Raw genomic sequence first — 107070 nt, 5'->3', positions numbered from 1 at the left:
CAAGGAGGATGGGCATGGAGGGTTGAATGAAAGGAGGAAGATGTGACTTATGGAAAGCCCCAGGAAAGGCTGACAAAAACAGAAAGTAGAAGAAATTCTCTTCTGGCTTAAGGGATTTTGTCAAGACCCAGACATGGCGAGAGACAGGTTGGGAAACAAATAAAATCCTCACCTCCTGTCTTGGGCTAAAGTCCTTGAGTTTTCTGAGACAGATGAAGGGAACGGGGGAGTTCCTGTTTGGGTCTACAGGAGGCAAATGTCTCCCAGGATGTTCTGTAACAAGCCTGGGCTCTCAGCTCTCATGTGGTATGGAAAAGACCAAAAAGTTCCCCCCAATTCCCCAAAGGAGGAAGAGGAGGTTGTTGAGAGTCTGGCTGGGCAGTTGCCAGAGAAGGCTGTCACTGTGGCCATGAGGCTGAGCGACCCTGACCAGGGTCAAATAGGAATCACCACCAGATGCCAGGAGCACCAGTTCCAGCAGGAGCTGAGGAGCCGAGTCTGCAGGAAGGAGTGCTGGGCCCCGTGAAATAGAGAACACGGCACAAGTTACACTAGTGACAGACTCTAGCATTAAATGCCAACAAAAAGAGACCCACCACACACTACCCAAGAACCAGCAGGAACTTAGGGATCCCCATTCTCATCCCAATGCTTGAAGGCAGGTAAGCCTCTAAAGCACCAGCCTAGTGAAGAGAACTGGTGAGGACGGCAGGGGAGAAAGGCTGAAAGAGTAAGTCACCCCAAAAGGAGGGTCAGTGCCAGGATTACTTAAGGTGTCTGACTAGACTGAATTCATTTTCTTTCCTTCACTATCCAGTGGGATGTGAGGGTGAGACTTGAGAGAAAAATCACGTAAGTTATAGACAACAGTGAAGATACAGTTTCTTGGCATTTCTAAAACTAGTGTGAGTAAATACATGACTCCAATTCAGATGCTATAAAAGCATTCTATGAAGATTTATGGAGGTTCAAAGCAGGACTCTGTGCTGGATCTAGAAGATGAGAAGCAGAGGCAACCCTAGAAATTATCTAATCTCTGGTATTTCTCTCTATTTGTGCCTTATGGGAGGGTACCAATGTCCCTCCTCCCTTGGCCCATGACCCACCAAGCTCTAAGAGCTGATATTAAAAAGATGGCATTGACTTTGTCAAACACACTATTTGGGAATGACAGCTCTTGGCACTATTTTAAAGGGCTATCACCAAGCCATCAGCCCTGATACATGTAGCTCCTAGAAACAGCATGAAGAAATAAGAGTGTAGCACATTTGTTTTGTAGGTCAGAAGCCAACCCTTGTTTTATTAAAATGTGTACAAGAGATGGGGAAGGAAAAGGACCAGACTGTACTGTGGCCATGTACACAAAAACAGGTACCACATCCAGGCTCTGCTGCCCTGGGCTGTCCCACAGGCAGCTCTCTAGAACTTGAGAGCCTCTAAACGGGTCTCATGAAGCCCAGATCTTCCCTGGTCAAGCTGATGGCATTCATGTCACTGAAAGGTGGGGAAGGCCACCAGGTCAGTAGAGTGGAGAGGTTTTCTATATGGTCTTCTTTGAAGAAACTTAGTTCTTGCAAGCCCTGGCATCTTCCAATTGGCTGTCCTAGTAGTGGAGGCAGCATCAGCCTACGAGCAGTGGAGGTCTACTCACCCTTCACTGAGTTTTGTCCCTGAAGTCAGAAGCCCTGGCACAGCCAAGTTCACAGGGAAAATCACACTTCAGGGCACCGCTGCTTCACGCAACTACACATGTACAGGTGGATGCACAGAAACGCTTCTCAAGGAGGGTGTGAGCCTGGTTCATTTCATGTTTCTTTCAATCCAGTCTTTAAAAAGCAGCACCTTGGTGAAGGCAGTGGAGAGACTGTGGCTGCATGTTTTATCATAGCTCCAGCTGACAAGTCCCACCAGATGCCAACGTGGCTCAAGGGATGCTTGTCCTGGGAAGGACACAGCCGCAATGCCACCTGTCTCTGCAGTGCAGATATCAGAAGGGGCAGTGGGGTCCTGTCTGGCACAGAACATGTTATCAGTGACACTCACTGGGATGCCATGGTCCTCATGCTGCTCCTCACACAGCAGCGAGTCCACCACGCTGACCACCCCAGAGCGCAGTGTGTCATTCTTGAAGCCAGGGCTCCTCATGTCTGCCAAGACATTCCAGCCAGCCACAGTGATGTGGGACTCCTGGAAGGAAGTGCTGAGGTCCCGACTGGCAGCGAGGCAGATGGGCTGAACACGGGTGCTGATGCGGGCTTTGTCTAGGAGCTTCAGGATGGCGATGTCAGTGTCAAGCAGGATAGGATCGTAGTTGGGATGCAGAATAATAGCAGAAATCTACAAATGCAAAGAATGGGCAGTGATAGTGAGGAGCCAGCTCCACAGTGGACAGGAACAGGCAAGCCTTGGGGATAAATTATTTGGAGAAAATGTCTAAGAGGCAGCTACAATTATTTGGAGACACTTTGCTCAAGGAATCATGGAAAGCAACTGCTCTACTTCCAGGGTTGCAAACTGAAATGCCTCCTAGGGTCTGGAACGGGGGATTAAATAAGTGAAATGGGCAGTTGAGGCTGCACACCCATCCAAGGTGGGCAGTGGCCACGTCACTGCAGTCAACCACTCCATGCCGAAGTGGGACCAGCATTCTAGTTTTGCCAGAAAGTGAATTCCAAATCTTTATCTGAAATATCTTGATGTTAAACAATGCTTGCAGATAAAAAAATGATTTAAAATAAGTGTCAGCACCATCAAGGCACAAACCCTCACAGGCTAAGTTTTCAGGCTCTGGTCCACTGTAAACATTTCATTTACCTTCAAGCCAGCAAATAGAGCTATGCTCAGCATGTTCCACAAGACTTTTCTACAAAGTCTTTCCTGATTTTCCCAGTCCTTGATGGTCATGCCTTTTGATGGGAGCCTCTAGGAGCACACATCTTGCAAAATTTTTAGGTATATGTTCTATTACCTCAATCTCCTTTGAGTACATTGCCTTGGGATTTCTCTTCTGTCACACTGATCATGATATATTGGTCTGTCTCTCCCACTCAACTGTGGACTTTTCAGAGAAAATAAAACATGTCCTATTCTTTTCTGTGTCTACTTACAGTGAATGGCACATTATGGTGGCTCAACAATAGATGGACACGGAGGTGGATAGATGGAGAGATGGATGTATGGATAGATGAAGGGATGGATGGATGGAGGGATGGATGGATGGATGGAGGAATGGATGGATGGAGGATGGATGGACAGATGGATGGATAGACAGATGGGTCAGTGAAAAGAGAGGTAGGGAGGCAGGGAAAGACAGACGTATATTGTAAATTTGTTAGGAGTATATCTTGGGTAAAACATCTCTGTCCTCAAAGCCTACCTAGGAAAGTGCCCAAATGTTATAGGTGATTAACCTTTTTTTCTTCAAAAAATATTTATTGATAATCTGTTTTGAACCAGGCACTGTGCCACGCAGTGACAGTACAGTGACAAATCATAACATTCATGGAGCTAACAGTTTTAGGCAGAGCCAGTCACTAAACAAATAACTTCACTAATTTTTAATTTGTCACAGTTTATGACATACACTACTAGGTGACATACGTTACTAGGAGAAGTACATTTTACTCTTAGGTGATTAACTTTTGATGACCAAAATGATAGATGACATTTGCCTCTATCTTGTTTATAAAATAATCAAGGTGGAAAAAAGACTCCACAATCTTTCTAGATGCCCCCGTCTAGTATCTGTCAATGTGAAATGTCGAATACTCCTAGGTGCCAGGCTCCAGGCTGGCTGCTGACATGCTAAGGGGACAGGGCTTGGCATAGTCACTGCTCTCCCATGCTTGGAGTTTTTTGAGCCAGAGCCCCAGCTTCCATGTATAAGCCCCCTCTTACCCGCAGGCTCTGGATGGTCTTCTCATCCCGGTCATCATCCCGGTAGAATTTCCCCAAAACAACTTTCAGGTCTGCTGTCTTGATCATGGTGACCTTCCCCAGGTCAGTAACACAGTGGGCAGCCACCACCACAGTGCGCTCATTCACCAGGGCACCGCTGCAGATCAGGAACCATGCTCCCTTGTGTAGGCCGCCATCATGCACCCCGCTGGTCCTCCTATAGATGGCCGCCTGCCATGGCCAGCGCAAACCTTGGGTCTTCAGAGCAGTAACATTCTCAATTTTCCCACAGACTATGGAGAAAGTACCAGCTTAGTAAGATAAATTCAGACTTTGCCATCCACAGGAGAATCTGTCACTCAACCAGAGAGCACAAATCCGAAAGGTGAACCCTATGGGTGTGATGACCACTAAGCCATGTAACCTGGTTTTCTTCTCCCTTTAAATATTAATGAACCCTCCTTGACATGGCTGGCTGTAAAGGCTAGGGCTAAAATTAGAGGCTTTGCAGTCATCTGAGTTCTGATCCCAGGTACTAACTATCAATAGGACTTTGGGTAAGTTCTCTAATCCTTTAGAGCTTCTGTCTTCTTGCCTGTAAAATGGATAGAGCAATAACAATGGTCTCACAGAGCTCTTGAGGAGACTGAATGAGATGGAACATGTAAACTAACTCAAAATATCATGACTATCCTTATAGACATGACAGCAATGAACTAAACCATACTGTTCTCCTTTCATGAAGAGGATGGGGAAGGCAGCTTAGTAACTGCAGGCCCCTAATCCAGATACTTCCACATATTATCTCAGTATTCATCATCATAACCTTATGATGTAATTAATACCTCATTATATTTTTTGTTTTTTGAAGCAGAGACTCACTCTGTCATTCAGGCTGGAGTGCAGTGCCATGATCTTGGCTTACTGCAACCTCTGCCTCCAAGGTTCAAATGATTCTCCTATCTCAGCCTCCCAAGTAGCTGGGTTTACAGGCATGTGTCACCACACCCTGCTAATTTTTTTTTTTTTTTTCAGTACGGACAGGGTTTGACCATGTTGTCCAGGCTGGTCTTGAACTCCTGACCTCAAATGACCCACCCACCTTGGCCCCCCAAAGTGCTGGGATTACAGGCTTGAATCACTGGTCCTTGGCCTAGTACCTCATTGCTTAAGTACCCAATTGGTATCATTGGTTGATGAGTGTAAAAATGGGGGCTTAAACAGGGTAGCCATGATTATATATATTGAGGCCCTCTGGCACCTTTAACCCCTTTCCATACTTTGTGACTTAATGACCCTTTCCTCCAAGTAAATATAATAGAATCACCCAAGAAAGTAGGACTCTAAGATTTAATGAGTCAATTTCTCCTGAGTAGTAAGGTTAACCCAAAGGAAAAAAGCCAAAGGGAAAAAACTATGGAATTTCAGATATCACCAAACTAGAGAAAGCATTGGAGATGCTTTCCCAAAAAGTCTTCAACAGAGTTAATGGTTTTTCACAAGCAGCTGTGAAAGATGGATGATGCTCCAGCCCAAGAATGAGCCTTGACTCACTAGGGATGCAGGATGGTGCTCGCCCACTCCACTTCCCAGTCCTCAGACATGTCCTCCGGCTGCTGCCCAGGCGGCGGTAGAAGGGTGAGATGCACTCATACTGGAGCTGGGTGTGCAGATGTTGGTATCCTGTGGGCAGATCGCCAAAGGGAAGGGCTGGCTTCTTGGTAGGGGCGCTCTGCAGTTTCTGCTTGCTGAAGGCCGCTGAGTAAAGCTGGTGTAATGGTGTCTCCCTGGGTCAGGACACATGGGCCCAGAGAAAGAGCAGGGTGAGAGACTGTCATTGTGGCCTCTTTAGCATTCATGCCTTGTCCCATGTAGATATTTGGTTACAGAAACAGAAAAAAATAAATCAATCTCTCTCTCTTTCTCTCTCTCTCTCTCTCCGCACCCCCCCCCCCGCTTTCTCTCTCTCTCTCTGTCTCTTGAGGCAGGGTCTCCCTCTGTTACCCAGGAGGGAGTGCAGTGTTGCAATCTTGGCTCATTGCAACCTCCACCTCCTGGGTTCAAGCAATGCTCATGCCTCAGCCTTCTAAATAACTGGGAATACAGACATGCGACACCATGCCCAGCTGATTTTTGTCTTTTAGTAGAGATGGGTTTTCATCATGTTGGCCAGACTGATCTTGAACTCCTGGAATCAAGCAGTCCACCTGCCTTGGCCTCCCAAAGTGCTGGAATTACAGGTGTGAGCTACCCCGCCCATCCAAAAATGGCTATCTTATTCTCTGTTTCTCTGTCTCTCTGTTTCTGTCTCTCTGTTTCTCTGTTTCTGTTTCTCTCTCTCTCTGTCTCCCTCTCTCTCCCTCTATCTTTCTCTCTCTCCTTTTCTCTCTCTCCCTCTCTCTCTTTTTGTCTCCCTCTCTCTCTCTCTCTGTCTCCCTCTCTCTCACAGATACACTTCACCTCTCCCACTGAGCAAATTCTCTTGCACACTTCAATCTTCATTTTATTTATCCATGTCTATTACTGGCATGGTTCCAACTGCTTAAGATTTTAACCAAAGAGAATAATATCTGGCATAATAGCTGCTTTCCAAAGGTACATTATACATGCACACACACAAAGAAATTAATTGCAACATTAAACAGAAAAGGGAGTTAATTTGAATAAGAGAAATCTAGATATTGTTTTTCTCCAAATATTATCATAATGGGGCAATATTCGGAATTGACTCAAACTAAACTGTGTTGATACAGTAGCTTGATTTAGCAATTAGCAGATGTAATTAGTACACCTCAGAGAATAGAACTTTCTCTCAGGGCACATTGATTGGGAGAAATATGAAGCGTTGTATATGCATAGGAAAAAGGAATATTAAATGAGCCCTGAAGCTGGAGCCCCCAGAGACCACTCAGGGATTCTTGGGGAAGATGTGCACACATCTTGCAGGTTGTGTTCATTTTCTATTGGTACTTAATGACTATCAACTGAAAAGTTGAAATTCCTTTAGGAATCTATGTTTTCATCCCTGTTTAATGAATGGAGAAAGCAAGCCCAGAGAGGTAAGGAAGTGCGCAGAGGCATGCAGTAAAGAAACTTGGTACCCAAGGCAGTGCTTAGCAGTTACAATTTCCACCCTGGTATCCCCACCACACCAATATGATATTGTCATAAGAAATCTATTTTATATACAGTGCTTGGCCCAGAGCAAATATTCCAATCTTCTTGATTTCATTCAACAAATCTTTAGCTCATGTTTATAACCAGGTCTATAGCTCAGGGTGGTCTTGAACTTGCAAAGAAGCTCTTCCCTTGCCCATACAAGGTCCACAGTGGGCTCTTGGGTGAAAAGCTGGCTGCTGGAGATAGGAATACCTTCCACTTCAGCAGCCTGTCTTCCCAAAAGATACTTAAAACCAAGTTTCGGTCTTGCTTTTTCATTTACTTGAGAAACCTGGCACCTTGCCTCCCAACCTCCCATTAATATTGCTTTAAAAACAGGAAACCCAGTAGTCTTTTTGAATAGTGCAGGGGCCGCTCTACAGCATGTCTCTTTGGGAAGAACAGGTTGGTCCCACTTATTGGAGAGTCCAGCCCAAGGAAATCACACAGATCAGGAAAGAGGGCAGAATTTGAATTTCACTGCCACCGTTTCCAAGGAAATGCCTTGCCCCTGAAAGGGAAAAGACAAAAATGGAATGAGACAGCCCTGAGGAGGGGTGAGAGACTGATGGATATTCTGACTTATGACTATTCCAGGGAACTTGGCTATGGTCACCAGAATTCACTGTTGCTATTTCTAACAATAGGTTAGAAATCACTGTCTGATGATTACGTGTCCAAGGTGCTTTGCCAGGATCTTTACATAAGACTCAAAGTCTAGTGCATAAGACAGCAGTCCATGAAGCCAGATACTGAATTTACATCCTGGCTTTGCCACTTCTAGCAATGTGACATTGAACAAGTTACTTAATGTCTCTGAGCCTCAGTTTACCCTTCTGTAATATAAATGGTAATAAAATCTGTAATAAAATGGTGATAATAAAAATACCTACCTCAGAGAGGTATTAGTGAGGATTAAATGAACTAAGGCATGCAAAGTACTCAGAAGAGCAACTGACATAGAGCAAACATGCAACAAATATTAGCTATTAGTGTTGCATATATTCCTTAAAATAATCCCCAGAGACAGATTTCTATGATTAGCTATACTTTCAAAAGAAAAAACTAAGGCTCAGCAGGTTTAGGAACTTGCCCATGAACTTGCCCAAGAATACCTAGCACTAAAGACAGAGGCAGACTTGGGTCTTGAACTTTTGTTTGTCAATCGAATTCATTCACTCAATAAATACTTACTGAGTGCCTACTATGTGGCAGGTATGTTTTAGGCACTAGAACTTTCAGCATGAACAAAACATATCATGTTCCTGCACGTGTACCTTTCACATTTTAGAGAGGGCAAGGGAGACAGAAATTAAACAAATAAACCCTTAAAAAATATGTAAGACAACAGGTGGAGAGGGATGCTAAGATAAAAACAGAAACAGAGTAAAGGCTAGAGAATTCTGGGTAAAGAGGTCCACTAGACAGTCAGGGTGAAGATAGAATTGCTATCTTTAAAAGGATAGTTAGGGACGGTCTCTCTGTTAGGCAAAAACTGAGCAGAGAACTGAAGGAAGTGAGGCATTAAGCCTTACTGAGATCCTGTAGAAGCAGGTTCCAGACAGAAGAAGTCACAGTTCTTTCTAAAGCAGAACTGTGCTTGGACTGACAGAGGAAAACCAAGGAGGCCCATGTCGCTGGACTGGAGAGAAGAGGGAGGAGAATGTAGAAGAGATGAGTAGAAAGGGACTACTCCCTCCCCACCAGGTGGACCCCACCTTTGTCTTCCCAGGAGAAAAGCTGGGCACAGCAGAGGGCTCACATCCCTCTACATGGCTGGTCATTTGTCTCTAGTCCCTGGGCTCCCCCAGCCTACCTCATCTCATTGGTTACTTCCAAGCATATCTTCCTAAATTATAGCTGGCTGTGTTTAACAGAAATGTCATCTCCCTAGAAGCTGTCCTAACAAGTACATGGTAATCTCAGGAAGACTCAAGGATTCAAGTCCATTTTCTCAAAGATCATCTGAAAGTCTTGCTTTCCACTGGCCATGTACTTTCCCACGATCTAGTGCAATTTGTACATCTTCCAACAGTTGCTACCTCTTGGCTAAAGGCAGCTGGCTAATAAGCTTCCATCTAACAAGCCCTATTCTTTCATGACCAGTTAGCACTAAATGTCCCTAAGAAACCTCAGATTGTTTTTAGCCAAACACAAGTAGGGAAGGGAAATGGAAGGGGAAATACTCATTAGCCTTTAGGGCACAGTGCAGGTGTTTCATCCTCACCTTGACTGCACCTGGATTGGAAGAACTCTCCTTCTCACCAGGTCTGAAATCTTTGGTTCTCGGCAGGCTAGAAATAAAAAAGACACTGCTGCACGATCCTTTTTCATATTCACTGTTCACATCATTCAGTTCAGATTCATACCTGACCCCCACTTCTGGACACCCAGTGCCCATTCCCTAGGCTCTCAGAGGCAAGACACATCAGCCAAGTTTGAACATCTCACTTTACAAAAGAGCTTGCTGCCTTTCATCTTGATTGGCAGTACCCTCTGAAGAATCTAAGAAGAGCAAATGCCTCTGAAGGGCTGCCCCACCTGAGTGATTTGGGACAACGGCATCAGATTAGGATCATCTGTTCACGTGAATAGAATTAGCAAACTTGATGAAAATGGAATAAAAGTCAAAGTGAAGGTTCTAAAACGTAGCCCCCATGGGGAATTAGAAGGTTCTCTTTTGACACCAGACAGCAGTGTCAACCATAGATAAGTCTTGGAAAATTGATTCCTCCGTGTTCTTTCTCTGCCGTTAAGGCCCCTAACAATCACTTGAGGGCAATTCAAAGCCCAGTTTAATTTTGTTGAAGTCTCTCTTTCTTCACCAGTGAAAAGGAATCCTTCCCATCTCACTTTCCCAATCAGGCAGCCAACATTCATCTAATTAGCAACTTAGAGAACTTTGGTTGTATTAATTTGTAAGAGAAGAGTGGACAAAAATCTCCAAGGACATATGTGACACCATTCCCATACTTAATGAAATAAAAATCAGAATTTGTGCTGGTGGGGGTGAAGGTCGCTTCTGGCTAAAGTCTAAAGTGATTTATTCCTTTCACAAACCATTCCCTTTCATTCCTTTTCCCATGATTCAGGTTGTTGACAAACACCCAGAAGGCAAAGTGGAGGATTAAGGCAATTATCTGGATAATCTAGGACAAGGACATGTTTTCTTCCCAATAAACAGCCAGATCATTGTGGCCTGCCCCCAAATAGAGACGCTGTTAACCTGAAGCAATTAGTGAGTCAATTCAGTGAGAAACTATGCATCCCCACTGCCAATGGGGAAGGTTCAAATTTCTCTATATGATATTCCACTTTTCTGTCCAACCTACATATTTAAGTTTACCTCCTAGATTCCCAGAGTGCCTCACTTTGAGTTTACCATGATGACTTCACTTCTGCCTACACCTCTTTTCTTTTCCGCTGTCTTCCATCTGGAATACCAACCCAACTCCTCTTCACATCTATAAATCCTCCCCAGCTTTCCAGACTGGCTGCAGTCCTACTGGATTCATGCAATTGTCCCTATTTCAGAAACATCTATCTCTCCTTTTGCTGAACTTACACCACTCATCTCATCCTATAACTATCCCTTGAATCTACAAGGGTTTACTCTCTTTGTTTTTAAACATCTTCAAGTTTAACATCTTCAATCCTCCCCCTCTATAAGCTGGCAGGGATGACGCATCTATTTTTTTCTTTTATTTCTTGCATCAGCTTAATATTGCATAGAAAGTAGATAAGTGGAGCTATGTAAATTCTTAAGCATTGCCTTAATTCTATACTTGGATTTGCATATATTAAACTTAGCCCTGTCATCTTTCCTAAACTGCTCTGATAACTATATTCCTCTTCTTGATCGCCTCAAGGTGTTGTGATTAGGGAAAGCAGGTCCTCTTGTGGTCCAAAAAAAAAAAAAAAAAAAAAAGAAGCAAATGTTTTTAGGATGGTTTCCAACCTCAGAGTTATATATGGTTTCAGAAAGAACTTAAGAGAGAAAGGCATTTTTTCCAGGTGCTTAAAAACATACAAAGGGGCTACCAAAAAGTCTAGCAACTTCATCTATGTCTATAGACTTCAGAAACAATTGTAAATTACCTTTTATGCAGATGGGCTGTTTCCCTGACCACTCTCCATTCTGCTGGCAAGTTCTTTTCTCATTGCCACTAAGCACATAGGAGTTGTTACAAAAGAAGGACATGATGGTACCAATTTTAGCTGAGCGTCCATTGATAAGTCCAGGGCCCCCTGTTATTTTCTTGTACCCATTGACTGGAACCCCAGGATCTGAGCAGTTGCTTTCTTCAAGTACTAAAAGAAAGTAAAAGAGAAGGAAAATTGTTAAAAGTCTGAGTTATTCCATCTTAGAATAGAATCTTTCATGTTTCATTGAACTAAAAATACAATGATATAGGACCTGGTGCTCAAAAGAATTACTGAAAGAACTCTTTTAATAGAAAATGCGTGTATTAGATATGCCTTTCCCTTGTTTTCATAATTTATTCTTAACTGAAAAATATCTCATTCTATAGATGAATAAATTTGATGCTAAATCTGGTTTTCACATCATCTTGTTGTTCATTTCTTTCTCAAACTGTTGGAGCTAGGCAGCCCTGGATAAAATAAATGTCTCACCTAAATTTTATTACTGGTATACAAGGATTATTGTTTTTCAGTGTTATTGTATTATCTTCTTCATTCTTTAAAGCTTGGGCAATTAAAAACTATTCCATTTCCTACTTGTATTGTACCCAGAAAGTAGAGCTGCTTAGAAATAAGAGTAGAAAATGATCTCATTTTCTAGAGATTAAATATAAAATCTAAATTCATTTCATGTATGTACTGAAGTGTTGAAAGCTATAGTTAAAAAATACTAGAGAAAAAATATGTTGAAAGCTATAGTTAAAAAATACTAGAGAACAATAAAATTGTAGAGATAACAATAAATTTTCCTTATTCTACAAATATAATTTTCCATCTAAGTATTTGATATTTATTACAGAAGTATTTCTATTCTTTGAATCCTGTTGAACAGCTACTTAAAGTAGAAATGGCTTCAGCAGCTCTTCTGAGCACTAAACAGGATTTTTAGATATATTCTGGAATTATAGGTAACATATTTCTTTCAAATATAGGTAACATGTGTCTCTCAAATAGATTATGACACTGTACTGAATATGACTTGCCTAAGGAAACAGAGTCCCCATAGAATTCAAACTTTAACTACTTAATTTGGGTACCAATCACTCTATCAGACTCTATCAGCCTCCCTACTTTCTTTTCTCTTTGCTTTTTTTTTTTTTCAGACATGATCTCACTCTGTCACTTAGGTTGGAGTGTAGTGGCATAATCTCGGCTCATGGCAACCTCCATTCCCCAGGGTCAAGTGATCCTCCCACCTCAGGCTCCTGAGTAGCTGGGACCACAGGCACACACCAGCTATTTTTTGTATTTTTAGTAGAGATGGGGTTTCACCATGTTGCCCGGGTTGGTCTTGAACTCCTAAGGTCAAGCTGTCCACCTTGGCCTCCCAAAGTGCTGGGATTACAGGTGTAAGTCACCACAAATGACTCCTAGTTTCTTTTTTTATAAATAATTTCAACTTACTTTTATTTTAGATTCAGTGGGTACATGTGCAGAATTGTTATCTGAATATATTGCATGATGGTGACCTTTGGGGTACAATTGATCCTGTCACACGGGCATTGATCATAATATCAGCTAGTTAGTTTTCGACCCTTGCCATATTTTCTCTCTCCTCCTCTAATAGATTCCCTGTTTTCCCTGAAATCATTTATTCTAAGACACAGGCTCATCCCTATAAAACAGTCTCTGTGCAATGCAATGATACTTTTTTTCCTTCTTTCCTTCTTTTTAAGTTTTGGGATACATGTGAAGGACGTGCAGGTTTCTTACATAGATAAACATGTGCCACGGTGGTTTGCTGCACCTATCAACCCATCATCTAGGTATTAAGCCCCACGTGCATTAGCTATTTATCCTGATGCTCTCCCTCTCCCCACACCCCCACCACCGACAGACTCCAGTGCATGTTATTACTCTCTCTGTGTCCATGTGTTCTTGTCATTCAGCTCCCACTTGTGAGTGAGAACATGCAGTGTTTTGTTTTCTGTTCCTGCATTAGTCTGCTAAGGATAATGGCTTCTAGCTTCATCTGTGTCCCTGCAATGGATATGATCTTGTTCCTTTTTATGGCTGCATGGTGCTCCATGGTGTACTATGTTTCATATTTTCTTTATCCAGTCTATTACTGATGGGCATTTGGGTTGATTCCATGTCTTTGCTATTGTGAGTAGTACTGCAATGAACATACATGTGCATGTATCTTTATAATAGAATAATTCATATTCCTTTGGGTATATACCCAGTAATAGGATTGCTGGGTCAAATGGTATTTCTGGTTCTAGGTCTTTGAGGAATTGTCACACTATTTTCCACAATGTGCTTGAACAAATTTACCAACATTGTAAAAGTGTTCCTATTTCTCCACAGCCTTTGCAGCATCTGCTGTTTCTTGACTTTTAAATACTCGCCATTATGACTGGTGTGAGATGGTATCTCATTGTGGTTTTTATTTGCTTTTCTCTAATGATCAGTGATGTTGAGCTTTTTTCATATGTTTGTTGGCTGCACAAATGTCTCTAAAATTCATAAGGAACCAAAAAATAGCCCATATAGCCAAGACAATCCTGAGCAAAAAGAACAAAGCTGGAGGCATCATGCTAACTGACTTCAAATTATACTACGAGATTATAGGTTATAGCAACCAAAACAGCATGGTACTGGTACAAAACCAGTACTTTTGAGAAGTGTCTATGTCCGTGGCCCCTTTTTAATGGGATTGGGTTTTTTTCTTGTAGAATTGTTTAATTTCCTTGTAGACTCTGAATATTAGACTTCTGTCAGATGAATAGGTTGCAAAAATTTTCTCCCATTCTGTAGGTTGTGTGTTTGTTCTGATGATAGTTTCTTTTGCTGTGCAAAAGCTCTTTCATTTAATTAGATCCAATTTGTCAATTTTTGGTTTTGTTGCAATTGCTTTTTACATTTTTGTCATGAAATCTCTGCCTGTGCCTTTGGTCTATGTGGTATTCCCTAGATTTTCTTTTAGGGTTTTTATAGTTTTGGGTTTTTTGTTTGTTTGTTTGTTTTTTTGAGACGGAGTTTCGCTCTTGTTACCCAGGCTGGAGTGCAATGGCACAATCTCGGCTCACCGCAACCTCCGCCTCCTGGATTCAGGCAATTCTCTTGCCTCAGTCTCCTGAGTAGCTGGGATTACAGGCATGTGCCACCATACCCAGCTAATTTTTTGTATTTTTAGTAGAGATGGGGTTTTACCATGTTGACCAGGATGGTCTCGATCTCTTGACCTCTTGATCCACCCGCCTCGGCCTCCCAAAGTGCTGGGATTACAGGCATGAGCCACCGCACCCAGCCCCTATAGTTTTGGGTTTTACATTTGAGTCATTATTCCATCTTGAGTTAATTTTTGTATAAAGTGTAAGGAAAGGGTCCAGTTTCAATTTTCTGCATATGGCTAGCCAGTTCTCCCAGCACCATTTATTAAACAGGGAATCTTTTCCTCATTACTTGTTTTTGTCAGGTTTGTCGAAGATCAGATGATTGTAGATGTGTGTTCTTATTTCTGAGGTCTCTGTTATGTTCCATTGTTCTATGTGTCTGTCTTTGTATCAGTACCATGCTGTTTTGGTTACTGTAGCCTTGTATGGTTTGAAGTCAGTTAGTGTGATGCCTCCAGCTTCATTCTTTTTGCTTAGGATTGTCTTGACTATATGGGCTCTTTTTTTGGTTCCTTGTGAATTTTAAAGTAGTTTCGTTTAATTCTATGAAGAATGCCAATGGCAGTTTAATGGGAATAGCAATGAGTCTATAAATTACTTTGGGCAGTATGGCCATTTTCACAATATTGATTTTTCCTATTCATGAGCATAGAATATTTTTCCATGTGTTTGTGTCCTCTCTGATTTCCTTAAGCAGTGATTTGTAGTTCCTTGAAGAGGTCCTTCACTTACCTTGTTAGCTGTATTCCCAGGTATTTTATTCTCTTTGTGACAATTGTGAATGGGAGCTCATTCATGATTTGACTCTCTGCTTATCTGTTGTTGTATAGGAATGATTTGACTCTCTGCTTATCTGTTGGTGTATAGGAATGGTTGTGATTTTTGCACATTGATTTTGTATCCTGAGACTTTGCTGAAGTTGCTTATCAGCTTAAGAAGGTTTTGGGCTGAGATAATGGAGTTTTCTAGATATAAGATTATGCCATTCACAAAGACAATTCAACTTCCTCTCTTCCTGTCTGAATATGCTTTATTTATTTTTCTTGCCTGATTTCCCTGGTCAGAACTTCCAGTACTATGTTGAATAGGAGTGGTGAGAAAGGGCATTTTTGTCTTGTACCAGTTTTCAATGGGAATGCTTATAGCTTTTGCCCATTCAGTATGATATTGGCTGTGGGTTTGTCATAAATGGCTCTTATTTTGAGGTATGTTCCTTCAACACCTAGTTTATTGAGAATTTTTAACAGGAAGGGATGTCGAATTTTATCAAATGCCTTTTCTGTGCTTATTTAGATAATCATGTGTTTTTTGTCTTTAGTTCTGTTTATGTGATGAATTATGTTTATTTATTTGCTATGTTGAACCAGCCTTGCATCCTGAGGATGAAGCCAACTTGATCGTAGTGGATAAGCTTTTTGATGCGCTGCTGGATTTGGCTTGCCAGTATTTTATTGAGGATTTTTGCATTGATGTTTATCAGGGATATTGGACTGAAGTTTTGTTTTTTTGTTGCATTTCTGCCAGGTTTTGTTTTCAGGATGATGCTGGCCTCATAAAATAAGTCAGGGAGAAGTCCTCCTTTTCCATTGTTTTGAATAGTTTCAGAAGAAATGGTACCAGCTCCTCTTTGTACCTCTGGTAAAATTCAGCTATAAATCTATCTGGTCCTGGGCTTTTTTTGGTTGATAGGCAGGCTATTTATTACTGCCTCAATTTCAGAACTACTAATTGGTCTATTCAGGGATTTGGATTCTTCCTGGTTCAGTCCTGGGAGGGTGTTTATGTCCAAAAATTTATCCATTTATTCTAGATCTTCTAGTTTATTTGCATAGAGGTGTTCATAGTATTCTCTGATGTTTGTTTGTATTTCTGTGGGGTTAGTGGTGATATCCCCTTTACCATTTTACATTGTGTCTATTTGATTCTTTAACTATTCTCTCTTTCCTTCTTTATTAATCTAGCTAACTATCTGTTTTATTCTTTTTTTTTTTTTTTCCCAAAAAACCATCTCCTAGATTTGTTGATTTTTTTGAAGGGTTTTTGTGTGTGTCTCTATCTCCTTCAGTTCTGCTCTGATCTTGGTTATTTTTTGTCTTCTGCTAGCTTTGGGGTTTGTTTATTCTTGGTTCTCTAGTTCTTTTAGTTGTGATGTTAGGATATCAATTTGAGATCTTTGTAGCTTTTTGATGTGGGCATTTAGTGCTATAAATTTCTCTCTTAACATTGCTTTAGCTGCATCCCCGTGATTCTGATATGTTGTATCTTTGTTCTCATTAGTTTCAAAAAACTTCTTGATTCCTGCCTTAATTTCATTATTTACCCAGGAGTCAATCAGGAGCTGGTTGTTCAATTTCCATATAATTGTGTGGTTGAGTGAGTTTCTTAATCTTGAGGTCTACTTTAATTGTGCTGTGCTCTGAGAGACTGTTTGTTATGATTTCAGACCTTTTGCATTTGCTGAGAATTGTTTTACTTCCAATTATGTGATCAGTTTTAGAATAAGTGCTATGTCATGCCAAGAAGAATGTTTATTCTTTTGTTTTTGGGTGGAGAGTTCTGTAGATATCTATCAGGTTCACTTGATCCAGAGCAGAGTTCAAGTCCTGAATATCTTTGTTAATTTTCTGTCTTGATGATCTGTCTAATATTGCCAATGGGGTGTTAAAGTCTCCAACTATTTGTGTATGGGAGTCTAAGTATCTTTTTAGATCTGTAAGGACTTGTTTTATGAGTCTGGGTGCTCCTGTATTGGGTGCATATATGTTTAGGATAGTTAGCTTTTCTTGTTTAATTGAACCCTTTATGATTATGAAATGCCTTTATCTTTTTTGATTTTGTTGGTTTAAAGTCTGTTTTGCTAGAAACTAGGATTGCAGCCCCTGCTTTTTTCTACTTTCTATTTGCTTGGTAAATATTCCTCCATCCCTTTATTTTGAGCCTATGTGTGTCTTTGCATGTGAGATGGGTCTCTTGAATACAGCACACCAATTGGTCTTGACCTTTATCCAGCTTGCCATTCTGTGTCTTTTAATTGGGGCATTTATCCTATTTACATTTAAGGTTAATATTGTTATGTGTACATTTTATCCTGCCATCGTGTTGCTGGCTAGTTATTTTGCAGACTTGTTAATGTAGTTGTTTCATAGTGTCATTGGTCTATGTACTTCAGTGTGTTTTTGTAGTGGCTGGTAACAGTGTTTCTTTCCCTATTCAGTGCTTCCTTCAGGAGGGAGCACTGGTGGTGACAAATTCCCCCAGCATTTGCTTGTCTGAAAAGGATTTTATTTCTCCTTTGCTTATGAAGTTTAGTTTGGCCAGATACAAAATCCTGGGTTGGAAATTATTTTCTTTAAGAATGTTAAATATTGCTTCCCAGTCTCTTTTGGCTTGTAGATTTCTGCTGAGAGATCCACTGTTACACTGATGGACTTCCCTTTGTAGGTGACCTTGCCTTTCTCGCTGGCTTCCCTTAACATTTTTTCCTTCATTTCAACCTTGGGAAATCTGATTATGTGTCCTGGGGTTGATCTCCTTTTGGAGAATCTTGCTGGGGTTCTCTGGATTTCCTGAATTTGAATGTTGGCCTGTTTTTCTAGGTTGGGGAAGTTCTCCTAGATGACATCCTGAAGTATGTTTTCTAGTGTGGTTCCATTCTCCCTGTCTCTTTCAGGTACCCCAATCAGTTGCAGGTTTGGTCTTTTTATATCATCCCATAGTTCTTGGAGGTTGGTTTGTTCCTTTTCATTTTTTTTTCTTCTCTAATCTTGTCTGCCTGTCTTATTGCAGCAGGATAGTTTTCATGTTCTGAGATTCTCTCCTCCACTGGGTCTCTTCAGCTATTGATACTGGTGGTTGCATTGTGAAGTTCCTGTGTTGGGTTTTCAGCTCCGTAAGGTCATTTATGTTCCTCTCTAAAATGGTTATTCTGGTTAACAGCTCCTGTAGTGTTTTATCATAATTCTTAGCTTCTTTGCATTGGGTTAGAACATACTCCTTTAGCTCAACAAGTTTATTATTACCCACCTTTTGAAGCCTACTTCTGTCAATTCATCCATCTCAGCCTCAGTCCAGTTCTGTGCCTTTTCTGGAGAGGTATTGCAATCATTTGGAAGAGAAGAGACACTCTGGCTTTTTTTTAATTTTTAGCACTTTTGCATTGATTTTTTTCTCATCTTCATGGCTTTATCTACCTTCAATCTTTAGGCTGCTGACCTTTGGGTGGGATTTTTGTGGGGTCTTTTTTGTTGATGTTGTTGTTGCTTTCTGTTTTCTTTTAACAGCCAGGCCCCTCTTCTGCAGGGCTGCTGCAGTTTGCTGGAGGCCCACTCCAGACTCTATTCACCTGGGTCCCTCCCGCACCTGGAGGTATCACCAGTAGAGGCTGCAGAACAGCAAAGATGGCTGCCTGCTTCTTCCTCCAGGAGCTCTGTCCCATAGGGGCAACAACCTGATGCCAGCCAGAACTCTCCTGTCTGAGGTGTCTGGCAACCCCTGTTGGCAGGTCCTACCCAGTCAGGAGGCACAGGATCAGGGACCTGCTTAATGAAGCACTCTGGCTGCCCTTTGGTAGAGCAGGCACACTGCAATGGGGGGAATCCCACTCATCTGGACTACTGGCCACCTCAGAGCCAGCAAGCAGGAAAGACTAAGTCTGTTGAACAGGAAATCATGACCGCCTCCCTGCAGGGGCTCTTTCCCAGGAAGATTGGGGCTCTGCCCATAAAACTCTGGCTGGAGTTGCTGGAATTCCTGCAGGGAGGCCCCACCCGCTGAGGAGGAATGGATCCAGATCCCACCTAAAGAAGCAGTCTGGCCATAATCTGCCACAACCACTGTGCTGCGCTGTGAGGAATTCTTTTCAGTCCAAACTGCCCAATCTTTATAGACCAACAGGGAAAAATGGCCAACTGAAACCACAGTGATGGCTGCCTCCCCTCCCCCTGGGAACTTGGTCATCTTAGGCAGTGTCCAGCTGCTGCCACTGGTCACAACCCAAGCAGCCTCTGAGAAACTGCCTAGCTCTGTGCTTGAGACCCAAGGCCCTGGTGATGTGGACTAATGAGGGGCTCTCCTGATCCGTGGGTTACACAGATCCATGGCAAAAGTATAGTTTTCCTGGCAGGGTAGCACAATCACTCACCCACCTCCTTTGGCTGGGGTGGGAGTTTGCCTTATCCCATGTGGCTCCTAGGTGGGCCATTGATCCACCCTGCTTTTCCTCACTCTCCATGGGTCATGCCAACCACCTAGTCAGTCTCAATGAGAGAACCTAGATACCTCAGCTGAAGGTGCAGGATTCACTCGCCGTTTTCATTTTTCTCAATGGGAGCCGCAGACCAGAGCTGCTTCTAATCAGCCATCTTGGCTCCAACAATCATGCATTTGATAGGCTTTCTTTCCTGTAACTGTCCCAATTACCTTCCAAGCAACTTACTTGCTTGCCTCCAGGAAAAAAAAAAAAAATCTCCATTCAGATAATACCTCTGAATTATTTGTGAATTTAAAATAACTAACTTTCCTATGTACAACCTGGTAAGGCTGCAACAAATAGCCAAATCACTGGTTTGTCTACTCTAAGACTGTCCATAGACTATATGGAAGTTGATCTCAATGATACTCTGTATGCTTTTGAACTACGTAATATCAGCAATTTTTCTGGCAGATAAATCCAAAACCCCATTTTATTAATAAGTATAAAAAAGGGACCCCACTGAGGAAGCTGTTTAAAACTACTATGATGGTATAAAAAGGGTGTTTCTTGATGCTTCAAGTGGACTTAGAAAACTCCAGTGCTTATATTTTCAGAAATGCCTCCATGATATGGGAGGAAAAGGCAGATAAAGCAATTCATGTTGCTTCACTGATGGTGCTAGTTTCTAATAGCGCAGACTCATTTATTCTGAAAATTGAGCTTACAAAGCACCCACTGGGGCTCACAGACTAAAATCGTATCAAAAATGTAATATGTTATGCCTGAAAGTTTTATAAAATGGAACTCGTTGCAGACATAAACATTGGGAGATTTCATTTAAAAATCTGTATTACTTATTTCTAACATAATTCAAATCTGAAACTCTGGGCCTGTATTCCCACATAGCAATAATCAACTGGAGTTGAAAAGTGTCTTTGCTTAACAGGAAGCCCTATTCTTCACAACCTCTAAGGGCTAACTGGTTCTAGCAGGCATGTGAATCTGTAGCCAATTCGCCTACTTAAAGGGCTACAATTTGTGTAATTTAAGTGGAGCTCCCCATCGATTTTGACCATTGCTAGACAGAGCTCATGACCAAGAAAAACTGAGTGATATTTAAGACCAGTCTTGGAATACTGAGGGAAAATGAACTATACTCTAACCACATCTGCTGCAGCAGAGGATAAGAAATACTTTCTATTGTTGGCTTTGACAGGTAAGCCTGATAGTTGGGTTTTTCTGCCCTTGGAAGGAAGTGCTTTCATGGTCCAGTAGGCTCCCACCCCATTACTTTCCAAATGCAGGGTTCTAATAGCTCACACCCCTACTATATTTAACATGGATTTAAGTAGCAGAAAATTTAGAGTGTTTTTGAGTCCTTGAAAGTAACAGAGATTTAGAACAATTTAGATCCTTTGTTTTTTTACTGAGCAAGCTTTGAAAGAAGACTTAAAGAGAACTGAATCAGGACATACAAATAACTCTGCCCAAGGAATATAGCTATATTTCCATAATGCTTAGATGTGTATTCTTTTATAATCTGGCATTTCTTAAATCAGAGTACATGTGATGTGTACTTTTCATGTAGTATTTTCTTCCTCACAAACCCAGAAAAGCTATAATTAAATCAATGGTGCAAATTTAACTTGATGAGATCTTAGGATGAAGAACTATCAGAATCATTATTTGGTTTTAAGTTATTGCTTATGGAATGTCATCAGGATAGAGCCAAGTGATGCTTCTGAATTGGATTCAATAAAAGGTACAATGTACTGAATGGGTGTGTCCCCCTCAACATTCTGAATCTCCAATATCATGGTATTAAGATGTTGGGCCTTTGGGAGTAGATTAGGTCATGAGGGTGGAGCCCTCAAGAATAAGATTAGTGCCCTTATTAAAAAAGAACCTGGAGAGCTCTCCCACCCTCCTTCTGACACATGAGAATACAGTAAGAAGTTGAAGCAAGCCCTCACCAGACAACGAATCTTCTGGCACCTTGATCTTGGACTTCCCAGCCTCCAGAACTGTGAGAAATAAATGTTTGTTGTTTAAGTCACCCAGTCTACGGTATTCTCTTGTAGCAGCCCAAAATGACTAAGACAGAAGGCAAGACTGAAAATCAAGAGAAATACAGACAATAGAAACACATTTGTAAAGAATACAGATAATGTTATCTGATACTACTTAAAAATAACTATGCTGAATATGTTCAAAGAAATAAAAGATAAGATTGAGCAAAAGACTGGAAACCTTAAAAAAAAAACGAAGGAAAAATATGAAATTGAGAAGTATAATGGCAGGAATTTAAAGCTCAGTAGGTAAGTTTAATAGCAAATCAGATACCACTGAAGAATATTAATAAACTAAAAGATGGCTTTAAAAAACTCAGAATGAAGCAAAAAGAGACAAAAAGATTTAAAATGTATGGGAAAAAAAATAAGGGACACAGGGGATACAGTGAGGAGGTTAAAAAATAAATATAATTAGTATCCAAGAAAGAGAAGGGAGTGAAAATGGAGTACAAATAATATGCAAATAAATAATAGCTAAAAATTTTCCCATACTGATGAAAGACATCAACCTACAGATTCAAAAATTTCAAAGCCAGATAAATATGAAGCAGCCAAGGACTGGAGGGGGAAACTAGAACATACTTTAAAATAATTACAGTTATTATCTTTGGTTTATAACATTACAAATAAATTTTACTTCTTTATAATTTTTTCCAAAGTTTTATAATCAGAAAATGTGACCCTAAAAGTTTGTTATTTTTGTTGTTTCTGGAGTTTTTAAGTATATATTAAGAAAAGTGGCTTGGGTCTTCCCTGCCAAGTATCTAAATCTAGCATTATTCAGTCTTTCATGCCTATTTTTATGTGTTCCCATAGTCTTACCACCCTGTACAAATCTCTTTAATATCTTGCATAATCATAGAGTAATATAATTTTCTATAACATTATTTTAATACACTTACTCACTAGACTCTGATGGAAAAAGAATGGCCTTCAGGATCAGATAGATATGGGTTCAGATAATCATTTGGTTCCCCCAGTGTCCACAGCAAGCACATAGTAAGGATTCAATAAATATTTGTTGGTGGGTGGAAAGGATAAAGGGGGAAATCTATTCATTCTTCCACTTAATGAACTAGGGTCTGAAAAAATTACATAATCTCTACAAGCATGGCTTTTCTCATCTATAAAACAGGATAACACTTACCTGGGTGGGCTGGTTCTGAGAAGTAATTGAAATAGCACAGTTTCCTTTTCCCTTACTTGCCTTCATTCACAAAGCACCCAACTGCCTTTAAATGCCAATTTCCCAAATACATCTTAAAGAAAACCCCACAGAGAAATATAAAGGCCCATTGTTGGGCCTATTCAAACATAATGCAATATTCCAGTCCATTTTCTGGGCTCCTGGTAATGTCTACCCATGATGGGCTTCCATGCCTCATTCCAAGGTGTTGATCAGACTTCTGGGTGCCAACCACAGTGTCTATACATTCATATCTTTTAATCCTGCACAATAAAGCCTTCAAATTGCATCCTATATCCAACAACCACTGAGTATTATTCTCTCTTATCTCTCATTTATTTTCTGTACTTCCCAAAGCCACACTCTCTCTCATGATGCTTTTGAAGTGAATTCTAAGACTTGCTTTCCCAGTTTAGACATCTATCTGGTGGGTAGATAGGCCATCTGCACCTCATCAGAGCTCCTCCCTAGGGTCAGATTTCAAAATGATCTTTTTTTTTCTCCCCTATTCATTCTCTTTTCAGAAACCTTTGTATCTCTCCATTGAACAGATTTATGATACTTTCCTATTTGGGTTTTTATTAAATGTTTCATTTATCTTCAGTGGGATGGGTTTATTGGTGCAAAGCCAAATGACAATTTAAAATATTTGCATTTCTGGCCTAAAGGAGCATCAAGGTCCTGCTTCACTAAGTGAAATCTTCTTCGATTAATAATAAATAACACATTGCCCTGCTACTTTCAGGACTCATCCTGGAGAGGAAACATACTAGGTTTAGCATGCCCTTACATGCTATTGCATGAAAAAAATATATAGTAATCAAAGGTGCATTTCTCTGGGATATTAAATATTTAAAGAAAGACCTTCCTTATTTTTGTTTTCTTTTTTCCTCCTGGCAACTGTATGAGGTGGTTCACTGTCATGCCACTTTACAGAAGCATATGTGATGGCTTTGGGATGGCTCTGTAGTGAACACCCAAGTCTCCCAGATTCTTTTGCCAGCTTAAGGCACCCATTCCTCAACTTCAACATGAGTGCTTTGCAGCTGACAGCTGGCACTTGCAACCTTCAGAGGACTGCCCTTTGGCGTAGCCACCACCCTGCACTTCATATGTGCACTTCCTATGAGCTGAAAAATACCTAGGAGATTTTTATCCCCCCATACCCACCCCAGGGTTGCCTGTAAGCAATGACCAATGGGTATGGAAGTTTACAAGTCCAAATAGTGTTGTTCCTGGAAGTGTAAATTACACTCCTCAGAGCCACAGGAGATCAGGTTGAGTTTGGGAGTTCAGTTGAAAACACTGTTGCTTGATTCCATCCCCATTCTTATCTTGCTTCCCCAACTCTCTTACTGGTTGATCCTGAGAGTGCTTCCTTTGATAACTCAGTTGGACCCAAGTACGTGACTCAGGGTCTGCTTGTGAGGAAAACTAACCTAAGACAATTCTGCTGTTTTCTTAGTCCTGGACGTCAAGGTCCATCATTCCTTCCCTCAGTCTCACTCCTGGAAGCGATGATACCACAAAGAGGCAGTTGTCTTAGCCCTGGGCATCAGGCCCTGCATGCAGCACTCTTGGGTGGTGAAAAGATCTTGGGGAGTATGATTGCCCAAGCAAGTAGAGGACCTCCAACCTCCACAAATAACACTCAGCTCAGGCTCCAGCCCAGTCCCACATGAGCCAAGATGTTTTACCTGAAAGAATTAGGTAGCCTAAGGCCTTGGGCTTCCCTAATTAAACAGTGTGGACCTAAAATCTGCCATGACATGATTCCTTCTGATGATTTGGTGCTGTCTATATAAAGCAAGTAAACTTTTTATGAATCTGGGGCACAGAGGAGGCCCCAACAATGATAGCGACTGCCTTTTTCATGAGCCTGAATTACAGGTCTGAGAGATTTCAGTGGATTCAAGGCAAGTAAAGTGACATCCTTTTCTCACCTATCTGATTGTCATACGCAACATAAAAATAGCTGAGATGACCAGGTCCATAAATTCTGTAAAAAGTGAACACGATGATGGAGATATCAGGGAATAACTATATCAGGACAATGTGGAGTTATTTTCAGGAAAAGTGGTTCCTCAGTGCACACTCATGACACCCATTTTCTATGCCCTCCAGTCAAATCAGTAATATTAAATGTGTGAAAAGGAAGTTCACACTCTTCATTCCTAACCTAGGAGTGGACGCCCCCTCCATATCCTGTGATAAATACAAAACTCAGGGGTAGATCCCAGCTGTGGTGAGACAACAGACGTCTTCTTTCATTTATTGCTATCCACCAGTATATGCCTATCTATAATGAATGAATGAATCTAGAATTTTCATATGAATATATGTCTTTTCCTTTTGCTTAAGTCTCTAAGCCATAAGTTCAAATTTGGAGATGAGAGCTACAAAAAGCCCCTAGAAGCCAAAGAGTTCAAGCATTGCTTTGCCTTTCAGAAGTCCAGCATGTCACACAGTATGATGAAGTGCTATTGACTATTGATTTGATTCATTTTCTTGGATCTTCACACATTTAATGAGTGCCTCCTCTGTGACTGCTGAATAAGGCATTGGAAGATGATTTTCTGTATGTTTGATACAAAAATTTTTTATTTAAACCCTGAAATAGAAGTGATGCCAGTTCAAGCTATTCTACTAAAGTGCTTTATGATTCTCAAGGCTCTCTCCAGCCTCACTTAAACACTCGCCAAAAATAAAAATAAAAATAAAAAAGATTTGGGGCTTTCCTTCCACTTACTTATTCCCCAGATCAGATTTTTACCCAACACAATCTTTTTCAATCAAAAAAGAGAGTTAATAGTTCAACGAGTACTTGAAGGGATGTCACTGCAGGAAATTCAGTTTTACTTCTTTGGGCCAACTCAGCTCATTCTGATCAGAAAAAGAGAAAGACAGAGAGCAACAGTGGGGAGAATAAAACATATAATTTTTTTTCACTTGCATCAATTCTTCCTAAGTTACTAGAGTGTTTCTTAACTTTGCTTCTAAAATTACCTCAGAGGATAAGTCGTGAACCAAGGAATACAGTAAAGATAAACATGAGTACTTAGATGAATTTGAATGGGGTGTGAGGTCTCAATAAATACTAGCCAATCCCAGAAGTTGACGGTAGTCTGGATTGCAACAAAGATTTCATAAGGTGCAATTAATTGAAGTGGGTTCATACCACTTAGCCTGCTGTGCTGTCTGAAGGGAAATGTCTTAATCTACAAGTAGAATGCTGAGTTAAATGGAACCAAATTCTAATTTAAATGCTTCTGCAGAGAATAATCATTGGAGATTTGTTGGAATTGGAGCTCCCAGTTTTATCCTATTTGTGTTCTCCCTGTGGTACTAGGCAGAACTGTTGATGCAGAGGTCACCATTTAACCAGGGCACATTTGTGTAGTTAACGCAGTATGGACAGTTGATCAGGGCACAATTACAAGAGATGAGACAATTAGAAGAGACCCAGAGACACTTCTTTTAGATGGGAACAGCTATTTTCCAACCACTGTTTGAAAATGCTGCATGGCAGAGTTTGAACAAACCCTTCATAAGATTCCAAATCCTCTGGGAAGTATTATTGGCTCTCTCCACAAATATCACTGTAGTCTCCACTCACTCCCATGACCTTACAAAGGACTAGGCTTGCTCTCATGCACAGAGAAGAGCTTGTGCATTCACACACGTGTGTGTACAGAATATCAATTCCTAGATCTAACATTATTTTTTAAATCAGCAATCCAGATGATTCATATTTTGAGTATCCTTCAGATAATGCAATCCTAAAACATCTGTTATTCAGCATTGATCAAAAGCTTATCTAATAGTTTAGAGAAACAACCAGATGGTGATCTACCTGACTGTGGTAGTTAATTTTATGTGTCAACTAGACTGGATCATGAAATGCCAGATATCTGGTTAAGTATTGTATCTGGGCATGTCTGTGAGGGCATTTCTGGAAGAGACTCGTGTTTGAATTGGTAGAATGAGCAAAAAGGATTGTTCTCCCACAATGTGGATAGGCATCATCCAACCTGTTGATGGCCAAAACAGAGTGAAAAGGTGTAGAAAGGGATAGTTTGTGCTATCTCTCTGCCTGAATGCTTGAGCTGGGGCATCCATCTCTGTCTTCAGCACTCTTGGTTCTTAGGCCTTCAGATGCTGACTGAAGTCTACATTATTGGTTCTCCAGTCTTCAAATTACACCACTGGCTTTCCTAGTCTCCAGCTTATAGACAGCACATCATGGGACTTCTCAGCCTCCATAATTGTGTGAACCAATACTTTGTGTGTGTGTGTGTGTGTGTGTATTTATGTGTGTGTGTAAATATATATACACACATATATATAAATTCTATTCATTCTGTTTCTTTAGAGAACCATGACTAATACAAAGCTTTAGACCTCGATTAAGTTGGCTCCTCAAAGAAACACCTTCATGAGGTGTCTTGGGTTGAGTTCTTCCAGAAGCTGCCTGTGAGACAAGGCTTTGAGTGCAAGTAGATTATTTAGGTGACAATGTTAGGAAGAACCAACAGTGGAGTGAGGGAAATGAGACAAGGATTATTATAAATGAGAAAGGAGATAAGACTGCATTATCAAGCAGGTTACCACTGGGGGTAACTGAGGCTGAATGCTGTTTAGAAACTCTGGGAAACAGTATGGAACATGCCTCATCTTTATCCTACTCACAGAGGAAGGGATATGAGTTATTAACTACCAATTGCCATTAATCATTTGCTGAAGGATGATGAGATTAACATTAACTTCTCATACCTCCCATTTGCCCACCTATAAGGACCTGTGGGCCCTGAGAGCCAGAGGACGCTTCAGACAGGGCGGAAGGAGATGAAAGTGTAAGACATTTGGGTTGACATGCACAGAAATGGTGTACGCATGATGAAGTTCAGCTACCTTTTCCTTTTCAGGAAAGGGAGAATGATCTACTTTTTAGAAAGATATAATATTTAAAAAATAATATTTCTATAATTTACAAAACTGAAGTGAACATTTCCTCATCACCCACCCTTAGATAACGGGAGGAAAGGACTGGATGTTAGAATAAAATCAGCAATGGTTGCATCTCCAGATGAATGTGTGTTCACTTTCTTTTAATCTCCATCCCATCTAGTACTCCATTTTTTTGTTATTCTTGTTCATCTGCTACATTGTTTTATTTTACTTTAATTATTGTTTATTTATTCCCTGCTTGCTTTCAGAGTTTGCAGTGATTTACAAAGCTATACATAAAAAAAACATGCATTTCTCTTTTGCAGATGTTATGTTAATGAAATATTTATGATTGCCAGATACCACCTTAGCTAAAAACCAAGTCAGGCACGATACTATTCTGTTTCTTCAGTAAGAGCTGGGTTTCGGAGCTATCAGATTATCTGAGAGTTCCAGTAAAGGAAACAAATCCAAAGTCAGCAAAATTTATGACTGTCATCTAACTTGCAGTAAGGGCCAGGGATGGAGGGATGTTTGTCTCAACTCTTAGCCTACTCTTGGCATCTTCCCATTCTCACTTGTCACCAAAATCAAGGAAACAACTTGTGACAGAATTTTGGTTCTGTTTAGAAAAGGCATTAACTTCTCATCAGGGCATTGTTCATCCTGGAAATCTGAGTTAACACAAGGCCAACTCTTAGAGACAATCGTCACATGGCCTCTCTTCTCTTCCTCACTTCTTCCTGTTCAGCTTATATTTGAGTTTTGAGTCTCTGGAACAAACCAAATATTTTTTACTCCTAGGAAGGTCTTCACCAACCGGGAACAATGACACCAACTGGTGATGTAATCCCCACTGAAAACTCTTTTTATCCCTTTCCAGCCAATGGAATTCTTCCCCCTTGATGTTTTCCAGCCCTCTGTGGGTGTGAATGAGAAATTCTCATTCTCACTCTATGTGAAATTATGCTTGGATTGCACACACTGTTATTTTTTCATCCGGCAGCAATTTAAAGGCTGAGGCTTACAATTAGCTATTTGATCTTAATCAGTATTGTCCTTGGCCATGGTACACTACGTCTTTCGGATACCACTTTTCCGGTGTTTGGATGGCCTATTTAATTAGACAGCTGAAACTGCCTGTGCCTAAGAGACAGGCCAACTTGGAAATTTTTTTGAAAAGTCCTGGTAATTTTGTTTCTTCTTCAAAGTCAACCTGACACATTCCCATTTGGTAGAGTAGATGGGTAAGCTACGTATACGTTAGAAACTTCACCATCCTCTACTGAATCTGCTTGGTAGAATTAGTTTTCTTGGGGCTACCCCAGATCTCAGAGGATTTCTGCTTTAGCTCCTCGGGGGTGGGTAATAACTCTAAACTCCTTGGGGAAATGTTCCCCAGTGATATTCATGCCAACTTCTCAAACTATAAGAAACATTTGCTAGGAAAAATGGCCTGAGCTGAGCAATTCTGTTCTGTTTCACCTTAGGATTGAGGTGAATGACCTTGCAGAAGAGTTCTGGGGTGCTAAGTACATTTGAGTCCTAGGAGATCCCACCCAGTTCCTGGTATACTGGAAGCATGTAGCAATTTTCATCATCACCATCATTCTTACCAAAAGCCTTGCTAGAAGAAGTTGTAGCTGGAAACTGCATGGCATGTAACATTCTCCTAAGGACTAGGAAAGGGCTAAGATTGGGATTGTTTTATAGCTTTGTCAAAAGGAGGGGAAAATATACACTGTATAGCCCTGCCTTATTTCCCCAGTGCCTGGTACCTAGTAGACACTCAAAAAATGTTTAGCTGGATAAATCTGCAAAATGCAGATGATCAAAGTATCTGCTACATGGGAACACTGAAAAAACAAACGGGCCACATCACATAAAGCACAGAGCCTGGCCTATATTAAGGATAGAGAGAATAACTATTGTTTAAGAATACCTTGCATTTTGCAAAGAGGAAGCTTTCATTTTCTGACACAGGAGGAGGGACATATAGTTAATGCCCCACAAGGGGAGGGATACGTGGTGAATGTCCCACAAGGCAGATGCCTTTAAGGAAAAGTGGGGCTCTATAACCACTGCCAATAGGCTGGTGTCTGCCGTGGGCCCCATGATGTCAGGGATGCTTGTTTCCAACAGAAGTTAATTGTGCTATGCTCTCGCTGTTTTTTGTATATTCTTTGCACCCTCCTCCCTCAACCCTCAGTAGGCAGACAGTCCAGCCCAGTTCTAATGAATTACCTCTTAACCCAGAACCAAAATACAATCTGCCTCCCACATTAAGTCTTGTCTCAGTGACCTCATCTGCCAAAGCAAAATCCAAAAGGGCCTTGGCAAGAAGCAGACAGGTACAAGCAAAGCCTTAGCAAAGCAATGGTGCATCTGGCCCTTTCAACAGTGATGAGTGCTCTGTTCCCAGCTCTTGGAGGTAGGCTTGCTGCAGCATTGTTTATGTGGCCTCACCTTGGTATTTGGCTCTAACCTTGGTATTTGGCTAGAATGCTGTCCATGCTGAAGTAATTGCTGAGTAGACAAATGCACCCCTTATGTGACAACCCCCAAGCCTCTTGCCCTGCGTGAGACATAGCAATGTTTTGGTCAAGAGGCCACAAGGCCTATGGAGCCCAGTAGAGTTCGTACTAAGATTTCACCTGGGCTAGGTAGACCCAAGCTCACGCAATAAGGATTGATCTAAAAGAAACTTTTTTCCCCAAGTTAAACACACACACAAATACACCCTCCCCCTGCCACACACACACACCCCTTGGCAACCATACAAGGGAAGTTTCCACTATGCTCAGTGACAGCTTTTGTTTTTTGGCTCTAAATCCAAATAGGATGGCATTCCTCTGAATACACCAAGGAGGACATCAGAGACTCATTTCATATTAGGGAGGGTGAGTAGATGAGAGACCCAGGTAATGTGTAAGAAGACAGTGGCCTACTAGCTAATGATCTTCCTGGGCTCCTCCAGTCTCCAAAGGCTCTGGGCTATCAAGTGCATTGGGTAATAGCCATGGATTCCTTGGGATTCTTCTCCATGGAATTAGCCCTATACCCTTCAAACCCTCTCAAGACAGATTGGTCCTTTTTCTCTCCCTGTCCCTTTAACTGTTACTCTGGGGACTGATACAGCCCACCCTAAATGAGTGACTACTAAAACCCCATGAGAAAAAGGGATGCTGACCAGATAACATGATGCTTTGAACACTCTGCTCTGGAGTGTCCAAATCTAGTTCCTCCCCAACATTTCTCTATTTATCATTTCTAACAGCCCCGTCTTGAGGTTGTCCAGGTTACAAAGCCTCACAATTCAACATGCCTAATGTGAGTGCCTTTTCCCGGGATCCAGTATTTCTTTATGACAATGACAGTGGCAGCACCTACTTGTCCTTTTAAAACCAGATCTTTCTTGCCTGTATGCTGGTGCGGTGGTAGTAATATTTAGTGTTTAGCAGTGGTTTGGGGAGGTTTGCAAAGGAATCTTAGAAAGTCTTGGGAGAGTTTTCTTAAACCCTGGGACTTTCAGAAAGTTATGTCATAATTGTCTAGATGGTAGAAACTATTGTTGTGGCCCTAGTCCCTTATCCAGGTAATCCTCTACTTTCTGCCATACTTTTTAAATGGCCTTAATGTGGAATGGCTCCTATTACTCAACTCGGTGCCTTATATGGATTATCTCATTCCCTCCCTACAAACACCCTGAGAGGTATTTGGTGTTATTTTTCTGGAATTCATAAATGGGAAAACTGAGGTTCATAGGAGCTCAATGACTCACTCAAGGCCGCCTGACTAGTTAATTGAAGACTCAAGGTCAAACCAAGGTTTTTCTGGCCACAGATCCCAAGCTCTTCACCCTGGGGCATACCATCTCACAATGGATGAAGATACACCTGTCTTCTGTGTGGTAAGGATAAGAGAGGACTTAGAACAGTGAAAAAGGCAGTAAATAATTCCATTTTAAAATTCCTCCCCCTTCAGAGATCTCAAAATCATTTGCAATAATTCCACCTAGACTGCAGTATATATATATATCTGTCTGCGATGGAAGAGATGATAGTTTACCCACGAGGGGGTCTCAGCACATTCTCACTGCATCGGTGTTCATGTTTTCATGAAAACCCGAAAGTTCCTAATTGCTTATTCTGATGAGAAGTGCGGGTCTCTCCTTTGAAGCTAAAGCATAAAGTGTGCCTCTCAGCCTGGGCTATTTTCTTCCCAGGCCTCAGGACAGGCCAGTGGGAACCTTCTGAGACTCCAAAACCCAAATGAATCCAGATTCACCATTTTTCTTTAATTGGTGGAGGCCGATTTGTTTTGTTCCAAGGCGCGTCAGAGCCCGCAGTGTGAGCATTGTGCCCCAAGAGTTAGCCCGTTTCATCGTCCTTCATTAGGATGCAGGGGAAGCCCGGGCCCCATCAACTGGGCCAGGGGAACAAAGGCAACATGGAAATTAGAGCAGGACGATGAATCCCTTGCTCTCCACTTTTTCAAAACAAGACTCTGACCATTTACGCGAGGACCCATTTTGTCCATTTACGCGAGGACCCATTTTGTTGTGTTCCATACAAAGAAACAGGAAACTTCAGAGGGAAGAAGGGGCCCCAGTTTCCTACACGGTGGCCCATGGAGGCTGGAGGTTGCTGACAGTGTTGGCAAGAGGCTAGCTTGGCCTCAAGGCAGAGGAGGGGGCTGTTCCCCTCGTTATGCTTCCGAGGAGGTCACCCAGGCACCAGGGGATGTTTTTCCTCCTTGGGAAGCAATCTAGGGCAGGTGAGGCCTGGGGAGCAGCCCTTGAAGACTGTCCCATCAGGGGCTCTCACACCTTCTTGACCGCTGGAACTAAGTCAAATCTCACTGATTATTTTACATTCTTTCTCTCCTATCCCACAAAAGTCCGAAGGAGAAATTTCTTCCCAGACCAGTGGAATTCCTTTGAAAATAAATTCATTTCCAACTTGACAAGGATAGATCCTAGTTTCTGAAATGCAGGCCCCAAGTCTTATTTTAAGGACAGGTATTGATAATGAATGGCTCATCTTCTAAATTGCCAAAGACTTTTAGTGACCATTGTAGCTCTCAAAATCAAGATATGTGTACCCTTTGAACGAAGAGTTCAGCATCTACGAATTTATCTTATAAAAATATTTCTACATGTGAACAAATAAATATTTGTAAGGATATTCCTTGCAGTGCTCTTCATAATAGAAAAATATTTAAAAGCAGCATCAAGTCCATCTTAAGGATTTGGATGAATATATAATTATATTAATACATTAATCCATACAATGAATATTCAGCAAGCAATCATTTTTTTCAAATCAGTATACTAACATGGACTGATTTCAAAAAAATATCTGCAACGTGGGCATTGAAAATAAACTGAAAAATTGTGTGAATACTTAATCCACTTTTGTTTAAAACAAGGTTTCTCAACCTTGGCACTGTTGAGCTTTGGGTCAGGTAACTGTTGTGGGGCCTGTTCTGTGCCTTGTAGGATGTTCAGCAGCATCCCTGGCCTCTACCCACTAGATGCCAGCAGCACACCACCTCACTCCTACAATTATCACACCAACACTGTTTCCAGACATCGCCAAATGCTCCCTGTGGGTAGAAATGGAGAGGAAAACCACTCCTGGTTGAGAACCACTGGTTTAAAATAATGACACATAGACCACTTAGGTTTGCACACCATAGAATAAAAGTCTAGAAGAATATCTATCCATCAAGTTTCTTACAATGCTTCCACTGGGAACCAGGATTGGCCAGGAAAAAACCAATGTTCTCTTTTTATTCTATATACCTCTGTTTTAATTTTTTGACATATATTTCTGCAATTAAGTAAAAAATCTACTTCTATTCCACGCCACTCACAGACATACACATACACAAGGAAAATAAATAGAATAGCTTCTATCAAGAGACAATACATCAGAATTCTCTTTGGAAAAGAGAAACAGATGAGCTTTACCTGGGAAGGGAAGTCCTTCAAGAGGACTCGCTAATGGGACGTGATGGTAACCAGAGTTCAGCAGTCAAGCATCTGGAGTCTCACCAAGGCACACAGCAAGTGCCATGTCTGAGAGATTGTGAACAAAGTGGGAAATTATGGCCTCTGGTTTTGAATTTGATGGGGACCAATGTCTTGCATTCTCTCCTTCAAATCACTCATCTGCAAAACTGAGCTTCTACCTTTCCACAAAGACTTGAAGAGGGAAATCATTAAAGCAGCACCTATGAAATGGCTTCCCCTCATCAGATTTGGCACTGCATAAATGAAATGATTCTCATTAATACTGATTTTGGTGCTTTTAAAGCTATTTTTAAAAAAAGAGCCTAGTCTAATTTGGGCACTTCAGAGTTTGGGGAATCCCAGATGCTTGGGTTTCTTCCTAATTTCGAAATAATTTCCTCCAGGATTTTTTTTAGTTTGTTGGTATCCTCATGAGGAAAACAAGAAAACAAATCTTTTCCTTTTTTTTTGCTTTTCTAACTGATAAACTGCTCTGGAAAAATTGCTAAGGTTTACTCATAAATTATTATGTAAACTGCCATAGCCAGTTTCTGTGATGTGTCCCTCAGTGAGTTACTTAAAACTCATGCCGAATTTCCTAGAAGTAAAAACAAACATGGATCTTATAGAAAACGGACAAGCAAAAAACATGTAGTCTCCCCATATTGATACCAGTAAATGACATGTCAGATATCAACCTGTCACACCTTCACCTAGCTATAACTACATGGTACTAAAAGAATTATGGCTTTTGAACAATATTTTGAAAACCAGCAAGGGAGAATTTTCCTGCCCATCTATGCTGATGTTTTAAAGCAATTTGAGAGAGTTTGTGAATTAAGTTATGAATCAGTTCATAGTGACTTATTTTACATTCCTTTTTCATTATGTTTCTTTTTTTTCTTGGTGGAATAACAAAGCTGAGAAATCTGTTTTGACTCACAAGCTACTCATGAATATTTTAACCATAACTTTTGGACCAATTTATTTTTCTTTCCTAATTTGACTCAGCTTCCTAAAGGCATTTCGGCTTTATCTGGTGATATTTTACTTCTTTCCAATTTTACTTTTGTTTATCAAAGCATTGTGCAGTTCATTCATCAAGAAATTAAGCCTTCCCTTTTGTCGTTTCCTCCTTTGAATATAAAGAGTAAAGCTGAGGATTTGCCATTGTCAAGAATCTAGAGTCACTCTACATACAAATTCCTGAAGCCAAGAGAATGCAGCCTTTCTCTGCTCTGCCTTGCACACAACACGGCAGGCTCAAATGAGGCAAGAACCACAAAGCAGAACATCATTTCCTATGCCTCTAGCACAGCCACGCTCAAGTCGGCTGTGCCAAGCCAGACCAAGGATGCTTTTAGCAGAAATCAGTGGTACACACAGGGACCCACTATGGAAACCATGGTTTCCATTTGCATTGTTTTCAAGAAAACATTAGTGAAAGTTAATTCAAGACATGTCCAAACTTTAGAGAATACTGCCAGACCAGGCTGTTAGATGACCAACAGAGTACTTGTGCATACTAGCTAGAAGTGACCATAGTAGACACTGTTGGCACTGTGCCCTCGGGTCTATTTTCAGTTTCTGTGGGCCCTTTTCCCCGCCCCATCCTATAGTATTTTACTTCCAATGGCCCGTACCTGTGACTCTTTCAGGGAACTGCTCAGGGCCTACTGGAACCACTTTGCCTATATACATAGAAAGCCATGTGTGCCCAGGGTTTACGTCCTCCAGTCCCCCAGGGCAGCCTATAGCCAATGACTGATCGCTGTGGGTATACAAAAGCCCAGCTCCCTTGCCTTAAAGCTAGGACATTACTCTAAGGAGTAATGCACATTCCAGATCTCATGACAGGTTAACACTGAGGTTGGTATTTTGCCTGAAATAGCACCCCTGCTTGGCCTCCTTCCCTTCCCAAGCCAGCTTCCCACTCCCCTATCAGCTTCTCTAGGGAGCCTGTCCTTAACACTTCACTTGTGTACACATTCTCAGCTCACAATCTGCTTTGGGAAAACCTACCTAGGACACTATCTGTCCTCCTTTGCTCTCTCCCAAATTCTTGTTCTTATGCACATCTCATTCCATGCTGATGGCTTTCATCCGTGACACCTGTTTTTGATCTGGTAACCAAGGCCTTATATATGACATGTGTTAAAACATGAACATATAGTTTGCCATCCAATTAAGACACTTTGCCTATGAAAGAAGATGCTATTGATAATTATGCTCAGCAAAATGTATAGACTGAAACTATCCCTGAAAAACTGGAGATCATGGTCACCCTGCATATCTACCACCCTCATTGCAGGTCTTTAAGTTGTGCAATAACTCACATTGGAGCCTGTGAATCATACCTGGAGTATAAATCTAAAATACAGATATTAGAATGCACAGGGATACAGACTGAGCCACAGGAAAGTTTGTTGACATTGTCTCCGTGTTTTTGAGCTCTGAATATTACTGGAAGCCATTGTATCTTTCTAAGAGGTATTTGCAGCAAGTGAGGGTTGGAAATGACAATGGAAAAACCTAAGAAGTTGCAGACAACCTGACTCAGAAGTAGCCATGCGCTCCTGAGAACCACTCACTGGAAGTCAGTACACTGTGCGCCATCTTGGACAGACCATCCTAGATATCAAGAAACAGTAGGTCCTGCAAGCTCTTAAAATCCTTCCACATCAGCTCCATCTAACACCTTAACTCCCACTTAGGAAGCATACTCACGATTTTCACAGTGCTGCCCGGTATAGCCTGCCAAGCAGGCACACTTGTAAGATCCAGCCTTGTCAAGGACACATGTGCCGTCATGGAAACAAGGGGATGAGGAGCATGCTGTAAGAGAAAAGGCATCCCTCAGTGCCACCGTGCATTGAGTTGATGTCTTCAAGCCCAGAGTCTTGACCAAAGTCTTTTAATTGCTTATTAAAGTCTTGTTGCAATGGTTTTTATTCCTTTCACTGAATTCATGTTACGATTATTTGAAAATGCATAAAATAGATACTCATTAAATATCAAATGTTGGTGATATTATTTGATTTTTTGAGGGCCCCAGAAGCATGCTCAACACTTCTATAGTCTGAAGACCACAAGGCAATGCAAACAAGAACATTAAACTGATGAAAGTATAACCATGCTTGTATCTCTCTCATGTGGGTTTCAGTGGACAGAGATATCCTTGGGTAGCTGAAGACCATCTTTTTTCAAATAAAAGCCCAGCATCCTGGGTACTGGGGCAATGCAACTGGAAGATAATCTTTATGATGCTGTTGAATGTATACTCAATAATTTCCAAACCTACATTCTGTACTCATCATTCCCTTGAGATGTTGATAGTCTTTTGATGCCTATTTTATAGACGGCAGGTAGAGGGTAAGATTATGCCTAGGTTGGGTGGCTGTTGGGCTATGGGATCAAATACGTTAGGGAAATGTTGCTGACATTCAATGCTAATTAACCAGATTCCTTTACTGGGAAACTTCTCAGTTCAATGCCCTAATATACATTGTGAGTTTCCTAACATACATTGTAAATTTCAAGCTTATTTGACCTCAAAGCCTGCATTTTACAGGGCATCTTGGGGACTATTTTTCTTAGAAAAGACTTTGAGAAACACTCATCTGTGTGTTATCCATCAATCCTACATTCATTTATCCCAATGTAGAAGTATATCCCTTGGCTCAGTTCAACAAATCTGTATTGAGTACTTGCTTTGTAGAAGGCACGGGAGAAATACAAAGATGAATAGGATGCCACATTTACCAGATTAAAGCTACATGAAGAAAAGTATATAACAACTATGACTTTAAGCATTATACAGTTAGTGTATTATGAAGAAAGAAGAGATGATGGAACAAGGGCAAAGTCATAGCTTGCTGGAGCGAGAGAAAAGATTTAGGAGAGGAGGAAGAATGTAGTAAGGACTGTGAAGAATGGGTTTTGATGTGCTGGTTGCAAACAGGTGAATTTCCTGAGACTTTCATGTCATACCCTATGAATAAGAAAGCCTTAATGATCAGAATGCCATTACAAGTTCTTGCCCTCAAGTGAACAGGGATGTTTGAAAAATGGGAAGTGGTACTGTTTGACTGTATTGACAAAACGCAAGCCAGTATTCCCAAAGTTCTCCAGGAGAGGTTGAGGAGGTCATTTCAGAGGAGGAAGATATTCTCCTGACCCTTCCTCAGTCCCAGCGTCACAGACTGGACAGCGACTGCTACCCCTACCTGGCTTGCCAACTGTCCTAAGTGCCAACAGATGCATCTCACATGGGATCTTGCTCAGCCTAAGCCTGCAGGGTGTCACCAAGGAATGAGGATTCAGCCACAGACTGATTACACCACAGCAGCAAAGCATCAGAACTCCCAGGCCCTGCATAGCACCATAGGGCATGGCATGGGCAGGTGGCAGGCACAGAGACTGTAAAGAGCACCTGCTGAGAGCTCCTGTAGGCAGCATCCTAAAAGAGGGGCAGACTGGGGAGCAGGGTGTGCTGGCCTTGCTGAACAGACAGGACTGAAGAAACACCGATTATTCAGCCACCCACCTTCTTTCCTGAGACTTTCATGTCATTCCCTATGAATAAGGAAGCCTTAATAATCAGAATGCCATTACAACTTCTTTTCCAATTCAGTTTTTTTAAAAGTCAAACTTCAAGCCTGTGTTTATTTTGTAAAACCTGAGGCAATTCTATCTCAGAACGATGACCATGGGGTGATTCCTTAGGATTGAGCATTTTTGTTCAGTTTGGTCAAATCCTAATCTGATCACAGCAAGAGTTTACAGTCAGGCTTAGAGTTGCTTAAGTCAATGACATCTCCTATTGTAGTCTTTTAGTATCTATTTTGTAGATGGCAAGTGGAGGGTAAGGGTACACCTAGGGTTGGCAGCCGTTGAGCTTACTATGTACCAGACTCTGCTAAGCACTTCACTTGTTCTGTCTCTCAGAGCCTCCAGAATGGAGCAGGATCTAATGTTACTCCCTTATTGCTGATTAGGAAACTGAGGCCCAGAGGGGTAGAAGAACTTACTAAGGTCACATAGCTTGATCTGTCAGGGATCTAAAGCCTATTTGTACCCAAGCTGTTTGGCTCTAGAGCTCACACAAGAGAGGACCCCTTGTGTGAGCTCTTGAGACGAACAGCTTGGGTACAAATCCCTGGTTCTGCCCCTATAGCTGAGTGACCTCCAATAAGTTATTCAGCCTCTCTGTGCTTTAGCCACCACATTTGTATAAGGGAGGTAATTCCTAGTTCTGATTCTGGGTGAGCTTTTCTGAAATATACCTTGGTTTTTTGTTTTTTCTCAGTGTGTAGGCTATTTCTGAGAACACAGCCTGCTAGGTTTTAATAAGGCTAAGAGGGAGAAAGGAAGGGACATAGAAAGGAGATATTTGTCTGTATCAAGTCACAAAATGCCACATTTGTCTCCTTGGCCTTTACCTGTGATCTCCTCAAAAATGGCATGGAAGCCGTCGAAATTCTTGGAGCCATCGGAATGGAAGAGGACATGGAGTGATGATCCCGTGCTCTGGACAGGAGCTGGCCGCTCGTTGCCACAGACACGCTTGATGATCTGGCTGTCGCGGTTGTCTCCATCACGAACCTCAACATAGTCATACTGGCACATGTAGTCAAACTCCAGGCTCAACATGACAAACCTGTGGGCGGACAGGGTGACGGAGGGAAAAACATGGGCCCCAGACAGTCCTGAGACCACTGGGCATGTTCAAGGCCAGATGACGAACAGATGGTGCCATTGGTCTGATCTGATAGGAAAATGGTCCTCGGAGGTTGACGAATTTCTCTTAGCAGAGGAGTATGTATTTGTGCACTGTTTGCATGTATGTACACGTGCAAGTGCGTGCCCAGGTGGAGCGAGGTGCCATAATCCATGCAGAGAATCTTTACACGTGTTGGTCTCTTTTCCAGGGCCATCTTTCCTCCCAGTCTGCATAGCTAGTTCCTTCCTATCCTCAGGCCTAAGCTTAAATATTCCCTCTTCAAAGAGGCTTCCCTGACCACTCTTTCCAAAGAAGATCTCTTGTTTTTCTTAAAATGTAGACATAAATTTTAACTTCTTATATTTATCTCCTGACTTTTTGTGTGTGTATGTGTGGCCTGTCTTCTCCACTAGCCTGCAAGTTACTTGAAGTCAAGGAGGGACACCTGTCTCGTTCCATGGTTTTTACAGCGTCCAGCACAGTGTCTGGCCTATGGAGATGCCACAGATATTGCCGAATATATGACTGAATGGACATTTTATTGCACTTTTATAGTTGGGGAATGAAAAAAAGCTCATATTGTTTTGCAAGACTAAGTAAAGGAGAAAACAGCAATAACAAACCTCTGCACACTCTTCTGTTTGATGGAAGAATCAGAAGGTAATTATCTTCTAGGTGACAATAATCTCATCCAAAGACTAGAGAAAGTAGCACCAAGTCAGAATTATGGGGTTACGGAAACCTGATACATCCGTGCTTATCTAAAATGGGTCTTGGGCTTGAAAACATTGAGATACACCAGATTGGAAACACAGAAGATGACAACAAGCCCCTGATTCCAAGAGACGAGAAAAGCAGCAGCCACATCCGAGGGCAAGAGAGGCAGAAGCATTTTTCAAGGATTCCCAAGGGAATACCTGAGTATCAGGTTCACAAAATGTGTATCTGTATCTTCTCCTCCACACTCCGGAGAAAAAATAGAAATAGAAAGGATCATAACTGCTGCCTAAAATGTTGGGAGTAGGGATATTTCTGCCATGTATAGTAAAATCCCAATATGCCAGCATCAGGGAACACTGGAATATAGTGACAATCAGTACATTGATTTTAAGTGTTCTAAAAGGTACTGCTAACAAAGAAATCCAATAACCGACTTTCATCTGTGTTTACTTCACAGAAGGTTGATCACAGAGCTTTTGGGGTGTCAGTCCTGGGAATCACATTTCATACAGCATGCCCTGACATCTAAGAGGACACGTGATTTCCTATCCAGATGCCACCACTTGCTCACTGTGTGTTTTGAGGAATCCGTTCCTTATCTTGGCCTTGGTATCTTTGTCTGCAGAGTAAGGAAGAGGCTACCACATAACAAGAACCACAGCTTTTTCTGAAGCTGAAGAGACATTGCAACTATATTTACGTTCATGCATTTATTTGTCCATTTGTTCACTTACTGAACACATACTTGTGGAGGCCAGCTCTGTGCCAGATACTGTCCTAGGTGCTGTCAGCATAGCAGTGCCCCAACTACTCACTAGGCACATGCCAGCCCTCATCGGGATTAATTCTGGGTTAGAAGATAGAAAATAAGCAAGGAGACTGAAAAACAATGTAATTTTAGAGTGCTGAGTGCTGTGAATCCAATTAACTGGGTAAGAGCATAAAAAGTGACTGAGGTGTTAAATTTCTGACACAATGTGGTCAAAGAAGCCCCATCTGAGGATGTGATAGCTGGCAGAGGTTTGAATGATGCAGTAGAGCCAGCCATGTGAAGGTCATAGGGCAGAGTGGTCCAGGCAGGGGAATCTGTAAGTCCAAAGGCCCTGGGGCAATGATGAGGTTGGCATGTTCCAGGAACTGAAAGGAAGCCAGGGATGCTACAAGGTGGGCCAATGAGGGGGAGAGTGATAAGACCCGAGGCTAGCAAGGGGAGCCTGCGACAGATCCTGTGTGGTGAGGAATCTAGATTTTATTCCAAGTCTATAGGAAGTCACTGAAAGGTTTCAACAAGAGGATAATATTGGATTCAGATTTTAAAGGCTGCCTGTAGCCACTCTGCAGAGAGGAGATGGCAGAGCTGGCAGGAGTGGAAGCCAGAAAGCCAGTTAGGAGGTCATGACAGAATCCCAAAGGGAGATGGCCGTGGCTTGAAGTAGAATGGTGACAGCGGTGACAGAGAGACATGGATGGACTATTTTTCGAGTAAGATTTTGTGGTGACCTGGTGGCAGGTGATGGAAAAGGGGCATCGGAGACACCTGCTGGGCTTTGGGGCCGAACATTGTGCCTATGCTTCCCAGTGTTTCCATCATTTTTACTATCCCTGGCCAGGTGCTCCAGACTTCACTAGAGGAAAAGAAATCCACACATTTCCATGCCTCTCTAAGGCCGTTTCCTGGGCAGCTAATATGCTTTGCAATCCTTCACTGTTTTGCTATTTTAGAATTTCCTTTTGCATCTTAGACTTTGGAGAAGCTCCTCAGAGACCCAGAGGAGACCATTTGTCTTGGTCCCTGAGCTGCTGCAATATTAATGTGCAGCACGTAACACCTATGCTTATTATCCCTGCAGACCCAGCCTTGAGCCCACTGGGCAGAATAGAGCCAGGCTTCCTCTAGGAATTAATGAGACTCACTCTCAACCCCAGGTCCTCAGGGAGTGGAAACACAAGCTGTCAAGCACTAGTTTTGAAGAGGAGGATTGAGAAGGGGACCTGTTTTGTTGGATCTTTCTAATTCATGGTACCAGGTTGCCCCTCCTGGAGGACAAACAGATATTAAAGGAGCCAGTAGCATTACCTGTGTCCATTTATCCACCCAGAAAATACTTAGTGAAAGCCTGTGCCCTAGAGGATCAGGGACTTTAAATCCATTCACTTTCACCACTGGGTTAAAGTGGTGAAATGAGACGAGCTATAAAATGAGAAGAGCTAAGTGGAAAATGACCCTAGCCATCCTAGGGGTGAGTGAGCCACTTTCCCATTAGAGAGGAAAAGGAGAGGTGTTTTCCAGGAAAGAGAAGATACACTGGAGTCAGAAAGCAGTTCTTCCAGCATTTATTCATACAACAAGTATTTATCATGCAACTATAGTGTGCCATGAACTGTTCCAGCACTAGGATGCAGTCATGAACAGTTCTTCCAAAACAGGACCCTCGTGTATCGTGTATCAATAGTTACAATAAAACAGGGTCTATACTTTGGACTATAGCATAAACTAAACATTTGCGAGGGCCCTAAAGCTCCATAAAAAGAAATGACTCTTCTTCCACACAGGTGAGAGAGTTAGTTTATTTGTTGTGGGATGTTTGCTTTTTTCTGAGAGCCCCGATTAAAGGAGCTGTGACAAGCATCACCTCCAATATAAAGTATAATTCTTCAAAAGTTAGGCCTGTGCCTTTTACTTCTTTATATCCCTCCATAGGAACCAGCCCAGTCCTGAGTGAGAATGAAACACTGTTTAAGATGTGTGCATGGGTAGATTGCTCTCAGTATTTTGCTTTGTTGGTGTTATTCCTGGGTCAAAACTTTCTGAGCCCCACAGTTCTAAGGTGACGATGACAAGCATTTAGTTGGCTGTAGTTCCAGCCTGGTCTTAGCCCAGAGACTCACAGAGTGGTAAAGAGAAAGCCTCCAATATATAAAGGTTTCAAAGGATCCCAGTGACCAAGGGCCTTCCATCCCATTGCCGTGTCCTTATAACCTCAGACTCCCGAATTCTGGCCCCAGCTCCTTACCTTAGTTGGATGATAAACCCAGGTTTAGCATGAATGGTCCATTCGCAGTGAGCATTTAGGGGATAGCTTTCCAACAAAATCTGACCCTTTGGGGCTCGCAGAACCTGGCCGCATCCTAAGAAGAGAAGAAAAGACTGGGACGTAAAAATGGAAGTCAATAGGAAAGAGATTGGAGAGGGTCTCAATGAGACTTTCAGTACATGCCACACCCCTGAGAACAGGATGAATAAGGAAAAGGAAGAAGGACATTAATATTTCTCAAACAGCTGGCAACGTGCTAGGTAATTTACATAGATTAATTCATTTAATCCACCCAACAGCTTGGGAAGGGAGGTGGTGTCCTCACAATTTTCCAGCTGGGAAAACAGATAGATAATCAGAGATAGATAAACAGGTAGATAATAAATAGATAGATAAAATAGATAGATATCAGAGAGTTAATAAATAACTTGTCTAGCCACTAAGTGACAAAGCAAAGATTCAAAGGTAACTGTGTTTGAATATAAAGTTCAAGCCAGCCTATCATCCTTCCTCTCCAGGCCTGACAAATGCCAGCCTGCTACCCCTACCTTAAAAGGCTCAGAAAGTAGACCCTCCCCATAGCTCTACTCTCTTCCCTCTACCATCCAGGCAGGAAATCTATGCATTAATTTATTCTATGAGCAGTCATGTAATAAATACCTCTTGAATGCATGACAGTGGAAAGGAGAGATTATCTCCAAACAGCTGGACTGAATTGATAATTTTCTCAGTTTTTTTCTTGCTCCCAACCCCTTTTGTTCAAATAAACTCTCTATCAAGATCATCAATACGACTAAATGTACCAAAAAGGGGGTCCTGGTTAAAGCAGAAGCAGGGGCCCAAAACCCTCTACCCAACCCTTACCTAGTCTGTTTAATTACCTCCAAGGAATCCCTAAGATTTGAAAAACACTGGAGTAAATAGTCTTTAAATTATATCATGTTTTCTAGTGTTAAGATAAGCATGGTATAGAAGATGCACTGTTTTTTTGTACCCAAAAGTTTGGGGAAAATGTCTTGAAGTGGTTTTATGGAAAAATTATTTGGGTCATGAAATAAATGATATTCTTTACATGGGGGTGGCATACTATGATCCTTGGGTCAAATACAGCCCACTGCCTGCTTTTGTAAATAAAGTTTTATTGGAACACAGTGACACCCATCCATTTATATATTGCCTATGGCTGTTTTTGGACTATCATGGCAGTGTTAAGTAATTGTAGCAAGAGACAGCCCTATAATAATGAAAACACTTACTATCTTGCTATCCACAGAAAACGTTTACCTTCCCTATTTCTATACAGAAATCCAGATTGCCATTTTAAACTGGATACATAGCTATATCCAACAACTCCCCAAAAGTATAAAAATTCATAACTAAAAATGAAAATATTATCAGTGGATACTGCACCATGGCAAGATGACAGTAGTAATATTTCTAGTGTTAGGAAAAGAGCCCAAACTCCACTTTTGACAAAGGTATGAGGTCTGAGGCTTGTGACTTTTGTGAAAACTACTGCTAGGTCATACAATCTATCTCTTCACTAAGATCCTAATTGCTGCTGTCCTGTGCCAATGATGGGAAGCATCATCCACTATTTTCCACTTGGGACTCCTGTCTAGACCCAGCCTCCATCATCTCTCTCTGCAATCTCATTCCTCATTGATCTCCTGGTGATATGGTTTGGCTGTGTCCCCACCCAAGTGTCATCTTGAATTGTAGTTCCCATAATTCCCACATGTCATAGAAGGGACCTAGTGGGAGGTAACTGACTCATGGGAACGGTTACCCTCATGCTGTTCTCATGATAGTGAGTGAGTTTTCACGAGATCTGATGGTTTTAGAAGGGGTTTCCACCTTCTCTTGGTACTTCTCTCTCCTGCTACCATGTGAAGAAGGACGTGTTTTCTTCCCCTTCTGCCATGATTGTAAGTTCTCCCTGAGACCCCTCCAGCCACCTGGAACTGTGAGTCAATTAAACCTCTTTGCTTTATAAATTACCCAGCTTCAGATATTTCTACATAGCAGAATGAAAACAAACTAATACACCTGCCATTCACCCTTGTCCCCCAACATTCTATTGTCCACCCAGCATCCAAAGCCACCTTTTATTTATTTATTTATTTATTTATTTATTTATTATTGTATTTTAGGTTTTAGGGTACATATGAAGAACATGCAAAATTGTTGCATAGGTACACATGTGGCAGTGTGATTTGCTGCCTTCCTCCCCTTCACCTATATGTGGCATTTCTCCCCATGCTATCTCTCCCCACCTCCCCACCCCCGACTGTCCCTCCCCTATTTCCCCCCAACAGACCCCAGTGTGTAGTGCTTCCCTCCCTGTGTCCGTGTGTTCTCGTTGTTCAACACCCGCCTATGAGTGAGAACATGCGGTGTTTGATTTTCTGTTACTGTGTCAGTTTGCTGAGAAAGATGGTTTCCGGATTCATCCAAGTCCCTACAAAGGACACGAACTCATCGTTTTTGATGGCTGCATAATATTCCATGGTGTATATGTGCCACGTTTTCCCGGTCCAGTCTATCATCAATGGGCATTTGGGTTGGTTCCAGGTCTTTGCTATTGTAAACTGTGCTGCAATGAACATTTGTGTGCATGTGTCCTTATAGTAGAACAATTTATAATCCTTTGGATATATACCCAGTAATGGGATTGCTGCAAAGACACCTTTTAAATAAATTAATCAGATCACATTATCCTCTGATTCAAGCCCTCCAACAGTTCTCCACTGGGCAAACACCTTCCTAGGACATTTGCAGCCCTGCCTTGCTGGCTGCCTACATCCACTCTCCTCCCAGTCTCACATGCTGCTCATCTGCTTGTCCACACTGCCCCAGATGCAGCCTGCTTTCCGTGCCCAACTCCAGCCCTTGTACTTGCTGTTTCCTAAACCCAGAAGGCTCATCTTCTTCCATATCTCTTTCCTGTAAAAATTAAGCTCATATGATTGCACCACTGCACTCCAGCCTGGTGACAGACCAAGATTTCATTTCAAAAACTATAATAATGGAAATAATAAGCTCGACTGCCACTTCTTCAAAGAGGCCTTCCCTGCCATCCAGCTAAAATAGGCCCTTCAAATTCTATGGTTGATATCTTTACTCTGTTTTGTTTTCTTCATAATACACATGCCTATTTGAAATTATTTCACTTACTTGCTTCCTCCCTTTGATAGAGCTGGGATCTTTTTTGGTTTGTACACCTAGAATAGTAGCTGGCATATAACAGGTGCTCAGTGCATATTTGTTGAGTAAATGGATTATGATAGCCCAGGCGATAAAGCTTTGCACTTTCTCATTTAATCTTCATAAGAAACCAAAGAGAACAACATTCATCTCCCCATTTTCTAGATGTGAAACCCTAAAGGTGGAGAAGTTAAATGATTTCCCTAAACCCAGATGCCAGGAAGCTAGAAGACTGTAAATCATTGTCCTAATGGTAAAGCAGCGGTTAAGAATAGAGACTGCAGAATCTGACTGCCCTTGGTTTGAAACGCAGCTTTATTTTCCCTAGCTGTGCAGCCTTGAGCATCTCACTTCCTCTGTCAGAACCTCAGTCAACTTGAGTCAAATATGAATAAAAGTGGCAGCTACTGCATGTGGTTCTGTGAGGCTTAAAGTAAATTGTGCATGGAAAACTATTCACAGGAAAATTAGTAAATGTTAACTGTTTATACTGAGTGGCAGAGCAGAGATTTGACCTTGGATTTGTCTAGTATCAACACTGAGTCTTTGCTGGTACGTTACACTGTCTTAAGGGCATTCCGACCCAGTCCTCTCCCACTCCATTTTAAAATGGCAGAATTTTTCCACCCCTAAGAAAGATACATGGACTCTTTGCCTGCTCCCTTTTTGAAATGCATGTTCCTTCTTCCTGCACACCTCACACTCCTCATCGCCCCCTTCTACCCATCTGCTGCTGGGCTACGGAAATGATACGCGGGGGTGTGAGAGACAACAAAAGAAGCCTTCCCGCACAGCCCCCGCCCCTCAGGGACTGGCAGCTTCCCAGCCTGCAAGGTGTTAAATCCCAGCTCCCTCAGCAAACCTCCTGCTGGGCACCCTAAGTTAGAACCAGAAGCAAACGCTGCCAGCCTGCTCCCAGTTTCTTCTCTCCATATGGAAGCTGGAAATAGACAGCTGTGCCTCAGGCCCCTCCCCAAATCCAAGGGAAGGCGGTGCGCATCCCCATTTAGGCTTCCTTGGCACATCCATTCGGACTTTGGCCAGCTCCAGGGTCTCTTGCAGTCTCTGGAGGGCTTAGTCCCCATCCTCACCCAGGTGCCCGATCCCTGACCACGTGAAATGCTGGACCACCTGTTCCTGCAGCCTCACGGGCTGTCCTTCAGAAGTAGCCAGGATTCTAAACACATGCAACATCTCCGTTCTTCTTAATGAGGTTCCTTTTCACTCTGAAGGGGAGGGCAGAGTTGGCCCCAAGATGGGGAACAACTTCCAACCAACCAGAGACAAAGAGGCCACTTCTCGGAAATGTGTTTGGAAGAAGGAATATTAGGGAAAGAGCAAGAGGAGGAGGGAGCTGCACTCCCTCCCCACATCACGGAACTCCTTCAATTCCCTCTCCACTCTTGCCTCTACTTGGAGAGCTGGCGATCCTGGGTGCAGGGGCAGCCTGACTACACCTCTCTGTCCAGGACAGAACAGTGAACACAGCTGAGTGTCCCTGCCAAGGAAGTATTGCTGGCCAACCTAGCAGGTGGTCCTGAATCTGAAAGACCAGAGCAGGCAAAGAGCCTGGAAGATGTGCTCAGATTCCTTAACAATGTCTTGCTGTAGCAGAGAGAGAGAGAGAGAGAGAGAGAGAGAGAGAGTGTGTGTGTGTGTGTGTGTATGTGTGTAGTGATATCTGTCAGTGAAGCTGGATGTGCCCTGAGCTCTCAAATCCTGGCCTCATCTCCAAACTTGCCCCATGGCTACATGCCCAAACAGAAGGGACAGCTGGATAGACTCTGCTTCTATAGAACTGAAAGGAAATCTTTATTAATTTCTAGACCAGTAAGACAGCTGGAAAATACCCTCAACAAAAATGAACACCCTTAGCTTCAGACAAAAGTCTTCTTATCTTCAGCATGTGGGGCAGGGGAGGGGATTGCAGGGGAGACACACACACTTCTAAGAAGTGGTTGGGTTTTGTTTTTCTTTACAGTTTCCTCTTAGAAAGAAAAGGAAGACTTTAAAAAAAAAAAAATTCAGACTGAGAGGCAATTGTGTTTTCTTTCCTCCTTCAAAGATGACACAGTCTGTGAGGCCAGCCAGGGTCCAAATCTTAGTTCGGCCACTTACTAGTTTTGTGACTCTAAAAAAGTCCACTATATTTTCTGAGCCAAGGTCTCTCATTCGGAAGTGAGAATAGTTGTCCCTACAACCATGTGTTTTTCTCACTTGTCTTAGGGATTAAGTGAGATAGTATATGTAAAGCACTTAGCACAGCACCTGGTACATAAAAATGCTCAGTAAATGGCAACATGTATTGTTATTTTTCTTGAGTCATGTCTGGATCTGAGGCACTGACTGTTTTGGCCCAGGAATTGCAGCGGACAGCTCAGGTTCTGATCCACTGCTCCAGGGCTCATGAGAGTCTCATCTCATCACTGGCTAGAACCCTAAACCCATCAGGCTTACCATCCCAGACAGTGCTAGCAGAGCTAAGGCCTGGATGATGAAGACCTCAAGGGCCTCTTACATCAAGAAATGGCTTCATGGACAGGATAAAAGAAGGGGCTCTAGGGCTGGCTTCTGCATTTGCATCTTGGCTCTGCCACTTACAAGTTGTATGACAGAAGAAAAGTTACTTGCCCCTCTGTGCCTGAGTGTCCTCATCTGTCACATGGCTGTGACCAGGGTTGCAACGGGGATTAAATGAGTCAGTACAGGAAGGTACTCCGAACGATGCCTGGCTCATAGTAAGTTCTAAGTGCTGGCTTTTATCAGGGGCTCAGGTGTTCATCAGGAACAATGAGAAGTCCACAGCTCAGCCTGTGAGTTGACCTGTAACCCCAATCCACCTGATTCTATGATGATTGTTTACTGAATTGTCTGCATCTCCCATGACACAGTTCCATGAGAGCAGGGATATCTTCTGTCCTGTTTATACCTCTATGTTCATCAAGTCAGTGCTCAATTACCATAGCTATTAACTAAATGAATGGTTAGACCAAAAAACTAATTCAAACTTATTCCTGTCCAGTCAAACCATTTTTAAAGCCCCTCCCCACCACCCTGTGTCAAATGGCCTGTCCATTTAGTTGAAAAAATGGTTGTCCAGGAAGAATAGTATCTACCACCTTGCTGCAGAAAGTCTTTCCTTTCCCAAAGTTTCCAGGGTTACCACAAAACACTCACATGGGTATAGCCCTGCTAATACAACTTAATGGACAGGGTCTGGCTAGGGTAACACAAAGAGTTAAGATTGTTCAATACTTTCAGTCTCTTTCCCTGAGCTTCAGTTTGGTTAATTTCTACTGACCTGTCTTTAAGTTCCCTAATCCTTTCTTGCATTGTGACAAATAGGCTGCTAATCCCCTCCAGTGAATTTTTGTTTTAGTTCAGATAATACATTTTTCAGTCCTAGGATTTCCATTTGCTTTCTTTATTGTATTTTTTCAGTGCTAGGATTTCCACTTTGTTCTTTTTTTTTTTTTTTTAATACTTTCCAAATCTCTCCTAAATTGTTTTCTTTTTTAAAATTATTTTACTTTAAGTTCCAGGATACACCTACAGAACATGCAGGTTTGTTACATAGGAATACATGTGCTATGGTGGTTTGCTGCACCTATCTACCCATCATCTAGGTTTTAAGCCCTGCGTGCGTTGGATATTTGTCCTGATGTTCTCCCTCCCCTCACTCACCCCCCGACAGGCCCTGGTGTGTGTTATTTCCCTCCCAGTGTCCATGTATTCTTGCTGTTCAGCTGCCACTTATGAGTGAGAACATGCAGTGTTTGGTTTTCTGTTCCTGTGTTAGTTTGCTGACAGAATGATGGCTTCTGGCTTCATCCATGTCCCTGCAAAGGACATGATCCCATTCCTTTTTATGGCTGTATAATATTCCATGGTGTATTATGTACCACATTTTCTTTATCCAGTGTATCATTGATGGGCATTTGGGTTGGTTCCATGTCTTTGCTATTGGAAATAGTGCTGCAATTATGTGCATGTTTCTCTATAGTAGAATAATTTATATTCCTTTGGGTATATACCCAGTAATGGAATTGTTGGCTCAAATGGTATTTCTGATTCTATATCCTTGAGGAATCACCACACTGTCTTCCACAATGGTTGAACAAATTTACATTCCCACCAGCAGAACAGTGTAAAAACGTTCCTATTTCTCCACAGCTTTACCAGCATCTATTGTTTCTTGACGTTTTAATAATCACCATTCTGACTGGCATGCTTTGATTTGCATTTCTCTAATAATCAGTGATGTTGAGCTTTTTTTCATATATTTGTTGTCCACATAAATGTCTTCTTTTTTGTTTGTTTGTTTTGAAACAGTGTCTTGCTCTGTTTCCCAGGTTGGAGTGCAGTGGCATGATCTCAGCTCACTGCAACCTCTCCCTCCCAGGTTCAAACAGTTCTCCTTCCTCAGCCTCCCAAGTAACTGTGGTGGCGGGTGCCACCACACCTGGCTAATTTCCATATTTTTAGTAGATACCGGGTTTCACCATGTTGGCCAGGCTGGTGATGAACTCCTGACTTCAAGTGATCTACCCTCCTCAGCCTCCTAAAGTGCTGGGATTATAGGCATGAGCCACCATGCCCAGCCACAAATGTCTTCTTTTGAGAACTGCCTGTTCATATCTTTTGGCCACTTTTTGATGGGATTGTTTGCTTTTTTTCTCATAAATTTGTTGTAGTTCCTTGTAGATTCTGGATAATAGACCTTTGTCAGATGAGTAGATTGCAAAACTTTTCTCCTATTCTGTAGGTTGCCTGATTGTTCTGATGATAGTTTCTTTTGCTGTGCAGAAGCTTTTTAGTTTAATTAGGTCCCATTTGTCAATTTTAGCTTTTGTTCCAATTGCTTTTGGCATTTTCATTAAGTCTTTGTCCATGCCTATGTCCTGAATGGTGTTGCCTATGTTTTCTTTTAGGTTTTTTATAGTTTTGGGCTTTCTTTAATCCACCTTGAGTTAACTTTTGTATAAAGTGTAAGGAAGGGGTCCAGTTTCAGTTTTCTGCATATAGCTAGCCAGTTTTTCCAGCACCATTTATTAAATAGGGAATTTTTGCTTGTTTTTGTCAGGTTTGTCAAAAATCCAATGATTGTAGATGCGTGGTGTTATTTCTGAAGTCTCTGTTCTGTTCCATTGGTCTATATGTCTGTTTTGGCACCAATACCATGCTGTTTTGGTTACTGTAGCCTTGTAGTATAGTTTGAAGCCTAGTAGTGTGATGCCTCCAGCTTTGTTCTTTTTGCTTAGGATTGTTTTGGCTATATGGATTCTTTTTTGGTTCCATATGACATTTAAAGTGGGTTTTTTTTTTTCTAATTCTGTGAAGCATGTCAATGGTAGTTTGATAGGAATAGCATTAGATCTATTAATTACTTTGGGCAGTATGGTCATTTTCACAATATTGATTCTTCCTATCTATGTGGATGGAATGTTTTTCCATGTGTTTATGTCCTGTCTTATTTCCTTGAGCAGTGGTTTGTAGTTCTCCTTGAAGAGGTCTTTTACATCCCTTGTTAGCTGTATTCCTAGGTATTTTATTCTCTTTGTAGCAATTGTGAATGGGAGTTCATTCACGATTTGACCCTCTGTTTATCTGTTGTTGGTGTATAGGAATGTTTGTAATTTTTGCATATTGATTTTGTTAATTTTTCATATCTTCATTCATTATATTTATCTTTTCCTGTCAATCTTTTAGGCATTTATTTTAAAGTTATATAAAATTTCTTGGTTGAAAATTTTCATTTCATTATCCATGCTCTATTTCTTTTGACTGGTTGCTCTCTTGAATGTAGATCTTATTTTCTTGCTTCTTCACAACAGGAGATCTACTATTTCTTTTGATTGGAAACGTCCTCTCCTCTATTAGGCTGGTAGGAGAAATGATCAGGGTTGAATCAGTTTGACCCAATCAAGAATTAAGCTGATTTGAGGAAGAACTGAAGCTCACCAGAAGAGTCTTGAAATTCAAACCCCATAAACCTAAGGAAATCTCTCTTTGATTTTCATCTCCTCCTTCCCTCAGCTTCCTGCACTCCCATGACTACAAGACTGAGAAGCTGTGAGCCCATGAGACTGTCAGACTTTGAGAAGCAGGCTTGTGAAGCTGAAAGGTGATAATATCCCAAAATATTCTGCTTTGTAGCCTTATTCCAGCCTCTGCATGCAGAGCAAATTCCATTTAAGAAAATACTTGCTAGAGATGATTATCTTTGCTTTGGGGTCTCCTCTAGATTTAAGTTCAACCGGTCAGCCCATAGATTCCAAAATTTTCCTGGCTCTTCCTCCTCCTCCTTCTCCTCTAGTAGCCCCCTTCCTGCACCTGCCCTGCCCTCAACTTTAGCAGCTGCCTTCAAGTATGAAGCATTCCGAATCTCTTGCTCACCCTGGAAGAAATCACCCCTCTGGAGTTCAGATTCTTTTAGATTTCATATTTACAGAAATATTATGATTTTAATGAAAATTTTTATTTTCTTTGGTTAATTTATTAACCAAAGAAATCTAGTGATTTATTACCATTTGAACAGGGGGGAAGGTCTTTCATGTCCTTCTATACCTTCACCAGAAGCTGAGCTATGATTGATGAGTTCTTTAACAACATAAAATTCTCTACAAAGATTTAAACGCTAATTCTCTGGGGTCAAACAGCTTCAGCACATAAAATAAAAAGCACTATTTGCCATACAATACTTTGTCTAGGGAAGACTACCTCCTTGTGTCCAGTGTGTATTCTTTAACCTTAAGGACTTATCTTTTATTATCTTTCTTCTCTGGCCCTATATTGATTTCTTCCCCTGTCCCCCAAAACAACAAGAAACAAATAGAGCTCATTTCATGGCTCTTGTTTATAAAAATAGCATCCACCATTTATTGAGCACTTACTACATACCAGACTCCATATTAAGGGATTTATAGACAGTTCTTCACTTAATCTTCACAAAAACTCTGAGGGCCACTATTGGGATTCCAATTTTGTAAATGAAGAAACTGAGATTTACAAAGATTGGGGTAACTTTGCCCAAAGTCAGGAAAGGAATAGAGATTCAAATCCAAGCCCAGGCTGCTAACTGCCACCTAATACTATCCCCAGTCTGAATCAACCTGGGTGTTGTTCTTTTTCTGGGAGTATCAGGACGCAAAAGGCTGGAGCGAGATGAGGCAGCTTTCAGTGACTCCACCCTAGGTGATTCCGCAGCTCCCTTGGTGGGCAGCCCCTAAAGTCAGTAACACACAGCTTTGTAAGCCTTCTCCCCACTCCCCTTAAGTTTGCTCTTAATCATTCCTGCTTATGGCTCAGGAATCAGCCTGTGCAAATCCTCTTCCTCTCTGATAACTCTTGCCCTACAAACAGTTTTGGGCATGGCTTATGGCCAGTTCCTCTGTTCCTCTACCTCTATCCAAAATATGACTAAGAAGATAAATGCATTAAGGACCTATAATCTCTCCCCATAAATCCTCTCATCTGGGTTGCTTTCCTAACCTCCTTAGATGCCCAGTATCCTTCAGGGACTGAAAGGCTGGTATCACTGCCATGCCAATGAGAAGTGTGGCATTCTGGGTCGCTCTTGGGCCCTCCTGCTGCTCATCTTTTTTGATGACCAAGGAACTCAGCCTACGGCAAAGCTAAACCAACACCATGCTGCTGGTCAGCAGTGGAAGTCAGCAGAGTGGTTCCACTTCAGAACTCAACTTTTGAGTTTAAGAAACCCTAAGAGGAAACCTTGGTTTCGACTTTGGAGATCAGCAGCTCTAATAGCCAGCACCCAAATCGCAGTTCCTAATTACAATTTCCCACTATAAGAAGCCAGAATGCATGGAGAAATAGCTCGTTTCGAGACCTGGGCATAGAAAATCATGGTGAACTGGAAACATTTGAGAGTTAGGGGTAGAATGTAAATAAATGCTCGAAGAGCAATGAGGTGCAGCCAGCTTAAAGGGCCAAATCTGAGACAATCTAAGCATCAAAAGAAAAATTATGATAACACTATGAAAAAGAAAAAAAATTAAAATTCATGAGTCTCATAGTACAGAAAAAAAGAGAGAGAGCCAGATGTTGGAGAATGATAAAAATTGGCGAATTCTGGTAAGGAGCATGTGGATGTATACTATTATTTCATTTCTCTGTAGAATTGAAGTTTTTACATTAAAAAGTAGAGAAAGGTAGAAAGAACGGTTCTTTTTTATTAATGGCAATAAAGTGCCACTAGCTCCTAGTCTGGATATTCTGAGATTACTAAACCCATCTTTCTTGGGCAGAAAGATGTGAATGAGTTCTCTCCTGGGCTCAATAGACTCAGGCCATTTGCCTATTCTCCTGGATAATACAACCTGCCAATTGTTATGCATGAATCAATTGTATAATGAATTTAAGGTTGTCATTAGTTAGGTTAATATCACAAACGTTGTCAAGGACAGTGAGCAAATAAAGGTGCTACTGCATCTGTTCGATGCCAGATGCTCTCTAACTCACACATAAAACAGCTCTGATCCTTCTGGCACTTGCCCGCCACTCCTCCCTCCTTCTAAGGTTCTGTATGGTACTCAGGAAAAAAAATGCCCAGACTCTTTAGACACTTTCAGTAGGAAGCACCTTCAGCAAAACGTTGTCTGAAAGGATCGCTTGGGCGCCATCTAGTGGGAAAATGTTTGCACTGCCATGGAGCTCCAGAGCTGTGTCCCAGCCATACACAGGCCACCCTTAATATAGACGGGCAGCGTACTGCCCAGCACTAGGCAGGCATTAAACAAAGAGTGAAATGAATTACTTCTTCCTATGTATTCCCTGCACATTTATTTAGTGCCAGTATAAGGTGGGGGTGATAAGAACCTAATAACATCATGTGGATGTCTTCTTATGGTCAAGCCCTGTTTTCACAGATGGATTGTAAACTCATTGCAGAATCACTGTATTCCCTGGTGACCAGCCCAGTGCTCCATAAGAAATGCTCCATCAGTGCGTAGGGCAGTGGTAACATACACTGTGTGGAAAGAGACTTTCAGAACAAGCGTAATGGAATTGAACAAGCACAATTGAACCAACACAGAATCGGATAGGAGCTTGACCATTAGTTTGTTTTTTAAATTTCATAGCACTGACCACATTCCATTCTTTTTAACTTAAAAAAAATTCCCCTCTCTAAAGCACAAGCTGTAAGATGTCAGGGACCAGGTTCGTCTTGCTTATTATTGTATATCCAGCACCTAGAAGCATCCATTCAATAAATAACTTTTGGCTGTAAGGGGTAGATTAATGAATGAAGGCATGAGCTCTCTGTTCTTGCCTACATGATAGACTGGTTGCTTTGATCGAGCTCTCTTGTCCTTGACAAAACCTGGACCCTCACATGGACACGATCACCAGCCCAACCAATGAGGTTCCATAAACAGCCTCTTACACCAAGGTGCAACCCAAGACTCAACCGGTAGGTGCTATTTAAAAAGACACATGCTTAGGATTTCTGAATTTTTTTATATTTTCTGTTTCATAATGTTTGGGTGACTGCTATCCTTCTGTTTTGTTACCATTTGCTTTATTGACCTCCTGCATGCAAATATTATTTCCTTTCTATCTCCTGAACAAACCCACTTACTCACGTGGAGTGATTAGAGTATTGTTTAGAGTATTTGTCCAGCCCTGCTTCCTTCTTCCCTACTTCACTGATTGATTGGGAACTTAGCCATGTAACTTCTTATGACCAGTGGAATGTGGGTGAGTGTAATGTCCGCAGAGGTCTTAAGTGCACCTGTGTGTTTGGCTTGGCCTCTTGTGCTTCTGTGACCCACCCTGAGAAAAGCATGCCCTGATGGCTGCTGTCCCTTCAGCCTGAGCCCTGCAGCCTGCAGCACAACCCAGGCCAGCCCAGCTGAAATCAGTGGAACCCCCGCCAACTCACAGACCAATGAGAAAGAAAAACAAACATTTGTCCTTTGAGATTGTTAAACAGAAAAAGAAAAACTGAACACTTTATCACCACCACCCCCTGAAAGCTTCAATTTAGAAACTCTACTCTCTGACCATAATACCCTTTCCACCTACGTGTTCCATTACTTTATTACTACCAAGCCTGCTTTTCCACTTATAACCTCCTGTCCCTATTCCCCCTCTACCCTAACCCTAAGGACATGGTTTCATGTCCTTCCCAACCAGGGTCCCTGGTCAGTCACATCTCAGCCTATTCTTGGATCAACAAAACAATTGGTTTTACGCACTTCTGCTACTGCACTTCCGGAGAGCATCAGCCAGCATCCTGACTGACTGCATCACCTCCGTAAGTGCTCTGGCTTCAACTGGATCCTCTGTCTTGCTTGGACATGCTTTAAGCTTAACACCAGCTAGTGCCTTTTCTTGTTCCTCAAGTGACTGCCCCAAATCTTTGGTACTTTCAAGCCCCAGCCTCACTTCTACTCTCTTCTCAGCAGAGATTTCACTCCCTACTTCCCAGAGAAAACAGGGGAACTCACCAGCGGGAGGCAGGCTAGGACCGTGGTTAAGAACAAGAGTAAGGGGTCTGGAATCGCCCTGGGCTTTACCCCTAAATGTATGACCTCAGGCAAGTTACTTCACATCTCTGAGCCTTAGTTTCATTGTCTATAAAATGGGAGTATGTATTTTCATAGGGTGATTGTACAGATAAAACAAGACATTGCACATAAAGTGCTCAGCACAGTTTCTACCATATAATTATTAAGAAACTGGGTATGCTACCTATAAATAATTGTTTCCCTCCTGTCTCAGCCTACCTAGGACAGAAAAGGAAACTTCCTCTCCTTTAACTCTCACTTTTGTTCTTGATCGCACAGAAGTTCTTCTCCTTCAGCGTAACATGGTCTTAACTTTTTCAATTATTCTTACTTTAGTATCTTGAGTCTCTCCTACTGACACATTCCTCACATTAGCTTAAAACCTGTTTAACTCTTTCCCATCTTTTTTGTTTGTTTGTTTTAAAGAGACAGAGATGAGGCCCTGCTCTGTTGCTCAGGCTGGAATGCAGTGGCGCAATCATAGCTCACCGCAGCTTCAAAATCCTATGCTGCAGAAGTAATTCTCCCTCCTCAATCTCTTGAGTAGCTAGAACTACAGGCATGCACCACCATGCCTGGCTAAATTTTCTTAATATTGTGTACAGACAGGATCTTGTTTTGTTGATCATTCTGACCTTGAATTCTTGTCCTCAAGTGATCTGACTGCCTCATCCTCCCAAAGTGCTGGGATTACAGGTATGAGCCACTGCACCTGGCCTTTCCCATCTTCACTGGCATTTTTCCACAGCTGCTTATTTCTCGTATAAACTATCACCTTGATTCTCCCCTTCCTTGCTTGATTAAGCTTATTTAAAAGTTGTCTGTATTCTGTACCTCCACTTTTCCCCTTTAAATCTTGCCTTTCTTTTTTTCTTTTTTTTTTAACAGTATCTCTCTCTGCCCAGGATGGAATGCAGTGGCATGGCTAATTTTTGTAATGTTTGTAAAGATGGGGTTTTATCATGTTACTCAGGCTGGTCTCGAACTTCTGAGCTCAAGCGATCCACCTGTCTTGGTCTCCCAAAGTGCTGAACTTTCAGGCATGAGCCACTGCACCCCGCCAAATCTTTATATGAAACTGCTATTGCTCAGGTCAACAATCACATGCTAGCCATCAAATACAAAAGCCTCTTTACTGCCTCCATCCTATGTGAACTTTCTGACTTATTTTGAAACACTGCCCCCAGTTTCCAGAACCCTACTCCTTCCTGGTTTTCCTCCCACCTCTCTATCTTCTCCCATCTCCTTTGTGGTCTTCTTGTCCTTTCATTTTACATCTGTTGCTATTTCCTCTGCTCATGGTGCTCTGCTCAGCTCATTCTTCCATCTGTAACAGCCATATGCATATTTCAAGTCTCCAAAATTCTCTCAAGCTCCACAACCTATTTTCTACTGTCTGCAGGGTCTCTTACAGGTGTCCAAATTCCAACGTATTTCAGTTGGAACTCACCTTCTTTCCCCACCAAGCCTTTTCCCTTTTTTTTTTTGAGATGGAGTTTCGCTCTTGTTACCCAGACTGGAGTGCAATGACGCGATCTCGGCTCACCGCAACCTCCGCCTCCTGGGTTCAGGCAATTCTCCTGCCCCAGCCTCCTGAGTAGCTGGAATTACAAGCACACGCCACCATGCCCAGCTAATTTTTTATATTTTTAGTAGAGACGGGGTTTCACCATGTTGACCAGGATGGTCTCGATCTGTTGACCTCGTGATCCACCCGCCTCGGCCTCCCAAAGTGCTGGGATTACAGGCTTGAGCCACCGCGCCCGGCCGCCTTTTCCCTTTTATCATTCACTTAACAGCATCAACTTCTAGAGAGTTGATCAAACTAAGAATTTGAAAGGCAAATTCTCGAGACTCCTCACTGCTGCCTTCAGCGAGTCTTGAGTCCTGTCACTTTCCTTCAAAGCTCTTCTCACTCTAGTCTCCCTTCTTCATCCCCTGAACCACTGCAATCACACTCCTAATGGCTACCTTTGGATATGGCCTTCCTCCACTCCAGTGGAGTTGTGCTACAACAGGTATCTCTCAAATGGTACTTCCCTGGTTAAGCCATCCATCATTCCAGAACCACGTCCAAGGTCTGAACCCTGGCACACTATGCCCTTCACAGTCAGAGCTTGCCACCCCAACACCACCACCTTGCTCTAATTACACCTGAGCTCACATGCTTCCCTGAACACACCTTGCATTTTCACACCCTGACCATCCTATCCCCCTGCCTGAAATATCTTCCTGTTTTGTCAACATATGAGCAAAGGCACAGCTTGATCTTTACCTCCTGTCTGAAACCCCTCTCCCTGTGATTAACTGTTTTCTTATCTAGTTCTCAGAGCACTTGGTCCATCCCCTACTTCACCACTCTTCCTCGGCCCCTCACTGCACTTGGAATAGCATCTAAATTGCTCACCTAGTGTACCTACCTACAAGGCTGTATTAGTCTGTTCTCACACTGCTAATAAAGACGTACCCAAGACTGGGTAATTTGTAAAGGGAAGAGGTTTAATGGATTCATAATTCCACATGGCTGGCAAAGCCTCATAATCATGGTGGAAGGCAAAGGAGAAGCAAAGGAGTATCTTACATGGCAGCAGGTGAGGCAGTTTATGCAGGGGAACTCCTGTTTATTTATGAAACCATCAGATCCCATGAGACTTATTCAATACTATGAGAACAGTATGGGGGAAACCACCCCTATGATTCAATTGTCTCCACCTGGCTCCACCTTTGACACATGTGAATTATTACAATTCAAGGTGAGATCTGGGTGTCAAACCACATCAAAGGCCATGCGTGATCACAACCCTGCCTACCACTCCAACCCCATCGAATCCCCCTTCTTTCCTTCTCATGTGCACAGAGAAAGAGCAACCTTCCACATGATCCAAAGGAGGGAAAACCCAAAGTGATCTTATATAATCCAAAGGTCAATGTGAAATCTAAAGCTGTGCACTACAGCTCTAATTATGACTATCTTAAACTATTATTGAAAGTAGTTTTGTCAAGCATGGTGGCATGTGCCTGTAGTTCCCAATACTTGAGAGGTTGAGCAGGAGGATTGGTTGAACCCAGGAATTAGAGGCCAGCCTGGGCAATACAGTAGGACCCCATCTCAGAAGAAAGGAAAATAAAGGAAAGGAAGAAGAGTAGTTATGTTTCTGAATCACCTACCAATTCAGCCATTAAGGAGCATGTAGGATAATAATGATATATTTATTACATTAATTGAGGTTTTACTCTTGTTAGAGCATTAAATGCTTCACATACCGCATCGCATTTAATACTCAAATCAACCTTGTGAGGTAGGTAGCATTATTATCACTTCTTAAAATACAAAAAAAAAAAAAAAATTAGCTGGGCATCAGCTACTTGGGAGTCTGAGGCAGGCAGGAGAATTGCTTGAACCCAGGAGGTGGAGATTGCAGTAAGCCGAGATCACGTCACTGCACTATAGTCTGGGTGATAGTGTGAGACTTCATCTCAGGAAAAAAAAAAAAAAAAGGACACTGATATTAGCAAGTTAGATGACTTGTCCAAGGTCACTCTGGCAGTGGTAGACAAAAACGTTATTTAAACCCAGGTCTGTTTCATTCTGGAGCTTGTATTCTGCTCATTATATGAAACAATCTCCATAGAACAGCTGCCAAAGAAGACCAGGGTTAAATCTTGCAGCTAACCTACCCAGAACATAATCTGCCAGGTACTGAATTAAATTTACTAGAAACCACCCAAAATGGCATCGAAGTTTTAAATCTGCATCCAAGACCAACACTTAAAAAAGTATCTGTATTATAAATAACTGAACTCCCCAGTTCACCTGGAAGTGCCAACAAACCCCCTCTCCTCCTGATATAGTTGAGTTTCTCAGCTGCAGGCTGTATACCTCATCCTTAGCCATAGAGTCTTGAAACTGATGGTATTTCAGTACAGATTATATCAGTCAAAGATGCAAACCACACTCCATCCTCCATCTCTGTAAACTGGAAATATCATTCACAGGAGTAAAATTTGACTGTAAGACCATTCTAACTGCTTCTGATTCAAGTAGGAAGCATATCAAATAAGTTAGTAAAGTCACAGCAATTTGTACATTGCTCCAGAAACAGACTGTCAGAGGGACATTCATCAATCAGGGTACTGCAGAGGGGAATCTTGGACTGAACGAGAGATTAGATTTCCACTCCATTTTCAAAGAATTGTTGAAACTCACAGAACTCTAATAAAAACTAAGTAATTCTTTCAGCTCAAGCAGATCCTAAAAAGAATTCCTTTCCTCAGACAAATGGCATGCCGGCAATTTGCTGTGGGTTCCAGAAATTTAATTCAGAATTCAAGAAATTTACCAACAGAAATTCATATGTACAATGCACTACAGACAACATTTCTGAAGACATGTTCACTGTTTGCTGACCAAGGCTACCATGCAATTGCTTCTGAAATGGATAGAGCAGAACACCTTGGCCTCACTTAGAAAGAGGAGACTGAGGAATAGACATAAACCTCCTGTGGCCAAGAATTCAAACAAATATTCACAACCCACACCTTACAGATGGAAACCCATCTTTGTTTTTCTAGCTTTACCTAGAAAACCCTCTGGCTGCAGGCTTTCCAAAACTCAGATTCCAAGGAGATAAATCTCGGTCTGTTATAAGCTGAGACTCTCAGACACTGCACTAGAGATGGAGCTAGGTCCAGGTCTACTTACGCATGCAGTCTCCTCCGTACCAGCCTGCTCGGCACTCTGCACAGTAGAACCCCTTCACATAGAAGTCATCCAGGGTACCCCCCCATGAGCCATTTCGGCAGCTCCTGCAATTTTCAAAGATGGTACAACCTGAAACATTCCCAAGAAGAGGAGTGTTAGTCCAAAGCACATGCGGGTTCTGATCAGCTGCATGGGAGCACAACTGCACCTTCTCAGGGCCCTGTCTCAACTAAGAGCATCTGGGCCTAGAAAGGTGTCAGAGCCCTGAGGCAGAACCTCTCATCTCAAGGAAACTGCAGAACCTCTCGTCTCAAGGTTGAGACCACCCTTCTACACACCAGCGTTCAGATTGGGGAGTTTAGAAGTGTGGTCTCAACCAGCTTCCCAGGTAGTGGCTGGTGTTTTAAAGTAACATGAAATTGCCTGCAGGAAAAGGAAGAATCTACCAATATAGATTATTTTGTATAAATTTGTTACGCATTTATTGTGGAATTTTTAGAAAATTTAGGCCAGCAAAAAGAATTAAATTAAAAATATCTAAAACCCCACCATGCAGACTATTGCTAACAGTCTTTCTCTGCCTATATACACATACATTTTTAAAATTAGACTTATACTACATATGGTACATTGTTTTTGTAACTTACTTTTGAATTTAATAATAGATAGTAAATATCTTCCTGTGCTATTACTCAGGCTCCCCCTGCCCCCACCAGCAGGCCACACCAGAGGGGTTTGTGTGATTCTCCAGCAAGGACCAGTTTAAACACATGGTCTCTTGAGGGAATGGGGGGTCATGAAAAAAAGTACAAATGATTCAATCCCACTTAACAAGACAGAGAACTAAGTTCTGGCTCTGCCACTGTGCAGCTGTGTGTCCTTGAGCAAACTGTTTAAGCTTTCTGTGACTCAGTGTCCTCATGTGTCAAACCTGGTGATATGATTTGGATCTGGGTCCCCACCCAAAGCTCATGTTGAAATGTAATCCCCAGTGTTGGAGGTGGGGCCCGGTGGGAGGTGACTGGATCATGGGAGTGGATTTCTCATGAATGGTTTAGCACCATCCCCTTGGTACTTCCTTGCAACAATGAGTGAGTTCTCCTGAGATCTTGTTGTTTAAAAGTGTGTGGCACCTCCCTCTTCTCTTGTGTTCCTACTTTCACTCATGCTTTGCCTGCCGCCATGAGTAAAAGCTGCCTGAGGCCTCCCCAGAAACAGATGGCACCATGCTTTCTGTACAGCCTGCAGAACCGTAAGCCAATTAAATCTCTTTTCTTATAAATTATCCAGTCTCGGGTATTTCTTTATGGCAATGTGAGAATGGCCTAATACAGAGATTACACATTGTATTTACCTCTTAGGACTGTTTGCATTTTTAATTAAATTAACACAAGTAAATTGCCTGCACATAGCAAGTATCTGTAATACGAAATACGAACTCTTATCCCTGCCATTGCAGATAGCATGCTCAATTTTAACTGCCTATTATCTGTTTTCCTATAATAGACTCAAGTCAAGGACCATATCTTGTCCAGCATTGTCAGGAATCCACAGCACCTAACCTAATACAGTGGCTCCTACATAGTAAGTGTTCAATAAATATTATTTGAGTGAATGAATGAAGGAAAAAGGAATGGCTAATCCAAGCTTCTGAACTTCTTAAGATAAACAGCATTTCTTTGAGCTGATAGTATGCTTCTTTGCTTTTGGCTGAAATTAGGTATTACTTGGGCTGTAGTGTATATACATGTGGTTGCTGTAGAAGAGAGACTCGTGACCCTCTCTTTCCACACCATCTTGATTTTGCTTCCCTTCTTCCAATGTCCTCTTCTATTAGAGAACATGAGTTGCTAATACAGTTGGCCCTCCGTATTCACAGGTTTGACATCCATGGATTCAACCAACCATGGCTAAAAAATACAGTATTCACAGAATGCAGAGCCCTGGAGTTCCATAAGGCCAACTGAGGGACTTAAGCATATGTGGATTTTGGTATCTGCAGGGGTTGTGGAAACAGTCCCTCATGGATATTGAGATATGACTATGTGATTTGTCAAATTCCAGTAGTCATGTGACCCATAACTGGGTCCCTGCAGGGTCACCGTGCCTTCCAAAGACTGTCTTCGCTCACATGCCAATTCCCCCTCTTTAACTCCCTATCTCATCACTGCTCTCATCACTGCTAAGGAGGCAAATGGACTGAGTCTGCCCTCAGCAGCTGTATTAGCTTGTTCTCACACTGCTAATAAAGACATACTTGGGACTGGGTAATGTATAAAGGACAGCGGTTTAATTGACTCACAGTTCCACATGGTTGGAGAGGCCTCCAACGGTGGAAAGCAAATGAGGAGCAAAGTCGTGTCCTACGTGGTGGCAAGCAAGACAGCATGTACGGGGAACTCCCATTTATAAAACCATCAGATCTCATGAGACTTATTCACTATCACGGGAACAGCATGGGAAAGGCCTGCCCCCATGATTCAATTACCTTCCACCAGGCCCCTTCCACAACCTGTGGGGATTATTCCAATTCAAGATGAGATTTGCGTGGGGCCACAGAGCCAAACCATATCAGCAGCCCTGGCCAACTCTCTTTCTTAGCATAGTCACATCAGAGTCCTTAGATGTAAGCAAGAGGAACAAGGCTATCCTAAAATAATAAATACCCAGGGTGATGGATACCCTAATACTCTGACTTAATCATCACACATTCTATGCAAGTAACAAGATATCACATGTACCCCATAAACATGTATAAATATTATGTATCAGTCAAAAAGGAAAAATACACTAGATAGTTCACAAAGTTGCTAGAAGGGCCAGGGGACCAAAAGCAGAACTGTACAGACTCGAACTACAGGAAACCACATTGGCCCAGTGAGGACCCTGGTGCTGCCAGATGCTACTAGAAGTCACCATTGACATTCCTGCCACTGGTGTCTCTGGATCCTGATCCTCCTGCTCCCCTGCCAGAACAGGGAGAAGATCATTATCTATCATAATGACAGAAACGCAAACTGAAATCATCTGAGATCCCACCTATGAGACTGGCAAACATCCAAAATGACACATTCTGTTGCAAGGCTTAGGGAAAACAGTACTCTCACGGACTGCTAGAAAAAAATGCCAAATATATGGAGAAAGCATGGCAAAGCAAGGCTGGGAAGTGACATATGCACCCCCCTTTGACCCAGTGATCCCTCTTCTAAGAATCCACCTCATAGACACAGTGCAAAAATACTAAGTGATGTATGCCTAAGGGTAGTCACTGTAGTATTGTTAATAGCTAAAGGATGGAAACAAACCAAATGTTCATAAACTATGGTGATCCACACAATGCAGTTACATGCAACCATACAAACAAATGAAGAACATGGTTTTATACTGACGTGGAGTGATCTCCAGCATATATTGTTAAGAGAAAAAAGCAAGACCAGGCACCAGGGTTCATGCCTGCAATCCCAGCACTTGGGGAGGCTGAGGCAGGCAGATCACTTGAGCACAGGTGTTAGAGACAAGCCTGGGCAACATGGAGAAACTCCACCTCTACAAAAAATACAAAAATTGCTCAGGCATGGTAGCAGATGCCTGTAGTCCCAGCTACTCAGGAGGCTGAGACGGGAGGATTACCCGAGCCTGGAAGGCAGAGGCTGCAGTGAGACATGATTGCGCCACTGCACTTCAGCCTGGGTGACACAGTGAGACCCTGTTTCAAAAAATAATAATAATAAGAGAAAAAACAAGATGGTTAGCAATGCTTATGGCATGCTCTCTTTTGTGTAAGAAGGGAAAAATACATATGAATATACAATTGCTTGTATTTTCAAATACAGAAAACACATAAAAACAACAATCCTATTTGTTTACCAAATAGGTGACATCACAAAACAGAGAAAGAAACTATATCAACTGATTTTAAAATGTAGTATTTTGACTGTACATATTGAATGGGAAATAACAGAAGTTCAATAATCACCACAAAGAAGTGATCACTAGAAGGTCTCATTTCATCCAAAGACACGTTCATATCACTGGGACCATTTCCCAAATGTCCAGCTCAGAAGCCAGAGCATCAGGCTTCACTCAGTTCTTCTCTTCCCTCTCCTGTCCCACCCAATATATCTCCACATTCAGATCTCAAATCCCTCTACTTGTCTCCATCCATAGAGCTTCTACGTTTATTAAGGTCCCCGTTACTTCTCTCTTGCCTCTAGTCATGCCTGTCTTCCAATCCTTTCTCCATACTACAGCTAAAGAGAAAAATCTGCTTTCCCTTCTTAACTAAAAGATTTCCAATGTTACCAACATATCTTTGCATATAACCTAAACTTTGAAGCACAGCTTGCAGAGCACTTTAGGATCTGGCTCCTGTTCCTCCCTTCAGATCGCTCTCTCTTAATCTTTTCTCATTCTTTCATTCCCTCTTCCTCTCCCTCCCTCTCTCCATCTATCCAGGTCTCTCTTCACATACACGCTTCTCCTGCCAGACTGAGCTATTGCATCTCCCAAAACCCCATGCTTCCTCTTGCCGCGGGACCTGGGCACATGTTATCCTCTGTGGCTTGACTTCTTCTCCCGATCCCCCTGCCCTTGTGTAGTCTGCTGCCCACCTTCTCTAACAAGTCTTCACTGACTTTCCTCCCACCTGCCCCATTCCCATCCATGCTGCCATAGTACCCCATGCTTCTCTATCATAGCACTTAACTACACTGTATGGTAGCTGCCTGTTCTCCATATCTACCCTCCACCCTAGGCTATAAACTCTGAGAATGCTGGAAGTATGTCTTTTGTTTTATCGTTGTAGTCCCAGTACCTGACGTGGTACATAAAGCTGCTCAGTCTGCTTGTTAAATGAATGAGTGAATGAATGCAAAGCTTTACAAGTTTAACCCTGAAAAGAGTACGGACTCCTTTCATTCCTGTCCCTTTAGTTAGAATGAGCCAAATTGTGTCACTTTTCATAATCATGGCACTACAGCCTCCTGATGGCTGCCTGCTGGAATTCAGGCGTTCAGCCTGTTCCTATTCATTACCTCCAACAACATGAAGGCAACATGAAGTCTCCCATTCTACACTTACCTGGGTGTATCAGGCAGGAATCACACTCATTCTCCTCATTCCTGCAGCAAGGGATGGTATAACCCACGACTTCCTTCTTTCCAGGGCAGACGCACTCAATCTGATCATATTCACAACACTCCCGACACATGATATTCCACTCAGCTCCAGGGCAGGCTTCATTAATGACTGTGTACTCTGAAATGGAAAACCAGCAGGTGAGGCTAGGTCCTGGTAGGGAGTGGTAAGATCCTTAAGTAATCTACTACTAAGAAGCGACCTTGCCCTATAAATGCATTGCCCTGCCTGAACGATAGAGAAGACCCATGTGTATTCTTCCCAGGCCAATGTCTCCAAAGTAGTGAGACCTACCCCAAGGAGTACTTGAAACCATCCATTGGAGCATAGATGAAATTTGTTATAACTGCTATTCATTTTTATTTTTATCTTCAAAAAAAAAATCAAGTTTCATCAATATTTAATCTAGGTGAATTGGTAACAGAGTATGTATATATAATTTATAAACCAGCACACATCTCTGAGGTGTCTATGCTGATTTATATTTTTGTTGGACTACATCAGGCCGCTGTTTATTGCTACATAGGTTGTGCACTGCACAGATCCATAAGGAATCATTAAACTGCAGAGGCACACACTGCAGCCCAGGCATATGGACCACCAGAAAGTTTAGAGACCAGTCTCCACACCAGGTCATTCAAGTGCAAGGCCGATTGACAAGTAAAGACTATCATTTCTTCCAAACTTGGCCCCTCAATTTTTCAGCATGCCATTTTCATAGTACCTTCAAAGTGAAAACTAACAGAAAAAACAAAAAGTACCTTAATTAGTATGTTTGGGAGAATTTCAGTGCTTTACAATGGTGAACTCATTAGCCCAACTTCATTCAGGCGCCAAGTGCAACTGAGTGTTCTTTCCCATAAGAAAAAAGCAACCCTTTCTGGGCAGGATTTTTTCTTTCTCATTTTCTTTTTTTATATATACCTTCAGTAAAAACAAAAACCATCTGGCAAAACCTATAATAGGAATCAGTCAGAGGCTGCCCGGAAGAACTCAGGCTAAGAAACAGACCTTCTAGTTTTGATTTACTCTTCATTTTCCCCACTGTCCATTTCTAAAAATTTTGCACAAAGATGACAATTACAGCTGAAACAGATTGGATATTTGAAGAAGTGAACCTGGATGAGATCCCCACAAAACCTCCCCAAGAAACTCCAGGCAGGGAATTTCACCAGCATGCTTCGTAGGCCCACATAAATGAACTCTAGCACCTGCAGTGGCTTCTAAACCCTTGAATTTTATAGTTTCCTCCCCAAATTAGGAAGTGTGACGCAGGGTTGATCACTCTCAATTTTCCGAGTACAGCTACTTAAAGAAACTATCATCATCTACTCTTAGCCTCAGGTCATAAGAACATGCTAATGTCATAAAAGGCATCCACTTGCACAATGATGGACAGTTATTTAAATGGAATAAACTTTGCTTTATGAAAATTTGACTTTTTAAATCATTTTCCACAAACATTAGTGAACCAGAAAAGATCCTTACACTGGTGTTTGGGAACGAATGGCTACATCTTCATAGCATAATCACCAGTGAGGTTTATTTCCACCACTACTATCTGAGCCCCTTCCGGGAGACCACTGTGACTTACTTAGCTGCACTTCCCATTTTTCTGATGTTTTGCTGACAAAATGAATGACTTCTAGAATCTAGGTGAAAATTTAGAGGTTAAAAGTAAGAAACAGCAGAAGGAAACATAGGAGTAAATCTCCACCCATGATGTCGAATTTGGCAATGGATTCTTAGATATGACACCAAAAGCAGGAGCAACAAAATAAAAATGAATTAGACTTCATCAAAATTAAAAATGTTTGTGAAGCAAAGGACATTATCAGATAAGAGAAAAGACAACCCATAAAATGGGATACAATATCAGAAAATATTTCTGATAAAGGCTTGATATCCAGGACATATTTCTAAACTCCTACAAATCAACCATAAAAAAGACAAACAACACAGTTTTTTAAGTGGGCAGATGACTTGAATAGACATTTCTCTAAAGAAGCTATATAAACGGCCAATAAGCACATGAAAAGATGTTTAACATCACGAGTCATTTGGGAAATGCAAATCAAAATCACGATGAGCTACCACTTACTAGAGTGGCTATGATCCAAACCAAGGGAAAAAGTGGAAAACAAATGTTGGCAAAGAGGTAGAGAAATTGGAACCCTTGTACATTGTTGATAGAAATGTAAAATGGTGCAGCCCCTGCGGAAAATGGTTTGGCAGTTCCTCTAAAAGCTAAACAAAATTACCACATGACCCAGCAATTACTCTTCTAGGTATAGATCTAAAAAACTGAAAACAGAAACTCAGAGGTGTTTGCATGCCAATGTTCATTCACAATAGCCAAAAGGTGGAAACAACCTAATTTTCCATCAAGAGATAAATGAATAAACAGAATGAGGTATATGGGCTGAATGTGGTGGCTCACACCTGTAATCCCAACATTTTGGGAGGCCAAGGCAAGCAGATCACTTGAGGCCAGGAGTTTGAGACCAGCCTAGCCAACATGGTGAAACCTCATCTCAACTAAAAATACAAAAAATTAGCCAGGAGTGGTGATGCACACCTGTAATCCCAGCTACTCAGGAGACTGAGGCATGAAAATCGCTTGAACCCAGGGGGCAGAGGTTGCAGTGAGCCAAGATTGTGTCATTGGAATCCAGCCTGGGCAACAGAGCAAGATTCTTGTCTCAAAATAATAATAATAATGGTAATAATAAATACTATTAAAAATGAGGTACAAGCATACAATGGAGTATTATTCAGCCATGAAAAGGAATGAAGAGCTGATATGTGCTACAATATAAATTAACCTTGAAATCATGTCAAGCGAAAGAAGTCAAACACAAAAGGACAAATATTGTCTGATTCTACTTAAATGCAATATCTACAATAGGCAACTTCATAGAGACAGAAAGTAGATTAAAGGTTATCAGGAGCTGGGGGAAAGCTGAATGGAGAGTTGTTGCTTAATAGTTACAGAGTTTCTGTTTAGGGTGGTGAAGTAGATGGAGGTGATGGTCTCACAATAACAGGAATCTCATGCCATGGAATTGTACACTTAAAATGGCTAAAATAGCACATTTTCTTCACCTTCTCTATCCTTCCACTCCTCCTCTGATTATCTGCACTCTGCTTTAATTATTCCATAGCTCTCTCTCCCCTCATTGTACATTTGTATCTTCCTATAGGTAAAATGTTTTTGTGTGTCCATAAACCCTAAGGCCATGTTGACCACTCTGAATTTTTGGTAAATGGTAATTGATCAAGTAGATGTCAATCTACTGATGTTTATTACTGTACTACATTATAACATTCAACTTCTTCTTTCTCACTGCAAGTAAAATATCTAAAAATTCTAACTCAATACAGCTTTCTTTTTTATATGGCTTCTTTTTAACAGAAAAAAAGTCGTATTTTCAAAGACTGAGAGAATGAAGGGAAGCCATCCAGTTAGAACAAATAACACACCCAATATGGAAATAAACACAGGCCACATGCACAGGACTAAAACCAAGCTTGCTTGAAAGAAGCAAAGATTATGAATCCTGCATAAATTCTTTTTTAGATCACATGCTCCTACCTGTGCCAACTTTTCCTAGTGGAATGTGTATTATTAATAATATGCTGTAGTTTGCTAAATCCATGTGGTAATAGCCCGCTATTCAAGTTTTGGTATTTGCAATACCAACAAGGGCACATTTTATGTTATATATGTAGATAGATAGATAGATATAACCACAATTTTTTAATTGTGAAAAGTGGTGGAGGGAGAGCGAGAGAGAACAAATTGGTTAGAGGCTCAAACATGGAAGTCAACAGACCTGGGTTTGGAATCTCCCTCTGCTACTTGCCTTGGCAAAGTTACGTTACTCTCTCAGCCTCAGTTTAGTATTCAGTAAAATGAGTACATTTTCTCCAGTTTAGGCCTGTTGAAAATACTAGACAAGATAATGCATATAAACAGCTTAGCACAGCACCCAGAATGTACTAAACATTCAGAAACTAATAGCTTAAAAAGGAAAAAAGAAAAACAGTAGAGAGTGTTCATATTTCTCAAGGATATTGTTTTTTATGCATGTCAGATCAATTTCTTGCTTAAAATGGTCACTTTGCTTCCCATTGCTTTTGGAATTATCCTCAAATGCTCTGCCACAGCCCACAAGGCCTTTGAGGCCTATGCCCACCCTACTCCATCCACCTTTTTCTGACCACCGTTTCCCACCTTCTCTCTGTTTCTCAAAACCACTAAGCTCTGGCCCACCTTGGGACTCCACATTTGCTTCTCCCAAGGCCTCTGTCTCAGGCCTTTATGTAAATGACACCTGTTCAGAGGTCCTCGTTGGCCTTCCCCTCTGAAATGCACACCCCTTCTATTCCATCCAACGTTATCTCTGTCTCAGTATCCTATGTGTTTCCTTTCCTTGTCCTTACCACAATTTATAATCATTTTCTGTTCTCATTTACCTGCCAACTGTCTGCCTCCCTTACATGCCCATATGCTAACAGGAGTCACATCAAACTTGTTCACCACTGCCAGGGCAGGGCTGGCTGGCACACGGAGGCACCGAATAAACCGCTGTTGAATGAATTCGGCCTGAAATCCAGAACTACTCTTCCTTCAGTAGTCAAATATTTCCATCCAGTGGGGTCAGCTTGGAGCCATGAGCCAGGAGAGCCGGCTTTGTCTCTAACTTGTTGATACCAGAGCTGGGCGCCTTTCCTCCCATGGTAAGGTGTCTAGACATGGGGGTCCAGGGGACCTGCCTTTGGTCCATATACCTGGAATCCAGACCCCACCCTGTACAGATCGATGTTAGTTCCACTCTCTGAACAGCAAATATGCCCATGGGTGTGGCTCATGCCTCACCCCCTCCCTCTATTCACCCTGCGGCAAGCACTACATCCTTCTAAGTTTTCTAAGAATTTTGTAAATACTAACAACTCGAGGGGTGCACTGACAGAATAAATAATTTGCAACTTGTATAAGATTTTGTACATCAACACAGAAGGCCATTTAAGGTTTGTTCCACTCCCTGTTTCCCCCTAAGCAGCAGATTCATTCACCTCCAGCCTATCACATATCAAGGGCCTCCCTTTCACCCAGCAATTAATTCCCTAAAATAGCTTCATTGCCATTTCTCTTGACTCCAATGAGCAAGCCCACCTCTGCTCTCTTTACTCCGTTATTATTTACTTTATAGGTAAGATCCATCTCAGTCCAAGGGAATGACCCCAGGGAATCCTGGCAGAAGGGATTTTACAGATGTGACTAATTTAAGAATTTTGAGATGGGAGGCATATGCTGTAATATCCAGGCGGAACCAATGTAATCACAAGGACCCCTGTAAGAGGGAGGCAGGAGGGTCAGAGTCCAAAAGGAGATATGCGGACAGAAATGGAGGTTGGAGTGATGTGCTTTGAAGATGGACTATGGGACCACAACCCAAGGAGGCAGGGAGCCTCCAGAAGTTGGAAACCGTCAAGAAACAGATTATCCTGTGGAGCATCCAGAAGGAATGCAGCCCTGCCAACCCTTTTATTTTAGCCCTCTAAGACTCATTTTAGACTTCTGACCTTCACAGCTGGAAGGTGACACACGTGTGCTGTTTTAAGGCACTAAAATTGTGGTAATTTGTTACCATATCAGTAGGGGACTAACATACTGGGACTTCTCGAAAGATAGGTTAGCCCACAGCAAGTCATTGAGCCACTCTGTTCCTCATTTTCCCCACTGAGCACAATACCAGGAGCAAGGGTGAATCAATGAACTTATTCTTTCATTCTACAAGTATTTATTGAGAGTTGACTACGTCCCAGGCAAGAAATGGGTAGCTGGAATACAATAGAGAAAAAATGGACACCATCACTGGCCTGATGGTGCTCACAGTTCAATAGAGAAGACATTGGTGAAACAACCCCACAAATACATAATCATAAACCATGATAGGGAAAACTTAGACTGCTATAAGAATGAATGAGTGGTCATGAAGGGGCATTAACACCCAATCTACAGGCCTCATAGGAGGTTTAAATAAAATTACAAAAAGAAATCCATCTACAGCTACGCATCACTTAATGACAGGGTTATGTTCTGTGAAATGTGTCATCAAGCAATTTCATTGCTGTGTGAACATCAGTGTATTTACACAAACCGAAGTGGCATAGCGTACTACACACCTACACACAGACTACAAACCTGTATAGCATGTTACTGTACTGAATACCACAGGCAATTGTAGCACAATGGTAAGTGCTGGTGCATCTAAACATATCTAAACAGAAAAAAATAAATATGGTATAAAAGATTTTTTAAAATGGAACAGGCTACTTAACCATGAACAGAGTTTGCAGGGCTACAAATTGCTCTGAGTGAGTCAGCGAGTGAGTGGTGAGTAAATGTGAAGGCCTAGGACATCACTGTTCACTACTGCAGACTTTGTAAACACCATACATTTAGCCTACACTAAACTTATAAAAAGTATTTGCTTCAGTAATAAGTTAATCTTAGTTTTCTGTAACTTTTTAATTTTGTAAACTTTTTTTTCTTTTTAGACAGGCTTTCACTCTGTCATCCAGGCTGGAGTACAGTGGCACAATCTCGGCTCACTGCAACCTCCGTTTCCCAGATTAAATGATCCTCCCACCTCAGCCTCCCAAGTACCTGGAACTGCAGGTGTGTGCCACCAGGCTCGGCTAACTTTTGGTTTTTTGTTTGTTTGTTTGTTTGTTTGTAGAGACAGGGTTTTGTCATGTGGTCCAGGCTGGTTTCAAACTCTCGGGCTCAAGTAATTCACCTGCTTTGGCCTCCCAAAGTGCTGGGATTACAGGCATAAGCCACTGCACCCAGACAATAAACTTTTTAGTGTTTACTTTTTGAGTCTTTTATAACAGCTCAAAACACAAACACATATACAATTGTATAAAAATATTTTATTTCTTTATAGCTTTTCTTCTATATGCTTTTTCCCATTTTTTTATTTATTTAATTTTACTTTTAAAACTTATTTGTTGAAAACTGAGACACAAACATACATATTAGCCTAGGCCTACACAGCGTCAGGATCACTACTCCCACATTTGAGTAAGAACATTCAATGTTTGTCTTTCTGTGCTTGCTTATTTCACTTAACATGATAACCTCCAGTTCCATCCATGTAGCTGCAAATAACAGGATTTCATTCTTTTGTATAAATGCATACTATTCCCTTATATATAGGTACCACATTTTCTTTCACCAGTCATCCACCAACAGGTACTTAGGTTGATTCCATATCTTTGCTATAATGAATAGTGCTGCAGTAAACATAAGAGTGGAGATGTCTTTTTGATATATTGATTTCCTTTCTTTTGGATATATTTCCAGTGGTGGAATTTCTGGATCACATGGTAGTTCTATTTTTAGTTTGCTGAGAAACCTAAATGGCTTTTCCATAATGGCTACACTAATATACATTCCCACCAACACTGTATCAGGGTCTCTCTTTATAACTTCAGCAGCATGTTGTTGTCTGTCTTTTTGATAAAAGTCATTTTAACTGGCTTGAGATGATATCTCACTGTGGTTTTGATTTGTATTTCTCCGCATTTTTTCATCTACCTGTTGGCCATTTGTATATATGCTTTTGAGAAATGTCTATTCAGACCTTTTGCCCATTTTTAAAAATTTAATTAATGTATCTTTTTTTAATTTCTGGGGTTCAGGAGCAAAATGCGCAGGTTTGTTACATAGGTAAACATGTGCCATGATGGGTTGACTGCACGTAGCAACCCATCACCCAGGTATTAAGCCTGGCATGCATTAGCTCTTTTTCCTAATGCTCTCCCCCAGCCCACCTTCCTCTGACAGGCTCCAGTGTGGGTTATTCCCCTCCTGGTGTCCATGTGTTCTCATTTTTCAGCTCCCACTTATAAGTGAGAACATGCAGTGTTTGGTTTTCTGTTCCTGTGTTAGTTTGCTGAGGATGACGGTTTCCAATTTCACCCATGTCCCCACAAAGGACATGATCCCATTCCTTGTTATGGCTACATAGTATTCCATGGTGTACATGTACCACCTTTTCTTTGTCTAGTCTACCATTGATGATTTTGCCCATTTTTAAATCAGATTATTTGTTTTCTTGCTATTGAGTTATTTGAGCACTTTATATCTTCTGATTATTAATTCCTTGTCAGATGGATAGCTTGCAAATATTTTCTTCTATTCTGTGGTTGTCTCTTCGCTTTGTTGATTATTTCCTTTGCTGTGCAGAAGCCTTTTAGCTTGATATATTAATAATCCTATTTGTCCATTTTTGCTTTCATTGCTGTGCTTTTAAGGTTTTACCCAAAAAATCTTTGCCTAGATCAATGTCCTGGAGCATTTCCCCAACATTTTCTTTTAGTAGCTTCATAGTTTCATGACAGATTTAGTCTTTAGTTCATTTTGATTTGATTTTTGCATATGATAAGAAATAAAGGTCAAGTGTCATTCTTTCGCATATAAATATCCTGTTTTCCTGGCACTATTTATTGAAAAGACTATTCTTTCTCCCATTGTATGTTCTTGGTACTTTTGTCAATAATGAGGTGGCTATAAAAAATGTGGATTTGTATCTAGGTTCTCCATTATGTTTCATTGGTCTATGTGCCTGTTATTATGTAAGTACCATACTGGTTTGGTTACTACAGCTTTGTAGTATACTTTGAAGTCATGTAGTGTGATGTTTCCAGCTTTTTTTTTCTCTTGCTCAGGATTGCTTTGACTATTCAGAATCATTTCTGCTTTCATATCAACTCTAAGATTGTTTTTTTCTATTTCTGTGAAGAATGTAATTGGTATTTTGATTAAGGGTTGCACTGAATCTATAAATTGCTTTGAGTATTACTGTCATTTTAATGACATTAATTCTCCCAATCCACAAGCATCCAATATCTTTCCATTTTCTGTGACCTCTTTAGTATCTTTCATCAGTGTTTCATAGTTTTCCTTTTCTAGATCTTTCACTTATCTGCTTAAATTGACTCCTAGGTATTTTATATTTTTTGGACCTATTGTAAGTGTGTTTGCTTCTTGATTTATTTTTCAGATTATGTTGGTGTATATAAATGCTACTGATTCTTATAGGTTGATTTGTATCCTACAACTTGTATCCTACAACTTTACTGAATTCATGTATCAGTTCTAACAGTTGTTGGTAGAGTCTTTAGGTTTCTCTATATATAAGATCATGTGGTCTGCAAGCAAAGCTAATTTGACTTCTTCCTTTCCAAATTGGATATCCTTGATTTCCTTCTTTTGTCTAATTGCTCTGGCCAAGACTCCCAGTGTTATAATGAATAATAAAAGTGGTGAAGGTGGGCATCCTTCCCTGTTCCCAATCTCGAAGGGAAAACTTTCCATTCTTCCCCATTAAGTACGATAATGGCTATTGGTTTGTCACATATGACCTTTATTATTTTGAAGTATGTTCCTTCTATGCCTAGTTTTTTTCAGGGTCATGAAGGGATGTTGAATTTTATCAAGTGTTTTTTCAGCATCTATTGAAATGATCATATGGTTTTTGCTCTTGCTTTTGTTAATGCATGTATCATGTCTGTTTATTTGCATATGTTGCATATGAATCCTTGCATACTAGGGATGAATCCCACTTGATCATGGTGAATGATCCTTTTATGTGTTGTTGAATTCAGTTTGCTAGCATTTTGTTGAAGGTATTTGCATCTGTGCTCATCAGTGATATTTGCCTCTAGTAATCTTTTTTGCTGTTGTTCTATCCTCATCTGGTTTTGACAACAGGGCAATGCTAGCCTCATAGAATGAGTTTGAAAATATTCTCTCTTCAATTTTTTGGTAGAGTTTAAGGAGACTTGGTATTAGTTCTTCAAATGTTTGGTAGAATTCAGCAGTAAAGCCATCAGGTCATAGGCTTTTCTTTGATGGAAGACTTTTTGTTACAGCTTCAATCTTGTTACTCATCATTGGTTTGTTGGGGTTTTCTATTTCTTCCTGGTTCAATCTTGGTAGATTACAGGTGTCCAGGAATTTATCCATTTCTTCTAGGTTTTCCAATTTGTTGGATTATAGTTGTTCATAATAGTCACTAATAATTCTCTGTGTTTCTGAGGTCTTGGTTATGTCTTTTCATTTCTAATTTTATTTAATAGGTTTCCTCTTTTTTTTTCAGTTTAGCTAAAGGTTTGTTGATTTTGTTTATCTTTAAAAAAACAACTTTTTGTTTCATTGCTCTTCTGAATTTTTTAGTCACAATTTATTTCTGCTCTAATCTTTATTATTTCTTTCCTTCTACTTACTTTGTTTTTTGTTGTTGTTGTGGTTGTGGTTGTTCTAGTTCCCTGAGGTGCATTGTTAGGTTATTTGAAGTCCTTCCAGTTTTTTGGTGTAGGTGTTTATTGCTCCAAACTTCCCTCTTAATACTGCTTTTGCTGTACCCCACAGATTTTGGTATGTTGTATTTCCATTTTCATTCATTTGAATAAATTTTTAAATTTCTTTCTTATTTTATTGACCCATTGGTCATTTATGGGCACATTGTTTAATTTCCATTTATTTGTATATTTTCCAAGGTTCCTCTTGTTATTTATTTCTAATTTTATTCCACTGTGGTCAGAAAAGATACCTGATATTATTTCCACTGTTTTGAATTTGTTGAGAGTTGCTTTAAGGCCTAAGATATGGTCTATTCTAGAGACTGTTTTGTGTTCTGATGAAAATAATGCGTATTCTGTAGCAACTGGCTGAAATGTTCTGGGTGTCAGTGGGTCAATTTGGTCTACTGTGTAGTTTAACTCCAATGTTTCTTTGTTTATTTTCTGAGTGAATGATCTGTCCATTACAAGGAGTGGGGTGTTGGAGTCCCCTACTGTTATCATGTTGCAGTCTATCTCTCCCTTTAGATCTATTAATGTTTGCTTTATATAATTGGATGCTCCATTGTTGGGTGCATAGACATTTATAATTGTTATATCCTCTTGCTGAATTGACTTCTTCATATTATATAGTGACCTTGTCTCTTTTTACAGTATTTGACATGTATGCTATTTTATCTGATGGAAGTATAACTATTCTTGTTCTTTTTTGTTTTCTGCTTGCATAGAATTTCTTTTTCCATCCTTTCACATTCAGTCTTTATCTGTATAAGTGAGGTGGATTTCCTAAAGGCAGCATACAATTGAGTCTTGTTTCTTATTCATTCAGTCATTCTATATCTCTTAATTTTGGAGAATTAAGCTCATGTACATTTAGAGTTGTTATTGATAAGTAAGGACTTAGTATTGACATTTCGTGACTTGTTCGCTGTCAGGTAACTCATCTCTTCCCTTGTTCTTTTCTTACTGTCTTCCTTTGCAGTTAAGGGCTATTCTCTGGTAGTATGTTTTAATTCATTGCTTTTTATTTTTAGTGTATCTATTACATATTTTTTCATTGTAGTTACCATGAGGCTTACAAAAATATCTTATAGATACAACAAATTATTTTAAACAGACGACAACTTATCTTAGATCACAAGAACAGGAACAAAGGAAAAAAACAACTTTTAAAAAATTCTACGGTTTAATTCCATCCCTCCCATATTTTGACTTTTTGTTGTCTCAGTTTACATATTTTTACAGTACCCATCTCTTAACAAGTTGCTGTATCTATTACTGTTTTTGACAGATTTGTCTTTTAGGCTTCATACTAGAGCTATAAGTGAATGACCCACCAAAATTTTAGTATTATTCTGGGGTTCTCTGTGTATTTAATTTTATCCATGGGTTTTATACCTTCAAATGTTTTTCTTTTGCATGTTAGTGGGTTTTCTTCTTTCAGATTAAAGAACTCCTCTTAGCATTTCTTATAAGATGGGTCTGGTGGTGGTAATTCTCTCACTTTTTGTTTATCTGAGAAAGACTTTATTTCTCTTTCATATTTAAAGGGTAGCTTTGCTGGATACCATATTATTGGGTGGCAGGGGTTTTTTATAAGCACTTTGAACATGTTATCCTCCTCACCCCGATCGAAATAGTTTCAATTCAGAAGTCTGTTGTCAGACAAATTGGAGCTCATTTTACATGTTATTTGCTTCTTTTCTCTTACTGCTTTTAGGGTCCTCTTTTTGTCCTTGACTTTTAAGAGTTTGATTAGCATATGCCTTAGAATAGTCTTATTTGGGTCAAATCTATTTGGTGTTCTCTGACCTTCCTGTATGTGGATATTTATATCTCTCTTAAGCTTGGAAAGATTTTTGTTATATTTTTTTGAATAAGCTTTGTACCCCTTGCTTTTATTCAACTTTCTCTTGAATACCAATAATTCTTAGATTTATTCTTTTGGGGTAATTTTCTATATTGAACAAATGATCTTTATTCCTTTCCTTTCTTTTTTCTCCTCTATTTTCAAATAGACTGTCTTCGAATTCACTGATTCTTTCCTCTGCATGATCCATTCTGCTGTTGAAAGCCTCAAATAAATTTTTCAGTTCAGCAAATGTATTTCTCAGTTCCAAGATTTCTGTTTGGTTTCTTTATTATTATTGAATCTCTTTGTGAAATTGTTCTGATGAATTTCTGAATTAATATTCTGTGTTATCTTAGCAATCGCTAAGATTTTCTGAAGCTGCTATTTTAAATTCTTGGCCAGTGCTCACATATTGCCATCTCCTTAGGGTCAGTCACTGTTCCTTGCTTTGTCCATGTGGGGAAGTCGTGGTTTCCTGTTTGCTGTTGCTTTTCGTGGACGCACATCTTTGTTTTTGCATTGAAGGATGGGTTACTTATTTTAGTCTTCTCTGTATGGCTTTATTTTTTATTGGGTATGTTTGCTTAGATATTCTTTGTAATTTACCTATTGAATATCTTTTTTTGTTCCTGCTAGGTTGCTACTTCCTTTTGGGCACTAGATGGTGTCTTAAGCCCAGATTTGCCTTGGCTCTAGTAAAAAAACAGAACACTGCCTATTCTAAATTGGGGCGTTCCCAAAAAGAATATCCCAATCATGTTGAAGGGCTGGCTAGGAGTTAATGCCCAGGGAACTTAGATGTACCTCTTGCAGCATAGTGCCACTGAATCAACACTCTGATTTGGTGCTTCTTTTGACTGGGTTAAAGAACAGAGTTTCCAGGGCTGTGGATAGTAGTCCCTTATTTCTGTGGCTTGTCTCTGGCTGTCGCCAGGGATATTTTTCCTTTCGGGTACTTACAATGCTCCCTGTGCATTGAGGCAGGGACAGATCTCTTGTCAAGGAACCCAAGATGGTGGGGAAGCTGATTATCCACCTCAATCTCACCTTTTCCAGTGCAGAAACCATGAGTCAGGAGAAAATTTTCAACATGCTTGGTGCTGGGAAGACTGTGGAGAGGCACATTAAGGATATAGAAGTTCAATTCTCTTACCATCTGTGCAGTTTCTTCATTTCTCTGTGGCCCCCTAAACTCAGTCATCCTCATATTTGAGTTCTGGGACAGTGCTGCTGAAAATCTCAGTGCTATATATTTATTTTTGGTTTTCTGTCAGGAGAGGGAAGATAGCTTGCTTCTATGCCACCATTTTGGAAGCAGGAACCTCCATTAAAACCTTGTGTTTTTGTTTTTGTTTTTTACTTTTACTTCAGGTTCAGGGATACATGCATGGGATTTTTATGTAGGTAAACTATGTAACATGGGGGTTTGGTATACAGATTATTTAATCACCCAGGTAATAAGCATAGTACCTAATAGATATTTTTTATGCTCATTCTTCTCCTTCCCTTCACCTGTAAGTAGGCCCCAGTGTCCATTGTTCCCTTGTCTATATCTATGGGTACTCATTGTTTAACTCCCACTTGTAAGTGAGAACATGCAGTGTTTGGTTTTCTGTTCTTGTGTTCATTGGCTTAGCATAATGGCCTCCACCTCCACCCATGTTGCTGCAAATCACCTGTTCTCATATTTTATAATTGTGTTGTATTCCATAGTGTATATGTACCATATTTTCTTTATCCAGTCTACCATTCATGGGCATTTAGGTTGACTCCATGTCTTTGCTATCATAAATAGTGCCCTCTATTATACACTTATGAGAATACCATCATATATGCAGTCTGCCATTGACCAAAATGTTATTATATAGCACATGACTATATTTGCAAAAATAAAACCAGTTCCCAGCAATATGGAGGTGATGGTTTGGACGATTTTGTAACTTTGCTCCTTCCCCTCTGGTTTGATAAATCCACTATCTCTCTTTCTCCTCCAGCTTGAGCAGAGACAGAAAAGTACCCCAAAAATGAATGTATAAGAAATAGATACATCAAATATCTTTTGAGAAATATTTCAAGTTAACCAGCTAAAGAGATTTTAAAATACAATAAACAGACAAGAGCAACAGCTTGCATTTCTTTCTCCATTTACCAGAATTACATTTGTGGAAAGGCCACATTGGCCATTTGCCTTCAGCTGTACAAATTTCAGGGAATTTCAATGTGGTGCTAAGGGCCAGTTCCAGAAACTAGGATTTAGAGCAATATCAACAGCAGTAGAAACTACTGAATGTTTTCTTACATATACGCTTTTTAGCTAAAATGTTTTTAAATTCTTTTTGAGACAGAGTCTTACTCTGTTGCCCCAGCCGTAGTGCAGTGGTGCAATCTCAGCTCACTGCAACCTCCACCTCCCAGGTTCAAGTGATTTTCCTGCCTCAGCTTCCCAAGTATCTGGGATTACAGGCACCTGCCACTATGCCCAGCTAATTTTCTGTATTTTTAATAAAGGCAGGGTTTCACCAAGTTGGCCAGGCTGGTCTCAAACTCTTGACCTCGTGATTCACCCACCTCAGTCTCCCAAAGTGCTGGGATTACAGGTGTGAGCCACTGTGCCCAGCCGTTTTTAAATTCTTAATGCAATTTAATCTTCAACATGATCTAGTTAAGTTGCTAATACATTTTCTTTTAAATTAAAATTATTTAATCCAACTCCTTCACTTTACCAGTGAAGAAAAGGGCAAAGTAGGGAAGAGTTGGTCTTATTTATTGAAGAAAAATGCCAAAGAATCTTTTTTAGAGAATTAATTCTGGGAGAAAAGAGGGGTCCACAGAATTCCAGAGGTAGGGAGATGGGCAGTGAGCAAGCCTGCTACTTAGGGGGAAAGAGCCGGGCCAACTTCTAGTTTTCCCAGCTACTAGAATTGAGCAAACTGTACTTGGCTTTTCACACTTAAAGGCAAAGCCTTATGAAAGCTGCAAATGAATTTTATCTTGTCAGTGCTTCCCAATAAATAAACACAGAGAAAACACAAAGAACTCATAAACTAAGACACTTAGAAAGCAAGCATATGCCTATGATTACACAGCAAAATCAAACTTAGGGGGTTCTGGGTGCTACATGCATTCATCACTACTTCTTCCAGTGGATAAATATTTTTCTTTATAAAACACTTTAAGACTTCATTTTTAGAGCAATTTTAGGTTCACAGAGAAATTGAGAGGAAGGTATAGAAATTCCCCACATACCCTCTCTCCCACAATTGCACAGCCTCCCGGGTTATCAACATCCCCACTAGAGTTGTGCATTTGTTACAACTGATGAGCTTATATGGACTCATCATTATCACTGGAGCCCACAGTTAACACTAGGGTTCACTCTTGGTCTTGTACATTCTATGGATTTGGACAAATGTATAATGACATGTACCCACCATTAGAGTATCCTACAAAGTGGTTTCACTGCCCTGGGCATGGTGGTGGCACCTGTAATCCCAGATACTCAGGAGGCTGAGGCAGGAGAATCGCTTGAACCTGGGAGGCGCAGGTTGCAGTGAGCCAAGATTGTGCCATTGCACTCCAGCCGGGTGACAGTGCGAGACTCCATCCCCTCCACCAAAAAAAAAAAGTAAAGAATTCTCTGTGCTCTGCTTATTCATCCCTGCACACACACACCCCATGGAAAACAGTACACATTTTATTGCTGAAAATAATTAAAAGAGTTTCTCATGAAAATCTTGGGAAAATAAAGGAAAGTCTAAATGAGGGAATTAAAGGTATTCAGAAATAATGTCAACACTTTGATGTCTATCCTTCAAGTCATATTTTCACTGGGCATATATAACCACATGTAGGTATTAATGAATGTATAAACATAAAGTCTTATCACCTCTCAAAATTGGTAAGATGTTTTATTTTAGAAACTGCTTTTTTTTCTTGTATCATGAACATTTTCTCTTGGCATTGAATAGTCTTTACAAGAAATTTTAAATTACTGCATAATGATCCTATGTGTCTAAGTGCTCCCCTGACCCCCCTCTTTAAAATCAGGGTTAAAAAAAATTAAGAGAGTTGCAAAGTATTTTGGTATCATAAGTCCAAACACTTCTCTCAACTTCCATGGTTACAGACATGGAACCTCCTATCTAGAGTGGGAAGTCTAGTTATATTATCTCCAGCCCTGTTTCTTCCAGATTTCACTTTGGCAAACCTAAGATATTTAACCTCTTGGTCCTGTTTTATCAATAAGCATAGCAAGGCAATGAAAAAAAATGCTGACCAATTGGCACAGGTTCAGCTTTCATATATTTGGTGAACAAATGAATGAATGACTGAAAGAAAGCTGTCATTATCATCATCATAATCATCATCATCATCTTATACAGCTCTTCACAGGGCTGACAATGTGCTTTACAGCTACCCAATACTGGTCTGTTTCTACTTCTGACAAACAGAGAAACATGTAATCCCTCACACAGCAGGGAGGGACAGGAGCAGCAAATGTGCCCCTTAGGCCTAGTCTCCAAGTGCAATGCCTTCAACATTATATTTTAAGAAAATACGTTGCCATGATGGCTGTTAATGTCAACCTGAAAAGACTCTGAGGATTCTGTACAAACACAAGGGTCAGACTGTTCCATACCAGATAGAAACATCAGATGTCAGACTAAAGGCCCTGGCCAAGACCACCCCAGACGGTGGCAAAGAAAGACACTTTTGTCATGTGTCTGCTCCTCTTCCTTGATGTTAAAACCTACCTTTGAGTCCACCGAAAACCCCACAGCTCTCCCATCTAACCACATTTAATTAAAATTTCTACTGAGGTTTTATTTTTACAGTCTGCATTCTATAAACCTTCTGAGACCAGAGGGAGAAAAAAGAACATAAGAATCAGAGAGAGATACGGCTAGGCAGCTTGGGCTTCTCTCCCATCCCCACTCACTGTCCCCTCATCTAGTGCTGTCTGAATCCCTGGTATTGATGTCTAAGCAGCACACAACATTCCTAACCGCTAGAGGATCTGACCACTGGCTCCACGGGGCTGATGACACCCACAAGGCCAGGCAGGAATGATGAGACTGTGAGTCAGAGGGGACAGATTGCTTGCTGGGGCCCTTGGTTAGTCTATCCCTCCCCCTGAGCTTTTGAGAGCCAACCTGTCACCAAGTGACCCTCGATCCAGCCTGGCTGGATCTCAACCTAGGTGACCTCAGTCTTCCCCTTCCTTCTCATAGCTCCTCCTGTTAACAATATATTGACAGCTGGAGAGTCAAGGCCTTCATCACCCCCTTTTGGGTACCAGGAGTGATAAAACTTTCAATGGATTTGCTAGAAATCTGGTTTTTGATCATGTACCCTGGGGAGGGGTAGAGGAGCAAAAATGAATGTGTTGCTTTCTTTCCTTTCTCATCCTTTATTAAGCACAATATCTCACACTGTGGCTTTTGTTCACCTTCCTCTACTCCCAGCACCTACTAAGGATATAATGAGCCCTGAACACATACCAGTTCATTGTATTCTCATAACCACCCTTCGAAGTAGGTTTTTTTCTTGTTTAGCAGATAAGGAAACAGAGGGTAAATAAATTGCCCCAGGTCACACAGCTTTCAGGTGAAAAGAAAGATCAGAACTCAGCTTTTTGGGACCAAAGCCTTGCTCTTCCCAACACAATACATTGGTTCTTAAGAGTTCACACCTCTGACTTCACAGTTGAAGAAGAAAGCAGGATTAGTAAAGCAGAAACACCTAGGAATGAGGCTGCCCAAATTCGAATCCCAGCTCCACCAGTTTCTAAGTGGCCTTGGGTGAGTCACTAAAGTTCTATGTGTCTTAGTCTTCTCATCTGTGTAATGGGGGTAATAATAGTACTTCATGGTTGTGATGAGTATACAAAACCTAATAGCAGGAAAATGGTTAGGCCAGGCATGGTGGTTCATGCCTGTAACCACAGCATTTTGGGAGGCTGAAGCTGGAGGATCTCTTGATCCCTGGAATTTGACACCAACCTGGACAGCATAGTGAGACCCCATCTCTAAAAAATACAAAAATTAGCTGGGCATAGGGCCATGAGCCTGTAGGTACTCAGAAGGAGGTTGAGGCTGCAGTAAGTTGTGATCACAACACTGCACTCCAGCCTGGGTGACAGAGTGAGACCCTGTCTAAAACAAAAAAATTAAAAAGGAAAGTGGCTAGCAGTGTTCAGTAAGCATTTGGTGTTATTATCATCTTTAAGATCAACAATCCTGCTCTGAGACATATCAGTAATCTATTCAGAACAGAGATCTACTTCTAATAGTGACACCAAAGGAAAGTTTAGGGGAGATATTGTTATACTCTGAAATTACTGAAAATGGTTGATGAACAACCTGTTTCAGATCATAATAGCAAACACCTTCATAGCACTTTCTATACACCAGACATGGTTCTAGGTTGTTCATCTATATCAACTCATTTAATCCTTACAGTAACCCTATAGCATAGGGAAAATTAACATCTCTATCTTTTTTTTAATTTTATTTTTTTACTATACTTTAAGTTCTCGGGCATATGTGCAGATCATGCAGGATTGTTACATAGGTATACACATGCCACAGTGCTTTGCTGCATCCATTCCCCCATCATCTACATTAGGTATTTCTTCTAATGTTATCCCTCCCCAATCCCCTGAGCCCCTGCTATCCCTCCCCTAGCCCCTCTACCCCTCAACAGGCCCCAGTGTGTGATGTTTCCCTCCCTATGTCCATGTGTTCTCATTGTTCAACATCCACTTATAAGTGAGTACATGCAAACACCTCTATCTTATAGATGAGAAAACTGAGGTTCAGGGGGGTTAAATATTCACAAGTAGTAAGTAGCAGAGACAGGATTCAAATCCAAGTAGGCTGTTTCCAAGGGCAGAGAGCATTAACCGTCATGCTGTTCTGGCTCTCAGGTATGTCATTCATAATTCTGAATGGCAACAATAGCAATAAACATACATGGAGAACTTGCTCTGAGCCAGGCACCATGCCAAGTGCTTTCCATGTGTTTCTCTGTGTTCTTTCATTTAGTTCTCACAATTGCATTACTATCTTGCATTTTATATATGAAGAAACCAAGGCGCAGAAAGATTAAGTACCTTAATCAAGGTTACACAGTAAGTGGCAGAGAAGGGATTCAGTCTGTGTGCATCAGAAGCCCGTGCTCTCATCTACAACACACTCCCCAGACTACCTGTATTGAAACTACCTGGGATGGTCTTATTCATGGACCACAGTCCAGACGTCTTCCCTCAGAATCTCTGGAGGTGGTATCTAAGTCTCTGCCTTTCAAATAAGCATATTCCTTTGAGAATCACAGCCCTATGATGCTGCTTTTACTATTTTCAAGAGAATGTGTTACCAAAAAAAGGCACCTTCCTTCCCTCCAGTCCATGTAAGGCTGTACTTCGCATTGGTTCTCCCTTCCCACTTGTCTAAATATAAAGGATAATAACTCTGCCTTCTTAATGGTCTTTAAAGGGATTCTGACCTTCTGAGCTATACTCTAGACCCACGACCCTGGAACCTGCCCCTCCTTTATGCTGCTGGACAACCATGGACAAGACACCTTGCCACAGCATTTCCCCAAAGCCTCAAGAAAATGGAAGCACAGGGATGAGATTGTTGATGTCACTGTAACTGGAAAACAAAATGAGCATAAAGGGTTTTGGAAGAAAAAATGCATATTTGTCAGACATAACCATTATTCTCTGCAGAATTTAAAAAGACACAGATGGCCAAGGGAGCGAAGGAGGCGAGATGTAATGTCTCCTCCAAGGGCCCACACATACATGGCCTTTTCAAGCAGTCTATGCATGTTTATATCATGGCATTCTGGGCTCCTCCCACTTGCTTTTACATTTCCTAGTCTCTTTTCTCTAATCCCTCTTCCATTTATCTTGCCCCCTGCTGCTTTACTTTAAAAACAGAAATTCCACATCCATATCCAAAGGGAACAAAACCCAACTCTAGGAGCTTGGAGGAGCCCCCAGTTGCATTATCCTCAACAACTGTGGTGCTGGAAATCCTTGAAGGACAGCTGCTTCTGGGTTATTTCAAATGTTGGAATATGAGCTGAATGGGTCTTATTTTTATTAGCATTGGTTACCAAAAAAAAAATTGAATAATGCATCTAAAAATATTTGGCTGCCAGGTGTGATGGCTCATGCCTATAATCCTAGAGCTTTGGGAGGCCGAAGTAGGGAATGGCTTGAGATCAGGAGTTCGATACCAGCCTAGGCAACATAGCAAGACACCATCACCACCCTGGCTTTCCACAAAAAGTTTAAAAATTAGCTGGTCACAGTAGCACACATCTGTGGTCCCAGCTACACAGGAGGCTGAGGTGGGAGGGTCAATTGAGCCCAGGAGGTCAAGGCTGCAGTGAGCCATGATTGTGCCACTGCACTTCAGCCTGGGTAACAGAGCAAGATCCAACCTCAAAAATAAATAAATAAATAAAACTTGGCAATATAATTCAGCAAATACTATATCAATCAAAGCACTAGAATGACTACATTAAAAACAATGAAATATAAACTATACCCTAAAAATCCAATCTTGTTTTCCCCAGACTCAGGAATTCTACAAACTATCCCACCTGTTCCTAGTCTTGCACATTCTAAAATCTTCTTTCTGAGTCAGAGTACATTAGAACTACATCAGGGGTCTTGATCTGCCACTGTCTACCTCTTTGCCAAAAGCTTCCAGAATTAGTGTTACTGCTCTCCTATCCAGATTCCCCTATGCGAAGTGGAAGCCAGATTTTCTGTCTACCAAAGGCAGCTGGCCAACAACAGATGTCAAGTGTAGAAAAATGTTGAGCTAGGGTGATGCATTTGTAATGGTATGTCCATTGGGTCCCGAAGCCCTGAGCTGACAACAGCTTCAGGCAGGCTCATCCTTATTATAGTTACCTCCCCCGGCCCTGCAAGCTAGAACAAGATGAAGGGAAACTTCTTTTTGCCTGAGGATTCCTGGCTGGCTCTAAGCTTGAATCACCACTGGTGGATGGTCATAAGCAACGTCTCATCTGCAGACTTTTAAAGGGGCCTCAGTATTTGGGGTGGAACATCATTAACCCCAAACCACCTATTCTATATTATCCCTCACTTGCCTACAAGAACCTACCATCAACCCAATTTCAAACACAGAGAAATGAAGTCACGGCATGTAAAAGGCATTTCTCCTAAGGCTGGAAGGTGGGTGCATATTAAAACCAAGGAGAAAAAGTAAGTCTCAACAGATAGATATATGCCAAGTCTTTTGGGATTCTTTTTTTTTCTCTGACAGAGTCACAGATGAATAGAATGGGACTTTGGACTAAGTGAGCCTCAAGAGGATCATGTAAGTTTCATCCAATTATAGATGAAAACACCTAGTATCGCTCCTTCACAATTCCTTGTGAAACTTGTGTTAGTAGGAATAGTAGAAGAAGGAAGGGGAAGAGTATATGACAACTTTAATTTCTCGAGTATTCCCATTTTTCCAGGCACTATGCTAAGTATGTTAAATGGATTATCTCACTTAATACCTGCAGCCCACCTATGATATAGACACAATTATCCTCAGTCTGCAGCCTGGAAGGTGATAAGGCCACATCAGTGAGGGGAAGTAACTTGCTGAATAAAACTGGTCATAAATGACAGGATTCAAACCCTGATCAGTGTTTCAAACCACAATACTTTATACCCCATGCATGTGCACATACATACGTATACACACACAAATATATACCTCATATGCGAACTTTTCTTATTCTGTGTGCACGCATGAGTGAACTTATATCCATTCCAAGAAATCTATATCAAAGATGAATTTGATACATATTCGGTGGGGGCTGAGAAGATCATAGCTTCCCAAAATCCACCTAGGCAAGATGCCCTTTAAAGGAGCAGCTGGTTTTATTCCTCATTAATTGTCGCTGCAGTCATCGTCTGAAACAAGTCCGGGCAGAGAGAGAAGGCACACAACGCTAGGGCCAAGAGAAAAACCATGTTGCGTGACAACAAGAACAATATTTAGCAAAGGCAGGAATAAAGTAGGTCTCAGAAACAGCAAATAAGGAGTCAATGAACAGCTCAAATCCATGTGCTGTCTCTATGGGATAAAGCCCCAGTATAAACAGACAGACCACTTTCAGGTTGTGCAAATCAGGGTCACAGTGACTGAGCTCTACCAGAATTGGCAAACACAAGAGTAATTCTGACCACAAATTGGACCAAAATTCTTACTTTACATCGTGGTCAAATGTTTGGTAGTCAATGATGATCTAATAAAATATCAATCAGGTAGAAATAGTGACAATGCAGGGGGCAGCTCAAACAAATAATAGCAAGGGATTGAAGAAGACTCTGTGGGAGGAGGAAAAAGGAAAAAAAGAGGTAACGGAGGGGTAAAAAGAGGTGGAGAAGGGGAGTGATTAGACCCTAGATTTAATGTCCCAGGGATTAGAAGGATGCTCAAATATTCTCTGTAAACTGAGGATAATTGTATCTGACATGACACATCTAGCTAGGAAGTCAAGTCACAGCTCTTCTCACTCCCCCAAACTGCCACATCATCCGGAGTGCTAACAAATGAGATTCACACCTCAGTTTGCCGAATGATCCCAGACCAGTCACATTACCACAAGCAACTGGAGTACAGGAAAAGAGTTTTCTCCATAGCCCAGGCCAATTAGTGCTGGCAAGAACCTTTCTTATAGGAACATGGATGTGCCATCATCTGCACGGTCCTTTCAACATCTCAGCAAATGTTAAGTGACAAGGACATCAGACTTCCTACGCATACCTCAGCAAAAGTCTGAAGAGAAGCCCATGATTCTTAGACTTTCAAAGTCCCTTCTCACCCTTTCCTCTGTGATGGTGAGATATTCTTCCATGTTGTATGCCTTATGGGCAAGAGATCAGAGTTTTCCAAACTGTATTCCACGAAGCACTAATTCCACTGGATGGTATAAGGTAAAAAGACAAAAAAAAAAAGGCTCTGTGGTCAAACAACTTTGTGAAATGTTTCATTGTAAAAATGAATTATAGCTTTCTTTACTGCAGGACTCTGCAGAGTCTATAATCTCCAAATCCCCCAGACTTATTTCATCATAACATCCTGGGTTCTGTTTATTTTTTGCTGAATATCTCCCACAAGTAGCATTCCCTGAAACCCATTTTGGGAAATGCCAGGCTAAACTGTAAGTTCTCTCAGGAGATTGCAAGAGCCTTCAGAAAAAGGACTTTGTCCTATTCATCTTGATATCCCCAACACCTATAACCCCATGCCTGGCACCTGATAGGGGCTTGATAAGGATTATTGAATAAATACATGAATATGGACATGGGAACATGTGTGATTCCTAGCATAAAGGCTATTTGTGACCAAGACTGACATTAGAATCTTCTCTTGCTGTGACTTTTCAGAGTATTGTACAGAAAGAAGAATCCATTTGCTCCATTAGTGAACATTTTTGTTGATTGCAATTTGTATCTCGTTTCCATGAGGGCTTGAGATACTTATCCATTCTGTTCTACCAGGGGATTGGCCAGAGGATCAGGCTTGCCCAAAAGGGAGGCTGAACACCACTGGGAAGCAGGCAGTTAACCCCCTGGGAGGCAAAAAACCAGACCCAAAAGTGTTGTAACAAAGATTCCTTACCACCAGCCATGTTCTCCCTTCCGCTGGTATCCAAGTAAGCAAAGGTCGATTGAAAATTATAGGAGTAGATGATACCAGGTAGAAGCTAAGCCCAGGCAACTGGTCCTATAAAATTTCAAGTGTTCTCCATCATTCTTGTTAACTTCTAAGGAGGGATTCCATGGTGGATGCAAAAGTCTAAAGGGAAACCCATGTTTCTTAGCCTTTCAAATTCCCTTCTTACCCTTTCCTCTTTAATGGTGAGATATTCTTCCATGTCTTACGACTTATGGGCAAGATATCAGAGTTTTCCAAACTGTATTCCATTGAGCACTGATACCACGGGATGGCATAAGGGAAAAAGACAAAAAGAGGCTCTGTGGTCAAACAACTTGAGGTGATCAGAGAATTAACTGATTACCTCCAAAGGAACCCTATAAAGTAAATGGAAGTGCAACTGGATTGGAAAATCATTGACACTGTAGTTTCTTGGAGTCATCAAATAATTCATTTGATTTGAAGCAAACCAAGCCAACATCCCCTCTCCATCCAGTGGTTTTTCATTAAACCAGCTGGAATTTTTTTTAACTTAAATTCAGTGCGTGAGGACAATTGCTATGTCTCCCCCTGAGCTAAAGTTAGCTGAATGTGTTCCTCGCTCTGTTCTGGCAGCAACAGCCTGGTTTTCCAATCACCAAGTCAACTGACCAGACTTCTATTTACACGGATGCTTGCTGCCAAACCACTAACTCAACCCTCTGAGACAGCCAGAACCTCAGAGAGGGTGGTGATAAAGACACCCGACTTCAGGAATAAAGGCATATCTAACACCAGAGGCAGAAGAGTGACAGAAATAGTAGTCTTCAAAGCTTCTCAGCCAAGGGGGATACTTTCTTAAATAGCTGACATAAGATCTAAGACACTGGTGTAGACAGCAAATCCTCATTCGAGGTTGAGATGAATTGGTTAAAACTCATCTTAGGATTAGAGGAAAGGGATTGAGTCTCCATCCCCTGCAATATTCATCAACTTTGTTTCGCCAAAAAAAGAAGGGAGAAAAATGCTCCCCCTTATTCATTCCAGGTCTGCTCCTCCCATCCCATGGCTTAAGAGTTTATGCAGAACACATCCATAAAGGAGCAGACAGACACAATGTTAGGGCCACACTGGAAATAAATGATCTCATTCTCAACTCTGTTCCTCTGCAAACACGCATGCGATTTGGACGATAAAAAGTGACCATGGGACAAAGAAATTCTCACCTCCCATGTCTACTCAGAGTGAGGTACATGACACCGTGGACAGCTATCCCAGAAACTGGTTGGACTTTCAGTCTGCCTGGAACCCCTGTTTTCTCTAGGGAATGGCTCCTCTTGGGTTTCATGTGGTGCTACTGGGGCTGCTGATGCCTCTGTCCTCTTCCTGTATTCACTCTACCTCCACAGAGGTGAGCACATTGACGCAGGCCCATCTGAGCACTTGGGATGTTCCAGGGATAATCAGACTTCTTTACTAACACCATGATTTTTTATCATTTGGCCAAAATACAGCCAGCATATCTGCCACCATTGGACCTACTGCTAACTGCAGTGGTGTTGTGTCATATCTCAGGGCATGCCCTATGGAGTCAGACTGGATTCAGAAACACAGACATCCAGCTATATGACCCAGACAGGTACTGAATCCCTTTGCCTAAGCTCTTTTGTGTATGAAGTGGGGCAAACAATAATAGTACTTACCTCTTAGGTTTGTTGTGAGGATTAAGTAAATATATGTAAAGCATATAGGGGAGTGCTCAGCACTTACCCCAAACTCAATAAATTATTTGGGTAACCAAACTTGGGATTCGTTTCCTTAGGAATGCTAGGATGGAAGCCTCTTGAAAGATGTTTCCTCCATTGATGATTCTGTCATCAAGGGTAAAGACGCCTTGATGTGCAACCCCTACTTACTCTATTCTCAACCCACGTGGGCTCTGACTGTCTCACAGACAATTACAACCAAGAAAAAGGAGTAGAGTTGAGTAGAGTAGCAGTCACACTGGTTCAGAGATGAAATATCTCCAGCCAACCCCAATTCTCTGCCTTTCTTGCGTGGTTTTGTTTACAGGTATGAAGTTTGGTGTGTCCTACATTTTTTACTTCTTTTTTTTTTTGAGATAGAGTCTCACTCTGTCACCAGGCTGGGGTGCAGTGGCGCAATCTCAACTCACCGCCACCTCTGCCTCCCAGGTTCCAGTGATTCTCCTGCCTCAGCCTCCAAGTAACTGGTACTACAGGCATGCACCACCACACCTGGCTAATTTTTGTATTTTTAGTAGAGATGGGGTTTCACCATGTTGGTTGGTCAGTCTGTTGTCAATCTCTTAACCTCATGATCCACCCACCTTGGCCTCTCTGAAGCAGTGTGACTGCTACTCCCTGCTCAACTCTACTCCTTTTTCTTGGATTATAGGCATGAGCCACTGCACCGAGCCGTACTTCTCTTCATTTTAATCTAAAGCTCTGGTCTAGGTCTTGTGATGACTGACAAACAGAATTCCTTGAACGTAGATCCGGCTTGGAATCTAATAGAGTTTCTGTCACTGATCTAGTAGCTCTCAATTTTCCAGCTGGCCTCCAGGTCCTCTGCCCTGGAATTCAGGAACTGGAAAATGTAAACATTGCATTTCCCTCCCCTTTAAAATAAGAGGGGAGGGAGGCTGGGCTCTTGTGACTTTCAGATATTCACAGAGTGAGGATGACAGCTCCTCCCTCATAACAGGGGAATGGGGCACAACTTTCCCTCATTTATCATGGAAATGGCACTTTTCCCAATTTGCTTATACCCCAAATCAACTGTAGCCTCTAGAGCTGGTCTCAGGGGAAGCAGGTAGAGAAGCTTTCTTTTGCATCAGGATTGGCCGCCCCAGTGGGGCAGATAGAAATAATTTTCAGACTTAAGACCTGTCATTAGGTCCCAGGCACCATTATCTTGGCCATTTCTGTCTAGCCAGTATAACCCAGGTGGGGATAAGATTCAGTCAAACCCATGGTCCATGCCAGTGACATTCTAAAGCCCTCCCCAAGACTTCTGCCTATTCCTGAGGGACTTACATGCTCTAGGCCACCTCTGCTTCTGGGCTCCCATGTCTAAGGTGCTTTATTCACAGGTTATTGACCCAGATATAACACCCAGGCCTATCCTCAGATTCCACGGAAAACTCATAATCAAGGGCATTCATGAAAGTAAAACATTTTACCAGAGTTGGAGGTCACAGAGAGAGGTGAGGTTATGTTCCATGAAATATACAGATTAAAATATGTTAGACACGGATCAAAGTCTGATGTACTGGATGATCTGAAAAATCCTGTTGGCCAATTAGTCCTCAGAGGCTTAACTCCCTTATTTTCTTCCATTCAGCATCCAGCCTTTCACCTTCTCTGTCTCATTCCCCCATCCTGCCCCATCTCTCTCATAAACGCAAGTCAAAACTTCAAATGCTAGTAGGGATTATCGGGTATCAAATATATGGGTTGAGAGGTGGGGTGACAGACCCTAGAGAGAATCCAGCCTACCTCAAGTATTCAGGTTCAAAATACTGCAAAGCACTGTGTCCTACTAAATAACTTCTGCAGGCCTTTTGGCTCCAAAGGCTGCCAGTTTGTGGTCCATCAGCACAGTCTCCCTCTTGGCCACAGCCAGCCAAGATGCAGCAACAATGCCACTGAAACAGATGACAGCAAGGGCTCCCTCTCCCCTGCTTCATGTGAGTCCCGAAACCTTAACAAAGTTAGATGTCCATCAGCATAATCAGTCCATATGCTGGATGTGTGAATGTAAGTCATCCAGGTAACAGGGAAACTTGGATTCAGAAACTAGACAGCCTGAGCTCACACTGGGCTCCACTAATCTGCCAGTGTAGTCTTTTTTTATTTATTGTGGAAAATATATATAACATAAAATTACCTTTCAAATCATTTTTCAGTGCATGGTTCAGTGTCATAAGTACATTCATTCATACTAATGTGCAACCATCACCACCGACCATCTCCAGAACTTTTCACTATTCCAAATTGAAACTCTGTACCCACCAAATAGTTAACTCCCCATTCCATCTTCTCTGGCTCCTGGCAATTACCATCCTACTTTTGTCTACATGAATGTGACTATTCTAGGTACCTCATATAAGTGGAATCACAGACATTTGTCTTTTTGTGTCTGGCTTCCTTCACTTAGCATAAGGTCTTAAGATTCATCTGTGGTACAGCACATATCAAAATATCCTTCATTTTTAAGGCTGAATAATATTCCATCGTAGGTATATACCGCATCTTGTTTATCCATCAATGGACATTTGGGTTGTTTCCACCTTTCAGCTGTTGGGAATAATGCTGCTAAGAACATTGATGTAAAAGCATCTAATCAAGGCCCTGCTTTCTTTTTTGTATACACCCAGAAATGGAATTGCTAGAACAAGTGGTAATTCTATGTTTAATTTTTTGGGGAATGATACCTGTGTATCCTTAAACCTCTGCATATCATAGAACCTCTCTGGATCTCATCTGTAGCAATACCATCTCAGGGTGGTCTGAGAATTAATGCACATAAGCCTTTGGCTCAAAGACTGGACATATTATAAATGTTCACTGTGTTTGCTTGATGTTTAATCTCTGCTCTCTGAATTGAGGGACTCATCCTAAAATAATCTCTAAAGTCACTCTCAGCTCCCAAAATCCATGATCCCATCATTAAATTATTTTCCTGTTGGGAATGCCAGGAGCTCTCAGAGTATATATTAGGGGAACACCCTCTTCATGATCCCTGCAAAAATCCACCTCTGCCAAGAAGGCCCAATTTTCCTAGCTTTCTCCTAGGAATCTGGCAACATATCCCAGTGTAATCTAACATCTAATTTTTCTTGCCACTCCTTCTCCTTGCTTTCTTTCCACATTTCCTTTCTCAGCTGGCTTTTCCTGCCCACTGAATATCTGCACTTCAAATTATCTTCCCTGGTTGCATTTAAGTTCATTCCCCACAAGCTAATGTCTGTTGGAAGCAACACTTGTGAAGTTCTCTAGATTAAGGTTTCATTCCCAAGAGTCCCATATTTTAAATGAGGTTTTCCTCTTCGGCAGAACCACGCTGGCAGAGCTACTGCAATTTGGTGAAGTCAGTGGAGTTGGGTTTCTCCCCTTATTCTGTTTATGTTGTGTTATCACTTGGCCTCATGTTTGGATTCTCATCCTCCCAACATGTGTCACACACCAGTGAGCAACAACACTCTCCCGTACCATCCCAGTGGATGTTTACATTTCAGCAAATACTCTTTTTAGAAAAGTTAATTAGAGGAAATTTGCTTCCAAGCTTTTCTTGACAGGGCCAGATTCAGAATCCCAGCAGGGAGTGGACTCCCCTTGCTACTTGAAGAAATATTTTCCTTCTCCACGCTATTCCTCTGTCTTCCCTCTAAATGTGAGTAAAATATTCAACAACTAAAATATCCTTGCTAAACACACGAAGCCGCGCTCTGGTTCAGGCAGCAGTTTAGCTACCAACAAAACGCACATCCTCCCTGAAGCTTTTTCATAGCAAAAGGTAAAAGAGGTTCTTGGGTCAGAAAGAAATGGATTTTTCAGATTCTGGGCTAGGAAAAAGAGGCAGCTCAGGTTTGAGAGAGAGAGAGAGAGAGTGTGTGTGTGTGTGTGTGTGTGTGTGTGTGTGTGTGTTTGGTTTAACTTTTATGACTTTGAAGCTTCTCACCTGCCATGTTATAAAAAAGAAGCAGAGGAACACTGACATAACCAGGAGAAATCAAATCCGCTGAGCCCTGGCACTCTGCGGAGAACCAGGTCCTCTGGAGTTGGTCTACTGACACCATGCCCAAAGGCAGAGATGAGGTAGGGAGGTGTCTTAATGCAAAGTCACCTACTTACCCCTGGACAAGTGTTTAGGTTTATGGATTGTCAGTCCTTATGAAGGGCTCCTTCTTCCTTTACTACTGTCTTTGGGCTGCTCCAGACACCACGGAGGCAAAATTCAAATGAAACACTCATCATCTCGATTGTAAATCATTAAAGAAGATCCCACCTGGGCAGGCAGGCTCTAAGCAGATGGAAAGTATTGACCAAAATGAAGGGCAGGGGGGTTCGTGTATCTCAGCTTTTTGTTGATTATGAAGGGATGTATGTATGGGTTGTTTCCCTTCTACACAGGCTGCTGCATTTAGCATCCTTGCCACACCTTACCTGGCCTGCTTCATTCTCAGGCACTTGCCAGCTACTTGCAGCGACAGAGCACCCAGCTCTCAGGTAGAGCTCAGGTGACAGGTAGCCAGCACAGAAGGGAAGCAGCAAAGGCTCACACAAAGCCAGCCCCTATTCAGAGGTGCCCTGTTTAGTCATATCTGTACATCTCAGCCTGTCCTCACCTCATGAGGTCTCACCTTACCCCCTGGGCCATAGAAGGACAGATGTTCCTATGTCATTGCCACTTCCCTCCCTGCCAGCAAGCGGGCTGTTATAAGACAAGCCTGCCATTCCCTCGCTTCTGCCCTTAGCTGGATCTCCATGTCATGTCCCAGCCTCATTTGTCCCCAGAAGCCCATTTGACCTGGGGATTGTGGCTTAGAAAATAACATACGAAAACCAAAGAACCTAGAGATCTTGCAAAACAAACCCTGTGCATCCCCAGAAACAATCTGCACTTTTAACCCTGGCTTTTTCTTCTTTCTCACTCTCATCAGAAAGGAAGTGTGTCTATATATGCTGAGTGAGTCAATCCTGTGCTTGGGTCTGCTCTGAAGGAGTATGGCAGTAAGATTTCATGAAGCAAGATTCACCAGAAAACACCAAGCAAGCCCTACTCTTTATTCCTTTCTTTCTTTTCCTCTCTTCTTTCTTTCCTGCTCACCTCTGAGGGATCCCTTGCCAAGGGAAACTTTGCTTTTGCAAGTCAGAGTGGGTAACACAGACAGAATTGATTCCCTAAGGCAATTTGGTACTTTTTAAATGACAAAAAGAGCAAGTAAAAATGGGAGCTGGTCCCCTTTCCTGAGACACTTCAGTCCCACGATTTGGGATGACAAAACCATCTCACAGTCTTAGGGGAGGGTCACAGGAGCTCCAGCACCACCAGCCAAGTCCCCAAGATTATCACTGGCAAAGCACCCCCCCAATCCCCCACCCCCACCCCAAACGCACACACCCCACCTCCTGAGACTCCCAGTCCTTCTCCCAGGCAGACTCCAGGAGGAAAATGCTCCCTCTTAGGGTGTCCCGGACGCTACTCACAGTACCTCTTGGCGAGGACGAGATGAGAAGGAGCTGCAGAAAAGTGAGCCCCAACTGCGTCCAGCAGCCCAGCTCCATCCTTGCCGCGGCTGGTGCCCGAGCGTCTGCTGGGGAGGGATAGGAGGGACCCAGGGAGGCCCGGGGGCAGGCGGCTCTTACAGGGACCTCCCCGAGCCCCAGCTGAACCGGAGCTCGGGTTTCAGCTCGCCAGGCTCTCTCATCCTCAGCAGAGGGGAACCACCTTCAGCTAGAGCAACGTCAGCCCGAACCTCTCGTCTCTGCTGCCTTAACCCTTGCGGGGCCCGGGGAGGTGTGGCCGCGCCCGGAGACCCGCGGACGGCGGCTGCGAAGGAAGTTGCGGGGCAGGGAGACCAGCCCAGGTTCAGGTGGGCTCCCTGTGTTGGGTGCTGGGAGGAGGGGCCGCAGGACCCTGGGCGGGAGCAGAGATACTCAGGGCTGCCATTCCCTTGCTCAGGTGAGGCCGGGAGGTCTCGCTGCGGGAGGCTGAGATGGGAGCTGGTCGTGACCGCTCTGACTGCACGCGGGGAGCCTGACTGAAAGCCTGGCCGGAGGAGAAGGAGTTGGTGATGGGAGGGGAAAGGGAGCCTTCCCTCACTCCTCACCCAACACCCCTCGTTTAACTCCTTCCCCTTCCGTTTGCTCCAGGTGACGACAGTTTGGAAATCTTATCTTTTGCAACTATAGGCTACTGAAAAAAGTTTTCCTCTTCCTGTGATCCCCATGATGGTGAATTCAGCAACATAAATCGTTCCTAGCACATGCCAGGCAGGGATGGAGAAGAACCCTCGCTGCCTCCACCGAGAGGGCTCAGTTTAGGTACAAAGCAGCAAGTGACATCTCAAAGTGAGGAAGAGGGATGTTGTGTAAGATAATAGGTGACATTTTTGATAAACTTCTCCGTGCCAGGTGTCACGTACCTTACATGTATTAACTCGATTACTCCTCACACCAAAACTAGCCTCTGTATTTTTCAGTTAGAGAAATGAAACCACTGAGAATTCAGTAACTCATCCAAGGCCACACAGTTAGTGAGGGGCAGAGCCAGAGTTTGGACCCAGGCAGCTTAGGTTCACAGGCTGCAGTCTTAGCCACTAGGCTATAGAGCTTCTCAGGATGCTGAATATGCAGAATTATATTTAACCATTTGATATGGCTTGGCTGTGTCCCCACCCAAACCTCATCTTGAATTGTGGTTCCCATAATGCCCACGTGTTGTAGGAAGGACCAGGTGGAGATAATTGAATCATGGAGACAGTTACCCCCATGCTGCTGTTCTTGTGATAGTGAGTGAGTTCTCACAACATCTGATGGTTTTATAAAGGGCTTTTCCCCCTGTTGCTCAGCTCTTCTCCTTGCTACCAGCATGTAAAGAATGTCGTGTTTGCTTCCCCTTCCACCATGATTGTAAGGTTCCTGAAACCTCCCCAGTCATGCTGAACCATGAATCAATTAAAACTCTTTCCTTTATAAATTACCCAGTCTCAGGTGTGTCTTTATTAACAGCTTGAGATCAGATTAAGACACTATTACAGTTACAAGATACAATAAGTGGTATTGCCCATATCTTATGGATACAGAAAGGCAGACTCACAGATTAAGTGACTTGCTCAAGATCACGTATCTAGAAGTGGCAGAGCAAGACTCATACACAGCCTACTGTACGCTGGGGTTTGGGGCCATGCTTGGTCCCAGTTAGCACTCTCAGATTAAGAACCAAGGTTGAGAGAAGCAAATGATCATTCAGGGCCAGGGCTGGTGGGAAGGCTTCCCAGAGCCTGGAGGCTTGACTTACAGTGAGAGAAAGAGGTAGAATTTAAATCCATGGAGGGAGGTAGGGAGGTCTTTCTAGGAGGAAGGACTGAATTTAGCCAGTATCACCAGAATGAGTATGTATATGTGTATATCATAACTTATATTTATACCTTCCCCCCACCAAGGGATTCATGGCAATATATATCATTGAAATACATTTTATAAGAGCTTTGATAGATATAACTAGTCATGAGTAGGCTATACCATCTAGGTTTATGTAAGTACCCTCTATGATGTTCACACAATGATGAAATTGCCTAACAATACATTTCTCAGAATATATACCCATTGTTAAGCAGCACATGACTATATATAGATAGAGAGAGAGAGATAAAGAGATCGAGATATAGAACAAACAGAACTGAATAACGGAAGCTAGCTAAAGAGGATAGACAATATGTATGTGTAATTTGGCTGTGGCAGAGAACAGAAAAAGAATAAGATTGTGACCAGGGTGATATAATTTTATTCTCTAGATGTTGGTGGTGGGGGGTTCCTGGAAGGCCTTGGTTTAGGAATAGGGGGTGCTGGGCTCAAAGCTAAGTCTCAGGAAGAGAAGTCACCCTGGATTATTGATTTTACTAGAAAGAATTTCTAAACTCCAGCCCTGCTCTGGGGGCCTGCTACAGTGAAATGACTGGAAGTAAGAACTCAGCAGGCCTGTGTTCTAATTGTTGATTCACCACTTTCTGGCTGTGTGACCTTAAGCAAGTTAAGTAACTCTCTGAATCTCAGTTTTCTCATCTGTAAAATGGAAATAATAATCAAATCTACTTTGTAGATCATTGGGAGAATGTAATAAGATTATGCATGTAAGGCCCATAGCACACATACTAAGGGAACAATTAATATTAATTATTATCTCCATTATCTGTTCTGAGACTGACCCCAAGAAAATCCCGTGGTACGGGTCTTGTTCCTACCCTCAGCTTCCATATCGAGGTGAAATCAGTTTAAAATAAGCACCAAGAGTAGCCTTAAACAGGAGCAGAATACCAGAAGGCAGCATATACCTACGAGGTAGAAGGCAGAGGTTAAAAGACGGGAGGTTCACCTTGTAGCTGGCCAACTAGTCCTTTGGTGATGGCAGTGGGAAAAAGATGACTTAGTTTCCAAATAACTGTAGCCGTAAGAGCCTCTCAGGAATCTGTCTCTACCCCAGCTGACAGCACCACTTCTTTCTTTCTTCCATCTCCCCAGTCCCCCCTTTCCCCTACACACACACCTCCCTGAGTCAATACCCAGCAGCCTCATCCCTACATGAATTGCATCCCCTTGACAGGGTGGGGCTCTAGGTGACGAAACTGAAGGGTAACAGTATATACCGCCCCCAAATATGCAGAAGGATTATTTTGAGCTGAAAGCAGTTAAGAAGAAGTAGATACAAGAAGAGGTCTCTGCTCTCCCCCAATTTTCATAAAAGCAGAACTTGAATTTATAAAAGTGTCTCCACCTCCCCTCTCTACCAGGACAGACAGAAGTTAATCAATGGAGACAACCCTAGACCCTTATCAGCCCAGAGGAATCTCTATAGCAAAACTTACCAACTAGTCTTATCTCCCATGAGTACCTCCATTTATTTATCTTCCCATAATTTGCCCTAGAAGCTCAAAGGTCTTTTTCTGTGTCTTGCCACTTCTCAGCAAATTTATTGTTCTTTTTTAAAATGTAATACAAACCCAAATCCTAAGCATCCCTTTGAGTTACTCCTCACTAGGTACTTCCATGTGTAAGTACCATGCACGAGTTAATAAACTTTTGTTTGTCTTTTTCTTGTTAATCTGTTTTGTTTTGTTTTGTTTTGTCTTTCTAATTTATAGGGCCCCAGCCAAGGAATCTAAGATAAGTAGAGAAGAAAGATTATTTTTCCTCCCCTACAGACCTGTTTGGCTACTTGTTAAGGAAGTTTCTGGTACCAGGTTTTTACTTCTCTAGGTTCAGGGGTCTGGAAACAGAGGCCCTTTTTCTGTTTCTGGAAACCCCTTCGAGAGTTGATTTCCTAGTTTGTTGTCACTAATTTGGGTTTTTTAATTTCCTAGAGCTGAGGAACCCAGAAAGAGACTCTCAAAAAGATGTTTTGCAAAGGTGGGGGATATATTTTTCTGGAGAAGTCAAAGCAGTAATCAGACATTACCTTGTTGAACTGCACAATAATCCCAGGGCTGGAAGAGAAAGAGGAAAGTTGTTATTATGATACAGAAAAGTCAGTAGTCTACCTGAGGACATTGAGCCCTACACAAATTTCTATTTTCCTACAAGTTTACCTTTCTCTGTCCCCATTATGGTCAGCTCCATTTTTCATACTGATAGGGTTTAGTATTGTTCTAAATTAGGCCTTCTTAATCTGGAAGCTCCCGGTTGAGATAGGGTTTTAAGAGGGACTTTGAATCTTCCAAAATCATATGCAAATTTTTGTATCCAGGTTTTTTAATAAGAGAGAGAGCCATCGCCTTCTCATTTACAAACTCCCAGTTTTTTTAGAATCACTGCTTTTCAGAAGTTGAAATTTAAAAATGGACCAAATATTCCTTAGATTTAGGGAAAGTGATTTTATGGATATATACAATCATCGAGTCTAGGCTATGAACTGCACAGTGGACATTTGGAGGACCCCCTCACTTCCTCCTCAACTTTAAAAAAGTATTTCTGACTTAAGAGCACTTACTCTGGACCATACTGATCAATGTTGAATGCAGATGGACCACTTGTTACCTGTGTACACCTGGGCATGTTATTTCACCTATGATGGCCTTGGTTTCCTCTCTGTTAAGTCCGAAGAATAGTACCTGTCCTCATAGGACTGGAGTAAGGAGCTCAAAACAGTGCCTAAAATATACTAAGATCTCAGTAAATGTTAGCTGTTTCTATGATGCTTATCTCCCCCTCTACCCTCACCTCCTACAATTGCTTGCTTCAGGGTAGAATAAATCACAAGAAAGGCTATGTATGAAAAAGACAAAGTGGCATGCTGGGAGGTAGGGAATGATACCTGGAATTAAGAATTATCTACTAATAATCAGCACTCCGGAACAAAAAATTGGCTATAATAGATAAAGTCAGGCCACCTATTTAATTACAAGTCATAATACCCACTAATTTTCACGTGAAAGGTTGAGGTACTCTAACAAAACCTGTACTTTTTCAGTGCCACCAGGGTGGCTGTTTGCATGTGAATCCACAGGGAGAAACAAAGAGAAGACTGTCTTTGTAAATTTTTTGAGTTCTTCCAATCTCCCAGCTATCACTTCTGCAGATCAGCAACTAAACAGCAACCACATACTGGGGAAGCCAGAGAAAAGACGGCAGAGATGGAACTGGTCTGCAAACCTATAAGAGGCATCCCAGACTTCTGGTAATTAAGTTTGGTTTCCATCAGCTGTGCAAAACACCAAGTTCAAGTCATCTAAGGCCAGAGATGGAGAAGGACAGGATTGTGGAAAAGACAAAGGGCCCTTCCACTGGAGCCTTCTATAACTGGCCCCTTCATGAAAGTCTCCAGCCCTAATGAATCCCGGCTGTTCACCTACACAATGAGCAATCATGTTCTGCCTCAGGTCTGGCTCAGCTCCACTCCCTACCACTGGGAGCCAGCAAGGGGGTAGGTACATCGGCGGTTCTTTCTCAGGCCACATTCTTCTGGCTCTATGTCATTCTTCACACAAACTGCTGAAAGCCGGCAAGCTTTTCTCCTTCATAGTTAATATGCTCCTGAATCACTTGAGGAAACCTGTTCTTGACTTCCATATGTATATTTATAAACTTCAATTTAAAAAAAATTGTCTGCTATGCAACTGAACTGCAAAGCTTTACAAAGAACACTGGCAAAAACGCTGACCACAGTCCAAGTGGCTAGCTCAAAAACAGTTGAGCCATTTGGGAAGGGAAGAAAACAAAAAATAGAATTAACTCCAGGAGAAGGTAATGGAGTACAGTGGCACACAAAAAAGTCACTGTGGTCAAAAGACGCCTGTATGGATCAAGGCTCTACTTTGTATGAACCTGGGCAAGTCCATCAGCCCCTCTGAGCTTCAGTGTCTTCATCTGTAAAAAGGGGGCAATAGCCACCCTTGAATTTTGGTGAGAAGACTACAGTGATGCCGTTATACATAATGGGAGCTCAATCAATATGCACTATTTTTAAATATTGTAACAATTATAACTGTCTATCTATGAACACCTCATCTTGGAGTTTTTAAAAATAGGATGGAGAGAAGTGGCTTGACCTGAGAGGCACTGAGGAGGTTAGAAGGATGGGATCTGTGATTGATGATACATGGAGGATAACAGTGAGAGAGCAGTCAAAGATGATTCCCAGTTTAATGACCATGTGGTGGTGGCTAGTGCATGGTGGTGTGCTGGAGAAGCTCCTTTGTTATCTCTCTCTCTTTCTCAGATCATTCTGTCTGGAAGAATCTGGGAGCAACCCTATGGAGAGTCTTACATGGAGAGGAACTGAAGCCTCTTGACAGTAGTCACGTGAACGAGCTTGAAAACATACCCCTCAGTCCTTCAAATGACTGCAGCCCAAGCCAGCAACTTGGCTGCAACCTCATGAGAGACTTCTAGCCAGAACCACTCAGCTAAGCTGCTCCCAGATTCCTGACACTCAGAAACTGGGCAAGATAATGCACTTTATTGTTTTAAGCAACTACATGTGTTTGTTCAGTCAGGCTGCTGTAACAAAATACCATAAACTGGGTGGCTTATAAACAACAGAAATGTATTTCTCTCAGTCCTGGAAGATGGAAATTCCAAAGTCAAAGTCCAGGACATTTGGTGTCTGGTGAGGACTCACTTTCTGGCTCATAGATGATGTGGTTCACAGCTGAATCCTCACATGGTGAAAGGGAAGAATCCTGATCACTTCAGTCCAAACTATGACATGAATGTCTGTGTCCCCCAAAAATGCATATGTTGAAATCTAATCCCAAAGGTGGTAGTATTAAGAGGTGGGAACATTAGGGCGTGACTAGGTCATGAGGGCAGAGCCTTCATGAAGGAGATTAGTACTCATAAAATTAGAGGCCTGAGGGAGATTGTTTGCTTCTTCTGCAATGTTAGGACACAGCAAGAAGGCACCATCTATGAAGCAGAGAGTGAGCCCTCACCAGACACTGAGTCTGCTGACACCATGGTCTTGGACTTCCCAGCCTCCAGAACTATGAGCAATAAATTTCTATTATCTATAAATTCTCCAGTCTATTGTATTTTTGTTATAGCAGCCTGATTATACTAAGACGGCCCCTTATGCATCTACCAATCCAATTCATGAGGGCTCCGCCTCACGACTTAACCATCATCCAAAGGCCCCACCTCCTAATATTATCACAATGGGATTAGTGTTAAGTATACAAATTGGGGGAGATCATAAACATTCAGACCAGAGTGCACAGAAATAAAATACAAATACAAAAGGTTTCTGGATTGGGCAACATGGCTTAGAGGTGAAACTAAAACTGTCTATACATCAGTAAACATGCAGCCAAATGAAACCTGCCAGCCCAGTCACATTTAATATAAATAGACATTGTTGAGCCTAAGGACTCAACAATGAGAAATGTTAATAGAGGTGGATTATCACAGTTAGGAGGCTTCCCTGTATATAACAACAAACCAAATTCATGTGGCTTAAATAACAAGGAATTTTATTATCTCATGTAACATTAAGTCCACAGGTAGAACAGCTCCAGTGTTGTTTAATGTGGCTCAACAACAATGTAAAATACCCTGGAGCAAATTAACAAAAGATATCTACAGCATGAAAGTATTTATATAAAATCTCAAAACATACAAAAAATAGCATATATTGTTTATAAATATAAACACATATCATTAAACTACTAAAACATATAAAGAAATGACATTCTCTTCCTTTAAGATAGCAGTTACCACTGAGAAGGAAGGGCAGAGTAAAAAATGGGGTATGAAATTTTTAGTGAAAATTTAAAAGAAGCACAGAAGAAATGTGAAATAATTGAAGCAAAATGTTAACATCTGTTTCATCTTTGAGATGAGTACACAGCTATCTGTTATTATCTGAGCTTTTTTATATGCTTGGGTTATTTATAATTACATGCAACTTTTATAGTCCTATAAAGATGATGTAAGGGGGGAATACATAGAAAACCATTTTCAGATGGAAAAAGAAAACAAGGACTTATTGATTTATTTCAGAAACCATTTTTAGTGTCTGCTATGTGCCAGGCACTATTCTAGGCAGTAGGGATAACATGGTGAGCAAGAAAAATGATGGCTGTTTTTATGGAGTTCATGTACTGCCAGACAAAAATATACAATAAAGAAAAAAAAACCAGACGATGATAGTATGTGAAATGAACCAGAGGAATATGCTAGAAAGCGACTATTTTGTAGAATCAGGGAAGGCATCTCTGAGAAGATGACATTTAAACTGAAAACTGAGGTTAAAAAAAAAGAAAGCCATCCATGGGAGCCTCTGAGGAAAAGACATTCTAGGCAGAGGGAACAGCTAATGCAAAAGGCCTGAGCTGGGAATGGGCTTAGTGTTCTTGCAGAGCACAAAGAAGGCCAGAGTAGCTGACACCGAAGTACATCATCAACTCTTTGAACAAGAGAGAATACAAAAAGGGCCTAGAGATAAAGGGAAGGTCAAGTGAGGCTTCCTATCAGTGTAACTTTATCTTTTGAGTGTTAAAGAATCCTTTGAGAATTCAATGAAAAAGTATGGATCCTACAAAAATATACATGCATTCTGATATTTGCTTAGTTTCAACATATGTGGGAACCCTCTCAAGCCTATCCAAAAGAAACGAACTCCCACATTTGAGCCAAGGCCACATTCTTTCCAGGCAGCCCCCAGTCAATGAGGGTACAGGGGAAAAGCCTCTGAAACTGCCATCCCCTCCCCAAGACAGTGAATCAAAGACAATATCACATTCCAAGGGTATGGTTGGAGATTGTTGTCACCCCTAAAGATCTTAATGATGCAGTGATGATCATCTCTTTCATATATCCCTATCTCAACTTAATTCACCAGTCTAGTCCCTGCAGAATGTAGAACGATTGTAGACTACCACATGTTCAACCAAGTAGTAGATCCAATTGTGGATGCCTTATCATGCGTGGTCTCATTGCTAGAGAAGATCTATGTCAACTCAGATGCATCATATGCAGCCAGTGAGTTCTTTTCTATTACAATCAGAGAAGAGAATCAGAAACAATTTTGTTCATGTGCAACGGATAATAATACAAATGCACAGTACTGTC

The 107070-nt window shown here is 41.6% G+C and overlaps 1 protein-coding gene across 3 annotated transcripts; it reads right to left on the bottom strand.

Moving 5' to 3' along the window:
* Positions 1–1271: 1271 nt before the first annotated feature.
* Positions 1272–98244, bottom strand: PAMR1 (peptidase domain containing associated with muscle regeneration 1). Of its 3 annotated transcripts, XM_012452353.2 has the most exons (12): positions 97998–98244; positions 66788–66964; positions 61709–61837; positions 43247–43361; positions 39232–39449; positions 36518–36625; positions 21543–21593; positions 11155–11367; positions 9284–9350; positions 5452–5684; positions 3898–4190; positions 1272–2337 (listed from the first exon to the last, which is right to left on the bottom strand). In XM_012452353.2, the coding sequence occupies exons 1-12, from the start codon at positions 98068–98070 to the stop codon at positions 1801–1803; spliced, it is 2214 nt and encodes a 737-aa protein (XP_012307776.2). In that variant the 5' UTR covers positions 98071–98244; the 3' UTR covers positions 1272–1800. The 3 variants fall into 3 exon arrangements, with proteins under 3 accessions (XP_012307776.2, XP_012307774.2, XP_064221605.1); XM_012452351.2 differs by lacking the exon at positions 21543–21593; XM_064365535.1 differs by lacking the exon at positions 61709–61837 and having other exon boundaries at positions 1277–2337.
* Between the last annotated feature and the right edge of the window lie 8826 nt (positions 98245–107070).

This window comes from Aotus nancymaae, unplaced genomic scaffold (genome assembly GCF_030222135.1).
Source record: "Aotus nancymaae isolate 86718 unplaced genomic scaffold, 86718_ANA_hifiasm-v0.15.2.pri h1tg000059l, whole genome shotgun sequence".
Taxonomy (NCBI): domain Eukaryota; kingdom Metazoa; phylum Chordata; class Mammalia; order Primates; family Aotidae; genus Aotus; species Aotus nancymaae.
Note: the sequence above shows the minus strand (reverse complement) of the source record. Positions and strands in the feature narration are given on the sequence as shown.

What these genes read in the sequence shown, in the direction of transcription:
- PAMR1 (XM_012452353.2), bottom strand. Translation starts at nt 98,070, where the DNA reads ATGGAGCTGGGCTGCTGGACGCAGTTGGGGCTCACTTTTCTGCAGCTC. An exon ending in CATTTTTGAGGAGATCACAG is followed by an intron (nt 36,626 to 39,231) that starts GTAAAGGCCAAG and finishes TTTCTCTTACAG; the next exon opens with CATGCTCCTCATCCCCTTGT. An exon ending in AGACCATCCAGAGCCTGCGG is followed by an intron (nt 2,338 to 3,897) that starts GTAAGAGGGGGC and finishes TTGCATTTGTAG; the next exon opens with ATTTCTGCTATTATTCTGCA.